The sequence below is a fragment of the Dermacentor variabilis genome, chromosome 2 (genome assembly GCF_050947875.1).
Source record: "Dermacentor variabilis isolate Ectoservices chromosome 2, ASM5094787v1, whole genome shotgun sequence".
Lineage (NCBI taxonomy): Eukaryota > Metazoa > Arthropoda > Arachnida > Ixodida > Ixodidae > Dermacentor > Dermacentor variabilis.
The window spans coordinates 112,874,815-113,018,993 of NC_134569.1; the positions used below are offsets into that span (position 1 = coordinate 112,874,815).

At 49.1% G+C, this 144,179-nt stretch overlaps 2 protein-coding genes across 4 annotated transcripts in view; both read right to left on the reverse strand.

Moving 5' to 3' along the window:
* LOC142570408 (uncharacterized) overlaps positions 1-26,969 on the reverse strand; it is a 50,506-nt gene extending 23,537 nt beyond the window's left edge. The window contains exons 1-11 of the mRNA XM_075678793.1: positions 26,862-26,969; positions 25,991-26,114; positions 22,993-23,089; positions 13,347-13,512; positions 11,311-11,447; positions 7,377-7,694; positions 4,424-4,600; positions 4,104-4,293; positions 3,401-3,525; positions 1,449-1,577; positions 841-938 (exon numbers count right to left, since the gene is read on the reverse strand). Of these exons, the coding sequence (XP_075534908.1) occupies positions 841-938; positions 1,449-1,577; positions 3,401-3,525; positions 4,104-4,293; positions 4,424-4,600; positions 7,377-7,694; positions 11,311-11,447; positions 13,347-13,512; positions 22,993-23,089; positions 25,991-26,114; positions 26,862-26,910 (1,610 nt within the window). The 5' untranslated portion in view covers positions 26,911-26,969. The remainder of the gene's footprint in view (positions 1-840; positions 939-1,448; positions 1,578-3,400; positions 3,526-4,103; positions 4,294-4,423; positions 4,601-7,376; positions 7,695-11,310; positions 11,448-13,346; positions 13,513-22,992; positions 23,090-25,990; positions 26,115-26,861) is intronic.
* A 26,396-nt stretch (positions 26,970-53,365) lies between these two features.
* On the reverse strand, positions 53,366-118,180 carry LOC142572574 (uncharacterized). Of its 3 annotated transcripts, none has more exons than XM_075681787.1 (4): positions 117,880-118,180; positions 57,969-58,098; positions 55,130-55,421; positions 53,366-54,576 (listed from the first exon to the last, which is right to left on the reverse strand). In XM_075681787.1, exons 2-4 carry the CDS (start codon positions 58,088-58,090, stop codon positions 54,340-54,342), a joined length of 651 nt encoding a protein of 216 aa, XP_075537902.1. In that variant the 5' UTR covers positions 58,091-58,098; positions 117,880-118,180; the 3' UTR covers positions 53,366-54,339. The 3 variants fall into 3 exon arrangements, with proteins under 3 accessions (XP_075537902.1, XP_075537901.1, XP_075537903.1); XM_075681786.1 differs by lacking the exon at positions 117,880-118,180 and adding an exon at positions 69,470-69,603; XM_075681788.1 differs by lacking the exon at positions 117,880-118,180 and adding an exon at positions 67,393-67,518.
* Positions 118,181-144,179: the final 25,999 nt, after the last annotated feature.

The following is a 144,179-nucleotide window of genomic DNA, read 5'->3' on the forward strand; positions in this document are numbered from 1 at the left end:
CAATTACTATTTTCATATTGCCTGTTTTACTACTTGACGTCAGCAGTGGCCTTTAAGTGAAACACATTAGTTCATGACGGCCCCAAGTTAGCAAGGGCAAATATGGTTTAATGAACCATCTGTTTTTTTTTTTTTTTTTTGCCCAGGAGGACAGAAACTGACATGATTGTATATAACCAAACCTCAACCTGAACTCGGGTGCATTAAATTTCGCCGCATATCCGGTATAGCTTTTCAGAAAGCTGCAATACTTTAATAAACAACGATTAAACGAAGAGCTTATTGTATCGAATAAGCGCTCCAAGAATTGTCGATGCACCGAACAGACAGTGTACCGTTTGTTCAGGTGGCGCTTCTAGCTTCCCCGAAATTTTGGTGGACACATTTTCGAGGAAGCTAGGTTTTTCTTTTTCTTACAGATTAAAACCAAGTGGATTGTCGATGAGGGCTTACCAGTTCGTCTAAACGTAACGACCCAAATGCTCCACTTAACTATCCTAAGATCCCGTTGCCTTCTCGCCGGCAGTTTATTAGAGAACTGAAGCTGCCTTCCACAGCGGCCGCCAAGTTGTCCTTGCGCGTTTCGCGATACAATTCGTGACTTGTTGGTTTCATGCTTGATTCACTTGTGCATTTATTGATGGACTTCGGGAAACAAAAGAAAGCGCGCCCATTGACTATGAAAGGTTTACGTCATCCGTGACGTTGAACGAGATGCCACTCCCAAGTCGTGGGCTCTCATCACCAGCCCTCTGGCGACGGACCTGAATAGTTACAGTTGTTAGGGAAAAAGATAGGGAAAATGTACTGCGTATGGACACCTCAACCGTGCCGACGGACCTTATGACGTTGGGCAGTTCTTGCATAACACGCCTCGTCTTGGTCGGCAGGCTTGACAGCACGCGGACGCTCGTGCGGAGGGTGTTCACCGCTGCCTCCTGCGCAGGGAGACGACGCCGGCAATCAGTCGCGTGCGCTTCGGCGTTGTGCTCAAGTAATTCATGACGATTTATGCGACTACAAGGACGACAGTGATTTGGCATTTATGTACTGCCCCTGTCCCGAGGATTCGCGTTTTGCCAACGTTTGCAATAACGCTGTTGAAGGGGCCTTGCAACACTTTTTACCGATGTCGTCAAAATCATTTCGCAAGAAAGGACGCGATTTTAGAAATATTTTGCTGCAAAAAAGTATTTCGAGGCGTTCAGTAGAAGCGGAGGTGGCGGCATGCAAACATCGCCTCTCATCCCCTCCACGCTGCTTCCGCTCCTTCTTCAGCGGCTTGAACTGCGGAGCGATCACAACCCCTCTCTCGCTGTACGGGCCCCGTCAAGCAAAACGATGTAGTCTCCTTAGTAATGGTTAAATATCATTGTACACGGCGGCGAGCAGCAGACAGAGAGAGAGATAGAGAATCGGCGCATGCGCAGGCTGCGCAGCACACTCACGTGCACTCGGTAGTCGACCTCGATGGCGGGTCCCTGCATGGCGAGAACGGTTCCCGCGGCCACCAGGGGGCACGCCTGGTAGTGCTTCGAGAGGATCTCCTCCAGCCTCCGGATCGAGAGAGACCTGAGCTATGGACAGGAGGAGTCGCTTTTTGCCCCCCACACACACCGTCCACTGGGTGCACGGGCTCGCTTTACGAGATATCTCGCCCTCCTAACGCATACAGTCTATGCAGCCGCTATAGACTACACTCACCATCTTAGTTCAGTTGACTAGTAGATTACCGCCGCTGCTTGACTTGTGGGACTGCGCGCTTTATTTATTTATTTATTTACACAACGTACGACGTTGTAATGTTAAAGAAAGGTTACACATGCTCTGGCTCAACTTCTACCGGCGCAAATGTATACGTGTTTCTGGTGATTTAGATCGAAAAGTCACAATCGATTTCATGTTCCGGTCGTAGTTCCAAATCTTCTGAACGCCGCAAATCGAACGAGAGAGGCGAGATAAGGAGTACAACGCAGAATAGATCGTTCGCCAGTGATTATAGTAGGATACAACTTAAAAACCAGCAGTTGGCAACCAAGGCACACGGACCACGTGGGGTTGTTACTCCACCGGACAATCACAGACGGAAACAAAATCGTCGTCATGCGAACATTTTAAAATGACGTTGTATTTGATACCTCTATTCCAGTCTGCTATTTTTGAAAAGTCTTTTCATCGGTGGAAGCGATGAGGTGTTCAACAGACATGGACAAAGTGTATGGAGTCTGAGCATTTCACTCTTCAAGAAAAGTCCGCAGTACAGTTCATTACACTGCTGACCCCGTTTTACTCATGAAACTTCAGTGCCAACTGAAGTGAAACCTGACAATAAATAGTTGCAGCAAAGCATGCGTTTTATTTCAGTTCAACAGAGAATTAGGCCTTCACCATTAAGTTGTAATAGACGAGTGAAAACGTACAAAATTACGCGCTTACAATTTTATTTTTGTGGTTACCGCTTTTTGAGGTAACAGGGAAAGTACAAACTATTTGCAGCCTCACGGAGGAACAGTGGCTGGCGGTTATGAGGGCGTTGGCGGGGCTTCACTGTACACTTAAGTTGTATCCGACTTTAGCCACGCTGCCACGCTGCTGTAAGTACCAGTAAAGCAAAGCGGTTGAATTCGTTCTTGCGTTCTTCGTATATGGCACGAGGCGTGGAGCAGTGAACGACAAGCCACGATAGCGCATCGACTAACTCCGCTGTTGTCAAACAAGTCGACACTATGGCCGCATCTTGTGCAGGTAGCCATAGCGCTATTTCGTTCATTGGATTCGTTGCTTAATGTTGACGATGCTAGCTATACCAACGCCACAAAGGGCTCGCCGACCCGCCGCTTCCGAAACTGCCGCACTGTAAGGCAATGTTGGAAGATGTGTTTGGCGCCACAGCGTTTTATTTCAACAAAAGTAGCAAGAGGAAAATCTGGCGCTAGAGTCTACAGGAGCTGCTAGGAATGGCCGTTAAGCCAGCAATAGAATAACGGGCAGTATATTGATCTGCCTAAACTTCATCCTGACTGCAAATGGCCTTGCGACTTTGCCAATTCGTCATATTCAACACAATCTTGTGTCATAAGTGCAACAAATCGCAATGACTATGCAAGTGCACTGAGTCGCATTACCTTCACGCGTTTACAAAGAGATGGTTGCTTGGACATGTAGGCCAATAAAGGCAGACAAAGCGTAATAAAGCTAAAACAACATACGAAGCCGCTAGCACAAAGATTGGACGCGTTCGTTGTGGCCAAAAAGACCTCAGTGCCAGAGTTTCCTCGGGTAGTTTCCATATAGAAGATCATGTTCGGGGCGAAACGTGTGTGTACTGGGACTCAGAGCAACGCCCATCCCCTCGTGCACTGCGGCGAGCAAACGGGAGACCCGGTCCGAGTGCGCGTACCTTCGCCTTCTCGAGAATCACGCGGTCCTCGTCGATGGGCGCAAAGGCGTTGCACGTCCAGTACAGCGTCTGGTTGTTGAGAATGTTCTCCGCCTGCATGATCTGCACGGCCAGCAGCTCAGCAGCTGCGCACAGACACCGCCACACTGCTGGATGCGTTCGTTTCACGAAGTCCCAGCGACACTCCCCGCACCACGCGGTTCAACTCTACGCTCGGGAAAGTGGATTGTACGTGTTAATTCCCCTTTCTCGGACGTATATACTGCTGGAGATTTTTGAACTCGGTGCGCTCGTTCTCATCATAAAAAATGAGAGAAGGTGAAAAAGTTGAACTCCGGCTTTTATGCATTCCTTAACAATGGATTTTATGCATTGTTAAGGCAGTATGCGTGTCTGTCACGTACATTATGTCCATTCAACAGAGACGTCCCTTCGCAGACGGGACCTTTCGGGGACATTTTGGTGCGAACGCTGTAGCTATTTTGGAGATGGGCGTGTATTGAGCGCCCAAAGAACTTTAACCGTATGGCGCGTATGGAATGTTCCGGCGGCGACAGACGCGTCCGAACAAGACACATGTTCCTGGACCACAGGTATTGCCCAGTGAACCGGACGGCTTTAGAGCATGGGTTTTACGATCCTCATCCTAAATCGCTTCTCTCTTACATCATCGAGTCTGGCATAGATTATATATTTTGTGCGCAATAAATCCGAACAGGCATGCAGTGCCTGAGGCCAATGTTGAAAACGAAGACGTTATAACTGCCTCCGTGCTGCCTATGTGACGTCAAGTGCTCACCGGTTATGTTGTCCAGTGGATATTCCCTTTGGAGCAGCCGGTGGAAGTAGGTCCTCTGGGCCAGCGTACAGTTGCTGATGGGCGTCAGGGTTGGCTGGCGCGAAACGAAACCCGCGTGAAAACTAGAGATGACACCAACAGAGCATGTGAGGCTGGTAAAAAAGAAAGCCTCTGCGCGTTCAGGCGAATGAATGCACGTCAGTAGTGACATGGCGCACGCGTACCAGCTGGAAGAGCCTTCTCTCTAACGTCTTGCGCGGCTTGAACTTCTCGCGCAGCTGCAGCTTCGGTGTCGTGGGCGTGGTGAACGCCGGCACAGGAGATGCCGGACGCTGCTTGGTCGTACTCACGTCCTCCTTGCACACGCACAACACCTCGGTGCGACCCGCCACCATGGCACTCTGCGAGAGCGCGCATTCTTCATTAACCACTGTCACACGCGTTCAAGCTATGCCGAGTGCTGCGTTGCTATAAACGTTGTGGAATTAAAGCATTCCTCCATTTAATGCGTCGCCTCTTCTTCAGGCGATAGTTGTTAACTAAGAGACGTTTAGTATGGGGTGGACTGTCCGCACAAACAAACAAAATAAGAAAGGAAAGAAAGATAGAGAAAAAACTTCGGCAGAAACCATCTCACGACGAGTTCCGACGTTAATGCGATTAACACTGAAGCATGGCAGCGACACACCGTATTGCCGCCGCAGAGAAGCGTCATTTATTAGGCGGGTGTGCAGCAGGGTTCCTTTCTCGCGCTTCATTCTGCATGTGCTGTGCCATCTGGCGGCGCCGCCGTGAAGTCCGCGCGTGGCGCGTGTGTGAATATACATTCAAAAAATCTTTTCGTTTGTTTGCGCCCTGCCCGGGCAAACTTTAAATTTTTTCTTCATTGAACAGTGGCGCATACATAGAGGCACATACTCTGTGAACCAAGTTTGCATTAAAGAGGTTCGTTGAAGAGCACCACGTACCCAGTGACCAAAGTTGGTCCAGCGGCTGGTCTTCAACGCGGTTCCCTCAGCACATCAGCTAGACGCTGAATCCATGTGACTATAGACAACACAGTGACCCAATTTGGCAAGAAAGATGTTAGGCAGGAAAGAGGTTAGGCGCAGACATAGCTACTTAGATATACGGAGACAATAACGCAAACGGGGTAAAAAGTACCCAAAGAATGCTAATACCATTATAGAAATGTTCTCAATAAAGCCACCTTGAAAGACCTCTCTGGCTTTTGTTTCAATTCACGTAAAGATCCATGGCAACATAATATAATATTGTCATCAGCCACTATTGGTGTTTACGGGAAGGCGCACTAATGGAAGGGCTCTCCCAAGCCGCCCATTATATCTGCAAGAAAATCCAGGTAGCCTTACTCACTAACGGTAGCAGAGCAGTAGTAGGGTTGTGCAATTTTAAGTGTGTCTTAAAGGGGGGCGAGGGGCGGCGGCCGACCCCCGATATTTCTTTCTGCCCTGCCACGGCCCGTGGTCTTTCTCCTTTCTTTCTTTATTAAAACTGTTAACCCTCGCTTGAGGGTTGTTCAGGGAGGGAAAATAGTACAACACAAGCAAACTTGACAGTTCATAGCATTAGGTTGGGTGCTCACGATACAAAATATCAATCAAGCATTCAAATTTGTGCACATCCGTCTCATCGACAACAACATCAGGTAAGGCATTCCACATTTCAATTACATCCGGGAAAAAAGAATAACGGAAAACATCAACACGTGTGTTATAAGGCTTGACGGTTCTGCTGTGGTTTATTCTCTCGCTACGATTTGCAGGGAACTGGACATATATTTCCTTTTTTTATCTTCAAAACCCTTTAAAGTATCTGAAAAAAAATCTTAAGTCTGGCTCTTTTCCTTCGGGTTTCCAGCAACTCAAGCCCACATGAACGCAGAATTGTTGTTACCGAGTACGTCCTTCGGTACCTTGAAGCAATAAAACGATCAGCTATTCTCTGAATTCTTTCTAGTTTGGCTATTAAAACTTTATGGTGGGGGCTCCAGACAACGCAAGCGTATTCTAAAGATGGACGTATGAGAGTTTTATAAGCAATTAATTTGGCATCCTTCGTTGCATGTTCCAGCTTTTTCTTCAGTGAATACAGTTTTTGTGAAGCCGTCGAGCACAGGTTATGTATGTTTACGCCAGTCTAAATTATGTGAAATTGTGACCCCTGAATACTTGAATGTATCTACATTTCTTAGTTTGTTGCTTGTAATATTATAAAAGAATGGTGCCACACTTTTTTTTGTTAGTAACATGTGTAAAAGTTGATTTGTTGTAATTAATTTCCACGTCCCATTTTTCACACCAAAGGTGAAGGGAATGAAGAACCCGGTTAATTCTGATTTGGTCGTCAATGTGTGTTACCGTAGAATAAATTAAACAGTCGTCAGCAAAAAGCTTCAATTTCACAGGGAACTCGACAATCTCTGTAATGTCGTTAATATAAACCAAGAACAGCGACGGGGCCAAGACAGACCCCTGGGGAACACCAGAAAGCACTTCTAACGCAGGGGAAAAGCACTCGTCCACACGCACAACCTGCCTGCGATTGTGTAGGTAGCCTTCAATCCATTTTAGAATAGCGTTATTTATTCCTGCTTTATGCAACTTGAAAAGTAATTTATTGTGTGTAACTTTGTCGAATGTTTTCGCAAAGTCTACGCAGATGACGTCCATTTGTTCTTGGGCGTCTACAGCTGAAGTAAAATCATGAATAGTTTCTATGAGCTGGGTTACTGTACAAAGTCCCTTTCGGAAACCATGAAACCGTGGAATGCCAAGTAATTCAACGCCCTCCGGCACCCCCACCCCCTCCCTCAAGGATAATGGAGAATCATGCTCGGCTCACCCAGCAAGAAAAAAAAAAGAAAGAAAAATTCCTAGCACCGTCCCTGTTGGAAGCGCTGGTCGAAACTACGGGAGAGAGCCTGTGGTGTGGAGAGGGTAGCTCGCGTTTTCTCGCCGTTGCTTTACGACATTTCATTTGCCTCTATTTCGGCTACTGCGGAACTCTTGTTGAAAGTTCTTGTGGCCGAATCTTCACCGTAAGACGCTTTACAACTCCTAGCGTACCGCTTAACTTTCCGACGACATCCGGTGAGGGGCCCGTTAAGGCTTCTGGAGCCTGCAGCATGCCTCAGCAGAATGGCGTATCGCGCACCTTGCAATTGGGTGACTTGTCGTACTCCTCTTCCTCCAGGAAGCGGCAGTCCCCGATGACGGCGATCAGCTTGTAACGTCGGTAGACACGCAGGTCGACACCAGGTCCGGGCGACAGCATGAGGACCGTGACGAACAGGTGACGCGGCTCTGTGGGCAGGTACGGGGCTGGCACGCGGTACGTGTACATGGATTGGGTTCGCGGTACCGCTACAGCACCACGTCCACCGACGGGCTCCGGTCGGCCTCCTGGACGCGCGTCTCCTGCGCCTCCCTTTGTCATGTTGTTCAAGTCCGGTACCGTCTTCGCGATCACCACCTGCAGGTGTGGGAACCAAAAACGGCTGGCTCTGGAACCCTCTGTCCGAAATCGACTATCCTGCGGCCTGTTTTCCAACAGAATGGAATAAAATGAATACAGAACAGCACGTTTACTCGAACTATGTTGGGTCATTTAACCCCTTCAAGTGCCACGGACGGGCTAGGTTCGTGCGCGCTTTATCTGGCAATAAAGGCCCGTCACCATGACGAGCTCAGCTCATCGACAGCAATTTTTATTTTCTTGTCATCTTTATTTACTCGTCGGTAACCTATTGAAATTTCTTGAATACTACCTTTAGGATTCACTTTTGCAAAAGTAGGTTCAAATTTAGCTAAGCGGCCTAAAATATTATTGCGGTATATATGGGCGCTCGAGGCGCGTTCTCGCCATCCGCACCGCCATGTTGTCAAGGTATTCGCGGCCACGTGCGGCCCGCGTGTGGAGGGTGCGGTGACAATTAGGGATCCGTGAGACGCGCTTGGCATTTGGGATGTCTCGCAGGCCGAACCAGTCCCTGTCACACCCTAACGCTTCACTCAATCCCTCCCGTTTCGCCCAGTCAGAGGTAGGGGGCGAAATCGCGCAAGCATCTGGCTTTCCGAACGTTGGCTTTGCCGTAACGCACTGAAGGCGCTATGCCATTTTCGCTCCCGCCTTGCCGTGCGAACGACCGCTGGCGAATGCGCGGCGCCGGCCAATCACGACAGCGCAAGTGAACGTTCGGAAAGCGAGATGCTCGGCGGCGGTGCCCTAGGGCGATCTCGCCCCTGCAGAGCAGCGCGCTGCGCCTTCCGTTACTGGAATGAGCGCAAACACTAGCGTTCCCACTGAGAAGCTGCGTGCATACCACAAGTGGTACACTTCAAGCAATAAATGGTAACCGTTTTTCTTTTGTTAGCATCCCGTGCACCATTGAGGTGGCCGCCCCTCATCACGTCAGCGTATGGTACATCGGAGTAACATCAGGTCCACTACGTCAGCGTAGGGATGCGGTACTGCCGAGGCATACTGTGGGTACTTCGACGCCTAAATAACTCCTGGGGCGCTGTTTTTGTTGCACAGAAGCAGTTGTACTGTGTGCTATGCCGCGCCAACATGTCGCCCCATCCTATTCTTAACAACGCCAAAGCTCGCTATCGCATGGCCGTTTCGCCCTTCGGATGAACATGCTTGATTTTATTGCGATAGCAAATATATGGACACTCCAGGGAAGTTTCTGCCGTCGCCGTGATGTTCCGCGAAAAGCTTAAATGCGATAGCATCGCCCTCGCGCGCTATATCCTGTAGGCGCGAGCGAAAGCTTGCGAGGGTGAGCCGGGAAGGATGGTGGCTTGATTCGTCGATGTCTTTTTGCGCTCGCAAGGAAGGAAGGCGGGGAGCGTGCGCGCCGTCTTCTTTTGCGCGCAAAGGGGGGAAGTGGGGAGATGTGCGCACGATAGGAGGGGAGTGGGGAAGGGGCAGGTTAGTGTGCATCTCCTCTTCTCTTCAAGTGTGACGCTTGAGCTCGGCCGCGTGCGTCATATCTTCGAGGCAATCTGAGCTGGGTTCGAAGGCTAGCCGACCTGAGATAGCTGATGGCTTCGTGTGCGCTGTGCTCTCACGCGCCTAGCTCTCGTTGGAGCGAGAGGCGGCACGAATGGGAATTCGCTCGGCGCTGTTGCTCATGCTAGCGTTCTGACAGCGAGTGTCCGCCGTCATCGAGCGAGATGTGTTCGTGTTTGCCTGTGCGCGCATGACAACATGCTGCCTAATTTAGTCAGTAAGCGAATGTTCACAGCCGTTTATGCAGCTGATAAAATGACTAAACTTACTTCGCATATAGCTGCCTAATAATTTGCTATCGCACTCAATGCTTCGCCTGTCGAGTCAAACTGACTTTTTTTGTCTACGTTGTTTTTGTCCCCCGTTGCATGACACCAGGACAAATACGTCTTCGCCATCACACTGTCATCTAGATTCACCTGGGTTTGTATTGCTACACTGAAGCGCACAAGAATTGCTCTAAATGCCACTGCAGCGAAGTAATGACGCGCCCACGCCACATAATTCTCTAACTCGTTTTGAATAAATATCAGGTAATGACGATTGAGAAATTACTATCGTCGGCATCGTAATAATCAAGTTTACTACAGGGAATGAAGAAAAATTGCTAAGATATCCAAGCTACATTTCCCTGCGTCAACTGATCCAACCAACGAGTGCACATAATTTTCTTTAAACTCTCATTAGGCCGATTAGACACTGGTTTTCTGTTACTTGTCCTATATGTACCTACTGTTTGATAAGTCACAAATGCTGAATTCAAATGGTAAACTCTTGTTTCGTCCCCAGACCAAACTTTAAAGATCGTCACTGCAGCTCTTTTTTTTTGTTCTTACTGCAGGCGAGCCACAATAAGACGAGTGGGTGCCCACTCATATCACTATAGGGCGCCTACCTTACTATGCTGTTCAATGACAGGGGCGATAAGCATTTTATTCTCTTGTACGATCGTGGTAGCGTAATCATCGTGGTCAGTTTCGTTCACAATGAAACGCTGCAATGTCTATCGATATAGAAAAAAACAACATAGGCAGCCGAACTAGTATACGAAGTAGCCACAACATGGAGAGAGAGATAGATAGAGAGAGAGAAGAAAAAAAACGGCATACCCAAAATCTAGTAACATCACACGATCATAGTAGGTTTACAAAGAATTCAATCAGATCATACCGGATTATCGGATGCAGGGAATGCGGGGCATACAGTTTTTGAACAGGGTAAGACGCCCGCCATGACAACGGTGACTGCCACGAGACTACTGGTTCTTTCTGACATTTTATTTATTTATTTGCTTATTTATAAGAAGGAACTGCCGGTCGCATACTCAGGGGCCAAGACGGCTGTTGCATTTTTACATAAAAGAAAAGAAATTAAAATACACCGACAATGTTATCGCAAGGAAAGCAAGAAACGATTTAACAAAAGCAATGAAAAACACAACCATACCTGAGCATAGCGATGAATCAGCGCGAATGAGTGTAACTTGTGCATAGTAAACAAGCCGAAGTCAGACACTTGGGATAAAAAGGCAGTAAAAAGAGAACAATAAAAAAAAATTCGACAGTCTTCCCCGTATCCGCTCTGAGGAATACATATCCAATTCTAGGCTTAAGTTCCCCCGTATTACCCACGTTTACAATATCAACAGGCAGCTGATTCCATTAGGCAACTGTCCGCGAAAAGAGAGAAGAAATAGTACAAGAAAAGAAAACGTATTTAACCTATAACCCTGCAGCAAAACTATTCCTGGAACATCTTGTTAACGAGCGTTTGCTAGGAATATGGCTGATATACGTATTCGTTAATGTCTTGGTCAATGTGACCATTCGCGAGCGTCAAAAAAAAAAAAAAAAAGGGTCTTCAACCTGTTGACCTTTCTTCGCGCGCTTAAGGCGGCCAGCTGGTCAAGCGACGTAGCTCTGTTATAGATGAACAAGACTCGTAGCGATTGAAGATAACGGGCCCCCCAACGCGCCCCTCTTTATGAATACTCCATAGCGAATACACCAAATTTATTTTCCGTCTTCTTCCGCTAGGTGTCATCGTGTACCGACCAAGCGCGGTAGCTTACCACGTACGACCGCGAGTCGTCCCTCGGCTTGAGCTTGACCTCGATGGGCACCTGGCCTCCGGGGTACCAGATGCGGTGCACACCCAGGCGAATAAGGCCGCTCTGGTCGGCGGGGGCTCGGGGAGCCAGCGCCGGATCTGCCAGGCAACGAGGGCGTCACAACCCTAATGACGCTGGCTAGTCACTATAGCTGACACAGCGCTGGGTTAACGCTGCAATTTCTCTTTGGCTTTCACTTTATAGAACAAAGGCACTGCTTCATAGATACACAGGGACGGACGCGAAACCACACACAAACGTGAAAGATTGACCAAGGTGCACAAGCGTTAGCCCGAGCACTATAGTACGAAAGGAAGGAAGTCGCACGCAGACCTTCGTTTAGTTTTCCAACCTTTTCTTGCCGTCATGTTTAATCCCTGCTTTTTATGTATGTAGCACAAAATGCCAACTGTATGCATATAAGGAGCACAGACCTGTAGCCTAGCCTTTGTGGAGACTTTTTCTATGCGTCTCTATAATCGTTGTGACGCGAAATAAGTTTGATTTGATTTGATGTGCTACACACAATCGCAAGAGATGGACTCTAGAACGCAGTTCCAAATAAATACAAGGAAAGTGAAGCATCGCGGATGCATTTTTCTTCATATATTTTTTTTTATATATATAAGACGCCCAGGGTTCCTTTTCTGGCTGCAACGACGCGTACGCGCCCCAGTTTCGGAAATCAGCTTTCCGAGCAGAATGCAGCTCTGCATCTAGGGAGGCTTGTATCCGCTCGTGTGTCTTCATGTATGCGTGTGTAACTTTGCGTGCAATGGGCAACCAACGTTCAAACTTCACGTGCCAACATCGGCGCCGAAACACAGCCTAGCGAGAGGAGGAAACAGTTTTCAGTAGCACACACTGCGATTTCGCGCCAGCCTCCGAATTCACCACTCATCCTGAGGCACACTTGTCCAGCGTCGGACCCCACTGGGAGCCGGCGTCATAGAATGTAAGAGCGCGTGTGCTTCTCGTAACGGGATTGGTTATGTACAGAGTTTGGATGGAGGCATCGTGTTAAAGCGAACGTTGATAGCCACGTATGTTGCCATTCAATATCGTCCATAATTTTCGTGGCCTCCTTGCCGGCCGGAGTCAACATATTTTAGTCGCATACTCAAAACTTTCGTAGTTGCCATACTCGATGGCTTCAAAGCACTGACACGACCGACGCACCCATAAGAATGTGCGCTGGCCATTGCTTTTGCGGCAGTAACTGCCTTTAGAATATGCAGCCTCATCTGCGAGGATTTTCGAATTACGCGATGCAGTACATTCCCACGGACAACGACCGTTTCGCTTGTGTGTAAGCGGAGGGAACGCACTGTATCGCCGACTCGGTGAATTGTCGGTTACGAAGGTAAACGTGGATCTAGCAGTCGAACAAGCAAAGGGCGTGTACTTCCTTTTCTTTTTTTTTTTTCGTAGGGCGCACTAAAAGCTGTGCTCACGAGGTGCGCACTTCCACTGCAGCGACAGTTCCACACACACACACACACACACACACACACACACACACACACACACACACACACACACAAATGGAGCACAAAAGCGAAACGAGACGAGGGATCAGATCGTGTGGCACCCGGACACAAGTGACTATCTGCAAGCGACCGCGAGCTTCTATAACCACGGCTGTGAGAATGTATAAACGCTTGTGCCATGCGGCAGATAGTCGTCAAATAAGTGTTCGTGACGTTTCCGTTCCTTTTGTAACACAATCAGTATATCGATGACCAGGTATAAGGCAGCGGCAGTGTCGGTGTGTCTCTCGTTCTCTCTTCTCTCGGAGTTCTTATCAATACTTTCGATCTGCCTACACTAACCAGCTCAAACAAGCTCCGCGTGCGCGCTTGTTTCTCACAGCGAGAGTTTTTTTATGTTATCTGCTATATAACGTATGTTCTATCACATATAACAGATGTTATATAAAGTTGAATATATGAAACCGCATTTAGCGCAAAACGCCTCATCAGCGCCGGCGCACTCACCGAACTCGTCCAGCAGAGAGCTGAAGGAGTGCCTCCGGGCTCCCCTGCCTCGTCCCCGCCCTCCCCCCCAGAGGGTGTTGTTGCGAGCCAGCACCCGTGGCCGGCGCCTGGCTAGCATGTTCTCCAGCTCCCAGCCACCGGTCCTGCTCTCCCGCCACGGCTCGGCCTGCGATATAGCATAGTTTCGATTTTCGCAACACATATGCTTTCGATTTCAGCTCCGCCGAATGAGATAAAAAGTACATGGAAGAACTCTCTTCGCGGTACAGCTGGTTCGCACTCGGCGATAAAGTTACTGAGCAAAGGCACAAATACAAGCAAAACTTCTACCCCCCCCCCTTTCGTAATTGTACAGCACTTAGTGTTATCTAGGGCACACTGTGACGACGAAAAGCTTACGAAAGAGAGAAAATGAAACTATACGTGAAACACAACGACAAAGCAGTGACTTTGAAGTATATAGTAAGCGACATCAACTTAGAACTATACAGTGTAACTCATCACATGCATCACTTGAAACGTCTAAAACAAGCATGGAGAGCACAAAACGTTGTAGCAGGTTCAGCAAGACCATATCGCTGCAGCTAATAACATGCGATAATTTACAGTGTGAACACACTAGAAATAACTGTCGATTCGTAGCCAAATATAATAAAATACATGGATAATATAACAAATTCGGAGCCAATTACAAAGGATCGCTCTGAGAATGGTCAGTATGTCGCATAGCCTTACAAAAAACAAGTCTTGAATGAAAAATGAATTCAAATACGAATAGTGAGATCTAGCCAACATACAATGGGCGGGAAATTAACTTATGCAGACTATAAAAGAAAAGACGGGCCGTAAATAAAAGAAAAAGAAACAAATGTACGGTACATGTGTTAAAAAGCGAAATGCAGGCTTACGAAATCCAAAAATTATGTAAACATAACTGTACGTCCATCATAATTCGCGTTTACGTTAAAATGATTTTCATTTTTTTTGACAGAGAGATTTTAGAAGAAATATTAACACAATAAAGAGGAAACTGCCGCATGGGCAATGGCGAAGTATTGTCACAAGCAAGAGAATTACTGCAGCATTTGTAAAGGAATACGCTCCATAAGTGTCGCGTGAACAAGATACAAAAACGCGATAATGATGACCTCGTTGGGGAGTGTCGTACGTGTAAATCGATGGCCCTTGAGTAAGGAATTACGATTGAACATCAGTAAAAACGTCAAGGTTGCGTAGTTTTATTACTAGGCACTGCAGGCTAAATTGGAAGAAAGTCAGTGTGGCAAAATGATCTTTTCTGAATTTCCTAGTGAGTGCTCATAGTTACACAGCTTAATTGCAAATCTCGACTTTGTGTACAGTCAGTCAATTCGCCGCACTGGGATGGTTTGGGAGTAAGGATCGACGTCGAATACTTCAGCAACCTTCGGTTTGCCGATGACATTGTTCTATTCAGCAACACTGCAGACCAGTTACGACAAATGATTGAGGACCTTAACAGATAGAGTGTAAGAGTGGAGCTGAAGATTATTATGCGGAAGACAAAGATAATGATGAACAACCGGGCAAGGGAACAAGAATTCAGGATCGCCAACCAGTCTCTAGAGTCTGTGAAGGAGTACGTTTACCTAGGTCAACTAATCACAGGGAGCCCTGACCATGAGAAGGAAATTCACAGAAGAATAAAAATGGGTTGGATCGCATACGGCAGACATCGTGAGCTCCTGACTGGAAGCTTACCGTTATCATTGAAAAGGAAGGTATACAATCAGTGCATTTTACCGATGCTGACACATGGAGCAGAGACTTGGAGACTGACAAAGAAACTTGAGGACAAATCGAGGACTGCGCAAAGAGCGATGGAACGAAGAATGTTATAGGCATAACTTTAAGAGACCGAAAGAGAGTGGCTTGGATCAGAGAGCAAACGGGTATAGACGATATTCTAATAGACATTAAGAACAAAAAATGGCGCTGGGCAGGTCACGTAATGCGCAGATTAGATGACTGTTGGACCACTTGGGTGACAGAATGGGTACCAAGAGAAGGGAAGCGCAGTAGAGGACGACAGAAGACTAGGTGATGCGACGAAATCAGGAAATTCGCGGGTGCTAGTTGGAATCGGCTGGCGCAGGGCAGGGGTAATTGGAGATCGCGGGGAGAGGCCTCCGTCCTGCAGTGGACATTAAATAGGATGACGATGATGATGATGATGATGATGATGATGACGACGACGACGACGACGACGATGATGATGATGATGATGATGATGATGATGATGATGATGATCCAATTCCCGTTTTTTTCATAAACATATTCAGATCACCAGTTTATAAATAGCACGTGCACAAGTAGACTATTACGTGCAAACAATACCAGAAAAAAATGAAGCAATTCCTTCCCCACTGATGATGCAGCACTGCACTCCGCACGTCCCAGCGAACATGGCGGTGCTTTGAATAAAGCGGTCGTGAATAGCAACGCTCAGCAGATTGAAGTAGGTTCGTGTTACATTGCGTAAGTAGACGGTTAAAGTGACTATATCTTTTCGTCTCTGTCTTCTTTTTCTCTTGCAAAAATCCTGCGAAAGGAAGTCTCATAGTAAAACTATTTCACCATTACTGAGGGCATAACGCCATATCGGGATTTGAATCTAACTACAGCGAAGTGGACATGTTCTAAGTTGCTATATATAAGCCACAAACCGTATCGACGCTTCCTCCTGTCCTGCCATCGCGGATAAAAATTTATGCAAATACTCCACTGAAGTTGTCTAAGTGTGTGCAAGCATAACCCCAAGTTTCGATTGACCAACCCACAAATTTCAAGCTGGCCCTCCCCCAAAGTTCAGTTGGCTCAGCCCTATTACAGTTTTCCTCGTGCATTTTCTATGGAGCCCTATGTATCCCTATTGGTGTGCATAAATCTGATCATATAGGTATTATCTCTGTTCATTTTTATTTTGCAGCGGAGCTGTATTTGTCTACCCTTCCATGTATTTTTAATGTCCGTGCTTCAAAACTCCCGCGCCTTCTATAAGGAGGCAAAGCAAACCAGTAAGAAATGTGGTGACACCTGGCGTAGCCGCCCTCTTTGAGGAGGCGGAGCAAACCAGTAAGGTATATGCTGACACTTGGCATAGCAAGATGAAAACTATAGCAAACGCGCGGCGAGTAGCAGCGAAGATAGTGCCCGAGAGGCTGACCATAAGAGGCGGGCTCGACAGGAAGACGGATGCCGCGAAGCGGAGAATGCGGCAAAGCGACGCAGGTATACCGCGCCAGTGAATTGGACGAGGACAAGAGTGTACGTGAAATGTCGGGGGGACTTTCTGGACAGACATTTCGGATTCAATTGTGCGGTGTGCGACGGACTGTAGTTCCGAGAGCGATTTGATGGCGATCGGTAACGTTCGAGATGTCGCGAAGCGGCGGACCCGAGCGGAAAGCCCCCTTAATCGCGAAGCGATTGATGCGGCGCAATGACCGAGGTGCCACCCTCGGATGGCCGATACTCATAGTGGTGCGCGGATGCGCGATTTCGCCAAGGTTTTACGGACAAACCGATCGGCTTCAGTTGTGTGTGAGACCGATTGTGCTTTGAAAAAGGACCTATCGGCGATTACGAACATTTCTTACCACTATGTTTACTGCTCAGCTGGTCATCATCCTTCACGGGTCGCAACGGCACTGAATTTTTCAGTTTAACCCCAGTCACACGAGCACGCCAAAGGTCTTTTGAAGTTAAGGAGCACTGAGCTTTCAAAGGCACATTAGTTCAAGGGATATGTGTCGGGGCTACACGGTCTCCAGATGGTCTCCGTTGAAGCTTTTAACAGAAACCACAATGTATCCTTAGCGCTGCCATCGCCTCAAAAGTAATAAAAAAAGTGTGGCTCAAATGCGTCTTATAATAAATTTATGTCATATTTTCTTCAGCAATATTTATTTTTCCCAATACACAGAAACATCAAAACGATATGCAAGCATAGTAAATGCATTACTTTAAGAAATACAGATGTGTTTATTGTAATGATGGCCACCATGTGTACCGCTTCTACACCGCATGTTGGTGTCGATTATTCGTTGTTGCCCTTTAATGTTCTCGCCTTTTTTTTTTTTAAGCAACGATTGTGAAGATGGGCTACGACACGAACGTGACGAAGGAAGAAGACGCGCAGAAAAACGCCGAGGAGACTGGGATGCCTAGCAGCCCCTAACTCAAGAACCAAATCACACATGGTACCCATGTTGTGTCGACGTTGCTGCTGACGACAGGCCGTGCCGGCGCTGCTGTACCGGCGCGTTCATGATGGAGATTGCGGGTGTCCCGAAAGTGTTTAGTACTTTAGTAATAGTAGTCGGTACTTATAAGCTTGTTCTGAAGAGGTTAAAATTCAACTTCCATATTTTTGGAGATTTTTTTTTTCTGCTGTCGAACGACTCCTAGGCTCAAGAGTATTCCCTTGGGGTTTCAAAGGACGAACGCGCACTCCTTTCACTCAAAGCTCCCTTCCAGCAGGGCTCTTTTGCTGTGCCTGTGTGACAGTTCGCATTCTCCCTTGATGTAAAGGATCTTTGGTTCAAAGGACTCTGAAAGTGCCCGTGTGACTGGGGTAAGCTACGAATCATCTACAGTATTATAACGAATGAATGTCTTCGCAAATTACGAAGTTTTTCGCAGATACAAGACATTACACTTTTCGCGTGACGGAGAGATTTCGCTGGGGGGCTCGCCAAAGAATATTTGCGCATTTAAGTATCGAAACCGTCAGCATTAAAGTTGGACTACTTGGCGTGGTCATAGAGTTTGATACAGTAATTGCTAGAGGGAACTCTGGCGCTAGTGTCTACGGGAGCTGCAATGAGAGCTGTTGTAGGAGCATGGGAATTATGGGAAGTACAGCCGCCCTGATTTTTAATAATATAGCGCGAGCGTCGACTGAACTGCTGGTGAACCCCTTATAACGGCGATAAGCGTGCAACAAGAGCGTGCAACAAGGCGAGTGCAACAAGGCAACAAGGCTCGTGCGCGAACTCTCGCCTTGTTGCACGCTTATCGCCGTTATAAGGCGCTCACCAGCAGTTCAGTCGACGCTCGCGCTATATTATTAAAAATCGGGGCGGCTGTACATGGATTTGCCTAAACGTCGTCCTTCTGGCTTCAAACGGCTTCGTGACCTTGTAAACTCTTCATTTTCAACAATTGACTGCGTAATAAATAATTAAATAAACATTATTAAAATTGCGCTAAGGAAGGATTCGAGCCCAGGACCTCTGGAAGAGAATCCCTATATTGAAACCATTACGATAGGACGCATGTATCTACGAGCGATATGAAACGCCCTCATGAAATTATCGCGAGCAAGTGTACGCCTTGAGACGCTTGGTGCGTTTCGATTTTGGCCACCTCGACAAGCTCAATCGTTGCAACTAGTCGCGATTGTGCGTGTTCGCAGCGTCTTCTGCACTTCGAAGAGCATAGATTGCTCTAAAATTTACGACAATGAAGGCATATAAAGCGTAATAAACAAAGCCATAAGGACGTCTGAATCCACAAGCACGAAGATCAGACAAATCCATTTACTTCCCATCATTCCCATGGTGGGTCAACGACTGCAGCGCAGGAGTTCCCTCTAGTATATTGTAGGAAATTCTATGGGCGTAGTGACACGGTTAAGAAAGACTTGCCCGTATGGCATCTACTTGACTGCCACAGAAAATAGTCGTTTTGGTCGGACGAATTAGTCCGTAGGAATAAGGCTCATAGAAGCGCTAACGGTAGCGATTAGATGTGTAGTCCAACGCGGGGCTCTTTCGTTTCAGCCACAACAGTAGTACAAGTACTTTTGTAACTTCTCCTGTACAGTTAATCTTATCTACGAATATTTCACGACAATATAATGCCGGTATACTATATTTAAAAAAAGGCATCGAATCTTATTTTAAACTCTTGAATGGAAGGATGCAATGCTGGTTTAATGCCTAATTTTGGTGCACAGGTGTTGCTGCCGGATATTCCAGGAAGTAAAGATAATAAAAAAAAATGCAGATCCGTTGCACATGTTGGAATCTACTTGACGCAAAGAGTCAATGAAGCGGTAAATTAGATGCTTTACAACTGACAGCAATGCGTCTAATTTTGTTCGCTTTAATTCTATGGAATATATAATCTCATAGGATGTTTATCCACCAAGATTGCCAACTATCGATTCAAAATTGCCAATTTTATTCTCATGCAAAATTTTATGACCTACACCACTCACAAGCTCTGCCGAAATGCAAACTATATATGAGGTGGATGCGCAGTGCGACAGGTCTACGCAGCGATGCCAAGAGGTCGACAAACGATGTGCGGCGCTTAAATTAAATTATGGGGTTTTACGCGCCCAAACCACAATCTGATTATGACGCACGCCGTAGTGGGGGAATCCGGATATTTCGACCGCCAAGGGTTCTTTAACGTGCACCTAAACCTGAGGACGCGGGTGTTTTCGCATTTCGCCCCCATAGAAATGCGGCCGCTGTGGCCGGGATTCGATCCCGCGACCTCGTGCTTAGCAGCCCAACACTATAGCCACTAGGGAAAAGCCGCGGGCGCTTGTCGAAGGACGTATGGGGACGAAAAGTGCATGCACAGAAAACCACGACACGTATCGAGCAGGGGTGTGCAAATACTGATTTTTAAGACTTGATCGAATCGAATAGCGCCAGAAGCGAATCGAATCTGATCGAACAGTTTTCGAATAATGAGCAACCGTTTCACAATTAATGTACGACGATGTTCACATCCCAGCATTCTCAAAGTTAGCACGTTTATGTCATTACATAGTACGTTTTGAAACGTTGTTTATTAAAAACATAAATGGAGCATTAGAAGAAATTTAAACAAGTAGCTTCTTAGCATGTACAGGGCTTTCAGAGAGTGCAAATAATCGCTCTCCAGCCTGTAAACTATGGCTACCTAAGTGACACAGCCTGCACCACTACGCAAGTACTCATGTTTATGCCTATATTATGCCTAGGGAGGGGGGGGAGATATGAAATTTTACCGTACTGTTGCCCCGATTTCATGTTTATTTAGGCGCAGTTGACGTTTTAGAATATTCGAAAAGTGTTCGGATACACTTCGAAAAGTGTTCGAATAGTGACACATACCGGATGGCTAAAAAAAAAACAAATAAAGAGGGGAATAAACGATGGTTTTCATAAAAAAAGCGCTACAGACGAAGACGAGGTTAAAGGAACACATACGACAGGACTGGCGCTACTTCCAACTAGCGTTTATTACAGAGGGTCACTTATTTATGCTTATTTATCTGTCGAGATATCTAGAGACTGGAACTGATTGACCATACAATCGTATGTATGATATGATTCGTTTGTATGTTTGTGTGCATTATAATGAGTGCATGATGTACGTAATGCGCAGAGCATAGATAGATGACCGTTTATAACAAACGCCAGTTGGAAGTAGCACGAGTCCTGTCGTATGTGTTTCTTCGTCTTCGTCTTTCGCGCTTCCTTATGAAAGCCGTCAAGATGAACCAACTCGCCCAAATCAAGGTATTGTTGAATAGACGAATCCGTTGAATATAATCACCCCCTATTCTATTAACAGCTTGGTGTACTTTAGAGATACCTGCAAGCCGATCATATTTGTTGATGCTTTAAATAGAAATTTATTCTGCTTTTGTTGATCAGAACAGATGCGATTATTTTTACTACTTTGTCCGTAAGCATACAATGGTTATACATATATATATATATATATATATATATATATATATATATATATATATATATATATATATATATATATATATATATATATATATATATATATATATATATATATATATATCTGCCGGGATACTAACTGCCTCAGCAGTCACGCCTAAACTGGGAGAGTGGGAAGAAAATTATTGCAAACAGTTGCACTACTTCTCTCGGATCAGGTAATCCCGTTTCCAAACATCTCCAGCAGCGCAACATTAACCCTACCACCAATCCTTTCTCACTGTCACTAGTCCCTTCCTTGTCACCATCACCGATTCCCTTAACGAGCTCTGGCCATACTGTTTCGCTCTTGCAAAGGCTCCACACCTTTGGCATAACTCCTGCGAAGGAAACAAGCTGTTGCCCTAACGAGAACAAGTACAACTGCCGAATCATTGGTGCCAAATGAGCTTTTCCCTGGCTAGCCGACTGTTGATTACTTGAGGTCTTCAATCTTCCTGCGACGCAAGTGTCAGTGTAATCAAGTTTAAAACTTGTAGGGCTTGTTGCAACCTTAAACCAACCTCGAAGACCAAATCACTCTATGGCCTGCCTTATTTATAGATAACCTTGACGAAGCATTCATCCCGAAGACAGTTAAAGAATGGAATCAGTCGACCACCTACGTCGTCACCATATTAAACGCTTCTGCATTTAAACCTGCCATTGAAAATTATTGTAGGTAATAACCGCTTATGGCATGTACTGTTTTTTTCACGACTACCTTCTCTAGCGCCTTCGTGCATTGAACGAATTGAAATAAATAAATAAATAAATAAATAAATAAATAAATAAATAAATAAGGAACCGAAACTAAGTGGCAAGGCCTCACTTGTAATTTTCGCTGAGTTTGCGGTTCTGAAAAGCACCGACGAAATATTAGGGACGTGACCACCCAGGTTGAAAAGCCAGAAAAGCTCTTACGCAAATGCAAAATCGCGTAAAAGCAAAATAGTTTCAGTAAGTTTCCTAGGAGTGAAACATGGCAATGCTCTTATATAATTAAAATAGCGCAAATAGGCGCACTGCTCGAAACCACGCACGCACACAACCACACACGCAGACGCACTAGATACGTCCCCTACAAACAGCGCTTCCTTCAAGCTGATTTGGTTGGGTTTAGTTGGTTTCGGTTGGTTTTGGTTGTGTTAGTCCTTCCCCCTCTCGCTGTGTGTAGGGGATGTATCTATAGTGTGTGCGCGTGTGTGCGTGGTTGCGGGTGCTCCTTTATGCGCTCTCCTAATTATCTAAGACGAGTTACCAACTAGCCCAACAGCAAGTTCCTCTAGAACAATGCTCGCTCATTGGAAGCTTTTTAACAACAGCAGCAGCAACAACAACAAAAAAGTAAGACCGTTGCCAACTAATAATTATTTAATTCATATTGATTACGCCCCCGGAACACGACTGATTTCGACAAAATTGTGCTTCTTCAACAACAAAAACGCGGGACACGGAACGTAATATACAGAAAATCGAGAAAAGTGGCAAGTCGTCGAATTTATGTTCTTCGGTGAGTATAACATGAAACAGCACGTTTTAAAATTACGGGGTTTCACGTGCCAGAACCACTTTCTGATTATGAGGCACGCCGTAGCGGAGGATTCCGGAAATTTTGACCCCCTGTAGGGTTCTTTAACGTGCACGTAAATCTAAGTACACGGGCGTTTTCGCATTTCGCCTCCATCGAAATGCGGTCGCCATGGCCGGGACTCGATTCCGCGACCTCGTGCTCAGCAGCCCAACACCACGAAACAGCACGTTTTCAATTTGTTGCGTTTTTTTTTTTGACCAGAAGCCGTAATAGAAAACAGGGGTCAGTATATAGGGCCTCGCACATGAGGGCAGCGCCGTCGTGGGAAACTTACGTGGTTTCTAACGCGGGTGTCGTCTTCGAGAAATTCGTTCTCGCTGGAGAGGTCACCGTCTCCATCGTCGCGCGAGAAGAGGCGATTGTAGCCGTAACTGAAAAGAAGGAAAATAAAGGCCTATAAGCAACTACTCTAAAAAAAAAAGGTGAAATAGGTTGTGTCCGAATCCATGCCACAGTGACGAAACGTCTGTCCGCCCGCTGCGCCTATAGTCAAGTGCACTTGCCTGACGTGAACCGCTGCAAAACCACCTCTCTCACGCAGCACTGGGTGAAGTCTAGTTAACCGCCAAACCTTTCCATCCTCCACCTGATTCTCTAGAGAGCCCGCAGGCTACTAAATTCAATTAAGAAATTCCTCATCGCCACCAAGCCTATTTTGTGCCCACTGTAGGACGAAGACATCTTCCAACAATCTCTGCTAACACCCCTGTCCTGTGCCAGCTGACTCTACCGTATCGTCACGTTGCCGTGACGGTGAAGAATTAGACTACAGCACAACGGTGGCGCACAGAACTAACTTTTTATTGAGTGAAACTGCGCAAAAAAAAAGAAGGAAAAGAAAAGGAAAACAAGCTACAGTCGGGCAGAACGACAGGGACGAGCACACGCTCGAAATCTGATATGTGGGTCAAGCGTGTTGGCTATTTGTATACGTGACTCGGTGGAGATTCCATCATAATCACTGGCGCTCCCGAGCTTTCTAGAGCCGCTATTTAGTAGCGATGCCTTATGCCTTATTCTATGCGATTCTTATCATCCACCACACACGGCCGCCTGATCCCGTTGATAATGTGAGTAGACCGTCGCTCTGACCACTGGCCAAGCGCGAAAAGCCTGAAAAAGCATAGAATCGGAAAAGGCATCGCTACAAAATACCGGCCCAGGACGTACAACGGTACAATACTATTCGAGTCGCGCATGCGATCTGATTAAACGATGTTCGGCGGCAACATAGACAAGGCGGAATAAACAAGATCATTTCGAGAAAATCCCAGCGCACGCACGCGCATTATGCGCCCAGTGATGACTTGCGGGAAGAAATGATGTGGACAGGACCTACGCGCATGTCCTGTCCCCATTGATTCCTTGCAGTTGTTAGCAGTTAAACTGTGGTCCTCAAAAGAAGGATGAACAATGTACGCGTGTCAGTATGCATGTGCTGTGTACTAAACCAATTTATTTCTATTTATTTGTTGAATACTGCGAACCACAATGCGTTCAAGCAGGAGAGGACAAACACAGACATGCACAGCCACCGTTACAAAATGTTGATTAATTTTGTAAACAGAAGAATGTTTCAAAGGCTAAAATAAGTACAGTATATCAGGATCATCTAAAATAGCAAGACCAGCCACGTGAACACATACGAAAGAAATTGCGCTTGAACTACGCCACTGAACCGAGCAACATTAAATTATGGGGCAGGAATTTCCAGTCATATACTGTTCTAGAGAAGGAGTATCTGTAACAGTCCGTGGGTGCAAGAACAGGTTTCACACTATTTTTGTGCTTATGACGAGATGCTTCAGCCGTATCCTTTTTGTATATGCTCTTCTGGTATTATGCCCAACTTTGCAAAATATGGTGAATGGAAAAAGGTTGTCTTGCAGACTTACCTCGATCCTTCGACGAATCTAACTTGACTGAGGAGAGCAACTCAGACCGAGAGTATCTGCGCCTGAAGCGCTTGCATACAAACCAGGCGGCTAGGCGTTGAATTCTATCCAGCACATTTTCAGCACAAACCTATTAATTTTGTGAGGGATGTAAAGGTAAACAGTTTTGTCAAAGTTTATGACCATTTCTGAGGATTCGCACTAGTTGATTTCTATTTAACGTAATGATTTCTTGCAGAATTAATGTTATGGAAGTTGACACCATCGTCTGCGAATAATCTTACGGATATTCAAGGATAAAGAGCATATACAATGTCATTAATATATAAAATAAACAGCACCGGAATCAGCACCAACCCTTGGAGCACTCCAGAATAAACATATAAAGGATGAGAAGAGGTGCCATTAATATCGATATATTGCTTTCATTTACTTGGGTAAGATGCGACCGAGTTAATAATGTACGGTAGAACACCCATCGCCTCGATATTAAATATTAGCTTGACATGAGGTAGCTCGTCTAAGGCTTTGGAATAGTCTAAAAGCACAAAATTAATCTGTCCGCCGACATCGACTGCATGGGCAAACTCATCAATTATTGCTACAAGCTAAGTGCAAGTAGAGAAGACACGCCGAAAACCACGTTTTTTTATTGCTGGTGATCTGGTTCTGATCGAGAAATTGATTTAAGCGTTTAGTTACGATGTGTTCAAAGAGTTTGCATAGGATACACGTAAGGGACAAAGGGCGATAACTAGTCATTTGTAGTTGACAGTTATTCTCTTCTACCGGAATCACGTGAGCCATGTAAAAATCATATGGAATATCGCTGGATTCTATCGGTCTCATAAATATTTTTAGAAACTCTTCCACAACACCAACGTATCGTTTGAGAAATGCAAAGGGATACCATCAGGACCTTTCTTTTTTCATCTAGTTGCCAGGTTAGTTCAACAATTCCATCCAGCGATATATGAGGGCATTCGCTTTTGACATTATCACACCACCGAAGCCACTGCTGTGCTGTCCTCCACGGCGTCCTCCTCACCTTCGCACTCATTTTGTTATTCTATTAGGACACAGGCCGTCTGCTCAAAGCGTTATACGACCTGCCCAATCCAATTTCTTCCTCTTAATTTCAACTATTACATAAGCTAAACCCGCTTGCTCCTTAAACTACACCGATGCCTTCATGTCATCTCGACCTTATGCCTAGGAGCCCCTCTATTACTCGTATATGGAGTGATCTTTAGCTTCTTTCTTAGTTGATCCCTGAAGCGTCAGCTGACCTTGAGCTTACGCTTGCGTAAGCCATGCAGCAGGCAATTTAAGTCCTTCTGTACATCACTATATGAAAGAGTAGGCGGGCGCACTCACGCTCTTCCAGGGTAAGACCTCTGGTCGAGCATGATTGGTGCCCTGGAGCGGGGCACATCGTCCAGCACCAGGAAGCGCACGTCAGGGCCAGAAAAGAGGCTGGAGATCCCTCCTGTCGCGCAGCCTGCGCAAGAGGGAGCGCCATGTCCAGATACGGAGGGGATGACACTCCAAAAGACCAGCTCCCACGGGAATGCAGCTGGTCACTCTGGTGGTGACAAGAAAAAGTGCGAAAGCTCGGAGATTACTTATTACATTTCCTCGGAAACAGAAGGTAGTCCGGAACCAAAGCCGCAACGTTCAATCACCACTGTAACATCAGAGTAATTAAACGCTACGCACACGTGGAAAAGCCACTGAATGCTAATGTGATATTTTGATGAACGTTTAAGGCTGAGCCTGCCGCCAGCAGGTTGCAGTGATTCTACTGGAGTAGGCACACGAGGCGAAGAAGAAAGAAAAAGCGTGGATGCACCGCACTTGTAGTGTGTGATTGATCTCTCACGGTCAGTCTCTTTGCTGCAGGGAGCATATTGTAGAATTTACGTACAGTGACGTCAAAGAGTGTCTAGCGTAATTCTCTTTATAACTCTGTAGTCATCACAAGAATGACACGAGTAGCAGCGCGATTGGACAACAATAAACAATGTGCGCCGTGGTCGCGGCGCCCGGCATCCATCATTCGGCAAGCGAATACCCCCTTTGCTGTGCGCGAGCGTTAGGGAAATGTGGACATCTACCGTCGCCGAATATCTGTAAGTACCCTACACAAACCCCAGAAGGTAAGCCGGAGGGACTTGCCGCTGCCAATATCTCCCGGCGCTACACCGTCTCGGAGCTACCCACAGGAAACGCGCACTACGAACGTTACCTGTTCGGCACAGCACGAGTAGTGAACAGCAGAGCAAGTGCAGCTTCATATTTCCCACAGCTGGACTCGACGGCCGGGCTTCATTCCCGCCGTGCTGCGGTCCATTCGACCCGCTGGACGGCCATCACAACACGCCTATCTTCGTCTTTCTCTTGTTCCTAGCCTGCGCCCGCGAGACGACCGCATCAGATTGCCTGCTTGCTTGCTCTTCATCCCGTGGTGCCTACCCACTACGTACGAGCCACTGGCCAAGAAAAAAAAGGAAGGAAGAACACTTTATTGCATGAGCCACTAACGTCTAGGATCTACATCTACGTCTGCATGACAACACAAGTACGAGTCATTTCCGCTTGTGGAGATGGCGCTGAGCGGTGGCGGATTGGCGACGGGTACAATCGCCCCCTGGATGTGACGGACGGGGCGGACCAAGAGGAGCCACAGAGCCTGGCGCAAGTCTTCGGGTGGTGCGGCCCAGCTCGCTCAAGTGTAAGGCACGGACGTGGGGATGGGGTCACCTGTGATGAAGTGGGGCGAGGAGAGGGAGCGCGAACATTCCCAGTACGTGTGTACAGCTTTAGAATGCTGCCCACAGACCTCGCAGATGGGGTCGCCTGTTCTACGCACGCTCAATGCGATGAATGATTGCATCGTTAGGGAGAATGAATGTGCGTGAATTTCAAATGAAAGATGCCTCTGCACACGCAAAGAGGTCTTAGGGAGTCGGTAGGAGCATGTGGGATTCGCGGACCTCTTTGAGTCGAGGGCGGCGTTCCCTTGTGGTGCAGAGCTTTACAGGATTCAAGCGAATAAATTTCTGGCCATCGGAGTGGGGCGCTCCGTATGTTGACGCGTGCAAGGAAGCCTGCGGTTAAACGGGAAGCGATATCAGCGGAGAATTTTGGACGTGAAACGGGAAAAATACATCATTCATTATCATCGCCATGGACAATGCGAATCTTCGGGAGAGAAGGAGGATGACATTTATTTAAGCGAGATCGGCAGGCAGCCGGCGACGGCAACACCCGCGCGAGCACCGTGACAACGGAAAAGAAATTAGTCTCCACTGACGCAGACCGCAGCACAATGATTAAAGACGCCTATCAAAGATAAATTAAATTTGATTACATGCAAGTTTTGTTGTACAGCTGACCTTGACTTCAAATCTACTATTCATGGCTACTTTGCACCTCTTGCCAGCCCTCTAGCAGTAGATCGTCAACATGGGAGGGAGGGTGAGATTTGAGGTTGAGGTGAGGAAGAGATATTTCTGCAGCCCTGCTGGGAGCACGGCTCAGTGTCTGTGGGCCCAGTGAAGTGGGAAGAAAGAGGATAGAAGAATGAGGCGAAGGTCAAAGGAAGAAGGTTGCATCTCATGGTGAGACTGGCAGTGGGCGGCAGCAGATCCCTGCAGTTCGTTGGACAGCGAGGTGTCGTCAAGGAAGTCGAGACCTGCCTTGAAGACATGGCTATGTCGGCGGGTGGGGAATATCAGGTCCGCGATGATGGAGGCAGGGAAGCCCTACTGGCGGAGTGTAGCGATGAGTTTTGCTCGTGGCGTTGTGTATGCTTGGCCTTCACGCAGGAGGTGCGCCAGTGTTTCATCATTCCCCGCAATTCGGGCAGACGGGGGAGGCGGTCCTGCTCAGTCGGTGCTCGCGGGAAGCAGTCCAGCAGAAACCACCTCGGATTCTCAACATGAGTGTCCGCTCCTTCCTGGGGAAGTCTCGATACTGGAGCAACGGCGGGGGTTTGCCTCCAACAACCCTGGAGTCCGGGAAGAAGCTTAGCAGCAGCCGTCGAAACGTATGCCTCGGCGAGTCACAGGCAACTACTCCGTTGCTGACTGTCATCGAGGACTTGTGAACCCGTTTGGTCAGTGCGTCTACTTTCTGGTTACCTGGGATCTCTGCATTGGAGGGGAGCCAGTGGAGGGAGATGTCGATGGCGCTGGCCTGGGCGGTATACGAAGTCATGTGGCCAGGGTGCCGTGCTGTGCTGAAGTCAGCCTTTCCTTTTCGTTCTCGGATGGCTTTCCAACATCTTGAGGCTCGAACAATGTTGCACATGCGCATCTACAGCATTCGAACAACTTAACACGGCGGAGAAACAGTGCAAACAAAGGACGGCAGCTAAAATACACAGGACACGTGTACCCTGCCGCAGCTCTAGTTACCCCTTGGCTGCGCAAACAAAGGAGCTTTAATGCGTTAGCATTAGGAGTGTCAAAGTGGAAAAAGTGTAGGTGTGTTCAGTGTGGGAAGCCGCTTACGGGGTAGAGGTATATAGCTACATATGTATATATGTATATAAGGGTTAAGCGCCAACCCCGAGAGTATACCATTCAAAAAAGAAAAAGAAAGAACGTTATGGCGTATATGTTTCTACCGACGTTTCGTCCAAAGCACCGGCCATCGTCTTGTTTCTTCTATGGGGTTTATATACATATATATATATATATATATATATATATCCACTGCAGGACGAAGGCCTCCCCCTGCGATTTCCAATTATCCCTGTCTTACGCTAGCTATTCCACCTTGCGCCTGCAAATTTACGAATTTCGTCACCCCACCTAATTTTCTGCCGGATTCGACTGCGCTTCCCTTCCTTTTGCATCAATTCTGTAACTCTAATAGTCCACCGGTTATCTACCATACACCTCACATGGGCTGCGCAGCTCCATTTTTTTTACCTTAATGTCAACTAGAATATCGGCTAACCCCGTTCGCTCTCTAATCCACACTGCTCTCTTCCTGTCTCTTAAAGTTACGCGTTTTGTGCCATCGCTCTTTGCGCGGTCCTTAACTTGGGGCGCGATAAAGTAACTCTATTCCAAACGAAAAGTGTTCCAAACTCCGGATGTCAAAATGACGCGACAGTTTCTGCCTATGGGGGCGGGAACCAGCGACGTTTTTCAATCTGCCCAATCAGCAGCCTCCAACGTTGCCGGAAGCATGTTTTGCTTGTTTTTTTATTTGCAAAGGGACCGTATAGCAAGTGACATTTAGATATAAACGCCTGGTAAAAGAACAATTGTATGTCGCTGAGAGTAAAAGTGTTTTGTAATCCTTTAACGCAAGATAAGTTGAAGCTCGCTTGAAAGTAAACACAAATATTTTAATTTTTCGAGTCATAGCCACACATGTGCCAATTCCGCATCCAATCTATTTCGCTACGCACACTTAAGATGGCGGCTACGTGAAAACAGCTGATTGGTTCTGTGGGCCGCACTTGGTGTATTTTTGTCCGTAACGCTGCCTGATTAGGTGAAATCTCGGCGTACGAGGTACTTTCGCCCGAGAAGAATTCTGGAAGCTGTGAACATCATGAAGACTGTGAAAGCGTAGTGCTCGGTGAGTAAACACATCATTCTTTCTTGTGCTTAATGACTGAGCAGTAGCATCTGCACATCTGCGGTGATCGCGAGGTGTTCACTTTTGCTTTTATTCGCATAGGATACGGAAGAATCGATGAAGGTTGGAAGGCATCTCAACAGATCGCTGGTAAGTAAACGTTTTCTATAAACGATCGCAACTATCTCCGAATGTAGGTCCTGATTTAAATCGAAGGTGGTGTGTAACAGAGGCTCATTTTTTTTTTCTTTGCCACACACTGCTGCGCAGTGATACATTCCCCCGTACGGGCGGTACAGATACTTCTGATGGATATAACTTGCACGAGAAAAGTTTTTTGTTGTTGTTGTTATTCACCTGTGTTAAATTTAACGTAACATTTATGGCGTGATATAATAACAACACATTAAATGAATGTAACCGTTATGTTTTAACGGCATAGTGATATCTGAAACGGTACGATTTGCTGGCATTAATTCGCTGCGGTCCGGCGAAAATTGAGAGCGAAGAAGAAATGGCGGCTCAACCGAAAAGCGCGCGTGTTTCGGCCGCGCAGGCCACTATGTTGGTTCAATTCATAGAGCAGCATCCATACTTCGCGAGAGGCGCCACAAGCCGCCAAGTATGAGTGCTGCTCAGAAAAAAGCACTGTGGGAGGAGGTTGCCGCGGCGCTAAACGCGATCGGACCGGCAGTCAAAGCAGCCCGGCGCTGGCGCCTCTATTGGGCCCGGCTGTGCTATGACTGCCGGAAGATCGCGACGCAGGTGGGCGCCGAGGAGAGGTGAGCCCGCGGCTAGCAACATCTTCGGAACGTATAAGCTCACGGTGTTCATGCATTTGCAGGAAGACGGGAGGCGGGAAGCTGGGCGGCCTGGAGGGCCGCGTGCTCGCCGTGCTTGGCCGAACCGGCCCAGCTTCCGCTCCTGTGGAGTTTTTCGGCGACGACTCCGAAGTGAGTAGCAATGTTCGTTGCTATGTGTACCGATGTCGGGCAGTTACACCGTGGTGAATATTTTGCCGTTGTGTGCTTGTGTGTGTTTTCTTACAATTCAACACACATGCCAGCACATGATACCCGTACTTTGCAAGAATGGAAATGCTGCCCCACTGCTGTTAAGAAACACCTTGTGATGGATTTCATGGCTCGTAAATCCGTAAAGCATTAGCAACAAGTTGTCAAAACTCTAAGTCACTAGTGTGTCGCATCTGGATTATGAATTTTCTGATTTAAAAACCATAGGTGAAATAGACGTTGCAACCAGTTGATGGAACTTAATCACATTATGTCCTGTACTTTATTGTTCCAGCAGGACACCTCCAGTGAGGAGCAGCCTGCACCTCTGCCCCCTGCCCCACCAGCAGCTGCCCATGTTTCCGTCGGGACGGAGCCGGGGACAAGTGGAACTGCAAGTAAGGCACTTCAGCAGCTATTGCAATACGAACACATCACTCAAAGCAACAAAGCAGTATCTGTTAAGACCTTTCAAACAGAAATTGTGTATTTATATTATTTACATGGCAAAGAAAAAGTGCCTGCCTAAATGTCGCTGTAAAATGGAACAATAATCCGTTTGACTATTAACACCATTTGTAATGCAGCTTGTGCAGCGTACAAGCTGAAAGTACTATCAGTGTAGTATTTTATGATGGTGTAGTGCCTTTTTGTTTATGCAAATTCGCTGTTCATTTTGTGAACGGTGTGTTGCTGGAATTATTTTTCTGTGCTTCCACCTCATAATGAACCAGTAAAATGTCTACGCAGGACGGAGAGAAATTTTTTTTTATCCTGTTTACTGATTTTATCTTTAAGGACCATCAGCTCGGCAGCAGCCACGCAGGCCACCCCGCCAACAGCTGCTGGAGGACGCGGCCTGCAGTGCAGCCGCCGAGTATGCGCGGCAGGGGCAGCTAGTTGAGGCGGCAAATGCGGAGGCCGCCAACTTCCACCAGCTGTTGCTGCAGCAAAATAGGCAGGTGCGTACAACTTGGCCGGGTCATTTTTTGAAGAGGTGATTAGTGCACATGGTAATGTACATTACAACCATGTTACACATGAGAGGCATCTGTAGTCATTTGGCTCATTGGCTCATGGACGTTTATACATCTCCTTTGAGGTGTTCTTTAACGCATAGCAACTTACAAAACATTTCCATGGTTGCATGTATCGCCACAGCATGATCATCTCTTGTTTAACAATTCAACTAGTCACCAATACTGTCTTCTGACAGGCAGAGGCAGCTTGGTAGGATTTGCTACGTTTCACATGTTTTTAACATAACAGACCATATACGTTTGCACGGCCATTTGTCATGTCACATTGTTTGGAATCGCACCGCTTGTACGATCTGTTGGGAACTCGGCGCTGACGCCCGTGGTTGTACCTGGGTCGCAAGCCCCAAGGGTAGCGTTGGCCTGGCGGCCTGGGGTACAACTGGAAGCATCCGAAGGTCCCGGCAAAGCATGAGTCGACTGGTAACAACAAAACAACTTGTTTATTTTAACATCGCAAAGAGTTGGCGGTCAGGTTGACCGAAGTAGAGAGACGGGAGAGCACTTTACTCAACAGAAGAAATCGGAGCCCTCCTTTTTGCGTCCGGGGGCAGCTGTTTTTATACTCTCGCAGTTGAGGGCAAGAAGGAACCCCTCAAAAGACGAGCACGTGAATGTACAATGGGCTAATGGTGACGCACACTGTCGTAGCGATGCCGTAGCACCATGACGAGCACGATCTCGTAGCACCCTGTCGAGCACGATCTCGTAGCACCCTGTTGTAGCGCTGCCGGTCGGGCACAATGACTGTAATGAGAGGATGGTCCCTGCTTTGGCATCGCCTGTTTCGGGCACAATGACTGGAATGAGAGGATGGTCCCTGCTTTGGCATCGCCTGTTTCGGGCACAATGACTGGAATGAGAGGATGGTCCCTGCTTTGGCATCGCCTGTTTCGGGCACAATGACTGGAATGAGAGGATGGTCCCTGCTTTGGCATCGCCTGTTTCGGGCACAATGACTGGAATGCGAGGGTGATCTTTTGCGGTCGCATCGCCGCAGTCGCGCCTGGAAACACCTGCCGATGAGTGTTGCGGCGACGACGATCGGGCCAAAATGTCTGCCGCCCCGCCGCAGTCGCGCCGGCAAAACCACGTGTCGCAGGCGAATCGCAACAGACCGCCCCGCCGGGGGAAGGAGATCCCGATCGACAGGGGACTGCATCCGCTGTCCGGAGGGATGTCGCTCGATGATGCACATAACCGAAGTCGGGCGTCCCTCGACGTTTCTTGAGCGCAGCGCACAGAGAAGGCCTCGTTCTCTCGTTCAGGTTCGCACGGGACACTGCAAAGTGACTTCGGGAGAGTTCACATTTTTGTTCTCGTTCCCGGCAAGCGTTAGAACTACGCTGAAACTCAACCGCTCAGTCAGCAAGCACGGCACAACCCTCACTAAGCCCTGCCAGGCTCTTTCCCCTTTTTATACCACTGCCTAGTTCCTTACAGTAGTCTAGCATCACTCAGAACGCGTCCACAAATTGAAAAATTGCACTAGAAAGCATATCATCACTTTGAAACACTAAACAAAAGCAATATGTTAAAAAAAATCCTGCCTCAGGAAGAAAAACATCAGTAACAAACAATTTTGAGGCTGATTCCTACGTTAGGGGCTTCGACTTAAGCCATCGGCGTTACCGTTGAGACTCCCCTTTTTGTAACGCACCTCAAAGGAATATTGTTGTAAAGCGAGGCTCCAGCGCAGGAGGCGGCCATTTTTGGGAGAGATGGTCTGCAGCCATTGGAGAGGGCAGTGATCCGTCTCAATGATAAACCTCGAGCCGGCTAGATAGCATGACAATTTCTGAACGGCCCACACGAGACACGCACACTCTTTCTCGGTGGCGCTATACGCCTGCTCACGACTGGACAGCTTACGACTAGCATACAGGACGGGGTGTTCTACTTCTCCATTTTCCCGTTGGCACAGTACAACGCCCATGCCTCGCTCACTAGCATCGCACTGAACAACGAACCCTTTTGTATAGTCTGGCGATCGTAGCACAGGCTGGCTTGTTAGGGCACTCTTTAGGGCGCTAAAAGCTCTTTCCTTTGTCTCGTCCCAGACGACTGTTTGAGGCTCTGTCTTTCTTAGAGCATCCGTTAGGGGAGCCGCGATATCAGAGTACCTAGGGATGTACCTCTGATAGTAGCCGGCGACACCCAAGAACGACCGAATATCGGTCTTGGTGCGCGGTTGCGGAAAGTCTCGCACAGCGGCCACTTTTATTTCAGAGGGGCGGCGACGACCCTGACCAATCACGTGACCGAGGTAGACAACCTCGGCCTGTGCTAACTGGCACTTAGGAGCCTTGACTGTCAAGCCCGCTTCGCGCAGGCGGGTTAGCACTGCCCGCAAGTGTGCCATATGCTCAGACCAGGATGCGGAGAATATCGCTACGTCGTCTAGATACGGTAAAGCGAATTCTTGCTGTCCCCGCAACACTTTATCCATGAGGCTTGAAAAACAGTATGGCGCGTTCTTCAAACCAAAACTCAACACTTTAGGACGGAATGTTCCCATTGGTGAAATGAACGCCGCATACCTACTAGCCTCTTTTGTAAGTGGAACCTGCCAATAACCCCTGACAAGATCTAGGGTGGAAATAAACTGAGCGCTACTAACTTTCTCAAGGCGCTCCTCGATGTTAGGGATCGGATAAATTTGATCCTTAGTGATGGAATTAAGCCTGCGGTAGTCGACGCAAGGACGAGGTTCCTTGCCCGGTACCTCAACTAAAATCAAAGGGGAGGTATAATCACTCTCACCTGCCTCAATAACACCGAGCTGTAGCATTTTCTTTACCTCAGCCTCCATAATATCGCTCTGGCGGGGTGACACCCGATACGCCTTGGATCGTACTGGCTCTGTGGAGGTAAGTTCTATATCATGAGTAAGTACCGAAGTCCTACCAGGCCTCTCAGAGAACAGACCTTGAAACTCTTGTAATAGCTGGTGTAGTTCGGTTTTCTGCTCAGGCGACAGCGGTGCTTTACTGATAAGGTCACTAATGACTTGACCGGTGTCTTCCCTGTTCGTCACTGAGCCTAGTCCCGGAAGCTCGACCGGAAGCTCTTCAGGAACGTTTACCATCATGCACACCACTGCTTCCCTTTGTCTATAAGGTTTGAGCAGATTACAGTGGTAAACTTGCTGTGCTTTCCGCTTTCCTGGCAGACTTACCACGTAGTTAACGTCCGACAGTTTCTGAACAATTCGCGCTGGGCCCTCCCACTGCACGTCTAGTTTGTTGTTTAGCGATGTGCGCAATATCATGACCTCATCGCCAACCTCAAAACGACGGGCCCTGGCTGTCCGATCATAATAAACCTTGGCCCTCTGCTGGGCCTTTGTCATTGCTTCACCTGACAACTCCTGTGCCCTTCTTAAGCGTTCGAGGAGCTTAAGCACGTACTCCACCACGACTGGGTCGTCGCCCCTACCTTCCCACGATTCTCGAAGCATGCGAAGCGGAGATCGAAGCGAGCGACCGTACACCAGTTCAGCTGGCGAAAACCCCGTAGCCGCATGCGGCGCGGTCCTTAAAGCAAACATCACCCCAGGCAGACACAGCTCCCAGTCAGTTTGATGTTCAAAACACAAGGCTCTCAACACGCGCTTCATGACGGAGTGGAGCTTCTCAACGGAATTCGACTGTGGGTGGTACACTGAGCTGTGTAACAGCTTTACCCCACACCTTTCGAGAAAAGTTGTCGTCAAAGCGCTAGTAAACACTGTGCCCTGATCTGATTGGATTTCCGCAGGGAAACCAACTCGCGCAAATATGGACAGTAGTGCATTAACTATCTCAACTGAGCTGAGTTCTTTAAGCGGCACTGCTTCAGGGAACTTTGTCGCTGGGCAGATCACAGTCAAAATGTGTCTGTACCCCGTGGCTGTTACCGGCAGAGGTCCCACAGTATCAATAACGAGCCGTCTAAAAGGCTCCGTAATGATAGGTACCAATTTCAACGGCGCCCTCGATTTGTCCCCTGGTTTGCCCACCCGCTGACAAGTGTCACATGTCCTCACGAAATGGTCTGCGTCCCGAAAACACCCTGGCCAATAGTACTCTTGCAAGAGACGGTCCTTAGTTTTCTTAACTCCTAGGTGTCCGGACCACGAACCCCCATGCGACAAGCGCAACAGATCCTGACGATAGCATTGAGGCACGATCAGCTGATCGAACTCCACTCCTCTTCGGTCTAGATACTTCCGGTACAGGACTCCACCTCTTTCCACAAAACGCGCAGTTTTCCTGGCGATACCTTCTTTGACATTGCAGCGCACTGTTGCGTTTCGCCTGCGACACGTGGTTTTGCCGGCGCGACTGCGGCAGGGCGGCAGACATTTTGGCCCGATCGTCGTCGCCGCAACACTCATCGCCAGGTGTTTCCAGGCGCGACTGCGGCGATGCGACCGCAAAGGATCACCCTCGCATTCCAGTCATTGTGCCCGAAACAGGCGATGCCAAAGCAGGGATCGTCCCCTCATTACAGCCATTGTGCCCGAAACAGGCGATGCCAAAGCAGGGACCATCCTCTCATTCCAGTCATTGTGCCCGAAACAGGCGATGCCAAAGCAGGGACCATCCTCTCATTACAGTCATTGTGCCCGACCGGCAGCGCTACAACAGGGTGCTACGAGATCGTGCTCGACAGGGTGCTACGAGATCGTGCTCGTCATGGTGCTACGGCATCGCTACGACAGTGTGCGTCACCATTAGCCCATTGTACATTCACGTGCTCGTCTTTTGAGGGGTTCCTTCTTGCCCTCAACTGCGAGAGTATAAAAACAGCTGCCCCCGGACGCAAAAAGGGGGGCTCCGATTTCTTCTGTTGAGTGAAGTGCTCTCCCGTCTCTCTACTTCGGTCAAACCTGACCACCAACTCTTTGCGATGTTAAAATAAACAAGTTGTTTCGTTGTTACCAGTCGACTCATGCTTTGCCGGGACCTTCGGATGCTTCCAGTTGTACCCCAGGCCGCCAGGCCAACGCTACCCTTGGGGCTTGCGACCCAGGTACAACCACGGGCGTCAGCGCCGAGTTCCCAACAGATCGTACCAGCAGGTGCGATCCAAACATCTGGTTGGCAGCGGTGAGATCGCCTCCGACTTCAAACAACTGTCTGCCAGCGGTGGGATCGCGACAACGGAGGCCAGCAGCGAAGAGATGCAGTTGACGGTATGCTGAGCAGCTCAACGACGATCCGGGAGCAGTGCAACGAGCCCTGTGTGATGACTGGTTGCCTGCAGCGGAACGACTGCGCTGGACTCTTGGCTGCGAGGTTTGGTGAGTGCGGGACTTTCTTCTTCTGAGCTTTGCCAGGCTTTTGTTAGTGTCAGAAACAGAGCTGGTAATTGTGGTTGTCGTTGCTGCCGGGTTAGTTTGCGGCAAGACAATAGTAAGCAGTAGAGAAAGCAGCATTCAGAGCAGCCATGGATTTGAAGTCGTTGCGCAAACCGAAATTGTTGGAGCTTGCAAGAGAGTTGGGTCTGGATGTCTCAGACAAACTAAGAAAACCAGAACTGATAAAGGCTATTCTTGAGTTAGAGGCTGAGGATGACGAGCTGTCGGAATGCCTTGAGACCATTGAAGAGAGAGAGACTGCAAAAAGACAGGAGCGCGAACTTAAAGAGCAAAAAGAAAAAGAAGAGCGCGAACGTAAAGAACAGAAAGAGCGAGAGCAACAAGAGAAAAAAGAAGAGCGTGACCGTCAACACGCTTTGGAAATGAAGCGTCTCGAGATAGAGATGGAACGCGCTCGTAATGGAAGTCAGGCACACGGTGCAGGAGAACGAGTATTGTTCAAAATGACTGACCTGATGCGGCCGTTTAAGCTTGGAGAGGACATTGGTTTGTTCCTGGTTAACTTTGAGCGAACGTGCGAGAAGCAGGGGTTCTCTCGGGAAACGTGGCCACAGCGCTTGCTCACTTTGTTACCCGGCGAGGCGGCCGACGTAGTCGCTCGCTTGGATAGAGAGGAAGCAGAGGATTTCGACAAAGTAAAATCGAGTCTGCTAAAAAAGTACCGGCTGTCTGCGGAGGCGTTCCGTCGGAAGTTTCGGGAAAATGAGAAAGGCAAAAGTGAGTCATATACAGAGTTTGCGTATAGGCTTATGTCGAACATGCAGGAGTGGCTCAAAGAAGAGAAAGCGTTTGGTGACCACGATAAAGTTCTGCAGTGTTTCGGGCTAGAACAGTTTTATAGTCGGTTACCGGAGAACGTGCGATACTGGGTCTTGGATAGGCCAGACGTTTGTACGGTGGCTAAAGCCGCTGAGCTAGCCGAGGAGTTTGTGACGCGTCGGGCTCGCGGAGCTAAGGACGGTCAAAAGGGTGAATTTGGCTCGAAGTTTGAGAGGCCGAAGTTCACGCCCATGAGATTAAAAGGGGACACGCGTAGTGCGGATGCGAGCGAAAGCAGTCCGACCAAACGTAAAGAGACGGCGGCAGCCAAACGCAGAAAGCGGTTCGAGATGAGGCGAGCGCGCTTGTGTTATACGTGCCAGAAGCCGGGTCACTTTTCGGCGCAGTGTCCGGAAACAACACCAAAAGTTGTTTTTTTTTCAATAGGCAGCACTGACGAGAACATGAAGCTTCTCGAGCCTTACATGCGAGACCTCCTCGTGAACGGGAAAGAGTGCCGAGTGCTTCGCGATTCCGCAGCAACGATGGATGTAGTTCACCCGTCTTACGTAGAACCCCATATGTTCACGGGCGAGTGCGCATGGATCAAGCAAGCCGTGGAAGCTCATAGCGTGTGTCTGCCGGTAGCAAAAGTGCTTATTGAAGGACCTTTCGGAGCGCTTGAGACGGAGGCGGCAGTGTCATCTATGCTGCCCCCCCAGTACCCGTACCTATTTTCAAACAGGTCCGATCACCTCCTGCGCGAGAAGGGGCTTTTGTTTGGTGAAGCTAGTGTTCAGGCCTTAACCAGATCGAAGGTTCGGGAGCTCGCTGCAAAGGCGGTAGTTGCGGGGCCGACGTTATCAAACAACGAAAAAGGGTCAGAGGCGCAGCAAGCTGATATTCAGAGCACGCCCCAACTGAATAAAATTGAGTCTGTAGCGTTGAAGGCGCCAGATACTGGAGAGGAAAATCCCGATTCGGGAAAGTTAGAAGAGCTATCTACTGATTTGCTCATCGCGCCTACGTCAGACGGACTTGATAGGTTGCTAAAAGTCAGCCGGTCGGCTTTGATAGCCGAGCAAAAAAAGGATGGCAGCCTGGAAAACGTGCGCTGCAATGTCAAAGAAGGTATCGCCAGGAAAACTGCGCGTTTTGTGGAAAGAGGTGGAGTCCTGTACCGGAAGTATCTAGACCGAAGAGGAGTGGAGTTCGATCAGCTGATCGTGCCTCAATGCTATCGTCAGGATCTGTTGCGCTTGTCGCATGGGGGTTCGTGGTCCGGACACCTAGGAGTTAAGAAAACTAAGGACCGTCTCTTGCAAGAGTACTATTGGCCAGGGTGTTTTCGGGACGCAGACCATTTCGTGAGGACATGTGACACTTGTCAGCGGGTGGGCAAACCAGGGGACAAATCGAGGGCGCCGTTGAAATTGGTACCTATCATTACGGAGCCTTTTAGACGGCTCGTTATTGATACTGTGGGACCTCTGCCGGTAACAGCCACGGGGTACAGACACATTTTGACTGTGATCTGCCCAGCGACAAAGTTCCCTGAAGCAGTGCCGCTTAAAGAACTCAGCTCAGTTGAGATAGTTAATGCACTACTGTCCATATTTGCGCGAGTTGGTTTTCCTGCAGAAATTCAATCAGATCAGGGCACAGTGTTTACTAGCGCTTTGACGACAACTTTTCTCGAAAGGTGTGGGGTAAAGCTGCTACACAGCTCAGTGTACCACCCACAGTCGAATTCCGTTGAGAAGCTCCACTCCGTCATGAAGCGCGTGTTGAGAGCGTTGTGTTTTGAACATCGAACTGACTGGGAGCTGTGTTTGCCTGGGGTGATGTTTGCGTTAAGAACCGCGCCGCATGCGGCTACGGGGTTTTCGCCAGCTGAACTGGTGTACGGTCGCTCGCTTCGATCTCCGCTTCGCATGCTTCGAGAATCGTGGGAAGGTAGGGGCGACGACCCAGTCGTGGTGGAGTACGTGCTTAAGCTCCTCGAACGCTTAAGAAGGGCACAGGAGTTGTCAGGTGAAGCAATGACAAAGGCCCAGCAGAGGGCCAAGGTTTATTATGATCGGACAGCCAGGGCCCGTCGTTTTGAGGTTGGCGATGAGGTCATGATATTGCGCACATCGCTAAACAACAAACTAGACGTGCAGTGGGAGGGCCCAGCGCGAATTGTTCAGAAACTGTCGGACGTTAACTACGTGGTAAGTCTGCCAGGAAAGCGGAAAGCACAGCAAGTTTACCACTGTAATCTGCTCAAACCTTATAGACAAAGGGAAGCAGTGGTGTGCATGATGGTAAACGTTCCTGAAGAGCTTCCGGTCGAGCTTCCGGGACTAGGCTCAGTGACGAACAGGGAAGACACCGGTCAAGTCATTAGTGACCTTATCAGTAAAGCACCGCTGTCGCCTGAGCAGAAAACCGAACTACACCAGCTATTACAAGAGTTTCAAGGTCTGTTCTCTGAGAGGCCTGGTAGGACTTCGGTACTTACTCATGATATAGAACTTACCTCCCCAGAGCCAGTACGATCCAAGGCGTATCGGGTGTCACCCCGCCAGAGCGATATTATGAAGGCTGAGGTAAAGAAAATGCTACAGCTCGGTGTTATTGAGGCAGGTGAGAGTGATTATACCTCCCCTTTGATTTTAGTTGAGGTACCGGGCAAGGAACCTCGTCCTTGCGTCGACTACCGCAGGCTTAATTCCATCACTAAGGATCAAATTTATCCGATCCCTAACATCGAGGAGCGCCTTGAGAAAGTTAGTAGCGCTCAGTTTATTTCCACCCTAGATCTTGTCAGGGGTTATTGGCAGGTTCCACTTACAGAAGAGGCTAGTAGGTATGCGGCGTTCATTTCACCAATGGGAACATTCCGTCCTAAAGTGTTGAGTTTTGGTTTGAAGAACGCGCCATACTGTTTTTCAAGTCTCATGGATAAAGTGTTGCGGGGACAGCAAGAATTCGCTTTACCGTATCTAGACGACGTAGCGATATTCTCCGCATCCTGGTCTGAGCATATGACACACTTGCGGGCAGTGCTAACCCGCCTGCGCGAAGCAGGCTTGACAGTAAAGGCTCCTAAGTGCCAGTTAGCACAGGCCGAGGTTGTCTACCTCGGTCACGTGATTGGTCAGGGTCGTCGCCGCCCCTCTGAAATAAAAGTGGCCGCTGTGCGAGACTTTCCGCAACCGCGCACAAAGACCGATATTCGGTCGTTCTTAGGTGTCGCCGGCTACTATCAGAGGTACATCCCTAGGTACTCTGATATCGCGGCTCCCCTGACGGATGCTCTAAGAAAGACAGAGCCTCAAACAGTCGTCTGGGACGAGACAAAGGAAAGAGCTTTTAGCGCCCTAAAGAGTGCCCTAACAAGCCAGCCTGTGCTACGATCGCCAGACTATACAAAAGGGTTCATTGTTCAGTGCGATGCTAGTGAGCGAGGCATGGGCGTTGTACTGTGCCAACGGGAAAATGGAGAAGTAGAACACCCCGTCCTGTATGCTAGTCGTAAGCTGACCAGTCGTGAGCAGGCGTATAGCGCCACCGAGAAAGAGTGTGCGTGTCTCGTGTGGGCCGTTCAGAAATTGTCATGCTATCTAGCCGGCTCGAGGTTTATCATTGAGACGGATCACTGCCCTCTCCAATGGCTGCAGACCATCTCTCCCAAAAATGGCCGCCTCCTGCGCTGGAGCCTCGCTTTACAACAATATTCCTTTGAGGTGCGTTACAAAAAGGGGAGTCTCAACGGTAACGCCGATGGCTTAAGTCGAAGCCCCTAACGTAGGAATCAGCCTCAAAATTGTTTGTTACTGATGTTTTTTTTCCTGAGGCAGGATTTTTTTTAACATATTGCTTTTGTTTAGTGTTTCAAAGTGATGATATGCTTTCTAGTGCAATTTTTCAATTTGTGGACGCGTTCTGAGTGATGCTAGACTACTGTAGGAACTAGGCAGTGGTATAAAAAGGGGAAAGAGCCTGGCAGGGCTTAGTGAGGGTTGTGCCGTGCTTGCGGACTGAGCGGTTGAGTTTCAGCGTAGTTCTAACGCTTGCCGGGAACGAGAACAAAAATGTGAACTCTCCCGAAGTCACTTTGCAGTGTCCCGTGCGAACCTGAACGAGAGAACGAGGCCTTCTCTGTGCGCTGCGCTCAAGAAACGTCGAGGGACGCCCGACTTCGGTTATGAGCATCATCGAGCGACATCCCTCCGGCCAGCGGATGCAGTCCCCTGTCGATCGGGATCTCCTTCCCCCGGCGGGGCGGTCTGTTGCGTTTCGCCTGCGACACGTGGTTTTGCCGGCGCGACTGCGGCAGGGCGGCAGACATTTTGGCCCGATCGTCGTCGCCGCAACACTCATCGCCAGGTGTTTCCAGGCGCGACTGCGGCGATGCGACCGCAAAGGATCACCCTCGCATTCCAGTCATTGTGCCCGAAACAGGCGATGCCAAAGCAGGGATCGTCCCCTCATTACAGCCATTGTGCCCGAAACAGGCGATGCCAAAGCAGGGACCATCCTCTCATTCCAGTCATTGTGCCCGAAACAGGCGATGCCAAAGCAGGGACCATCCTCTCATTACAGTCATTGTGCCCGACCGGCAGCGCTACAACAGGGTGCTACGAGATCGTGCTCGACAGGGTGCTACGAGATCGTGCTCGTCATGGTGCTACGGCATCGCTACGACAGTGTGCGTCACCATTAGCCCATTGTACATTCACGTGCTCGTCTTTTGAGGGGTTCCTTCTTGCCCTCAACTGCGAGAGTATAAAAACAGCTGCCCCCGGACGCAAAAAGGGGGGCTCCGATTTCTTCTGTTGAGTGAAGTGCTCTCCCGTCTCTCTACTTCGGTCAAACCTGACCACCAACTCTTTGCGATGTTAAAATAAACAAGTTGTTTCGTTGTTACCAGTCGACTCATGCTTTGCCGGGACCTTCGGATGCTTCCAGTTGTACCCCAGGCCGCCAGGCCAACGCTACCCTTGGGGCTTGCGACCCAGGTACAACCACGGGCGTCAGCGCCGAGTTCCCAACAGATCGTACCAGCAGGTGCGATCCAAACAGCACGTTTTCCAGGCTGCCATCCTTTTTTTGCTCGGCTATCAAAGCCGACCGGCTGACTTTTAGCAACCTATCAAGTCCGTCTGACGTAGGCGCGATGAGCAAATCAGTAGATAGCTCTTCTAACTTTCCCGAATCGGGATTTTCCTCTCCAGTATCTGGCGCCTTCAACGCTACAGACTCAATTTTATTCAGTTCGGGCGTGCTCTGAATATCAGCTTGCTGCGCCTCTGACCCTTTTTCGTTGTTTGATAACGTCGGCCCCGCAACTACCGCCTTTGCAGCGAGCTCCCGAACCTTCGATCTGGTTAAGGCCTGAACACTAGCTTCACCAAACAAAAGCCCCTTCTCGCGCAGGAGGTGATCGGACCTGTTTGAAAATAGGTACGGGTACTGGGGTGGCAGCATAGATGACACTGCCGCCTCCGTCTCAAGCGCTCCGAAAGGTCCTTCAATAAGCACTTTTGCTACCGGCAGACACACGCTATGAGCTTCCACGGCTTGCTTGATCCATGCGCACTCGCCCGTGAACATATGGGGTTCTACGTAAGACGGGTGAACTACATCCATCGTAGCTGCGGAATCGCGAAGCACTCGGCACTCTTTCCCGTTCACGAGGAGGTCTCGCATGTAAGGCTCGAGAAGCTTCATGTTCTCGTCAGTGCTGCCTATTGAAAAAAACACAACTTTTGGTGTTGTTTCCGGACACTGCGCCGAAAAGTGACCCGGCTTCTGGCACGTATAACAAACGCGCGCTTGCCTCATCTCGAACCGCTTTCTGCGTTCGGCTTCGGCTGCCGCCGTCTCCTTAGGTTCGGTCGCACTGCTTCCACTCGCATCCGCACTACGCGTGTTCCCCTTTGCTCTCATGGGTGTGAACTTCGGCCTCTCAAACTTCGAGCCAAATTCACCCTTTTGACCGTCCTTAGCTCCGCGAGCCCGACGCGTCACAAACTCCTCGGCTAGCTCAGCGGCTTTAGCCACCGTACAAACGTCTGGCCTATCCAAGACCCAGTATCGCACGTTCTCCGGTAACCGACTATAAAACTGTTCTAGCCCGAAACACTGCAGAACTTTATCGTGGTCACCAAACGCTTTCTCTTCTTTGAGCCACTCCTGCATGTTCGACATAAGCCTATACGCAAACTCTGTATATGACTCACTTTTGCCTTTCTCATTTTCCCGAAACTTCCGACGGAACGCCTCCGCAGACAGCCGGTACTTTTTTAGCAGGCTCGATTTTACTTTGTCGAAATCCTCTGCTTCCTCTCTATCCAAGCGAGCGACTACGTCGGCCGCCTCGCCGGGTAACAAAGTGAGCAAGCGCTGTGGCCACGTTTCCCGAGAGAACCCCTGCTTCTCGCACGTTCGCTCAAAGTTAACCAGGAACAAACCAATGTCCTCTCCAAGCTTAAACGGCCGCATCAGGTCAGTCATTTTGAACAATACGCGTTCTCCTGCACCGTGTGCCTGACTTCCATTACGAGCGCGTTCCATCTCTACCTCAAGACGCTTCATTTCCAAAGCGTGTTGACGGTCACGCTCTTCTTTTTCTTTCTGCTCTTTAAGTTCGCGCTCCTGTTTCTCTTTTTGCTCTTTAAGTTCGCGCTCCTGTTTCTCTTTTTGCTCTTTAAGTTCGCGCTCCTGTCTTTTTGACCTCTCCTCAATAGTCTCAAGGCATTCCGACAGCTCGTCATCCTCAGCCTCTAACTCAAGAATAGCCTTTAGCAGTTCAGGTTTTCTTAGTTTGTCTGAGACATCCAGACCCAACTCTCTTGCAAGCTCCAACAATTTCGGTTTGCGCAACGACTTCAAATCCATGGCTGCTCTGAATGCTGCTTTCTCTACTGCTTACTATTGTCTTGCCGCAACTAACCCGGCAGCAACGACAACCACAATTACCAGCTCTGTTTCTGACACTAACAAAAGCCTGGCAAAGCTCAGAAGAAGAAAGTCCCGCACTCACCAAACCTCGCAGCCAAGAGTCCAGCGCAGTCGTTCCGCTGCAGGCAACCAGTCATCACACAGGGCTCGTTGCACTGCTCCCGGATCGTCGTTGAGCTGCTCAGCATACAGTCAACTGCATCTCTTCGCTGCTGGCCTCCGTTGTCGCGATCTCACCGCTGGCAGACAGTTATTTGAAGTCGGAGGCGATCTCACCGCTGCCAACCAGATGTTTGGATCGCACCGCTTGTACGATCTGTTGGGAACTCGGCGCTGACGCCCGTGGTTGTACCTGGGTCGCAAGCCCCAAGGGTAGCGTTGGCCTGGCGGCCTGGGGTACAACTGGAAGCATCCGAAGGTCCCGGCAAAGCATGAGTCGACTGGTAACAACAAAACAACTTGTTTATTTTAACATCGCAAAGAGTTGGCGGTCAGGTTGACCGAAGTAGAGAGACGGGAGAGCACTTCACTCAACAGAAGAAATCGGAGCCCTCCTTTTTGCGTCCGGGGGCAGCTGTTTTTATACTCTCGCAGTTGAGGGCAAGAAGGAACCCCTCAAAAGACGAGCACGTGAATGTACAATGGGCTAATGGTGACGCACACTGTCGTAGCGATGCCGTAGCACCATGACGAGCACGATCTCGTAGCACCCTGTCGAGCACGATCTCGTAGCACCCTGTTGTAGCGCTGCCGGTCGGGCACAATGACTGTAATGAGAGGATGGTCCCTGCTTTGGCATCGCCTGTTTCGGGCACAATGACTGGAATGAGAGGATGGTCCCTGCTTTGGCATCGCCTGTTTCGGGCACAATGGCTGTAATGAGGGGACGATCCCTGCTTTGGCATCGCCTGTTTCGGGCACAATGACTGGAATGAGAGGATGGTCCCTGCTTTGGCATCGCCTGTTTCGGGCACAATGACTGGAATGCGAGGGTGATCTTTTGCGGTCGCATCGCCGCAGTCGCGCCTGGAAACACCTGCCGATGAGTGTTGCGGCGACGACGATCGGGCCAAAATGTCTGCCGCCCCGCCGCAGTCGCGCCGGCAAAACCACGTGTCGCAGGCGAATCGCAACAACATGTAAATGATCTCGCTGCCCTCAAGAGTAACCTTGCTGAAACTGCAACACTTGCAAACAGTGCAAATCGAGCATTTACATTGCTTAACCTGTAGCTAACTAAGTGAATTTGTTTCGCAGCATCACCAGCAGCTGGTGGAAGAGCAGAGGGCGACCCGGCAGGTCCTGTAGCAGCTGGCAGCTGAGATGCGTGGTTCGCGAGAGGCCGCTAGTCTCATCGCAACCACGCTGCGCCAGCTCCTGGCTGCCCTGGCTCACCTCCGCGAGCCGCCTCAGCCATGAGGGACAGCTTTTTCCCGCCATATCATCCCTTAGTGCTAGAAGGTACAAGTGTTGCCTATCTTTCCGTTCAAATCACCGCTGCAGCATTTGGTGGTGGTGCCCATACGTCCTCGCAAGCTGTTGTGCCGCCGAGTTGTAGCCAGTCTTGTGAACTGATGTGCAAGTCATGCGTGACCATGGCAGCGAAGAATGATAGTGCTGTGATGTCACTTAAAACACAAATGCATGTTTTTTTTTTTTTTTGGTATGTAGCACTAAAGGATGATATGACTGTTTTCCGTACATTTCTGTCCCTAATCATATTTTTTTTGCAAGGTAATTTCTCTTATGTGTATTTTCATTTGTAGTGCAAGTTTGCCCAAGTGAGGCATTATATAACTTATATGTAGAATTTTTGCATTTCTGTTCCTAACCGTATTTTTCCCGCAAGTTCATTTCTTTTCGTGTGTATTTTTATTTGACCAAGTGACACGGTATAACTTATATGTAGAATTTTTGCCATATTTTTGCATTTCTGTTCCTAACCGTATTTTTTCCGCAAGTTCATTTCTTTTCGTGTCTATTTCTATTTGTCCAAGTGAGACGGTATAACTTATATGTACAATTTTTGCCATATTTTCGTTAGCTGTTGTTCACTTTTGTTTCGCTGTTACTGATATGTTTCAATGTGCACCGTTCTTACACGGAAGATACTCTATGCAATCACTCTTACGGCAACTACGACGTTGTCTCGCACACATGCAGGTGCACTTAACTACAATGCTGTGATAACTGGAAATCAATTTTCATGCCATATGTATGTCATGTTTGCAATGTCAAACCATTCGTGCCTACACAAAGTGGCCGAATTGGTATTTTTGTTAACACCAAGCACCTGTTACTTGTGATAGTTATTGTGATATTTCAGGTGTCCTTACCTATGATAGCAGTACAATCTAGTCCCCATTGTAGTTGAGCACAGTTTGTGACATACGTAACGGAGCCATCGATGTGGCCGCTATTTTGACATTCACTGCCAGGCTGCTCCTGCAGCCGTTATATGAAATACGGTTGAAGTGCCAAGCATTTTCTCACTTGTCGTTCCTTAAAAGCATGTCATGGCTGTTTTATATTGTGATCTTATTACGGCACTAGTCATTGAAAAGAAACTGTTTTGTGCTACAAACATGCCAACTACATAATAGACAAGACATCTTTCTTGCTGTTAAGTTGCTGGATGAAGATAAATGGTTGTCCGCGAGTTCAAAAAAACATGATTATGCTCGTGTCATATTTATGCAATTTAACATCTGCCAACGGCCCATTGGTAGTGTACTGGGTCCCATGTAGTGAACATCACGCGGCTATTTTGGCACCATGAAGCCATGCTCTGTGTACTTGTCTGTCATTTGCTTTGATGAAAGATGGCATTGAAGATGGATCACATGGTTTTATTTACAATGCATATATAAATAAACGATTTTAAACAATGCAAGTGGCCCTTGAAATGAATATTTACAACTTGTGTTCCTTCAATTTCAGAACTCTATTTACATATGTACACTCTCCCAAGGGAGAAGAACGCGCTTGACATGCCAGGCGATAGTTTCCGGCATAACTTGGCCTTCTGTCAAGGAACTGTGCGGTGGCTGTGTGGCAAAACAGCGCAGGGCCTACAAGGTGCGTGAGAACAGACACATGGTGGAGCGTGAAGTGTTGTGCGTGGCAGCAGCCCAAATAGGAAGCGAGGAGACGAAGACCAGCCTCCCATGAACAGTGCAGATGGCGGTGACAGTGTTGGTGATGACAGAAGCAACAGCAGCAGCAGCAAATCATTTGCCGAACCCCAGCTGCCCAGAGAAGTGGCTGCAACATTCTGCTGATGAACACAAAGCGTTCTATCCACAAGTACTAAATGAAAGGCTCTCATGTAGTGTCACAGTGGAATGATGCAATCATCTCCGGTAGTGACAGCTCACTGGCAGAAGACACGTGAAAACGCTGGTTATGATTGAGCAGATTCTATAAAAAAACAGCACGCTGTCCACTAATTGCACACCTTTCTTCACATTGGTTCCTGCTCCCTATTAGGTGTGTAGACAGCTGTAATAAACATCTGCCTGCAGTGTCAGATACGTGTTTATTGCTGCTGTCGGTGCTGCTGTCGACGCAGCCGCCTTCGCACCCTTTGCAGGTAATGCTGGTGCTGCTGCCGTGTCGTGCCAAATGAGCTAATAACATTATCCCGGGCAGCACAGCCTCTCAAGTACATCATGCGTGCTGCCCTCACTCGGGGAACTCTCTGTGGGGAGGGGTTGCCACTTTCATCGTCCCTGCTGCTCTTGCTGCTGTCATCACTAACATCATCCAACAACACGTCACCTTCGTCAAGACACAAGTTGTGCAACACTGCACATGCTGCAACGATGTTGGCAGCGCGGTCTGGTTCGTAGTGGAGGGCGCCGTACCGCTGAAGGCAGCGAAAGCGGCTCTTTAGAAGCCCAATGCACCGCTCCACTACGGACCGCATGGCAGCATGTGAAGTGTTGTACCTGCCTTCTGCAGTGTGTATGGGAGGGTGGCCTGTGATTGGGGTCAGGAGCCATGGATCCAGGGGTAGCCGCTGTCACCTGCAGGATCATAAAACATGGTATGAAATCTGCACAAAGTTTAGTAGGTGAAGCATGGGTCATGCAAAATGCACCTACTACAGGAAGGCTGCAATAAAGAAATATACAGGCTGAGCACCTGATGCAGCTGTGATCACAGGTAACAATAGCTGGGACATAGTAGCATCCCTATTTGCAGCAAGGCAGCTCTTTGTGTAGTCTCCATTCACAAATGACGGTCAGTGTAAAAAAGAATGTGACAACGCGTGCACTGTACACTCACATTAAAAATTAGTTTAAAGTACAACGCAGGTGTGTTGTCACTTTGTTTCGTGCAGATACCATTGGAAAATTTCTATATCTCGCCTACACTTAATAACCTACTATAACATAAGGGGTTCGGGCTTCAATATTCTCTTACGGCGCGAGCACGCTTTGCTGCATGCTGCCAGAATTGCAACTGTACAAAATTTTCCCGCTGCTCACCGAGGAGGTGTTCGCCGGCCTTGGAAATATGCCCCTCTAGGAACCGACGACGCAACCACGTAGTTCTCCAGACGTGGGCGTCGTGGCCTGACCCCGGTCGCAGAGCGTCGACGGCGAGGATCCGCATGCCTGCGTCGCAGATCGGACGAGAGGGCGCACAGCATAAGCCACGCTGCTATGACGGGCAAATTAGACAAAAATTAAGATACTTACGAACATTGTGTTGAGGGCGTAGTAGCCTTTGCGGCACATGAATGCCGCCTTCTGCTCGCCCTTCGGTGCGATGATGGCTATAAGGCTGCCGTCCACGCATCCGATGACGCCGGGAATGGAGCCGCGTCGAAGGAACCCTTCCTTCACGGCCGCCTTCTCCTCCGACGTCCTCGGGAAATGGACCCACTTGTTGCGGGCCCCGGCGTGGACGATTGCCTCCGCCACGCGTCGCACACACACTTGCTGACCGCAGGCTGGGTCACGCCGATCGTCTCCTCGCTCCCTACCGAGGCTTGAAAGCTGCCCGCTGCGAAGAATCGCAACGCGCACAACACTTGCCGCTCCACCGACAGCGCTGAAGTTCTCACGCCTCCGAGTTCCTCGGCCACTTCGTCGCACAGCCACCGCACAGTTTCTTTCTTCAGGCGAAAGTGCCGCCGAAACAGATCGTCTGGCATGTCAAACGCATCCTCGGGCTCCCTCCTCCCGCGCCCGGGCTGACGAGCCGCCGCCGCCAACGCAATCAAGAAGGCCGCCATTTTTTTCTATTCCAAACGGAACGGGGCACTCACCGGTTATTCCAGGAATTTGGCGGGTTTGTTCGGCATAATTTAGCATAATGAGTGCGTAAACGTCACTTTGACGTGGCAGTTTTTGAGCATTCCTGACGTCGCTTGACAGGCAGGAAAAATGGGCGCGCAGCCTCAAAAAATTCGACCAATGAGCGAGCGGTGTCGGCCATTTTGGAATAGAAACAACCGAATAGCTTTGCGTTATACCGACCTTGTTCTCGAGTTTCTTTGTCTAGCTTCAAGTTTGTGCCCCATACGTCAACACCGGTAAAATTCAATATATATATATATATATATATATATATATATATATATATATATATATATATATATATATATATAATCTCTACAGTGACATCAAAGTAAACAAAAAAGCTTTATACAGGGAGTCAATCAATTTCGTGCCGTACATCATGTCTTCATATTTCTGTTTTGGCACTTGCCACTGAAAACTATCGTTGAAGGAGCCAGGCTTTGTTTTAATATAGGAATGGCATACTTCCCTGCGCTCGCACTTCGTTAACCCAATCGCAACAGCATCATGCGGAGGCCAGCGCGGCCGGTAATATAGCCCGGTCAAAACTTTATTTTCAGCCAGCTACATGCAGGATGTTATCAGCTTTGAACTGTATACGGGGCGTGCACAACCTTCTCATACCACTGTCCGCTCGATGGCTGAGACCCGTTGGCTGTGAAAAAATTTTGTCGAATTTTTTTCTTTCTCTTTCTGCGTCCCACGACCTCATTACCTTAGCGCCGCCAGCGAAACGGCGATAATACCAGCAATGGTCGTATTTGGTCGACAAACAGACTAACATCGTGAGATGACGGGCTATAGGCAAACAACGTCAGCCATTTCAGTTTTTATCTTGCATGCTTGTGCACCTGTTGGAAAGGCTACGTTGCATAGCACACCAACACTAGGAGACTAAAGCAGTGTGGCAGACGGTCGCACAATGTGACATGTCAAGGCATTCACGGGACAGTACTCGAGTGGGAAGTTTCACGTTCCGAGGTATTTGCACTCGTGTTTATAGCGTATCCGGTTGCTGGCACTCACGTCCTCGCTTGCAAAGAAAAATGACAACCATTCCACTCTGTGAAGATGGAATGGCAGCGAAAGTTGACGACTGTCAAAGCTCTCAAACGAAAAGCAAAGTGCTTTCGCTGCCATTCCATCTTCACAGAGTGGAATGGTTGCCCGGGCTCGCGATTGTCGTTTTTGTTCAGCATCGCGGGAACGTCCTTCGTCGGTGGCCGTCATGCGCCGGCGCCGTTTACATTCTCGTTGCTGTTCCCTCCGGCGCTCCTCGTACGCATGTTGTTCTTCGGATGTACGAACTATACGTGTCCGCTCCATCGATAACGCAGCTGTTTTTAGTGTCGGTACCTCTCCTGCTTATACACTGCGATAACCTTGACGTCACGCTATTTTTCACGGCGAGCGTTCTAATCTGTTCCGTATTTTGACATCAGCGCCGCCGCACTGCACCCGTACGTGGATCACGCACAAAGCAAACGAAACCCATTGTGTATGTGTTTGTTAGAAATCGCTAAGTCCGTTTCTGTTGTCGGACGCCGAAAAACTACGGAAGGTTAGTCATATACAGCTTTCACTGTAAAAATAAGGCGGCAGTGACGCATCCTCCCGCCCCCCTGCCTACTCCCCGAATCGAAACTGATCGAAATCGAAACTGATCGAAACGATTCGTCCATTTTGTGTGCTTGAGTTCGGTTGGCTTACTACTCGCGCTGCGCGATTTCCATCGTTTAGCCTTTTGACGACCGTCTTCGCTCTGCAAGAAATTAAAAGATCGCTGCCACTGTTCGTGACACGTTGTGGCCGACGCTAGGTACACCGATAAAGTTGGTCGGTGCCCGATCTTCCGAGCGAAATCCCGTGACATGGAAGTTCGTTTTGTCTCAACTGAAAGCTTTGGCTTGCATACCGACTGATTTCTGTACGCCTCCACGGCACTTTTTTTTTTCGTGCGCTTAGCCATTTGCGCGTATCGTTCCTTCAATGGCACAGACAATCATCGTGCATCAGCGTGTTCCTGTTTTATTTGCGTCTGCTGCAACCGTCGGTCAAGTGTAGCCGCGAATACAAGCATGATCCACATGTGATCTCATAATCGGCCGTCTGACCAAGTGGTCGCACACTTTCGGCAGCGCGGACGTATACACACTGGCTACCCGCCATTACACGATGCAACCAACGGACACTGCACTTGAAAAAAAAAAATGTCTGCATACAGACTTTCCTTCGGCGAGAGCAAGGGTTTTGTTGACAATATTTTGTTTTTCCCGTTAAATGCCGGCAATTTCTTCATGTACGCATGAAATTAAGCAGCTCCCATCAATGCTCCACCCTCACTGTTTGACACGTACAGAGGCACAACAAATCGTCAACCGAGGTGGCAGGATGAAATCATTTTGGTTATAAATAAACTAACAAGCTGCTCAATTCCCAGAACAAACACATTCGTTGGCTCCAGGGCTAAGAATGCCGGCGTCGAGCCCGCGGGGTCATGGGGAGGGGAGGGGCATATTTGGAGAGATTGGGTGTGTAGGTGTGTGAGTGTAGGAGTGTGTGATTTTTTGCGTTCCAACTTGTTTTACCATAATGAGTTACTAACAAGCTCGATAACAAGTTCTCTAGTCGCTCGTAAGTAGGTGCTTAGCCTTGAACGATTTCTCTCCATCTCTCCTATTCTGCGTCGCAATGAAAGAATACAAACTCGGTTTTGCACTTTATTATTCTTTATTACACATACAGACAAATCCACACACACACACACACACATGGCGGCATACGCAGAACACCGACGGAACATCTTGTTTTGTACAAATATGGCGGTACGCGACAACGTTGTATCGCAGATCACGTAGTTCGGCAGCTTTATTTACAAGGAACCAACGCAGATCTGGTCCAGAACGGTGCTGGTCTCGCGCGTCGTGCGAAAATGGCGAGTCACAAATGTTGCGGTGTGACATGGGCTTGTTATCCTTTCATGAGTTGATGGAATTAAACGGGAAAAAAAGGAGACAGGAAAACTTGAAAAAGAATCATTGACCTATCGTGAAGCGTCATGCCAGTCCACGAGATAGCTTAAAATCCAAATTAATAAAAGAAAGTCTGGTCGTATCATATCTGCCATTTATTTACTAATCTGCAGCGCATTTAGTGTTCAGAACCTTGTGTTTTAATTGTTTCTTTTTTTTCGCATAGCTTCAAGCAAAATGGTGCCACAGGCAATAACTTACACTAAAACATGGATGAGAAATAAACTACATTTACTTTTGTCATTTTTTTTTGTCAGAGTGATAAGTGCAAATGTTCGTGGTGTTGATCTTGGTGAAAGTTTTTTTACACAATGCAAAAATCTCTCTAGCACTCAGTTAAAAACATGCACATTGCCGAAAATCAGACGACGAAAGTCGATTTCCAATGTCAATAAACAATTAACACGAGCCTCGAGCCTGCACACCTACGGTAATAACGTGACTCGACATAACAGTGGGCGCAAACTCGGGCTCGCCTTTCTTTTTTTTTTTTTGGCATGCGGTCGTTTTTCATGCTTTAGGCATTCGCACAATGCATTTCTTAACTTAAAGGACTAGTCGGATTCCTGATTCAGTCCGGTCGCGACCACCAAATATATCGCGCCCTGTCTTCGGCGGTCCGCAAGGCGGCGGGACCTCCTCAAGAGCTAGGGTTAGGAAGCTGCGATGTTCAACTGGCTCAGCGACTTGACCAACGTGGCGTCCGTGTTGAGGAACTTCCGCTCGTCCAGGTGCCAGAGCGACACGTTGCTCGTGTACAACTTGAGCGTGTCCACGTAGTTCTCGAGCGTATCCGGCGTCACCTGGAACAGCGTCCACGTCTCCTGGCGACACGCCTGGTACTCCTTCTCGATCACCATGGCGACGTCCGCCGTCGTCACGGGAATGATCTGCGGGTGAGGCAAGAGAAGAGCACGGTTGGCACGCTACCGCGAGTCACTGTGCCTTTCGTATACCTGTTCCGGCAGAGGTTGCTTTTTTTATTTCACTGATCGGGCGTTAATCGTCCAATGACGGCGAGTCCTTGTTCATATAATGAGGACCTGCTATCCTTGCCTGTTGGAAGACGCAACAGTTTCGTCCTTATACCGTTACTAATTTACTCAGTTTCTTCATTCACTCTTTATACATTCTTATAGGTGTACATAGGGTGCTTGGTCTGCCCCGTGGCTATCAACTCTGATGGGGGCAAATGAAGTTTTCGCGGCAAGTAAGCACGATAATTGTAACGGACGACGTGGAAACTTCATGAAATAAACTAATATATATGACTGTCGAACTCGGTATTATTACATATAGATACAAAATGAAGTTAAGTAAGAGAAAAATGTTAAGATCACTGCAATGACGCGCAACCCCACGAATGACTCGAGCAACTTTTGTACACTGAAATTGGAATCACCAAGGTGTCCACAGCGCAGTGAAAGCGTTCCGCGCGCGCACCTTGTAGACGAGTTCGGCGGTCTTGTCCATGGCGACCTTCCAGAGTCGCAGAAGGGCGTCGTTGAGGTCGTTGATGCTCTGCAGCGTCGGCTGGCGCCACAGGTCGGGGTCGAAGTCCTTGGCCACCGTGTCGCCCAGTTGCACCCATAGCAGCACCACGGAGCACATGCTCTTTAGGAGGCCCGGCTCACGTCCCTGCATCGCGTCGAAGCAGGTCTCCAGGCTGGCCATCACCTTGCCCCACGCGGCGGCATACAGCTGCCGAAGGTCTTCCAGCAGAACCAGCAGTCGCCTGCACGACAGCGGACGACGAAGAGGGAGGACAGCGGCGTGGTTATTTACAATCCTACATATCGCCCAGTGGTCATTATATTAGTGGGCGGGAGGGGGGGAGAGAGGGTGTTGGGGTTAGACATTTAGAGATACAGAGGTTATGCACCCACACACAAAAGCCCTGTTCCCCTCCCCCCCCCAAAAAAAAAATAAAGCCAGAAAATGTGGCAGCACCACGTATCACGTGATAGCTCAGAAATCGAGGTTTTCACTATAAGCCTAGAACACAACTAAAAACATAACTGGAAGGCTGGTAAGACAATTGTTGATAACAATTACGATTAACAGCGATTGCAGCAATGCTAACAGCGGCAGGGAACGACCGGGTCAGTGGATTTACAGTGGATTTGCATACACTGCACTATTTCTTTTTTTGCACGCTGTCCTTTTCTAAGAAAGTTTAGTTTATTTGAGTGATTTACTTATAGTTGGATTCTGCGCATTGTATGGCAAGTGGTAGCGTTACCTTGTTCGCACTCGTGTTCTGAGAGTCCCTCTGTAACGTATTGTTTAGATCTCGGGTAGAAAAGGGAATGCTATGCACCTATTCAGTATATGCATATGTACAAAACAATCGGAAGAGGAGAGGAAGAGAGGGAGAACGGAGGTTAGCCAGCGCATAGGCCGGCTGTCTGCTCTGTGCCGAGGTGGTGGGGTAAAGGACATTAAACATGACAGATGGAGTCATGAGTAAAAAAGAAAGAAAAGGTAGTTCTGTAGTGGCAGCGTGTGTGTGTGTGTGTGTGTACATATATATATATATATATATATATATATATATATATATATATATATATATATATATATATATATATATATATATATATATATATATATATATTACCAAGGACGATCAGGCACAATGTAGGTCAGATCAACAGCAATAACGCGCAGGACGAGGCCACAATAGAAGGTTAATTTTGAAACGCGACGGCGAATCCTGTGCTACAGATTTCGTGCACCTTCCATCTGTGTAACTGTTTTATGCTTTTCAGACGCATGCTCGCGCCGAGCGACGCGGTCCTGTCAACCACGTGTGCTTTTCTATGGGGCGTCATATCGTTTACTTGAATAGGCGCTCGGACAGCGATTCCTTTGTGGTACCCGCGTCAACGAGCACATTTAACTGACGTTTTGCTGCCTTGCCCAACATGACGCACCTGTAGGTCTAGATCCTTAAGGTTTAACTTAAATCAAAGTATACGAGGCCACGTATACATTTCCGTCTCTCCTAAAGTCCGATTTCCGCTGCGGGTCAACCTTGAAGTCAGGACCATGGGCACAGCGACATAAGACAATACCTGCTGATCAATCGCGGATAGTTCACGCAATAGTTAGCGCCTTTGACTCCGTAGCGCTGTCCGTGCTCGTTCAATTCTCTACCTACCCCCCTCTCTTTCTCACCCTTCTTTCTATTCCCCTTCTCCCTTCCCCAAGCGTCTGTCATTCCCTGTCATCAAATCGATTTCCCTCTCCTACGGCTTTTATACTGCGCGTTCAAAGATCGTGGATGTCGCCTTCAGATATACATTACTTGCTCTCTACGGACTTGTCTAACACTATAAGGTGGCGTCCGCTCTCCCTCTGCACGTTGCAAAAGCGTTACACTGCATTGCATTGGACTATGAGCAAAATGGTCAAGTTCGCGCACTCTGTCGACCTATCCTGCTCAAGAAGGACCCAAGCAAATGAATATACTCCGCAATCCGCGTCATTACGTCGACGTCATCGGTGCCGCAGTTTCGGCGAAGGATTAAGAAGGGAAAGGTTGTTTGCCCTTCATTTTTATTAGCTAACCTAGTTCAGAGAGAGTTCTGAGGCTATGGTACTTGTAGATAGCTTGTGTATACACGCGCTTTTATACATAGTTACGCAGAGTGCATGCGCACGCGTGCGTGGCATATGTCTTCTTGCCTGCTTATCAGGAACACTGATAAAATCGGACTGATCGGACAGCAGGTGCTTTTCCCCATTGCATTATTCCACAATAACTTCTTTTACGTTCTGTTTTTCCCCCTTTTTACCCCACTGTGTATAGTGGCGATTCAGAGGCACGTTGCTACAGTCAGCCTCTCCGCTTTTCCTTTCACAGATGGATGAACAACGCTTTTATTCGAAACCAATGGCTGGTGGTTTCTTCAGTTGCGGGAGGCGACTGGCGATTAATCGGCTCGGAGTCCCTGCTCCCTGGCAGCGTTGTGCTGCTGCGCACTAACTGGCGGGTTCGATTTCTGACTGCGGCAGCCGTATTCCAAATGAGCCGGGACTTTAAAACACACTATAGTGTAGCTAGGTTATAGGTGCACGTGAAAGAACAGCACTTGATCCAGTGTTATACTTTTGAGGCGTTAAAACACAGTCACTGAGTCAGTTCGGAAAGTGTGATGTTAAGCAGACGTTGTTTAGAATGTCGTTAACTTCTTGAGCCTCCCCTCTCGTATCGCCGCTCGAACTGCGCTGCTTAACGAAGGCGGAGACTGGGCACAGAGTGGACGGGAGCGATTACCGTGTCTCCCGATTTCCGTCAGCGTACGACTTGCTGCAGACGAAGTGCATGGGCGACTTCCGGGACTGCATCTTCCGCTGGCCGCACACCAGGGCCCACTTGATCACCTTCTTGAGGCCCATGGCAATACCTGGGAAGCAGGGAAACGACGTTTCTTTGAAGAGGGATCGCTGTTTATTTCTTAAATTCAAATGAAGACATAGCAGAGAGGAACATATGCATCTGTGCAACCGCGTATTGTGCAGGAACTCCGTGAAGTTTATGCAGTTGGAGTCTTCCTTTACGCAGGTGCAGAAGTCAGCGTGCCCGTAACTGCGGAGGCGAGACTTTCTGTGCAAGGGCTCCTGGACGTGTCTCATGCGCTCGCTTTTCGTCAAGCGTTCTTAAAGATTATGAGTGTGCAAGGGTTCAGCATCATGTGTGATGCCGAACTCTTCACACATGATCACAGCGCTTGTGGTGTGGTGTTCTCGTCCCGTGTCCGCTCTACGTTTTGCCCTGTTAACACCAGGATCATGTGTGATGCGGGCTACGCCTTCCCGCCTAGTCAAGCTGTACATAAATTAGGCTCGCCCAAACAAACAAGCAAACAAACAAACAAACAAACACTATGAAGTGAACAATAATAAAACCGAAACAGAAAGAAGAACTCATCGCGTTCACGAATGTTTAAGTACGCACATTGTAGGTCACAACAAACACACAGACCTCAGAAAGTAATCGCATTAAGTTGAAATAAGCCCACTGTACTTCACGCTGAGCACGTAAAGCCCAGTGAGAACACAGAAGTGAAATAAAAATAAATTCGAGGCGCAGTCGCTGTCCCTTTATATTCCGTTCGAGTATAAACATTGCCGCACAGGAACATGCGCCTATAGCAAATTGCTGGCCCAGTTTTAAACGCCTTAGCACACGTTAAGCTAATGATTGTGGTTTCGTACGCCTAGTAGTGGGTACGAACGTGGGATCTTCACTTCCAGTGAAGCAGCAGCCAGGAGACAATTATCGAGGTAACGGCGCGCAAGCAGAACTTTATTATTTTCAAAACAGAAGCTTTTATACGAGTACAATGCAAAAGAAAACGGCCAATAAATATAACTGAATCGACATGAACGAAATCTACACCAGAGGCACAGAAAAGAAAAAGAAAAGAAAGCGAAGATACTGCGCATCCTATGTTGTCGAGCTTCCACGTTCCAAGTTTAGAAAACTTGGCCTGTAATTCGTGTACGGGCTACTTACTGGCCAAAGCTAGAACTACCAGTCTGATCTAAACATGCCGCGCAAGGTGTTACACCTTGCGGAACTAAGTATTTTGAATCAATCCATGTATAGGTATAGTTGTCAAAAATTAACCCAGCGTTAACGCAGCATGAGGGAGCTATGGCCAATTTGCATACCACGATATTAGATCACGCGTTGAGCCTATTCACGTTGTGCTTTTGAACGTACGCCTTTAAACTGTAATCCAAAATGCTGGACGGAAGGTGTAGGGGTGCCTCTAATTAAATGTGACGTCTGGTGTGTATATATTGCTTCCCGAATTATGCTCGGAGGTTCCGTGTTCGCGTGCAGAAAGAGAAAAAAAAAAACATTTTAGTTAGATCACAGAGAGACATTCAACCAGTGCTTTTATAAGCAGCAAACTGAGACTCGCTTGAGCAAATGTCATTTTACACGCTCGTACGATCTGTCATACAGCAACCTCAGCCAAAGGCGTGCTTGTACGTGGATGTCGCATTGCTTCAATTTCGTAATCTGGTAAATAACACAGCTAAAAAAAAAAAAAAAGAAACGCATGCTTTACTTTGTCGTCTGCACGTGATATTTAAGTGCATTTTGCTCATGTTATGAGAGGTGCTTTTCAGAATTTTAGTACACAGCCTATGGCGTTCTTGATATTGGCGTGCCTATATCAAAAACGCATGAACACTCCTTAATGCGCCGTAGCGTACGATGATCTATTTGTCATTGCGATGTCGCATATTTTTCTGTTTCATACTTTTCATAGCATTACGCGGACTTTCGAAGTAGCATGCTCTGAAATTATTCGTTTTAGAAGGCTCTGTGCTCTTTTCCGCAAACTTAAGTTGGCCATAATGGTACTTCTGTATGTTAGGAACGAAAAACGAACTACACATTAACATATCTATGATGTTCGCAAGCGACAAAGAATACATAAAAAAAACAGTACTCTTGCCGCTGTACGCCACACACAACGGCGCGGATGTTACGTACAAGGAAGTAAGCATGGCGAAGAACAAAGTTTTTAATGCCTAAATATTCGTTATGACTACATTATGCGATAATGCGTTTCCTTGACGCATATCTCCTTAATGCCAGAACACCCAATGTACCGCTTTTAAACGCCCATTTTAATACCTCCAAATGCTACGTTAAACACGGGAAACTTAACGTATAAAGCCCATTGTGGATAGTTGAGGGAATAGACTAATTATTTTTTATACTAACTTTAATTATAATCTAAATAAGATCGTAGTGTTAACTGTATTGGCCACCTTCCTTACAACGTGTAATGACCTACTGTCCCTTTTTCTGTTCAGATGCCCAACTCGTAAAATCAGTGCTGCGGCGCATACCGACTTATGCGCCATACCACAACGGGTACGCACGGAAGCCTACATAATTCGCTGGGAACCACCGCTTGAAATGGAAGACCACGAAATGTGAAAATTCAGGGAACGAGAAGTTCTTTATCGCTGAAAAAAAGTCAGGCTTGAGTCGCTGGAAACGTTTTGTCCTTGAACAAATCCGAATTCTTCATATAAGCGTGTGCATTAATATACTATACTTGCCTCTCGCGAATTTTCTTGTTCTGCTCTGTGAACTTGAAGAATGCATAAATCGCGTTTTATCGTACTATGGTGCCTAAAGTTTGTATGGAACTGTGATTTACTGAAGCAAAATCTGGCGTGCTTATGCTATCTTCTTTAGCGGACCTCGGACTAGCCGATGAGGCTATGGGTCCTACCAGTGTTTTGTATTACCTTACTGCGTTGTATACAAATTAATTGATTATGTATTAACTGCTCTCTCAATTACCATTTCACTGTTTTGTTGTACGAATGCACTCCTCACAGCTAAATATGAGGTGAACAAATCGTTATGATTCGCTTTGATGCGGAACGATGTTACAGCTATCCGGGGCTCAGGCTGTTACCTTGGCATATGCCCGTGCGGCCCAATTATGTGGAGTAGCACGAGTTTACATTCTCGAGATTCGGAAGAAAAGAGGAGCCAGCTGCGCGAGCGAGCTCCATGTTTTATTTTTTTTGTGCAGTTCCCCCCCCCCTCTCCCTCTCCCCTCACCCCAGCCCGAGACCCACGCGAGCGCGTCAAACGATCGTCGCACGTGCGGTATATATGTGTCGTTCGATCGCGTATGCATGCAGGTCTGAGCCAGAGACAGCAGCGTTTGCGCTACACGCGAACGATACGGGCGGCACAAATCACCGGTCGTCCCCAAACGAGGCCTGACAGCCACACGACGCGTAAAGACGTGAGGCAACAAAAGCAGTGCTGGGAAGAAGAAGGAAAGCATTCACGCAGGTAGAACTCGAAAATGTGCTTTCTGTTCTTCGCTGTTGAAACCAAGAAGAACATAGCACGACGGCAGCACCTGTTAGTATACCGAAATAGAAGAGGAAAATTGCAGGACCTTTTTTGAGTCGCGAACTTGAGCGGATTAACGTGGAACATTTCGGTCGGTTCTTAGCGAGACACTACGGGGAGAAGCGGTTAAGGGGAAGGGTTAAGCTGAATTAGAGCAAAAAGGGCCGCTCTTGGCGCTAGAGGAAGCTTGCTATAAGAGCCATAAAAGACGCGAGACCAAAAGACAGGCGGTGACAACGCCGCGCTGAAGCTTCGGCGTCAGCTGCCGTGACGTCATGGATGAGCGACACCATCTACGCAGGCCGAGTACTGCCAGTTTATCGGTGAAAGACTACATTGCAATCTAAAAAACCACATAAGGTCTCGAATCCTTCGAGAATTTTTCCTGCGCCAAAACAGCCCGTACACTGTAAACGAAAATAAACCCACCTGGGAGTTTTTAAGAGGTGATGTGCCCTAAAACCTCCCCTCTCAAATATTTACTCCGATGTATTGGGAGCAAAACAACGCCATCCCCTCGTTTCACTCCGCTGGCTAGCTGTGGGAGTATTAAGGCGACATGACGCGATTTTACTCCGCTTAAAAATCTTGTTCTCCCGTGAAACTCCGACAGGGAGTTTTAAAAAAACTCCCATCCGCCGATACAGGTTGGTCACGTGGCGCTTCCCATGAGGCTGTGCGCCTCGCCAGCGACCGGGCGCGTTCGGCGGAGCGGGAAGTGCTCATGGCTGACGGTTTGTTTACGTCTGTGAAGTGTCGTTCCGCGACAGCGTTTCGTCAATTTGTTTCCCGTATTTCCTTCCAGAAAGTGTTATTGGCATGCCTGAAGCTCACTGTATCTCAGCATCAAGTACATTAGCTGTGATCGCTTTGCTGACAACGATGATTGCAAGAACCACGTTTTCAAGTGCGGAAAAAGGCTTAGGTATACCTCGAAGCTGCTCACTGGCTCGTGATGTCGGCTCACGTTCTGGCTGTGTTTTCGTGCTGCGTCACCCTGTCTTGTGTTCTTCAGTACGTGAAATGCGACTTCTATGACCTTTTAGTACATGCTGACAACGTCCAGTGTAGTGTTTGAAAGGACCGCGTAGCAATGGCAACAGTAGCCACTGTTCGAGCGACGACATCCGTGCTAGTCGCGCATGAATGGCGTAACCCAAGTTCGTTGCGGTGCTGTGTTGCCAGTGAGAAAGACCGGAGTGCAAGCAACTGTTTTTATGTATCTGTGAACGGATATCCTCGCCCGAAGAAAAACGGTAGGACATAAGTATGCGTACTGAAAATAAAGCTTCTTATTGAGCGATGTGAATCGAATTGTTATCGCGCATATATGTTTTGGTCACGTCGTTGCTTCCTATATTGCATTAACATTACGCTCTATCCGAGACATTGATTTAGACGCATGCCTGCTGGCTCCGAGTTTAGGGATTCACTCGACAGATCAGCGATGTAGCTCCTTTTCGCAACCGAGACAGATTGCTCCGACGCAGAGCAAGTAGTGCGGTGTATAAAATGTATGACTGCGCATTTCTCGGTGTTAATTATGTCGGCTGCTGCGGGTCATGCTCAAACGTAATAATTTCTTGCTACGCTACCACTATATCGCAAAAATTTAATTTTGCTATGCAACACATGCACTTACATTTTTCTTGCTTACTGTAACTAGCGCACTACTTTTTGGCCGCGAACGCCGGCAGTGTGCGAAGTCGCTTCAGCACTCACAGAATGGCATGACAATTTTGAAAAATTACGCCATTAACTTTTCTCTCTCACTATTTTGAATTAACAGTTTTGTGTTGCTTAAGGTATTCTGTTAATTTCAGAGAGAGAGATCTCGTATGAACGAGCATGTGAGTCGTAATTCTGAAAACAGCACAGCTGCTCCCTAGGCGGTCTCGAGGCACACAATATCGTGGCTATATATACTGGCACCGTTGCTTCTTGAGTATCGCGTGTACGTGTGATGTCTTTCAAATTTCTGCATTGGGTGTTTCTGAAATGTTTATGTATGTCATGATATATGTGCTTTCATTGACTTGTTCCGTCGAATTCGACGCGGTCTCGTGTGCATATTTCGAAATTTGACCAGCAGCCTCTGCATGTAAACATGTTCGCGCAAACTCACGCGATGGCTCTTTTTATACTCCCATTGCACCTCGAAAGAACTCCGTCAATAGCAAAGCAAAAAATAAAGAAAAGACAGAAAAAAAACTCCCATAATTCCACGCGAAAATTCCGCTCGTACGGAGTAAAAATTCTACTCCGATCATACGGAGCAAAAAAAACTCCGAACCGGGGGGTCGCTATAGGACAAGCAGTATACTCCCACCTCGGAGTTATTTCCGTTTACAGTGTATAAGCGAGAAAATACTGAATTCACGACGCTACAACGTCGTGCCGGCACTTTGGTTTAAGCGCGAAATTCAACGTATCAAAAATCGGGGCTTCCAGTAAGCGCGCATTCATTCGCCAAATGAATGAACATAGTTATGACTGGCAAAGTATTTCTTCAAAACTTGACTTAGTGTTGCTCTTTGACACCCTCGTTTAGTATTCTAGGGACACCGCGAGGTGATTCTTAAAGTATCAAGCGAATAAGAGATGCAACAGTTTTGAGTGTGCAAGCTCAAGCGTAGCATATTCCTTTTTGTGTGAAGCTTTCGTGTTGCGATGCAAAAGTTGGTTTCCTTGTGTTAAACACGCTGTATTGACGATGAAAAAGGAATTAGAGTGAAGCTACAGTCGAAGACGACTGTTGCTCAACAACGACTATAGCCCAATAAGCCCCGACGCTAAGTTACATTAATAGTTCCGGCGCTAACGTAGGCCATCTTGCATGTATTGAGATAATAGAATGGCTCGGCGTTAAAATGTACCACGCAGAGAAACAGGTGAAGTGGCGCAGGGGGCATAAGGTGAGAGATGCCAGCAAAAAAATAAAAGGGTCGAATGATCCTTTTCACTGTTTCCTAACAACAAGAAGCGGCTTTTCAGTGCGTCTGGACAATTCATTGGGTCGGGGCATAAATGCGAGATTGCCAGTTCTAATCCACATGGTGTGCAGTATATTTTTTTATCGCTCACTCATTAAGTGAGTAGGAACACTTGAGGGTGGTCTCTCGTTAGGTACAACACGCTAGTGCATTTAAACAAATAAAGATTACTCAGGCAAGGTACAGCTACAATAACTCGTAAGCCGTCGCTCCAAATTCATTTGGGGAGTATAGGAGAGATTGCATCAAGAATTAGGCGAACCGCGCATACAAAAAAATGACTGAGAACTTAATAACTGCATACAGCCAATATTGACTACTTCACATCCTGGGCTCACAGGCACAGAACAGCAATGCCAGCACGTGCAAAAAGGCGTTTCTTATCGCTGCGAAATCAGCGTCCGTCCTTTAAAGCTGAAGGAAGCTCTACAGTTCCGCGCGAAACCGCCCGGCTAGGTGCGCACCGGAACCGCAAGAGCGATAGCGAACCCGAAGGAACACGACGCCGGAGGACACGTGGACAGCCTTGCGCGCGTGTGCATGGAATTACGAATGCCCAGGAAAAGCCTGCCGCTGACGACAGCAGAATCGGCAAACTTCTTCGGCGCATCAGGGCGTTTCAAGAGATGGCACGGTGGGCACACGCGTTGCAGTGCTACACTTTATATTTCTTGTCAGGCAATTAGCACACATTTAGCTTAATGATGCTGCGTTTCTTGGACGGTGACCTCAGCTGAGGTCGCTGCGAATGGCTTCAAAAGGCGCTCTAACGTTATTTCGAAGAGACCAGACAAAACGCGTGGCACTGTATGGCTGACACAATGCGTTGCTGTGTCACAGACAGACTGCGTCGCGAAGCACCTCGCCCAGACTATCCTAAATAGTTTCTCCTCTATAATCAGTTGTACCGCGCTTTTCTTTATCCAAGAAAGAGTAGCCAACCGAAGTATCTTCTGTTTAAGCTCCATGTCGTTATCATTTGATTATTAAGTTTATTTTATTTGATCTTTGTCTCCGGCTGTTTTTCTCTACATCCATGGCGACGGGCGTACCAAAGCTTTAGTCGGTGAATTGACTTCGATAGAGCTATTAGGCCATACTGCCATGCATTCAAGCCACTTTAAAACACCTATGAAACTTATCTGCTAGCTGAAGAGTTCACATCCATGAGAAACCAGTGGCATAAACAGCTCGTTGTAATTGATGGAGTAAGTGCCACACAGTCGCTCGTGTAATTCGGACACCGCTGGCCTGCTGTGTCCGGAGCTCCAGTAACGTGAGCACGCAAGAACATAGGTAGCCATTAACCAGTGATAATAATGAAGTTAATATGTATGTATCATGTTTTTTTTTTTTTTGAGCAGCAGCCATAACAGCTACACTGAGCCAAGAGTAGGCTAGTTTGGGCCGCAGTATCTGAAATATAATATCTATAAAAACAAAAGTGTGAAGCTAAATGTCTTGTGACTACGATTTACCGGCAGACTCAAGACGGTAGTACACCTATAATTAAGCATGTATCGGAATATATTCTTCAAGGAAACGAGAAAGTCGCCTCCAAGTAAAGAGCATGGTAAAATAATACGAGGGTATGAGTAGAATTCTACGAAAGTAGGTTTGGCAGGGTCAGTCGATTGGAAGCAAAAAAAAGAAAAAAAGAAGAACGAATAAAATAAAGTGTGCGAGTTACTTGACGGTTCATCTTTTCAATGCATCATCGGTTGGTGTGACGGAACCAAATTTTGCACGGTGACACGAAAAGTAAAGACTTCATGAAATGTCACCGAGCGAACACTTGGAATGCGGTAAGTTGGGCCATAACGGAGCGAGCCCTTGCCCACCTCTGCATCTGTCATCATGTCCTTTTGTGCACGAGACTTCGCACGATGTGTAAAGGTTTTTTTCAGAAGCTCTGTTCTTATACTTCATGGCCTAGTGTAGAACTTCGAGACCTTGAGGCCTCGGCCTGTCCACTGATCGCTTTAATAGTGTCTGTTCCGTGGATAAGTGCTACGACGTCAGTAGACAAAAAAAGAAAAGAAAGTCAGCTGAAGTGCAATCTCAGGGACTTCTAAATGAAAAAAAGAAAAAAAAAGTTGGGTACCTTCGGAAAGAACATATAAGCGGCAAATAGGGCATGACAGAGCTGCTGATTAGCGTTCTCAAGCGTCTTAGTGAGAATCTTGAGTGTTCTGAGGTCAGAGCACCTGACGAAGTTTCCAGAGAACATTTGCGAAATACCTTTTGGTTGGACGTTGTTACTGCTTTAGACAGATTTCACGGCGCAGGACTAGTGTTTCACGTTTATATCTGCGTTGCGCAAAACATGCTTGTAAGAACAGGACATGCCAAAGGTCCACGAGACCGTACAGGGACCCCCCTATATGAATTCCCAGAAGCTAATTATAAACAAGAGGAAGAAAACTCGGTTATGACAAGATAAATTTAAACAAGACCTACCGAGCCAATGTAACAGTACAAATATATAAATAAATTTCCCTAAAGCACAAAACCAGAAATTTAAGTAAAACATAGAAACGCCTGTTAACAGTGCCAGTGTACAACTGAAGTCATCGAACCATCAATTGCGCAGCATTATCACATAAAGCTTACAAAATACTGATCCGATAACCTTAGCTATTCAAAAAGAACTTTTCAGGATATTTTTAAACATGGAAAGGGACGGATATGTTTTGGTGGGATGATATTTTAAGGCAACTTAGTTGAAACTCCATAGACAAATTAAAACGAAGCAAGGACATTCATTGTTGGTAATAAAGGATAGCTGGTCAGCTTACCAGGTAGCGAAGACCATTGAAAGCAAACTACCTTTAACAAGTTGTCATCCGACTGCACGCAATGTCTATGGCACGAGAACAATCTGTCAGCACCACGCACGCACACGCGCCAATGATACGATGTCACAGCTTAAAGTTCACTCACTGAGCGACTATTCCTTCAGCACAGCGCGCCTCCAATGAACTGAACGCGCAGTCTTCCATTCTTTCCCACCGCATACTCTTTTTTCTTTTCTTTTTTCTTGTTGCTGGCGCAGAAACACAGTCGGGAAAGACAAATAAGTATCGGCTAGGAGGCGCGCGTAATGAACAAACCTCAATGCATCGCATCCGATCTGCCGAGCCATTGTGAGCGACATTCCACGAATATCAAAGAGCGCACCCCGCAGTTCGGGCGAGTGAACGCAGCAATAAGAAACGAAGTAACGAAAGAAATAAAAGAAAGAAAGAAAGAAAGAAAGAAAGAAAGAAAGAAAGAAAGAAAGAAAGGAAGAGAAAAAGAGAACGTTGTGATCACATTGGACACGTGAAAGCCACGCGTTTCGCGTGTGCATGCCTCGGCACCTGCGAACGGAAATCGCGCCCTCACCCTTGACTTCCGGGAAGTCACGTGACGGGACACGGTGCATTAACAGCGCCAATCGCTGACATTACGGTTGACCTTTTTATAGCCAGTTTTTTTTTTGTTTTTTTACCCCTTTGCAGTTGCTGTGGCTCCACCTGGCGACAAGAACGTTGACAGGTGAGGGCGTAGTTACTGTCATGCGGAATGGATGCGGTACCAATGTCAACGGAGAGAAAGGACAGCGTAGGCTATGTGCGAAACTTACGCGAACGTCATTTCACAGGCATCCCCGGATTTGGGGTCACGCAAGATGGAATGAATAATGCAAGCGCTCCCATAACTCGACCACGATAGTGATGCATAGTAAAGCGCCGTCTTTACGTGCGCACACGTGGTCTCATTATGGGGTTGAGAGGTCGATGCAGTAATGTGTTCACATGTAGACTCCTGTCGTATTCGACAGCTCGTGTCGGAGTGCCCTCGTCGTACTGTGAAAGTCTCGAAAGATTAAATATGTATTGCAAGAACAAGGAAATGTGCAGTGGCGACAATCTGCCTTCACATAGGCGCCATCGGAGCCCGCTTAACTAAAGCTTATTCATCTTACACTACATTTGTAGCGCTTCCAAAGTGCTCTTAAACAACCAACTGAATGCGAAACTCGATTCCATAACGCCCTCTATGAAGCTTTCCGAAATGACGAGCTTGACTCGTTAGATTTGGTATCGGCATCACAACTTCGAGAAAAATGAATGAGACTCATTCATGACCTTGCAAAAGCAATACTTGCGAAGGTAGATTGCTTGTCAAGCACTGGTGGTTTAATCCTGCCGCAGAAATATGTTCAGGCAAACGTGATTACACCAACCGGAGAGCGATACATAAATGTGAACGCACGATGCTATAACTTGTCACTGTTTAGATGCAAACGCATGCAAGATACTGCACATTCACTGGGCGCACTACGAACGCGAGTCAAGGAGAAAGCGTAGCACAGCTACGCGAATTGATAATTCAGCGCTGTTTCTCTGAATCTGCAGAACATACTGGGCGTAGGTACGAATTGGTATATTGGTGGTTGATTGCGGCGCCATGCATATTTTTTGAGCATAACTTATTTGTTCCCCACTAGAATCCCCAACGTGCTCACAGGGGTATCTACTATACTGGGTGAGTGAGTTAAAGGTCACCAAGCGGGCCAGGAAGACAGCAAGCGAGCAAGAGGTAAGGCTCAGACAAGACGCACCGATTGAGTGAAAAAAAAAAAGAGTACGATCGCACGAAAACCAATTTTATGCCAATATGTGCGTGGGAATAGCCCAGGACCCGTACAATTTAGCACCGGACTGTGTACTGCCCGCCCCGGACAATCTTAAAACTGATGGGCGTTTGCTGAACTATTTCAACGTAGCAGCACAGCCGCAACTAACGGCAGAAACGTAAATTCTCGACACAAACAGCCACGCAGGAAACAAAGAAAAGGGGGTCCGAAAAGTTAGCGCGCACTCGTACCTGTAGAAATTCGCTGTCGGACCTCTGGCGATGTTGGGCGCATTTCCTTTCGCGCAGCTTTGCCTTCAACGCGTTCGATGTTGCGCGCACTTGAACCCCGCGTTCGAGCGTTTTGCGCAAGACTGGGGCTGAACGAAGCGCGATGGTGGGTGTACGTATTACCCGTGCCGCATTTCGAAACGCACGCAGCGCCCGTGACTGCGAGCCCTGTTATCTGTACAAACATGAAAGAAAAAAAAAACGAAATTCGGCGATGGCAGCAGGCTGCACAAACAAGCGGGTGCGCCCCCGATGAGACAGCTGCGCGCACAGCTACACAGTCGGGCGCCTGGCCGAACGTCGAGGCCTACAAGGTCGCCCGGGCGCACGCAGGCATTGCACGGCTGACGGGCGGGCGCGCGATTGCACACTCCGGATCTTTCCATTTGCGACCAAGACGAAACTCAAAGCTCAGAAAGCGCAACACTGACATAGGTGACAGAATGACCGAGGAAAGGAGAACATGTTCGCGCGGTGAAGACCAATGGAAACGGCAGTTAAAAATAAAAAAAAAAATACGAAGAACTAGTAGAAGTTGGTCTTAGCACTGAATGACAAAGTCGGTGAAAGCTTATCTACGTTTCTTAGGTTGTTTTGGAACTTTTGGTAATTATTACTACCCCCCCCCCCAAAAAAAAAGACTCGTAGAACTGAATGGCGGCAAAGGTAACTATTACTAGCATTATTTAATGGTGCAATGGCTGCAGCGGCCATTCAGAGTCAAGGTTATGAGATAAATGTGCAGAGGTCCTACGGAGTTCTGAATGAATCTCTCGTCCACAGTGTTCAAAAACAAATAAACTCCGTCGTAGGGTACTGATGAGGCTGTAATTAGCAATGGTGGCATGATGCACAATATGTTAGAAAAGGTTGTTGTAGAGTGGGCATTAAAAAAAAAAAAAGAAGAAGGAAAGAAGCGAAAACTAACTATACGGCACACGTCGTGTAGCTGAAGGAAGGGCGGCCTTGCGTTTTGCAGCTTCGAGTTGTGTCGCTATGAAAATTTACGTTTGCGAATCATTTCGTTTGCGAGCTATATTCGTTAAAGGAGATATTTGCCTGGTCGCGTGTTTCTATTTACGCCCAAGCCCACTGCTCGACTGCTGCGCCACCATGCGCCGCTCGCGTGTACCACGTTTCTAGGTGCTTTTTCCCCGAAGCGCCATGGTGAGCGTCCTAGATCCTTGCAGGTATACTTGGTGGGAAGTAGCTGTTATGCCTGCGCGCACAATCTGCTCGCCCAGCTGTCGCTAAGAGAAAGTATGTTTTTCAAAAGACGTCGGTCTAGGCTATTTCGAAATAAGAGTTGCGTGCGGAAGCTGAAATAACACTGGACGAAAAATTTCAGATTGGATAAGGGGAAAAAGGGACGTGATAAGAAGTTGGTCGTGGTGTGCGAGGCGCTTCGATTTACAAAAGCTGGGATAATCGTGGGGCATGGAGGGCTTCTCGCACCACGAGGCACAACCAAGTATGCGTAAGCACTATGCCACTTGCTCATCTCCACGCAGCCCGGCGTCATTACCAATGTTATGATATTTGATTAGGCCAGTACTAACGACAGCTGAGTGGCAGCACGAACTGGCGCCGACGGCGGCGCAAGGAGCAGTGATGACGCAAGCAAAGTACTGCAGGAAGGCGCGCCAGGTGCGCTGATGACGTTCCGATCATTATAAGCCGTTATCGCTCTTTAGCGTTTTATCCATCCGCGTCGAACCATTATTGAACCGTGAGCGTACTCAGGCGGCGGCTTCCTATGGCACTGCCGCGCGGGCCGCAGCTTGAAAGTGATCTACGATGCCCAGAAAGAGTGCCGACTGCTCGTAGCTTCGCGCGCTGTGTTCTCGCCGCTTACGTGTTGAAGAGACCCGCGCGCCCGTAACTTGAAAGCGGAATTCTTTTCGAAAAGCCCATTTTGTCTTAGCGACAGCTGGGCGAGCAGATTGTGCGGCCAGGCAAAACAACTCCCTAGTCCCACCAAGTACCTAGGAGGATCTAGGACGCTCGCCGTGGCGCTTCGGGGAAAAGTACCTAGAAACGTGGTACACGCGAGCACCGTCAGCACTGTGTTTTCGCCACTTCGTTGGCGTTGAAGCGGGAGGCAGCGCAAAGGCACATTCGCTCGCTACTGCAGGCGCTATCTCGAAAGCGGTCGTCTTATTACGGGACAGTTTTCCCGCTGAGTGAGTATACAAATGCTTACGCGTTTAAAATTAAAGCTTACCTACACCGCCTAAACTCTGCGAATGCCGGCTGGCCCGAGCAGACTGCTCGCCCAGGCACAGCCAGGGACGCGAAACCAAAAACCTAGAAGGGGCTTTAGGACAACCGGCGTTTCGGCGAAAAACTACGTATATAAATGTACGTGCGGGCAGCGCATGGCGGCGCAGCGGTCGAGAACCGGGCTTGGAAACACGCTGCCTGGTAATACGCCCCGCATGCTGTTCCGGATGCATGATATGACAATGATACTGACCATTGTACCCATGCGTACACGTTCTCATACCGCGCACACGTGGACACAGTATAGGCACAACTAACGAGCATAAGCAAACACGGTAGCAACTAATTAATATATATATATATATTTATATATATATATATATATATATATATATATATTAGTACTCGTTGTGCTCAATATGACAATGCCCCGAAAATGCGGTGCAGCTCGAAGTTTCCACGTAAATTTAAGAGCAGATGTGAGGGAGGGGCTGTTGCGGCCGTAGAGGACATGCAGACGCACAAAACATGATACAAATCGTCGCACGCATTACACAGGTGCGATCGCATCGATCGCGACGTTTGACCGAATACGTTGCAGACATGATACGGTCACGCCTTGTTATACGACTCAATGGTTTTCAGACGAGTGGGAAAACAGTTCCACTCGTCTGAGGAACTGCATATCCGTCTTAGTTGTCGGGCTACTGCGCGCGCTTTTTCTACTTTGCGACGCGTCTTACTTCTATGCTCACAGTGAACAATGTATACGGGGCAACAACTATTTTATATTTTATCGAAAGAGTGCGGAAGCATTGTTCATTTTACTAACTTGCTATTAGGAGTGTGTTACCACAAATAAGAAGTTGAAAGTAGGCTTATTTGTGACAAACAGTACGCGCGGGTAAATTCTACACTATTCACAGCTGCAAAGTTTAGCAGGTGCCAAATTACCTACAGCGTCAGGGCTTCAACGCTATGGAAGCAGCTGATGACTCATGCCTCTTTAACTATAGTTAATAAGGTAAAACGGCAAATTATGTGAAAGGCTTATGTGTAAATGAGAGAGAGAGAGATAGAGAGAGAGAGAGAGAGAGAGAGGAAGGAAAGGCAGGGACGTTGACTAGAATGTCTAGTTTGCTACCCTACAAAATTATAAATAATTTGGCCAAAGGTATAAGGCGAAGAGAATAGGCGAAAACAGGCAGTAAGCGAATGAAGTTGGAAGACAGAGAGCGAGTAAAGATGTCTATTAAAAATCATAGGAGTTGACAAACTTATCGTGGATAGGAGAGGCAACCGCGCATGTTCGGCGCAGACTACGAATGAAATGTACAATTCTTTTTCTGACAACGAATCAACTCGCACTGTTATACTCGAGCGATTCTAAGTGTCAAAACACGTTAATTAACGGCCTTGCGCATACACAGAAACTCAGAATACGCAAGTATATACCTTGAATTGTCGCGTGTCGCTATGGCGCAGAGCCGCAGATTCGCGAAACACGCCTGGCATCGAAACGCTAGCTCGCCGAGGTTCCGCCTCTCAGACGACGAGCTGCTTGTGCTCGTTCTTGCCTGGTGCGGACGTCTAAATTCTGCAGATGTTCTGTAGCGTGAAACGAACTATCGCAACAAAACAAAGAAGGTGGGGGGGGGGGGGGCAATGAGTTACAACTGCATTCGTTTTCAACCGCTCACTGCTGACGATGATAAATTTCTTGGAGGTCAAACATTAGAATATAAAAAGGCATGGTTGAAACGAAACAAACGAATGTTGAACGGGAAAGTGTAATCAAAGGCGCCAAGAAGAAATAAACGCTGCCTCGAGAACGGAGGAGTGTCACGTGATGCCCACGCGTTGTATGTTATACTTACGTAAATAGGTCTTTTGAACGTCATTTGACCGGTAGTCCCGCGCTTTCTTTCCTGAACGTGCTTTCTGCCTGCGTCTTCCAAGTGGTCAAATTAATCTGGAGGCACCCAATTGCGGCGTCCGCCATGGCCCGCACATTACCCTTGGGCGTTAAATCACAACGATCAACCAACTCTTCGCCTCCACTATTGAAACGCAGCCTTCGTGGTGGTAAACTTTTCACGCCATGCATACCAGAAGAACAGCTTAACCTCGCATTGTTTTAATCTTCCTCCACTCAAATCTCAATCTCGACAAAATGATGTCTGCTGGCATACCCGTTGAAATGGGGTGGCGAGAAATACCAGCCAGTGACAGTTAATCATGTTTTACTGCATTTATTGCAGTCCAGTATTTTGCCTATATTTAGCTTGCAAGCGAGAGAGAAAAGGATGCATAAAAAGGCAGGGAGGTTAACTAGAGGCGATTCCGGTTGGCTACCCTGCACAGGGGGAGGGTTAAGGGGGATAAAGAGAGAACGAGTGCAAGGGGGAGATAGAGAGAGAGACGAGCACGAACAAAGCGCGTACGCTACACAGCGGTAGGGGGAGGCGCTTTAACGTCTATCGTGAAGCCCGTAGACCGCGAGAACCTTAATAACGCAAGTATGGCCTTCAGTAAGGTCACCTCTGGCAGCGACGACTCCGGTTTCCATCCCTCCAGCGTTTTTTTTTTTTTTGCCTATTCTGTAAACGTCTGACCACATAACCGTCTGTGGATTACACTTAGCTATCGCGGAAGGGGAGACTGCCTCTTGAATGAAAGGAAGCAAGAAAGCAACAAGAAGTCACGTAACTCGTCAGACGGACCTTAACCACGTCGTCTACACGGAAGCTCTGCACCGCGGGAGTATTGCCCGCGTCAAACAGCACACTCGCAGGTGTGGAGCTCGCTCGTTAACGTTGCCGTTTTCGTTGCCGGAGTTTTCGGTGACAAGCTTCATGCGGGTAGGAAACGAGAAAGACCGAGGAACGAGTTCAGGGCGGGGCTGGCTAGACGGGCCACTTTTTTCTTTTTCTACTATCTTGCGCGACAGCCCCGTGACCGCGCCATTATCTTATCTTTATACCCGAACACCTTTGTCACGCCAGCAGGCTGGCCCCATCACAGGAAATTCGCGAAGGCTGGGCGGGCGCAGAGAATGAAGGCGAACTAGAATTTTTCTGTCCGATTGTCCCGTAACGCTCTTTCTGTGAGAATGGCGCACCTGCTTCGTAGCGGTACGGATTTGTGAGCGCGTGCCCGGAGATATGCGAATGTATGCGGTGTGGCCACCGTCAGCGTATTGCGCGTTGCAGACCACGCAACGCAGGACGTCTCGCGCCTGTCCTAGGAACACGGAGGGTTGCACCAGCGGTGCTACCAGAGTCCTTGGACCCTGGCAGCTACTGCACCGAAGCCATTATAACGATCGCTTGGCCTTTGGTCAAATGACGGTTTGCGAAGAAAAGCACTTCTTGACGTTAAGTTCCATCCATCTATCACGCAGTAAAAATTTGGCAGCTGCACGTGAAAGCGAAGCATTAAAAGCGACAGCAAGGCTCAGCGCAGTGCTTAGGGAGCCTCAGAACATTACGCTAGCGTGGCGAGGGTTGCCGTCAGGGGCACCGCAGGTGCCGCTCCTTGACGGTGGCACGAGATGATTTACGAAGGAAAACCATTGGCGATCGTCAGCGCCCAAGGGAAAAAAAAAAGTAGGTAGACTTAGCTAGACGTTTAATATCCGTTTCTGCTCAGACCAGCGTATATGCAGCCTCCTTGTACAACGCGGTGTAGTATGCGCGCAGCTTCTCGGTGAAAAAAAAAAAGCGAATGTGTGCGCGCGCAAAAAGCAAAGTCGACCGAGCTGAACTGGGCGGTGCGACCACTTGGCTTTGCCACTTTTTGCAGCTAAACGCACCGCGCGCCTATGGAGGCCTATAAACCGCCACACCAAACCACACCATTTCATTTGGAGTTACTTCATTTGAGCACTTGGAGTTACTTCATTTGAGTTTGGAGTTACTTCATCTGAGTTTGGAGTTACTCCATTTGAGTTTGGAGTTACTTCATTTGAGCGAGCACTTCATTTGGAGTTACTTGAAAGCACGCGTCTGAAAATGTATAGTCGCTATATATATACAAGCAATACAGAACGAAAAATACAGTGCATAAATACGGTGCGGTCTTCGAAAACAACACAGCGAAAAGCATTGAGCGCACTCGAAAATTGTTTTTCTTCGAAAACAAAGGCATACTAAACAAGTACTAGACGCCATACTGAATAGTCACACAATTTAACTACAACTTGCCTTCATTATTTGTAACTATTAGCGCTTGTATATTACGTGTTAAACTCGTTTGTATGCCCTGGTGAAGCTCACTTTTGATTGTCACATATCTCCGTGCGTGCATTATGTTATCAGCGTGTTTTTCTCATCTGTTTCTATACCTGCTCATCGCAGTCTGCCGCGCGGCCGCTTGTGCGTGTCTGACTATATTTACGAACTCACTGTGGTGCTACAAGCCTTTGCCTTCTATATCCACATGTTCCTGTGTGTATAGGGCAGCCTAGTGTAGATTTACGGCCCTATGAGGTAGTTTATTTTTCTTTTCTTGTCAACCTCCCTACCTTTCATTTATCATTTGCTCTCTCTCTTTCTCTTTTCTTGTCACATGTACTTTTTTTATATTGTGCCTGCTATGCGAAAACAAGTAGCCGTCACCGATGTGGGGCGACTACCATCTCTCTTATTTTCATTCCAATAAAAAGGAAAGAAACGCGAGATAGAGAAAATGGTATGCACGCATGCAGAGGGTACTGTTGCGTTTCGCCTGCGACACGTGGTTTTGCCGGCGCGACGGCGGCGGGGCGGCGGACATTTTGGCCCGATCGTCGTCACCGCAACACTCATCGCCAGGTGTTTCCAGGCGCGTCTGCGGCGATGCGACCGCCTAGGGATTTCGTTCCAGTCATTGTGCCCGAAACAGGCGAGGCCAAAGCAGGGATCTCCTTCCAGTTATTGGGCCCGAAACAGGCGATGCCAAAGCAGGGATCTCGTTCCAGTCATTGTGCCCGAAACAGGCGATGCCAAAGCAGGGACCATCTTCTCGTTACAGTCATTGTGTCCGACCGGCAGCGCCACGACAGTGTGCTGCGCAGCGCCACGACAGTATGCTGCGCAGCGCCACGACAGTGTGCTGCGCAGCGCCACGACCAGGTGCTACGAGTCGTGCGCAGCGCCACGACATGGTGCTACGGCATCGCTACGACAGTGTGCGTCACCATTAGCCCATTGTACATTCACGTGCTCGTCTTTTGAGGGGTTCCTTCTTGCCCTCAACTGCGAGAGTATAAAAACAGCTGCCCCCGGACGCCAGAGGAGGGCTCCGATTTCTTCTGCTGAGTGAAGTGCTCTCCCGTCTCTCTACTTCGGTCAAACCTGACCGCCAACTCTTTGCGATGTTAAAATAAACAAGTTGTTTCGTTGTTACCAGTCGACTCATGCTTTGCCGGGACCTTCGGATGCTTCGAGTTGTACCCCAGGCCGCCAGGCCAACGCTACCCTTGGGGCTTGCGACCCAGGTACAACCACGGGCGTCAGCGCCGAGTTCCCAACAGATCGTACCAGCAGTCAGATCCAAACATCTGGTTGCCAGCGGTGAGATCGCCTACGACTTCAAACAACGGTCTGCCAGCGGCGAGATCGCGACAACGGAGGCCAGCAGCAAAGAGATGCAGTTGACAGTATGCTGAGCAGCTCAACGACGATCCGGGAGCAGTGCAACGAGCCCTGTGTGACGACTGGTTGCCTGCAGCGGAACGACTGCGCGGAATTCCTGCCTGCGAGGTTTGGTGAGTGCGGGACTTTCTTCTTCTGAGCTTTGCCAGGCTTTTGTTAGTGTTGGAAACAGAGCTGGTAATTGTGGTTGTCGTTGCTGCCGGGTTAGTTGCGGCAAGACAATAATAGGCAGTAGAGAAAGCAGCATTCAGAGCAGCCATGGATTTGAAGTCGTTGCGCAAACCGAAATTGTTGGAGCTTGCAAGAGAGTTGGGTCTGGATGTCTCAGACAAACTCAGAAAACCTGAACTGCTAAAGGCTATTCTTGAGTTAGAGGCTGAGGATGACGAGCTGTCGGAATGCCTTGAGACTATTGACGAGAGGTCAAAAAAACAGGAGCGCGAACTTAAAGAACAGAAAGAGAAAGAAGAGCGTCAACACGCTTTGGAAATGAAGCGTCTCGAGGTAGAGATGGAACGCGCTCGTAATGGAAGTCAGGCACACGGTGCAGGAGAACGCGTATTGTTCAAAATGACTGACCTGATGCGGCCGTTTAAGCTTGGAGAGGACATTGGTTTGTTCCTGGTTAACTTTGAGCGAACGTGCGAGAAGCAGGGGTTCTCTCGGGAAACGTGGCCACAGCGCTTGCTCACTTTGTTACCCGGCGAGGCGGCCGACGTAGTCGCTCGCTTGGATAGAGAGGAAGCAGAGGATTTCGACAAAGTAAAATCGAGTCTGCTAAAAAAGTACCGGCTGTCTGCGGAAGCGTTCCGTCGGAAGTTTCGGGAAAATGAGAAAGGCAAAAGTGAGTCATATACAGAGTTTGCGTATAGGCTTATGTCGAACATGCAGGAGTGGCTCAAAGAAGAGAAAGCGTTTGGTGACCACGATAAAGTTCTGCAGTGTTTCGGGCTAGAACAGTTTTATAGTCGGTTACCGGAGAACGTGCGATACTGGGTCTTGGATAGGCCAGACGTGAGTACGGTGGCTAGAGCCGCTGAGCTAGCCGAGGAGTTTGTGACGCGTCGAGCTCGCGGAGCTAAGGACGGTCAAAAGGGTGAATTTGGCTCCAAGTCTGAGAGGCCAAGGTTCACGCCCATGAGATTTAAGGGGGACACGCGTAGTGAGGATGCGAGTGAAAGCAATCCGACCAAACGTAAAGAGACGGCAGCCGAAGCCGAACGCAGAAAGCGGTTCGAGATGAGGCGAGCGGGCGTTTGTTATACGTGCCAGAAGCCGGGTCACTTTTCGGCGCAGTGTCCGGAAACAACACCAAAAGTTGTGTTTTTTTCAATAGGCAGCACTGACGAGAACATGAAGCTTCTTGAGCCTTACATGCGAGACCTCCTCGTAAACGGGAAAGAGTGCCGAGTGCTTCGCGATTCCGCAGCTACGATGGATGTAGTTCACCCATCTTACGTAGAACCCCATATGTTCACGGGCGAGTGCGCATGGATCAAGCAAGCCGTGGAAGCTAATAGCGTGTGTCTGCCAGTAGCAAAGGTGCTTATTGAAGGACCTTTCGGAGCGCTTGAGACAGAGGCGGCAGTGTCATCTATGCTGCCACCCCAGTACCCGTACCTATTTTCAAACAGGTCCGATCACCTCCTGCGCGAGAAGGGGCTTTTGTTTGGTGAAGCTAGTGTTCAGGCCTTAACCAGATCGAAGGTTCGGGAGCTCGCTGCAAAGGCGGTAGTTGCGGGGCCGACGTTATCAAACAACGAAAAAGGGTCAGAGGCGCAGCAAGCTGATATTCAGAGCACGCCCGAACAGAATAGAATTGAGTCTGTAGCGTTGAAGGCGCCAGATACTGGAGAGGAAAATCCCGACGCGGGAAAGTTAGAAGAGCTATCTACTGATTTGCTCATCGCGCCTACGTCAGACGGACTTGATAGGTTGCTAAAAGTCAGCCGGACGGCTTTGATAGCCGAGCAAAAAAAGGATGGCAGCCTGGAAAACGTGCGCTGCAATGTCAAAGAAGGTATCGCCAGGAAAACTGCGCGTTTTGTGGAAAGAGGTGGAGTCCTGTACCGGAAGTATCTAGACCGCCGAGGAGTGGAGTTCGATCAGCTGGTCGTGCCTCAATGCTATCGTCAGGATCTGTTGCGCTTGTCACATGGGGGTTCGTGGTCCGGACACCTAGGAGTTAAGAAAACTAAGGACCGTCTCTTGCAAGAGTACTATTGGCCAGGGTGTTTTCGGGACGCAGACCATTTCGTGAGGACATGTGACACTTGTCAGCGGGTGGGCAAACCAGGGGACAAATCGAGGGCGCCGTTGAAATTGGTACCTATCATTACGGAGCCTTTTAGACGGCTCGTTATTGATACAGTGGGACCTCTGCCGGTAACAGCCACGGGGTACAGACACATTTTGACTGTGATCTGCCCAGCGACAAAGTTCCCTGAAGCAGTGCCGCTTAAAGAACTCAGCTCAGTTGAGATAGTCAATGCACTACTGTCCATATTTGCGCGAGTTGGTTTTCCTGCAGAAATTCAATCAGATCAGGGCACAGTGTTTACTAGCGCTTTGACGACAACTTTTCTCGAAAGGTGTGGGGTAAAGCTGCTACACAGCTCAGTGTACCACCCACAGTCGAATTCCGTTGAGAAGCTCCACTCCGTCATGAAGCGCGTGTTGAGAGCCTTGTGTTTTGAACATCAAACTGACTGGGAGCTGTGTCTGCCTGGGGTGATGTTTGCTTTAAGGACCGCGCCGCATGCGGCTACGGGGTTTTCGCCAGCTGAACTGGTGTACGGTCGCTCGCTTCGATCTCCGCTTCGCATGCTTCGAGAATCATGGGAAGGTAGGGGCGACGACCCAGTCGTGGTGGAGTACGTGCTTAAGCTCCTCGAACGCTTAAGAAGGGCACAGGAGTTGTCAGGTGAAGCAATGACAAAGGCCCAGCAGAGGGCCAAGGTTTATTATGATCGGACAGCCAGGGCCCGTCGTTTTGAGGTTGGCGATGAGGTCATGATATTGCGCACATCGCTAAACAACAAACTAGACGTGCAGTGGGAGGGCCCAGCGCGAATTGTTCAGAAACTGTCGGACGTTAACTACGTGGTAAGTCTGCCAGGAAAGCGGAAAGCACAGCAAGTTTACCACTGTAATCTGCTCAAACCTTATAGACAAAGGGAAGCAGTGGTGTGCATGATGGTAAACGTTCCTGAAGAGCTTCCGGTCGAGCTTCCGGGACTAGGCTCAGTGACGAACAGGGAAGACACCGGTCAAGTCATTAGTGACCTTATCAGTAAAGCACCGCTGTCGCCTGAGCAGAAAACCGAACTACACCAGCTATTACAAGAGTTTCAAGGTCTGTTCTCTGAGAGGCCTGGTAGGACTTCTGTACTTACTCATGATATAGAACTTACCTCCACAGAGCCAGTACGATCCAAGGCGTATCGGGTGTCACCCCGCCAGAGCGATATTATGGAGGCTGAGGTAAAGAAAATGCTACAGCTCGGTGTTATTGAGGCAGGTGAGAGTGATTATACCTCCCCTTTGATTTTAGTTGAGGTACCGGGCAAGGAACCTCGTCCTTGCGTCGACTACCGCAGGCTTAATTCCATCACTAAGGATCAAATTTATCCGATCCCTAACATCGAGGAGCGCCTTGAGAAAGTTAGTAGCGCTCAGTTTATTTCCACCCTAGATCTTGTCAGGGGTTATTGGCAGGTTCCACTTACAGAAGAGGCTAGTAGGTATGCGGCGTTCATTTCACCAATGGGAACATTCCGTCCTAAAGTGTTGAGTTTTGGTTTGAAGAACGCGCCATACTGTTTTTCAAGTCTCATGGATAAAGTGTTGCGGGGACAGCAAGAATTCGCTTTACCGTATCTAGACGACGTAGCGATATTCTCCGCATCCTGGTCTGAGCATATGACACACTTGCGGGCAGTGCTAACCCGCCTGCGCGAAGCAGGCTTGACAGTAAAGGCTCCTAAGTGCCAGTTAGCACAGGCCGAGGTTGTCTACCTCGGTCACGTGATTGGTCAGGGTCGTCGCCGCCCCTCTGAAATAAAAGTGGCCGCTGTGCGAGACTTTCCGCAACCGCGCACAAAGACCGATATTCGGTCGTTCTTAGGTGTCGCCGGCTACTATCAGAGGTACATCCCTAGGTACTCTGATATCGCGGCTCCCCTGACGGATGCTCTAAGAAAGACAGAGCCTCAAACAGTCGTCTGGGACGAGACCAAGGAAAGAGCTTTTAGCGCCCTAAAGAGTGCCCTAACAAGCCAGCCTGTGCTACGATCGCCAGACTATACAAAAGGGTTCATTGTTCAGTGCGATGCTAGTGAGCGAGGCATGGGCGTTGTACTGTGCCAACGGGAAAATGGAGAAGTAGAACACCCCGTCCTGTATGCTAGTCGTAAGCTGACCAGTCGTGAGCAGGCGTATAGCGCCACCGAGAAAGAGTGTGCATGTCTCGTGTGGGCCGTTCAGAAATTGTCATGCTATCTAGCCGGCTCGAGGTTTATCATTGAGACAGATCACTGCCCTCTCCAATGGCTGCAGACCATCTCTCCCAAAAATGGCCGCCTCCTGCGCTGGAGCCTCGCTTTACAACAATATTCCTTTGAGGTGCGTTACAAAAAGGGGAGTCTCAACGGTAACGCCGATGGCTTAAGTCGAAGCCCCTAACGTAGGAATCAGCCTCAAAATTGTTTGTTACTGATGTTTTTCTTCCTGAGGCAGGATTTTTTTTAACATATTGCTTTTGTTTAGTGTTTCAAAGTGATGATATGCTTTCTAGTGCAATTTTTCAATTTGTGGACGCGTTCTGAGTGATGCTAGACTACTGTAAGGAACTAGGCAGTGGTATAAAAAGGGGAAAGAGCCTGGCAGGGCTTAGTGAGGGTTGTGCCGTGCTTGCTGACTGAGCGGTTGAGTTTTCAGCGTAGTTCTAACGCTTGCCGGGAACGAGAACAAAAATGTGAACTCTCCCGAAGTCACTTTGCAGTGTCCCGTGCGAACCTGAACGAGAGAACGAGGCCTTCTCTGTGCGCTGCGCTCAAGAAACGTCAAGGGACGCCCGACTTCGGTTATGAGCATCATCGAGCGACATCCCTCCGGACAGCGGATGCAGTCCCCTGTCCATCGGGATCTCCTTTCCCCGGCGGGGCGGTCTGTTGCGTTTCGCCTGCGACACGTGGTTTTGCCGGCGCGACGGCGGCGGGGCGGCGGACATTTTGGCCCGATCGTCGTCACCGCAACACTCATCGCCAGGTGTTTCCAGGCGCGTCTGCGGCGATGCGACCGCCTAGGGATTTCGTTCCAGTCATTGTGCCCGAAACAGGCGAGGCCAAAGCAGGGATCTCCTTCCAGTTATTGGGCCCGAAACAGGCGATGCCAAAGCAGGGATCTCGTTCCAGTCATTGTGCCCGAAACAGGCGATGCCAAAGCAGGGACCATCTTCTCGTTACAGTCATTGTGTCCGACCGGCAGCGCCACGACAGTGTGCTGCGCAGCGCCACGACAGTATGCTGCGCAGCGCCACGACAGTGTGCTGCGCAGCGCCACGACCAGGTGCTACGAGTCGTGCGCAGCGCCACGACATGGTGCTACGGCATCGCTACGACAGTGTGCGTCACCATTAGCCCATTGTACATTCACGTGCTCGTCTTTTGAGGGGTTCCTTCTTGCCCTCAACTGCGAGAGTATAAAAACAGCTGCCCCCGGACGCCAGAGGAGGGCTCCGATTTCTTCTGCTGAGTGAAGTGCTCTCCCGTCTCTCTACTTCGGTCAAACCTGACCGCCAACTCTTTGCGATGTTAAAATAAACAAGTTGTTTCGTTGTTACCAGTCGACTCATGCTTTGCCGGGACCTTCGGATGCTTCGAGTTGTACCCCAGGCCGCCAGGCCAACGCTACCCTTGGGGCTTGCGACCCAGGTACAACCACGGGCGTCAGCGCCGAGTTCCCAACAGATCGTACCAGCAGTCCGATCCAAATAGTACACATACAGACGGGAGAGCACGCTGCACTTTCGATAGCGACCGGCGGGACAAACACAGTACGGTCTTCAGTGACTGACCACCAGACGACGGTGTTTTGACGACCGCGTTAAAACGCTGACGTAAAAAGCAAGCGAGGATTTCAAAACGCGGACACGGGGTATAGAGCACTCGGAAGGAGCAGCGCGACGCATCCCGCTTCACGGATGACGCGGGAAGAACAACGTTTACTCGAAGGAAGCGACGGTGTACTGCACGCAAGTTCGACTCTGCAGACGCGGAGACTAGGAGCACTTCGGCTAAGTGCATCTTGCCAGTTATATGCGCGAGGCCAAGACGAGGTGGCATTGACGCGCGAGAGCAGAAGAAAAAAAAAAAAAGCGGCAGCAGCCTTGATGCACCTCGTGGATCGGAGACTGCGAAATTCATACGCGCCGCGCGTTTAGCCGTACGGACGTTCAGCCATAACCGCATGCACAGAACGTGTCAACTGGGCCACCTTATTTGTAGCGAACTTATGGAACCTGGAGATCACTGGGCCGCGCGCGGATTCCACAGCGAGTGATTCACAGATAGGCGCTTGTTTTTTGGCGCTGACGGTGATGGAGAACTGTCGCGAAGGGCTCGGGGCACGCGAAAATGACAAGCGACGGACATGCTCATTAGAGCCTGTTTTAGAGCGCGGTATTTTTTTAGATAGGCGTGTTTTCGATCAGACTGGTTTCAACGTGATGGTGACTGTGAGGCAATCGTCAGCGCTTGTGACACGGTTGTCATTCTCCGGCAGCGCATTGCGCCGCAGGCCACAGCTAACGCTCGTGGAATTGAACCAGCTCCTCGTTTCTCATGCGATGAGTAGTAAACGCTTTGTGCGTTTAACAAGCAGCACTGCGACCATCTCATTTGCTGTATAGATGAACATAGGTCTCACAGCGATCAACAGGGAGAGGTCGTGTGAAGTGTCATGCGATAGCGTCGTCGTGCGTGCAATAACTGTTCCGCTCTTTCTCCTGCAGAACTATGCATGGGTGCGATGACAAAACTATGTATGACATGCGACGTTGTCGCTCGCATTATTGCTTTGAGTGCCTCTCTAACGTCCCCGGCGTTTTTACTGCTACGTGATACGGTCGTTGCGTGTGCAATAACTTCTTCGGTTACTTCTATAAAACGACACACTGAAGCACACAAAACAATATCACTGTGCAGCCTGTTCAAGAGCCTAGGGGTATTTGGCGCCGTATTTGGGCGCCAACATATGTAAAAAGAATATGTGTAGGATTAACGTAGCGTAACGTAACTGACAGCTCACAGCGAGAAATCACGATTACAGTAACACGTTAGTACATAAATGAAAGTATTGGTTCGACAATACTGATAGGGTTTCACTGCCTTGGAATTTCGGGCGGGTGTCTTTTACGAGCAGCGACGCTGTGCTATGGGAACAAAGCACACAAAGGTGGTGGTTTGGGCGAGTTGCTATTACTCGGCTGTGGCAGGAAACGACGTAAATGCGACGGACATGTGGCGACGCCGCACATTGTTCTGGAGACAGCGCCTTGTAACACGAGATTTTGGAAACGCTTGGCCGAGGCATATTATATGACTATTATAATTAACATTGCGTTGCATAAAAAAAATAAACAGCAACTGAATCAGTCATCTTTTGTAAGTTTTTGCTGCGCAAGAAGGGTCGAGTTCAGCAGTATCGCATGCTCCATAACAAAATTTTTGAATGTTGAAAAATGCCGAGTCATAAAATTTTTGACTTACCATCTGACATCGTGGCTGCTACTTTTTTTTACCACTTTTAAGTGTTTGCTAAACTCACGTGTCTCATAATTCACGTAAAGAAAACTTGAATCCTATACTGATTTCCCGCAATTTGCTGTTCCTGTGTGCTCCCGGCGAGTTTCACAATTCGAAACTAATTTGTTGACGCTCGTTAGTATAGCCTCGTATATAAATTCCGCCTACAACGACTTTGTTCAGCAAATTTCGGAACTGTCTTCAGTAGTTACCATAACAAGAGGCCTCATTACATTGACTCACTCCGGGATTGCTTTCTGTAGGTTTTTCCAAACATGCGAAGTACCACATTACATATTGATAAATCGAAACTGGGCCAGAACGCCCGGAAATCAGCAGCATCCCCGATAAGATCTCCCCATTTATCTCGATTCTTCACCGAACAAACGAAAAGGCCGAGTTCGAGACGGCAATCCCGCAGCGTGGTCTAACAAAGGGCTTCCGATTGACGTGCGTTTCAGGCCTAACCTCAACATTTCGTGAAGATTGAAAGCACCATGAGCTCAATGCGCCGCCAGGAATGGTGGGATGTTCTTAAAGGGACAATCCAAAGAAAGTTAGGTTGAGCTCTATTAATACGTGAATTTCCTACAATACAAAAAATACTTTTACCGTGAGACCTGGAAGCGCGGAAAGGCCAGAGAAGGCGTAAAAGCTAAAACACAGGCAGCGTGACGTCATACCGACGTCGTGGCGATGGTGTTACGGCGCGAAATTCAAAAAATCGAAGTTCGGCCTCCAGTCTTTTTTTTTTTCTTTAGTAATCAACAACTTTCCACGAAATCAATAAATAATGTGTTCTGGAAGAGCACCATCAAGCTAGACTGATTCAGTGTTTTCTGTTTAGTGTCCCTTTTCAGGAGCCACTGCCTCTCCGCTATCTCCACTGGATAAACAGGCGAACTCGGCTGTCAAGAGGTGCCTTTCTCTGGATGCCAAACACGAGCAGCCTGTTACGAAGCCGCAAGAAGTGATGTAAAGCAATGCGACGCCTGTGTTTACAAAAAAAAAAAAAGAAAGAAACGTTGTCTGTAGCGGGAAGAGGAAGGGAATCCGAAGGTCTCGGTTTTAGTTCAGATACGATCACGTAAAGAAAACAGGCAATGAAGCCGGATAAATAATGAGGGGAAATTATTGTTAATGGTTATTCGACAAGTAACAATAAGGAAAAGTGGAAATTAAAGTGGAGGATGGAGAGGACAATAGCGGATGACGGATGCAATCGGCGCGTCGTGGTTGTGTCAAAGTACTGCAGGGGTGTTGTTATAGTCTGGTATCCTTCAGTATCTTACGCTTCTCGGGGTTCATGTCTTCCGCGCAGTATACAGAAGTTTCACCGCAATCGGTGTGCGCGAACGTAAGTCCCTACTTCGCGAAAAGTCCGGGCGTCGAAGCCGGAAATCACGCTTGTGACTCATCGGCCTCCGGCTGGCCAAGTTGAGAGCCTCGATCGTATTGTTTGCGTTCGCGGCTAAACCTCTCCGTCAAATCGCTGGCGACGACGCATGCGCTACTGCACTGGACAAACACAATCGACTGACGTGTCAATGCAAGCAGGCAGGTTTCAGTTTCACGGTCGTCGCGCGCAGCAATTGTGAAACCGTCATATTCCACATGCGCGGAAGTCGTCGAGATGCACAGGCCTCCGAGCAAAAGTCGCAGCGACAAAAAAGAAAAAAAAAAACGAGCACAAACGTTCACGCGTGTTCTTGGCTAGACATTATGCAAACGATGAAGTACGACGCATCGAATTTAGTACTTAAACATTCCATTCGTATCACGTGAGCCGCGCATCATTGCAAATGATATAAGGCTCCCTGCCAGCCGGCGTTTCGAAATTAACGTGCACCAACCCGTCGATATTATTCGAAGGTCAGCTAGAGAATAACCCCCGTATATTCAGAAATGTTTCTGAACTTGAAGCCCGTGCTTGACTTGGAGTTAACACCCGGCGTGTACGTGCCCAAGATTCTCTTTGCCTTTCCTCGGGCGCGTTCACCTCGGACGTTATCTCGACGATTCAAGCACGGGTTTCAAGTTCAGAAACATTTCTGCATACGGGGTTAATCTCATCATTTCTGACGTTCACATATCTGAGGATACGTGTTGGTTGAGTAGAGATCCGTCTGAAGACACTTTCGCGTGGGCAGTTCCCCCTACGTGCAAGTATTCGTTGACGCCTAGAACAGCTTCTCCGATAACGTGGGTTAAAGCTAGCAGAGAAATAAATGAAGAGAGAGAGAGAGATAGAGAGAGAGGAAGAAAGAAAGAAATCTTTTTGAAACAACCTTGTCGACATATTTAGTACACTGTGAGAATACGAAAGTACCAATGGTGTTTTATTTCTGCTGAAACGTTTTCCCAAGCAACCTTGGTCTCAGAGTTAGTTACCTGACAACAGTCTTATTCACCGACTGGCTTTACCGTGTTCAATGGCAGCACAAGAAGAGGGAAAGATGCGATGAAGACTGAGTAATCGACATTGTAAGGATGCGGCAAAAAACACACATGCGCCATGAAAAACAAAAAAAAAGTCAGAACTGACATGCGCCTGCCCGTTGCTTTTTTTTTTGCGATGTGCGTCTGTGTTCGCGTATCACAATGTCAAGTATGCAGGAAATATGTAATCAGCCAGTCCTTTGAAGTCGGAAGAAGTTGTCTTCGAGGGTCCGTACAGGCAAGTGCACGTACTTGCTTCATCTACCGATCAAGTTTGTAAAGGCATCTTCGCAGTACTTGCACGATGCAGTGCCACACGCTCTCCTGTCTTTTCTTTTTGCCTGCTTTCCGACAAATGATCCGAACCGAAGGAAAGGCCCACTCTGCTTGTCGGGTGTCCGGCGAAACCACGTCGCGAGTCTTGGTTCCTGCACATTTTTGTATCTGGCATACCTGAAGAACAGGGCTGTGTCACCGTCTTCTAGCTAGTTTTCAAACATTTGACCACGTGGTTTGAACGCAGTAAGTCAGCGCTTGGCTCTTCCGACACTACTCATGAATTACACGACCAACTATTCTGCCAGCATGTAGACGAGTTCGAAATGGCCTCTCTTTGAAATTGGCTTTTAAAAACTAAAACGGCTGTACATCAGCGACTGCTCTTCCAACCAGGCGATTCCACCATGTCCATAAAGAATAGGCAAGGTCTCTTCGGCACCACCAACTGTTTCACTACAATCAGTATTTACATGTACTAGATCAATGTGTTTGGTGCCGAGACGAGCCGTATATGGGTGTTACAAAAAAAAATGCACCATTTTCCCACTAATACACTATTATATGTCATGTTTTGGCGAATTGCCCTGTTCTCTGCACTTCCTGTATAAACCACAATTCCGCAATTGCTCTACAGTTTAACTGCTTGAGCGTTCGATGACGGCTTGTCATCAGATTATGCCTACTACAGGAACGAGGCCTCTCCCGTGGATCTCCAATTACCGCTGTTTTGCGCCAGGCGATTCCATCTGCTGCAATCAACACAGTTGTCTGCCGTCCTCGACTGCGCTTTCCCTACCTTGGGACCCATTAGGTAACTAATAGACGAAAGGTTATCTGTCCTAAACATTGCGTGATCTGCTCAGCACATTTTTACCGGGAACATACCGGCAGCAAGCATACCGGTATGTTCCCGGTATGCTGGCTGCCGCTCTGTTATAAATATTACTTAAAACAAAAAAAAACTGATTTTGCTTGTTTCATCAGCTTATTCACCGCTCTACAGGGGGGACATTTTGCAATAATAGCACCACGTGCTTTTTTTTTTCTTCGCGCTTAAGTCAATCAATGAGCCGGATATAGAATCAAGATGCTTCAAAGAGTTTTACAAAAGATAGATAAAATGATGCAACAGAAATGACCGCGGCTAATACACGTCTCTGAACAATACAAGCGATTTCAACCGTCGTTATCACTCATCTGTCGTTAGAGTACGCGACTACCGATCGTACAACTACGGCGACCATGACGAAACCTGTCTCGCCTATAAGCATGCTGTCTGCTCACTAACGGCTCGGGATTATTCGTTCGTCTAACTCTGACCGCAGCGGAGGTCGCGGAAGAGCATACCTCTGCAGGCGCGATATGTCACCGCGCCAAGTGCGACTGGCTGTGACGCGTCCGTCACGCGGTGATGAACTTCCGTGCGGCCGTCCAGGCTGACAAACACGCTCGCGTGGCTGGAGCGTCACTAGGAACGAGGAAATAGAATTTCAAGAGTTCGCAGAGAATGAACACGCCGACCGGCGCCTATACGCAGCGACAAACGCCGCGTTTTCGAAGCGAGCGAAAAAAGGGTAGCAGGCGTGCACGCACGTCAAAGCCGAAGAAAAAGACATTCAAAGCGACTTGATTGACGCCACTTAAAGCGTTAAAGCAAGACCTAATCAGTGAGAGAGACCGTGTCGCGGAGAGGCTTCAGATTGGAGGAGGATGCTGGAAACAGGTATATCTAGCTTTGCAAAAAGGCATAGCGGCCATTGCTCCACCTGCAAGAGCGTGTTTTTTTTTCCCCCTCATGTGCGGGGATAACCATGCCACAAAGTTGCCTGTCGGGAGATGTAGGTATAGTATTATTAAACACTGCCAAAAGACACGCTATACCCGAAAGCCGTGAGTAAACGCAGGATGCCGCCGCTCCGCCAAGTCGACCTCACGCTCGCTGAGCAGACCCATGTGCTACACATCAAACCCGTTGGTGACGCTTAACAAGTAATGCTAAACGTCACCTCTCGCTGAATTTATCGACGTCTTTAGGAAACCTGTAGGTTAATATGGACATTCGGGGCTTCTTCAAAATTTTGCCTAAGTCGAAGTACGCGAGAGTCTTTCCGCTTCGCCCCCGTCGAGGAATGCCAGCGGGAATGGAAACTGCGACCATGCATTGCTCAGCAGCCGAACACGCCGCAGCCACTGAGCCATGGCGGCCGGCATTCGGGCGTTATATGCAATGGTACGGAATGCACCTGTCGCAGAACGGCGGCGCGTGTGGAATGCCCCGGAGGAGATGGACGCATGTCACAACCGCAGCGCAGTTCGGTTGCGGCGTTGCAGCTGCGAACAGTATACGCACGGAGTTCCTCGAACGGAGCGACGCGGATGGACACAAAGGCGGCAGCCATTTCCCAGCGAACAGAGTTCGAAAGCACGGAGTCAAAGGTGCGCGAGGGACGAGAAAACGCGTCGACGCGGAAGCGCCGGATGCTAGATGTTGCACGCGTTGACCTCTGGGAACGGAGGGTATACGGGTGGCTAGAACGGACCCGTAACGGAAGTAAACATTGCCTCCTCCACAGTCACGCGGGGAAGCGCCTGCCTCGGGGCAGTCGCACAGGGGCACGTCATCGTGACGTAACACGCGAGAAAGCGGGAAGCAACGAGCAGCGCAACAGAAAAAAAAAAAAAACAAGCTCTGCGTCAAAACAGGATGAACGGTTAGCTTGCGTTCAGAAGTGCGGCAGTGAACAGCGGAGAGCGTAGGCAGTTTGTAACACAGAATGAGCGTGAAATTAACGCTAGCTGGGAGGTGCCAGACATAAATCTGCTCCGACGAATATATGGTAAAGCCAGCAGTTTGAACGCACAGTAAAATATTCATGAAATGGGCCTGTGCTGTGTGACCGAGCAAACGTTACCTCATCGGAAAACGCTTACAGAAGGCATGAAAGATGAGTGGTATTTGAAAGAGTTCGTTCATTCATTCATTCATGCATTCATTCATTCATTAGTATTACTCTCAGGGCCAGAGGCATTACAGAGGGGTGTGGCACATAGGGGAAGAAAGACACGATACAGGTTTTTCTTCTGCTAATACAATGTTAGCTAAAAAGACGAGATAAGAGCGGGAAGCAACAAAAATTCAAGCAATTGACCGATAACAAATATAATTACATAGTTGGCTAGTTACATTGCAATACACTTGTGTTTAAAACATTATGAAACTGGGAATAGTGAGCTGTGGACGTGACTGATCTTTATGTGATATTATGGCGCTTAGTTGACTACTTATTCAGCAGCTTGAACGGCTTGAACTGTTGATTTGTACAACCGGGCTCGACACCGAATAATGCCCGACCAAAATCGCAACACTCAAGCCTTTTTTGTCAGCCTATGCAAATTGATGTTTTTGCAATTAACACAATGTCACGATACGTGACCATTGAGCAGCGAAATTCATTCAAACAAGAACACTGGCGTGACGGAATCACGCGCGCACGAGTATACTTACTCCGCAGTTAGCGAAAATATTAATAATTCTAGAAGTTGAGGCTAACAGTACCAAAGTGAGTGCTGCATGCAGATGGACATCGTCGCCATCTCTCAAAGCAAGCGAAATCCCTTGACGAGCTGAAAATCGGAAAAACCACCGATAGCGAGGAGACTGGCACGTTTAGATTTTTCATTCATCTGTTCATCTTCAGAACCACAAGTACTTCAATGTTCTCTGGGGAATGCAAATAAATGCTGCGCATTTAGCTCAAAGATAAGCAGGGGTAACGACAAGGATATTTTATCGCGAAGGTCGAAACCGCAAAATCAGAAGTATGCTACGCGTGCAGTTTCACTAAGAGTTCGGTTCACGAGCAGCTCGTGCCCTCCACGCACATTAAGATTAGCTGTGGCGTACGTTACTTCACAGTACCGAGCGAAGATCTTTTTTCATAACGTCTTCCGAACGTGCTTCAGGTGACACGTATACTGCGTACACTGTACTGTAGGTACTGTACTTGTGTTTCACGCACGTTCGGGTTGCATGTAGGCGTGGCGAAGATTCGGCACAGGCGCTCGCATCCTGCCTAATTACGAGCTCCGAGAAACGACAGTGCACTTTGTGGCTCAACGAGCGCCCAAAGTACACCATTAATCGTTCGAAGCATTCGCTCTCAGAGCAGAGGTCCTTAGCAGATGTGGCTGCGTTTGCGTTCACCGGCGCGCTCCAGGAAACGAGATCGATTCTGAAGGAGGGCCCACGACGAGACGAGCTGCTCTCCACTTAAGCCAGGCCTAATTGGCCTCGTACGGCCGCCTGAGCGCCCCGCTTATGAGGTCATCGGCCCAGGGTCAACACCGTATGATCAAAGGTAAGCATGGAACTTGGGTACCAAACTCAAAACAAGGTCCTATGGCAGAGCCCTGGAACGTCCGCATCGTGGCAAAAGAGTGAGAGCTAACATCGAGTCAGGAAACAAAAGACACACCGCCGCAGCACCATTCTTGTTCAGAGACAAGTCGGCGAGTCGTGGCAGGGAGCGCTTGCGCGCGACAGCGCCACCGATCACCCTCTCAAACTTCTCAGCTTCGCGTAGGCCACCACCCCGTTCCATCGGACGGATCGTTTTCAACGTGCACGGATGCCGGGCTTCGTCGTGCTCGCCGCGTCTCCTCACTGCCAAGCGAGCTCGAGAGAACCCTGGCAAAGCACGGCCCGAAAGAGTCCGTGTCTTTCGCTCAGGCAACGCGGTTGGCTGCCGTTCAAGGATCCGATCCGCGCGGTCCTTCGGGCGAAGGAACGTGACTCAACAGGGGCCCCGTGTCCGGAACGCGCCCGCTGGTGCGGTGGCCCGGAAGGAATCGGGCAACTTTCCCGTGTCCTCGAGTGCGTGTGCGGAAAAGCAGGGATGACCGTGCCTTATTTCCTTCCTGCGCGGCGGGTATCACTGCGAGGGCACCGACGGCTCCACACCCATCCTGTGGAGTGGGCCGATGAGCGGGCAAGCCATGTGCCGTCTGGAAGGCCCCGTTGGCGAGAAAGCAGACTGCAGGCCGATGGCTACCTATACATTCTGCACAACGAAGGAAAGGCTGAAGTGGGACAGCGAGACTATTCCAGTTCGTGTTCGACAAAAAGTGCTTTCGGCATAAACGGAAAACGACGACGACGACTCAAGCTACACGATGCGTATTTGCGTTTACAAGCTTGCGAGGCGTGACGCGTGATGGCACGTGACGGTATATTGCGCGCAGCGGTGATTCAAGCTCCGTTACACAATTGTATTCTACAACGGGCCTAGCTACCGGCTGTACCCTGCGGTGTTGAATTTAGTTCTCAAACAAGCACGCGCACAAGAATACTCTCAGCAGTAGAGACAGTAGAGCTTTGCGTTCGCGTGACCTTTATTGCGCCGTCGAGTCACTCCCGTAGATGGATGACTGAATGAATGAATGTGGATTAAGTGTCCAGGAAAAAATATCGGGGGTCCTTATGGGGGTACAATTAGGAGACAGTTCAAAACTGAAGGATGAAAGCAAATAATAATAATAATAATAATAATAATAATAATAATAATAATAATAATAATAATAATAATAATAATAATAATAATAATAATAATAATAATAATTAAAACGCATAAACGTGGAAAGAAAAGGAAAGCGAGGGGCAGGCTGACAACTGCCACCGGAAGGGGCACAATGCCGGCTTACTTTTCAGTAAGTAGGAGGAGACAAACAAATTGGAGATAGGAAGAAGGGGAGGAAAGAGGAAAGAAAGAGAAAGATGACAGATCTGAAAAAATTAAGCACTACGCACACAGCACAGGTCGCACGCAGTAGGGCCGGTCACGGCAGGTTACGCTACTAGAGAAACTTAGAATAGTGTCTAAAGTATTGTCATTTGAACAATAGAAATAACCTCCCAACATGAACCTACGTTAGTTAATTTTAAACAAGTAAGGAGATCGCGATGAGCCTGATCGCGTCGACACGCACGACCACACGGGTAAGAACATTCTTCGAGTGTCGTACACCGCAGGCCAAGGAGATAATTCAAATAAATGAAATTATGGAGTTTTACGTGCCAAAACCACTTTCTGACAATGAGGCACGCCGTAGTGGAGGACTCCGGAAATTTCGACCACCTGGGGTTCTTTAACGTGCACCTAAATCTAAGTACACGGCTGTTTTCGCATTTCGCCCCCATCGAAATGCGGCCGCCGTGGCCGGGATTCGATCCCGCGACCTTGTGCTCAGCAGCCTAACACCATAGCCACCGAGCAACCACGGCGGGCCCAAGGAGATAATAGTCCCTGACTAGCGACGTGCGCTGCGCAGTGTAAGCGGAACAGACCAATATCAGGTGCTGATGTGTCACGCAGCAACCGCAAGACGAACACGGTGGACCGGCCACACGTCCTTGTCGGTATAAACGTTAGAAAACGTTCACACAGCCAATACTTCGATAAGGCAGTAGTGGTCTAGCGCGACAAGGCCAGCTTCGACCGCGAACACGGTACGGGAACGTTCCATTCGCGACGCGCTGGCCTGGATGCTGCTTGAGTAGGCGGCGACGAATAAGACGTGAACGGAACGAGAACTTGGTAAAAACGAGCAACTGCCTTAGGAAAAGGCACAACCGCCCGTAAGATTGAATTAGGAAAATTATAGCACGCACAAGCGTCAGATGAAAGAAATTAGAAGGAATATAAATCGAACCAAGGAAACCAGCAGCAAACTTCCATAGAGGTGCTCGAAGAGCACAGAACTAACTAACGTACGCTCGAAATACATTTAACCAAACGAACAATAGAAATGTGGACATGCGATAGACTGGCGTCTATATATAAACAAAGAAGCAGAAAACACTGCGCTGTCAACAACAACATTGCGCTGCTAAGCACGAGGTCGCGGGATCAAACCCCGCGCCACAGCGGCCGTATTTCGACGGGGGCTAGATTAAAAAAAACAGCCCGTGCAATTAGTTTTAGGTGCACGTTAAAGAACCCTGGGTGGTAGAAATCAATCGCGAGTCCCCACTGCGGCGTGTCTCGTAATCAAATCGTGGTTTTGGCACGCAAAAACAGCATAATTTATTAGCTTGGACGTATTGTAAGCGTTGCTCGCGCATTAGTTAAACGTGCAACAGCCCCCGCAGTAGAGGAACAACCTTAACTTGCTTTGAGACGTGCTCACTGCGAAAAACAAAATAAAGTCAGGCGACTATGGGCAGACAGCCAAGAACTAAGGCCTGCCAGACTTCAGTTTTATTTTACTTCGCGTTCAGCCGCAAGCGCCGTGCTTTTGTAGATGGCAAGCAACCGAATCTCATCGACTACTGCACGGCGCTTTCACCGAAACCATTCTCGAAGTTAGGCAGGGCGTTCCCAATGCTTCCTCAATCAGTTGCTCACACTGAACGGACTCCAGCGCTCGTCGCATACTGTCGGCACCAGCTGCACAAACTGGCCGCGTGGCCCAGTCCGTGGTCGCGCGCTTGCCGGCAGCGCTTGCACGCCCCGCAGTGAGAACAGCTGCGCGCACCAAGAAAGGGCCACGCTTGTTAACGAGCGCCGCGGAATGTTGCACACATGCCCGCAATTCGTCGGGCTGCAAGGGTCCTCCTGCCCTTTGGTCCACGGAACGTGGGTACACTTTGTGCACTGGCGTTAACCCCGCGATGGCTAGAAGTTCAGCTCCCCCCCCCCTTTTTTTTGCTATAGTTTCGAATAGCTGTGTTTAGGGAGATAGCGCGTGTAGATGGCACCGGCTGCTTCACTTCTCTTACGCCATAATTGTGTTCACAACGACCAAAATTTTAGAGGCAAAGATGAGGACAAACGTATACAGCGACATCGCTTGCAAGGTTGACGCACGAAACAAGAGGTTCCTGGGCAGTTCAACGAAGTGCAGACGTTCCTGGGCAACTGCAAATAAGGTCCCCAGCGAGGGCCACGTTCCCAAGCACAGCACTCGCGAAACCGGATGCAAAAGTAGGGAACAAGGAAACACCAGGAAACAAGAGAAAAAAAGAAAAGGATATGTGAGGTTCCAGAAGGAAATATCTATGCACAAATGGAACGTGATGAAATGTATCATCATACTCGGTTTGGAAATATTTTATTCATACCGATGGAAACATACGTGCATACTTGAGCCCCCGGAAAGTGCATGAAGTGCCCCAAGAATGCTAACTCCGTTAAAAGACTCCTCAAATTTCTCCGATGCTGAGCGGAATCGAACCCACGTCACAAGAGTTTCGCAGGGGCGTCAACCCGACACTTTAGCAGGCCGCGCCACACATGCACTGTGTAGTTGCCGTTTTTTCAGCGAACGTCCTTCACACCGACGTTTTAGCGAGCGGCGCCGTGAATGCACTCGGTGTGCATTCCTCTCGCCAACATGCGTCACTAAGCACATGCCACTGCGTGTGCGGCAAGCGAGGGAACCGTTATCGGGTTCACAAGCACCGACGGGCCGCGCTTTTCGTCTCGGAGTCTACGCGCGGACTTCTAGGCAGCGCCACTAGATGGCGCAGCGTGGCCAAAAACGCGAGAGTGGAGCGCCCGACTGCCACTTGACGGGAGTTTCTCAGCGTTCGCACGCACGGACAAGCCACGCATATCGGAGGCCAAGCGCAGGCTTCGCCGAGGCGGCGGCGCTAGTAAGGCGCCGTGTGTTCTTAGAGAAGTGCGAAAGAGGAATCCGGCTGCAGCACACGCCTCACACATCACTCGTTACGACGGTTTCATCCCGTTGTGTCGCTTTACTGATTCAACGCTAAATGCATCACCATCGACAGTCATCGTTAGACGGGTTCTGTCGATTTTTTTTTGCGAGTTGTTCTCTACGTGTTACGCAGACTTATTCTTTTCAATGTGTAAAGTTGAAAGTAATGAACAGCCTTCTTAAGAGCGAACGAAAAAGTCACGCACAGACCCAACGCACAACTTGGAATCTATGTGAAGCCACGCTTTCGCGATGCAGTTAATGAAATGCTATAAATTTGCCCGGTTCATTCCTCCGTCTGATGTAAAAAAAAAAAAAAATCGAGCGCGCGCAAGTGTTTTCGCACACCCGTGCTACGACAATGTGACACACGCGGCGATCATGTCAAAGAGCTAGTTGGAGCTGGCACGACAGAATAAGCGTGCTGCAAGCAGGATGGTTAGAGCATGAACTGCCACAACCGGAACCAGACTGGCTTCCTAGGTTAGAAGGGCTGACGTACATGCCAGAGTCTTGATTGTTTCTTTGCTCAGACCTCGTTGGGCTGGTGTATGTTTGTATAATTTATTTCCATGTGAACTGAGTAAGGGCGATAAAGAAAAAAAAAAGGCGATTGTGGGTTAATGGCTAGAGCATCGGGCTACTGTCCTGGGGGGACCGAGGTTCGATGCCACTATCGGGCGCATAATTGAGTCTTTTTTAGTACGAACTATTCGGCAAGACAGCAGCAGAACCCGGTAGCATCGAACCCACGACCTCGTCCTCAGATGTGGAGAGTCGTAGCCCCTAAGCCGCAGCGCCGAATGTAGATCGCACACGCAACATGTGCTTTCACGTTTCTGGCCGTGGGTTGAAGGAAGCCTATACGCCGAGTAGCATACAGAGATTGAGAGATAGGGTCTCTCTGTCGGGGGCGAGCACGACCCTAATATATAACTTAAAGCAACACGGCACCATGCATCGCGACTATACAGGCGCAACACGTTTCTCGCTAGCCATAGATGCGCTCGCTGCACGATACACGGCGTAGCACAGCGCGCGTTATAAGCTACCGTATACACTCGAGTAACGGCCGCACTCGTTATGATCCGCACCCCCAAATTAGGAGCACGTAATTCGAAGAAAAAGCGAGTTAAAATGAAAAAGCAAGCGCACGCCCCGTTTCAAGCTAGTCTGTGTAGTGTCTTCAGACACTGTCCTGAAATACCACGAAGTCAGGCGATTATTAAGCGTCATGAATGGCACACGGGGGACGACTGTACCGACGAGCGTGCTGCCCGAAGCGAGCCGAGCCTGAGCAGCGGTGAAAGAGACAGTGATGAGAAGGCGGGGGAGGGGGGGGGGAACTACACAGGAACCAAGTGCACTATGTGCACGCGCGAACAAATGAATGCGTTATAAAAGCAATAGCGTTGACTCTTTGTTAAAAAGAATGAAGACTACGCGCGACAAAAAAAAAAAAAAAAAGAAAGACGGGCCGAAATGGCCCGTTGGCGAGCTTCGGCCAGCGCCAATAATGACGCTAACGAACCTTTATTTCATAATAAAATAAATCCTGGTGGTGGTTAGGTGTGGGGGGGGGGGGGGGGGAAAGGTATCCGGATTACTTTTTTACCAACTGGGGCTCTTTAACGCGCACGTGAATCTAAGCTAGCACACGAGCCATTTTGCATATCGCCCTCGCGGAGAAATGCTGCCGCCACGGCCAGTATCGAACCCACGACCTCGAGCTCAGTAGCGCAACGCCACAGCCACTAAGATACGGCGGCGGGTGAGTGCGGGCCTTACGCGAGCGCATACGGTACGCGCGCAACGCGCTGCGTCTCCACTCGGCTCTCGGAGCTCTCGCAGGCGACGGCCGCCTCGCAGCAGGTGCGAGGCGCTCAACGCGGCCCTTCTCGTTATCGCATCTGCCAGCGAGGAGCGACGCGTTGTTCGCGGCCGACTCTGATTGATGGCGGGGCGCGGCGCCGACGCTCAAAAGGAATCGCGAGCCTCATTTGCCTACTGTGAATGCGTCGGCTTTTTCACGCCGCACGCTCCCGGCTTAGCGAGAGACCCACGCGCAGCGCGAATATCTTTTTTTTTTTTTCTCGCCGGAGAAAGACGAGCTCGAGCAGTTGGTTGGCAACGTGGGGTTCCTTGCTCTGCGGTTCTTAAAGCTCACACAAAGTACCGACGCACGCGCGATGCGTCAAGCGAGAGAGAGGAGGAGGTAGGCGCTCAGGCGCGCGCGTCTGGCACGCAGAGCGAGCAACAACTCGTAGGATCAAAACTAATGGTGTGGTGGCGTGCCCTTCACGGCTGCTATGGGATGAGGGAACTTAAGGTGTGAAGGTGAAGCGCTATTGAAGTACGTTGCCGTTTGCCTTGCTCTTTATGTATCACTGCACAAAACAGAGTGAAACGCTTCGCCGGACTCCCGCGTACTGAACGCGCGCACGAACGAACCCGACAAGGCGTGTCGCTGCCGTATGGGCGGAGGAGTGAATATGCCCAACGCGCGACTATAACAACCCTATAGCCATAGGCCACGCTGGAATGTAGTACCTAGAGAGTACAAACTGCTTTCGCTTTCCGCGGCTATCCGGACCAAGGGCTCATATGCGGTTGAGTGCCGTATACACACTGGAGGTTAACATTAACTGCGGTATCTCTCGTGTATGGGTGTGCCCGCACCCATAGCCGCGGCCCGTGCACAGCCTCGTGTAAAAGGCACGGCGCCAATTGGCAACAACAACGTGCAACAAACACGCGGCATTGGCATGCTCGCCTGATAGCACGCGGTTATCGCTTGAATCTTTCTTTGACTTTATCTTGCCGAGCTTACGGGCTTCAAATTATGGGGTTTTACGTGCCAGAACCACGATCTGATTATGAGGCACGTCGTAATGGCGGGACTCCGGATATTTCGACCACCTGGGGTTCTTTAACGTGCACCTAAATCTAAGTACACGGGTGTTCTCGCATTTCGCTCCCATCGAAATGCCGCCGCCGGAGCCGTTTCGGCGTAGTAGTCGATTGAACTGGTAGCATCATGACGCATGCGCCGAGGTCACGACAACGTGGACGCGCGTAGCGTAATATGACAGAAATGACGCAGAGCAACGCTGTGTCGAAAACATCCCGAACTGCGTTTAATGTTGCGATGGTTACGACCTTAGGCGCTTACACGGATGGCGGATGCTTCGTACGCGACATGACGCAGCTATTGCTGCAAGATATCGCTCGTGCCTGCCAAGCGTTAGTGGGTCTTTCGAGTGAGTGTGGCCGTACCAAGTAAGCGAAAAAAAAAATAAGTAAGGCGCCCGAAAAGAAAACTAATAAAATAAGCAAAGAAAACGGATGCAGCGGCGACAAAGCGCTTGGTCATCAAAGACAATATGAGCGGTTAGTGGAAACGTGCGCACGGCGAAGTGCTGCTGCAGTGATGTATGACCCGCTGCGGTACACTCTTAAGCAAATGCACACTCTTCGGGTTGCATATTTGCCACACAATAATCGTCATCTGTCTTGCTTGCGTTTCCTTCCTTGAAAAAGCTGCGCTCGCTACTTTCCCGTCGAGAATGCTCTGCCATGCTGATAACGGGCATGCCGTTTGTGACTTGAAGCACCGGGCTCGCCGCGTTAAAGAAAGGAAATGCGGACAGGACAGATGACGATTATCGTTGTGTGGCAAAAGGGTGTAATTTTGCCTAAGAGTAGCTTAGTGGCTTTTGCGTTGAGCTGCTCAGCTCGAGGTCGCAGGTTCGATCCCGATCGCGGCGCGGCGGTATTTCGATGAGGGAGATATGCCAGAAGGCTCGTGTACTTATATAATAGCGCACGTTAAACAACTCTCGGTGGTCAAAAGTAATCCGATGCCTCTCCCCCCCCCCCCCCCCCCCCCACACACACACACTGCGGCTTACCTCATAATGAGATCGTAGTTATGGCAAGTAAAATCCAGAATGTGATTTAACTTGAGTTTTGTATGTCAAGCTTGGCACGAAGTAGGTTGAAGCATTTGCGGACTAATCGCACGAAAGAGACGGAATAGGCATATGTGGAAAGGTAGGAAGGTCAACTGGGAGATGGTAATTCCTCTTCCACAGGGCGCGTGGAAAAGGTATACGGTCATGAAAAGAGAAAGCACAGAAACACGAGGAACGTAGAGCAAGCACTGTAATTTAGAGATGGCGTGCAACGTTATGTCGAAGTATATCGTGTAAGGTGTACTAAAAGATCGGAGCGGCGCCGATGTAATTTATAGACCTAGAAAGTGAATAGCCGAGCTTCGACACTCCGCGCGCCCTAGCAAATACGAACTGCGTAAATAGCGCAGAATCGTTCTGAGGCCATATTCCCGGGCCTCTTAGCATTCACCGGCTGAACGATTGCCCCCAAAGTGCGTTAAGTTGAACTTTACAAGGTGGTGTTCAATATGAAAATGCCAGGCGCAGACATTTGCCGCGGGCATGACCACACAGCTTTATTGGCCACCTGGTCAATGTCATCTACGCGGCTTTTGTGGAGGTACGGTCACGATATTTTCGCTCTTCTACAGCAACGAAACCAGCGCATCAAGATGTCTTCGCGAGTACCAGAGATCGACTACATTACACATGGTGCAAATCCCTCTCTAACCGTGACGAGTCTCGAAAGAAAAGCGTAAGAGTACACTATAGGCGCTCTGAGCATGTTTCGGCGGTTCCAAAGCGCATTTTCACGTACCGTGGCCGCATCCCGACGCAGTAAAGATGGAATGTTATAGCATACATACCGAGGCTTTTGCGCATGGTAAAGAACGCGATGCTGTGTAGGCATTCATTAACGTGCGTGCTTGCGAGTACCTGAAGCATCGCAGCTGAATCGCTTTACCGCTCCTAGGCGTTGCAAACACACACACACACACACACACACACACACACACACACACACACACACACACACACACACACACACACACACACACACACACACACACACACACACACACACACACACACACACACACACATATATATCATTGTTTCTAAATTTTCCTTGCCCGGCACAGAGATTACTATGTAGTTGGCCTCCCTGCCTGCTCAGTATTTCCTCCATCTGCTCTTTCTTTCACAACCCTTTCCCCCTTCCTCAGCATAGGGTAGCGAACCGAAGATATCCTCTGGTTAGCCTGCCGGTCCTTCCTTTGCTCTTACCTCACTATCACTCTCTACGCACTACAACGTTTTTAAACCGTGCTCAAACACTGCGGATACAAACTACGCGATAGATAGAATATGCGAAAAACAAAAGAAACATCGGCACCGACGCAGGTGGGCGTTACTTCACAATACATGACGTCAACGGCTCGATGGCCGCGAGGAGTGTTTCCGGTCGCGGGGAGTGTTTCCTCTGCTTCCAAATAAGCCGCCGGAGAGTGAAGGCTGCCGGCCTTATACGTTTCCACGCAACCCGTTACAATGCGCGCATGTGTTTCTGCTGGCGAAAAGCCGGAGCGACCTCCGCGGGCCTGCGTTGCAACCTCGTCGAGAGCTGCGACCGTGACGGGGGAACACGGGGTCCGTGTGCCTGGCGCGCATCTGCTCTCGTATGTTGCTGCGCTCGTGCGCGATGTAACGCAGATCGCCAGATGTAAGGGCGTGCTTGGCATGATATACATACACACACACGGTGGTGTTCGGTTGCGGTGTGTCGATTACGCTGCGCAAACGCGTTACCGAGTGATTAATATACGGCTTATTTAGCGAGCAGTTACCGAGTGTATAGTGCTCACGGACTACGAAGCTGTGCCCGTTATTGTCTTTCATTTGCTCAGTGAACAGTGGCACTCACGTCATTGCGAGACGCGTAAGAGCAAGGCCGGAATTATAGAGCTCGCGCAGGTTTGTTGCCTTGTACCGAACTGCTGCGCAGCGCTGCTGTTCACTTCTTCCTCAGATACCTAACCGAAAGACGGTTACAGTCCAGAGGAGTCGTATTTCACAGAGTTCGGCTATACGCGTCTATGAATTTACTGCGTCGAACGAACACATGTATTATTAACGTAAAGGCAACCGCAGGATTAGGATGATTCAACCAAGCGGGGTGTGCGCTTGGATCTCGTGGTACCCATCAGGGCGCCGTCTTGTCGCCTTTCCTTTTCAATCTCGCCCTTCGCTCACTTCCCAACAAGCTCGACCGTATCCCCGATCTCAAACACACCCTGTACGCGGACGACGTAGCTCTTTGGGTCACGTCTGGCTCCGACGGGCACATTGAGCAGACGTTGCAACGCGCAACTGACGTCGTCACAAGTCACGTGCACGCGGCCGGTCTCGCTTGCTCGGCGGCCAAATCGGCCCTCCTCATGCGGCCCCCCGACCGGCGTCGTCACAAGACGCCTCCCCCTACCATCCCGATTCACGCCAATTCCACTCCTGTGCCCGTCGTCTCGCATCTCCAGGTGCTCGGGCTGATAGTACAGTCAAACCGCCATAATGCTCACACCACCAACCAGCTCTCACTTTCGGTTCAGCAAATCGCGCGCATGCTCGCTCGTGTCCGAGCGCGGCGCATGGGCATGCGCGAACACGATCTCCTCCGCCTAGTCGACGCTTTCGTCGTTTCCCGTCTCACGTACGGCCTTCCTTATACTCGTCTTCTCAAATCGGAACGCGACAAGGTCGACGTCCTCATCCGCCGGGCATACAAGACTGCTCTCGGCCTTCCTCCCAACGCGTCCACGGCGCGTCTCCTCCGCCTGGGAGCCCACAACACGCTCGACGAACTGATCGAAGGTCACCGCACCGCTCAGGTGCAACGCCTTCATCGTTCGCCGACCGGTCGCTACATCCTCTCTTCCATCGGTCATGACACCTCTTCTCGCCCGCCAGACTCACTACCGCATGCTCTTCGGGCAGCCTTTTCCATCAAGCCGCTACCCAAGAATATGCTCGCGGGACACTACGACGCCCGTCGCCAAGCCCATGCGGCTATGCTTCACGCCAAGTACGCCGACCACCCGGCCATCGCCTACGTGGATGCGGCCCGATACGCCTCGCCCGGAGACGCCTTCACAGTCGTCTCCGTCTCGCCCTCCTCGGCACCATCGGGGCCGACAATCACGGCCGCCACCGTTCGAACGCCCTACGTCGTCGAGGCTGAGGAGACGGCCATCGCTTTAGCCGCCACCTCAACCGACGCCAGCGATCATACTCTCCGACTCCAAGCAAGCCATCTCCAATTTCGCCCGAGGTCTCGTCTCGCCTACCACTTTACGGCTCCTTCGCCCACTCCTACTGGACGACGAACCATGTCACATTGAACTGGTCTGGGTCCCCACCCACTCGGGTCACCCTGGCAACGAGTCGGCTCACCAACACGCTCGAGGATTCGTCGACCGAGCGGTGGGCCCCTCCGCGTCGGACGCCCCGGTGCCGGAGCCCCTGGTCACCTACCACGATATTACCCAGCACTATCGCCTCGAACGGTACGCCTACCCACCCCCACATGGCAGTCTTCCCAAGCGGTCCGAGATCGCCTGGCGTTGCCTCCACACCCGCACCTTTCCGTGCCCCCTAGTGTATTCGCACATCCACCCTGGTGTCATTGATCCACGCTGCTGCCTGCGCGGCGACGTTGCCTCCTTGAACCACATCCTCTGGTGCTGCCCGGAAGACCCCCCGCCCGCCGACCTCGTCTCGCCACCGCACACCGACGAACAATGGGAAGCCCTTCTCTCCAGCACCGACTGAGACATCCAAACACGGGTCCTGTCACGAGCTGAGGATGCCATCGTGAAGCACAACCTGGAAGCCTACGTAGCTTAGCCTCCCTTATCCCTTACGCCTTCTAATAATAAAGTTGACACTCACTCAACCAAGCGGGCGTGTTTTGTGCGTTCTGCTTGTGAATGGGTGGCGTTGCAAATAGCGCGCGTCTAGAGTTACTGTACAGGCTACAGTAACTCTACGCGCGTCTAATGGTGCTGCTCATGCGACCTGCATGCTTCTTCAGATTGCTGCGGAGCCTCTTAACGTTGCTGATGAGTTGCCATGAATCCTCAGTGTTTTCCGGGAGAACTGTGGCCGTTCGGTCGCGATCACGTGGTACTCCCTAAGTGTCCCCCTGGAGTCCGGGGGCTCGTAATCGCTGTTGAAAGTAATTAACAGAATGAAAGGTCGCAGGAGTCGGGCGGTTTTAGCCCCAAGCTGTTCGGCTTCTACATTTGCGATGAACGGTTGCTGTATCGTGCTCTATTGTATATGACTGCACCTTTTTCTTATTAAGGTTGTGTATGTAGGCAAGGTTCACCATAAACGAGGCTTGCTACTTCTCGCTTAGGCAAACAGTGCATAGAAAACGTAGACCTGTTAATCCAAACAAACAAACACAAAAACAAACACTCATCTTCAAAGAATAAATCTTCATAAATTCGTTATTCGTTATTAACTGTTCGTGCAAGCTGCCTCGGGAAAGCAACAGCTGCGACAATAACTTCACTGGCGCAGTCGACAGGATATATTTTTTGGTTCAACATCTCTCCAACTTTCTTCTCCAACCTGCCTTCTGATTCATCGACGCCAATTAACAACCTTCAAGAGACTTCTTCAAAGAAGAAAGAACAAACTTTACTGGACACTTTTCGCATAAACCTTCAACTGCAGCAGATGAATATTTTTCGCAGAACAATTCGCGCGGAACATATTACATCCCTCTAGTAATTTTCCAACAATGCTCGACGTTTTCTCTGTCGAACAGTATTGCATCGTGCCAGAGTTAACGAAGAAAAAGTCTGATATACTTTCCTGCCATCATCCGATCTGGGGCGGCTTGCGCGAACATTTAATAACGAATTTAAGAACGCGTTCCTAAATGTTCCATAGACAACGCCTAGTCCGCACAAGAGCGCGTTCTTAAATTCGTTATTCGTTATTAACTGTTCGTGCAAGCTGCCTCGGGAAAGCAACAGCTGCGACAATAATATCATCAGCACACTCACGTTCAGTATTAGCCGAGTCAACTTTAGCTGGAGACTGTGCGCCGCACGCTCCATCCTAGCCAACGAGCATAAGGGACGCTATACAACGAAGTCACGATTATGTGCAGGACTGCGTTCGTCCACTGCAATGGGCGACGCCACAAACAAGTCAAACCAATTGTTGTATTCGCGGTCGTTCGAGAAAATGATCCCGAAAGAAATAACCAAACAGAGAGCTTTGCCAAGTTCTTTTAATTCCAGCTCTCGTTTACGCTAAGTTTCGATAAATATCGTGGGCGCTCTGTTTTTTTTTTTAAATTTCGTTATTTATTGGCAAAAATACAGAATATTACATGTGCGTCTATACATAAGGAGGTCCCATAGTCGAAGAATGTATCGGGACCTCCTGTTTGCTTGATGTGGCGTGGCACTGCACGTGTAAGCATAGAAAAGTACACTGCATTCCCCACTCTAAGCCACTACGAAAGAAAACGCTTCAGCTGTGTGGAATGAGCGATTCTTAGAAACCTGCAGGTCAGAGCCCGATTCACTACTATTTCTTCAGTTCACCTTTTTAAGAATCCCGCTCATGGAACTTTTCCTCATTGCAAGCGCACACAAAGAAAATAACCGGCTCTGAACACAAAACCGGTGTTAGCTCGAGGAGAGTGTGTTGGGAGGCTGTTGGTAAGACTTTTTTTGTGTGTGTGTGAACTTAAACTGCGCTAGGGACGAAACATTGAGGTAGATGAAGACAGGACGAACGCAGCTTTTCTTTTCTTTTCATTGGCGGAGGGAGTGTACAATGTACAGCGTCATCCGCTCTTAAGGGAAGCATTGCGTTAATATTCAAGCCAATGTAAATCCAGAATTATTCTCTTCATCGGGACTTATATGGCGGCTAACGTGGACATGTGTATATTATTGAAAGTAAAAAATTATGGGGTTTGACGGGCCAAAAACACTTTCTGATTATGAGGCACGCAGTATAGTGGAGGACTCCAGAAAGTTCGACCACCCGGGGTTCTTTAACGTGCACCTAAGTCTAAGTACACGGGTGTTTTCGCATTCGTCCCCCTTCGAAAGGCGGCGGTCGTGGCATTATTGAAAGTCAATTCTGCTCGCGTTCGTGCGAAAGACAGGCTGGGATGAGTGCGCCAATGCTAAAGATGAGTTTCCCCGAACAGTAGACGGCCCTTTAGCTTGCGTCAAGGAAATAGTTTCGAGTATAACGGCGTCGTTGCGATTCAGTTCCTTTGTGGTTCCCCTATCGCGCTGCCTAAAATTATCACTCACCGGCTCCCGTGAGCAAGCGTTTGTACGGCCAGTCACACAAGAAAAGAACAGCCGTCAGGCCATTGATAAGAATGCTCCCAATAAATGACAAAAAAATGGAAAGGAAAGAAGTTCATAGCCGCTTTGCGTCGACGTCCTTACGGCATCAGGAGACAATGGAAAGATTTCGGAATTCAGACTGTGTGCGTCTAAGTACAAGGTTAATAAAAACGCACCAGCAACACACGATAGGAGTTTTTTTTTAAAAAAAGGTCCTTTTCGGAGGTCGTGAGCGTTGACGTGCTTCGCTACATACATACACGACACGAGCACGAGTCTCGCAGCTGCTACAAAGAGTCAATCCAGCTGGTGGCATTCGATACTTGGCCTCCGAATTGCAGGCGTTACCGGCGCTGCGGGGATGAAGGCTCTGTGAATTTTTGTGTGTGCATGCTTTAGTGCCGTGAACTGCCGCTAACAAGTTGTGCTTTGTGCAAGATTTACAGAGAGCCATACAAAGGAAGGCATGACCATTTTTTTTTAATAGTCGATTGCCGCAGTTTCAGGGCAACTACAGCCGGCTGTGAGCTCCTAAATACCGGTTCTGAGCTCCCGCATCAAAACGGGCACGCATCACTTGTTATCCCTTACATTCTTTTCCCTTTTCTGTCCGCTTCCTCCTATCCGCGTGTAGGGTAGCAAACCAGCTGCCACCTGGTTAACGTCCCTGACTTCCCCATTTCCTTTTTGTCGTTTTCTCTAAAGCCAGAGAAAGCTGTAACTGGCGTTCATGTGCATTTGTCTATCGTCTAACAAAATCGTGTCTGTGCGTCAGCATCTGTCTGGGGAAAGGATGCACTGCACGCCTAAAACCAACGAAACTGAACACGCCAGAAACTTACGAGGCCGTGCGCATCCTGTTGCCACAAAAATAGTGCGCTCGTCCGCTATATATACGCATTATCAACTGCATTATTAGGATGCCATAAGGTGCTTACGACTTGCCTTCCAAGTCAAAGCGAAAAAAGAAAAGACGAAAGAAAAAAAAAACGAGCTTTTTTGAAACTAAGCGCCTCGTTTAAGCTTCATAGAGAACTACAAACACAAATATCATAACGTTTTAACGAATAGCACAGCACTGATCTTCAATGCACTAGCACATTAAATAAACAATGCAATTCAGATTTCTTCACGCAAAAAGAAATAGCAGCACGGTGCACACGATGGATTCGAGGCACGTCGCGAAAACTGAATGAAGTGTGACGACAGTCGGAGTAACTTTTAATTTTGTCGAAAGTGGTACCTACTGTGCGGCATTTCAATATTTATTTACTACTGACAGTCCATATGAATCTATAATTTAACACGCTTATTGGTAGACGCTTGTTTCCGCAGCCTTCGTAAACAACGTGACTTCAAGTCTATAGGCGAAGCGAACAAGCAGGAGAAAATAGAAACGTTGCCGGCTTTTCTCCAACCACAGTCTATAAGTTTTGTAAAGAGAAACAGCAGGTTTACAGAACGACAGAGAGAGAAAGAAAGAAAGAAGGAAGGAAAGGAAGAGAGAGAGAGAGATTTCGAAGGGGAAGAGGGTAAAGAAGTTCAAGAGGGATGTCTCGAGAGAGCGAGTGCGAAAGAAAGGAAAGGTAGGAAGGTGAACAAGGCGCACGTCCGGCCGTCTACCATGCACTAATGAATCAATGAATGAAAGCAAGCAAGCAAGCAAGAAAAAGAAAGGAGAGAAAACATTTGAGGTATGTCGGGAAGTACACATCGAAATTTACGCAGTCGCTCACCGACGTCTGTCGACTGAAGGTACTGTAGTAGTCCACATACCGTTCCGTGGATTTGCGAAGCCCGTGGCCATAGTTAAAGCGATGGTGCTAAGGAGAATAACGTCGAATGCAAGTAATCTACCGCGGTGCGTAATAGAAGGCGCTGGGGGTCGCGGCGGGGCCATTTGCAGTGGAGATGCTAAATAGACTCCTGTCGCACGAATGAGTGTGTCGCCAAACGCAATAACGAACGAATAGTCTTCGTGGATACCATACCCGGTCACAAACGACACATTAACGTAGCAAACTATAATGTACGCTTAGCTGGAACTACTGCTATATCGCGAAGTTCTATCGAGCGCCTGTACGATAACTGCGTTTTTATAATTTTGTTTCCGCGAATGGTTCGCGATAGAGCGTTACTGATAGCGCTAAGGACGTCTGGGTCACGAAATCTGATCATGCAGAAACAGAGAGCGCGGGGGTTTTCTTTTTCCAACATCTGGGGGAAAAAGAAAACGCCCTTCGCCATTCCTGCAATTTCAGGTAGATGGCGCTTACGCAGCTTGCAGGCGTATATCTTTACGAGCCGTCGAGTACTGTGCCTACGAGTAAAAGGCGCGGGGTTTTCACGCGGTGGCAATAGAAGACATAACGTGCCGTACGGCGTCACACATTACGGCTACGAAGGAATGCGTGAGGAGTCGGTCGCCCCTCGCATGTGGCCCCCGAAGGAGAGCGGGCATAAAGCAACGAAACGCAGCGTTGGCGTACGCTCTTGTTCCCTCTGTAGAGGGACGGGGGACGGGGGAGGGTGGGAAGCTACGCGGCGAAGTAGATAACACATACACACGGCATAGGCGGGAAGCGAGCTTTGACCAAGGTAATAAACAAACCCATCTGGGCCACGAGGCCCTCCAGTCGTCAAGTTATTCTTGCTGCGTATACGCACTGGCGGTAAGTGAGAATAATATAATACGATTCCGTTGGGGGAGACCGCAATAGTTCAAAATTCGAAAGGGAAAGCAGTTATATTGGCGTGCTAAATAACTGTCACTACAGGTACTTAACTGGAACACTGAGCCAGTTTGAGTCCAGCCAACAGACTGGCAGATATCTTTCCAGTTGTCACCATTGGCTTGTCGCGGTGCCACGGCGAGTGCAACGTTACACTGCTTAACAATAGTTCGCTGGATCGTTATCAGAGCGCGTTTCATTTCGATAGGACCAGGATGCAAAAACCTACTTGGAGTGAGTGAGTGAGTGAGTGAGTGAGTGAGTGAGTGAGTGAGTGAGTGAGTGAGTGAGTGAGTGAGTGAGTGAGTGAGTGAGTGAAACAACTTTATTCGGTCCACAATAGACGCGAGTAAACTCAACGTCACCTGGCTAGGCCCACTCGGGGACTATCAACCTATTTCAAAAAAAAAAAATAAAAAATCGCGGGGCAGCAACATTTATACTGGGACGGATTACCAGCGAAACTGTTTAGGCGACATACCTGGGCTGCATACATTATGAAATCGTACATTTTTTTTTTCACACGGCATCACACTACGCTGACACGAGCGCCACCACGCTCGCCGCACCTCCCATGCATATGCAGCAACCGCTTGCTGCAGCTGCACCGGCACCTCCGACGTGCGTGACGTCATAACCACAGAAGCGCAGACCACGTGCGCCACACTTTTTCCTCCTCTCATTATCCGTCAAACAGGATTTAAAACAAAGCGAATAAAGGCCAACTTGCTACATTAAGTGCACTTTCTCATTTGATATATATATATATATATATATACATATATATATATATATATATATATAAACGAGAAGGGATTTAACCGAGGAGCAGGGTTTTGATCATATGAGAAGCCAACAAACAAGGACACCAAGGACAACATTGCGGAAATTACTCGTACTTACTTAATGGCTCAAATTAAAGAAATGATAAATTAATGGCAATGATAGTGGACGAAAAACTTTACAAGGTAGGGACAACCCGACGCCTTCGCATTAAGACACGCGAACTACGTACGCCATCAATTCACCTTGCGCCGACGTCCGCAGCAGTTCGCGTCACCGCAGCGCTGTCGGTAATACTGGTCTGATCAAGCTTCATGACATTGATAAGGACACCTTGGCTGCGTGCTCATGAGCAACTGGCGCAATGCTTACGCATATATAGACAACTCCCAGATGAGGTTCCGCGTGAATTTTCTTTACATTTTGGCGAGCGTGTTTTATTTCGCAGGTGTTACTCCCTCGCCAAACTGGTTTCCGTCGAACTCTTCCATATTAAGTATCGTCTCCAGGAAATTTCAAATATAATTTCCAGCCTCGCGACTCAGTCTGGCCCCTTGTCGAGTCCATTAAACGATAAAGCCACACAAAACTTAAGGACCTTTTCAAGCCAAAACCGATGTCTTATTCTTTTTCCCCGAACCAAGTGAAAAAATACATCGGATTATCGGGTGTGCCACCTTATTACACAAACGGTAAGCTGAACGCCTAGCAAAAGTAAGCAAAATGTCAATACACTGAACAATTTGCTTTCGCTGCCTGTGTTATGCGAATCATTCAATCTTATTGTTATATTATGCGGGAGTTGTCGCAATGAGTCCGGCAGTTAGAACGGCTGCCAGAGATTGAAAACGGGAACCGAAATGAAAAAAAATACGCAGAAGCAGGATGTGACCAGAACAGGAACAGACCTCTGCTTCACTGACTCGTTTGACAGGTTTCTTGTGTACGCATAGCACTCGTTACAATGACGCTGCAGCCTCTGCAGCGCTACATGGCACGGGGAGGCAGTCGCGGGGCTGTGACATTGTCCCGCTGGTGCCGCTCTCACTCCGACTGTTTGGAGGCGTTTGCTAGAGGATCGCCTCGACTGTGAAACATGTTAGCAGCGACGTTAAAATGAACTGACGGCAGATCACACCGTCATCGTTCTGAATAACGACGAACAGAAGAAAAAAAAAAGCAGGAAAAAAGTGGTAAGCCAGCAAGCAGGAAGCGGAGCATTTGCATGGGCCGAGATACATTTAGGATGACGCTTCTACACACACACACACACACACACACACACACACACACACACACACACACACACACACACACACACACACACACACACACACACACACACACACACACACACACACACACACACGATACTTAAAACAAGGATATTGGAACAACAAATTGCAAAGTTTGTGCTCTATAATAAGTTTCAGCGAGGCACACAACGTACGCCTGCTCTCTGGAACCTCGGTGAGTGCTGCAGCAGCTGCGGCATGCGCACTTTGTAATCGACGGACAAGCTAGCGCACGCACTTAAAACAACGTCTGGGAGACCGAGTTTGTGCTCCACGGGACTTCCGCGAAATCGCGTGAAACGCAGTTTCAGCGTTTCCTATGGCGTACCGGCGCAAACATAGCCCGAGCCGAACGCGACGCGCCAGCCGGAATCTGTAACCTTCTAAAACTTGCAAAAGTGCACCCGAGACGAGGGTATACCCAATCCTCGTCTCGAGGCGTCGAATGCTAGCGACCTTTTTTTTTTTTTTTTCATGCCATCGCGGAACTGCTGACCGGCTCGCAGGCACAGGTGAGAGCGTTTTATCGTTGCAATAACTGATCGACACCGTGGCAGGTGCACGCACCTGCGAATGAAATTTCACCAACGATATACCAGTAGTGCTTTTAAGCAAGTCGAAAATATGTGTAGATTTTTTTTACAGCGAAGTTGTATATTCTTGTTCTCCGTGAACAAAAACTACCATCATCAATGGGTCATACCCCCCGTAAGCATTCGTACTCTCGTAAGCATGCAAAAAATTGCTCATAGCCCCGTAAGGCGGAAGCTACAAGCACTCAGCGAAGTGAAGCGAACAATGCCCATTTTTTTTCTATTCACGCATACAACATACAGAACAGCAGGTCGAAAACTCGTCGTCAATGGCTCATACCCGCGTGAGCAATAAGGGAGCGGTTTACGCAATGACTCATAGTCCCGTAAGGTTCATGGCTACTCACTTTGCGTGAATTAGCTGCGATGACATTACCACTGTTGTTGTCGTCGGCGACCTCAATGTGGATGTGTCGGCACCGAAAAGGGAGCGGTTTACGAATTTCGCGTTGCAGACATATCCCTTGCGATGCCACGTACACCGATCCGGCCCAACCGACCACATGCATAGCGGTGTACGTGCATTGATTTGACCTTATCAGAGAATGTGATTGCAGTTGCGAGTGAAATCATCACCTATCAAGACAATAAATGAGAGTGCGTATCTTTCGTCAAGATGACCACCCATCAAGACAACAAATGAGTTCGTACCTTTGATCAAAATTGCGTGTCACCTCCGTGTCGTGCGCTACACAGCTTTGCTGGACAACCACCTTCACAGAGTGGAATGGCTCATGATTTTAAAGCATTCAGCTTCCGTCGTAATGCGATTGGGAACCGAATGAGCGACCTCCTCGAACTACGTCATCCTAACAGGGCAAGAGAGCGACTGACGTCGTCACCAATGGATATCGCTGGCCTTCTAGTTTGAAAACGGTTATTGTAACCACGCAACACTCGCCCGGCAGAAGCGCACACGAATTAATTGGTGATAATATAAAAGCATCGATATATGAAGCGCATACACAATGATTTCGCCCATTCCTGTATTTATTTGTTTGCACCGTTTCTTCGTCTGCTATCTTGCAGTGTTCCACATTGCGCCAGTCTTTTCTGTTAGCACTGTTGGCGTGAACGTTGTAGCATGGAACGAGCTGGCTTGAATCGCATTGTAGTGCCACTACGCGTGGGCGCGCGGCACTACTTTTTCATACGCAAACTATGTGTGCATATATAAGTGTCTCGGTGCGTATGCGTATAACAATATGCTCCCTTGACCTTTCCCCCTTAGAGGGTAGCCCGCCGGGCTCAGCCTGATTAACCTTCCTTGCCTTTCTGTTATAATTTCTCTCTAATTATATCGATGAAATAATTAAATTTTTGTTTTAGTGACTCGAAACTGCAAAGTGGCTTATGAGAGACGCCGTAGTTAAGGGCTCCAAATTGAGTTTGACCACATGCGGTTACTTAACGAGTACCCAGAGCACGGTACACGAGCCTTTCTTTTTTTTTTTTTTTCATGCCGCCGCGGCCGGGGTCGAGCCGACAACCTCGCGCTCAGCAGCGCAATGCCATAGCCAAAGAGCCACCGCGGTGGACTATATCTTTTTCTATCTCTCTCTTGTTCACGAGAGAGCATATATCCGAGTACAAATATGTTTACGCCAGTGAACTTGAGCAGCTAGGTTGGGTGCCAAAGCTTTGCGATAGCATACAGCGCCGTCGTCACGCTTGCGCTTGTCAATGAAAGCCGTCGCCTTCAAGCTCAGCGAGTTCCCACGGGCAGGTTGAAATGCGCCACAGAGCGGAACGGTGCTGAGAGCGACTGTCACAGCCATTTAGCACCTGAATGGGGGCTTCCGCCATATGACACCGCACGGGCTTCCACAACAAGCCGGCTACTTTTTGCCAACATTTCCAATAATCAATCAATCAATCAATCAATCAATCAATCAATCAATCAATCAATCAATGGCAGCTCTAATTGACTGTTCCGACTGGGCGTGAGATGCTTGGTAGAGTCTCTGCATCTGAGGGACTTCGCACGGCCGACCCTATAGAAGATTTTTTGTTTATGATCGGGCAACTGAGAGAGAAGGGGAAAAGTAGGGAAGTTAACGGGATGGGAAGATCCTGTTTGCTAGCCTACGCTACGCAGAGAAAGGGAGGTATAGTTATAGGAAAGTAGACAGAGAAAGAAATTATCGCAGATACACAATCACAATCGGTCACTATCACCGTACAGCACAATGGATGCGCACTATAAACATCGGTCCAGGCTACAGCCGCTTCTTCAAGTCTGTTCTTAAAAACTGCGGCAATGCCCTCGTCGCCCTCCGCTGCGATGGCTTGTGATGTCGGTATTCTGAATCGATTTCCTCTGTTAATGGTCTTCGATCAAAGCGCGCTATCGCGATCTCGAGCGACCGTCTCTGTTAATAGTCGCGAGGACAGTCACGGAGAACGCGAAGGTGCTCGCTACTACAGACATCACACGAGGCGTCGTCGGCCCCCCCAAATCGGAAAGCAAAGGACTTCGTAAAGGCCACTCCTAGCCATATTCGACACACGGGGTAAGCTCGCGTCGGCAGAGTCCAGCTGGGATGCGAAGGCTGAGAGAAGAATCTATTTAGTGCAGCCGATTGCCTTGGAAACTTCGGGTGTTCCACACGGAGAACGTGATATATCCCGTGTGAGCGTCGGGCAGCTGAGTTTGCTGTTGTGCCTCGAGCGTGCTTCTTGAGGATATTGGGCACGTATTGCATCCCTGCAGGTGTCACACCACCGCGTGACATGCGACAGCGTCATTGCTTGACACATGCGGCCATTTCCCAGGACCTTTGAACAGGAATGGGGACGCAATCCGAGTGATAAAGACACTTACTGCTATGTTTACGTCTGTCAGGACTGATTTGACACAATTTCACCTTTAATTATTCCTGCTTGATTTGTTTGTATTTGCTCTACTTTCATTATTTTATTTTTGTTGGCCTTCCGTTGAAGTATCCTTTTCACGTAACCTCAATCGTCCGAAGTAGCCAGTCCTGCATTTATAGCAGGGCTAACGTCTTAGAAGAGTGGATAATCGGGCCAATTGGTATAGCTGCACGGCTGATTGGAAGCGCAAACACGCGCAAAACTAAGAAGGAACGAGCCATAACGAGCGCAGTTGTAAAGCTTTAGTTGCAAACGAAATCTTTTTCCTCTCGTCAGAAAAAAGGAAGGAAAAAAAATCGCCTAGCTGCGCTCATCTCAGGTGGAACAAAATGTCTGGCCCACTATACGTATGGCGGAAGGGCTGAAGCGAGCTTCCAGCATTTCGCCGCGAGCCGTAAATGTTGTGGGTTCAAACACCCGATAGCGAGCGCTGCGCTGAAGTTTTAACTGCACCGAGGTTACAGCACTCGTATGGCGGGTCGCGACTTCGGTGGGCCGGCGGGTGCACAAGCGCGAGCTTATCGGACTGTCATCATGCCGAATGATTTTATAGCGTCATCAACCGGCGCTGCGGTTTCTTTTCGTTCCAGTGTTTCTCCTTCGCAAGATTACTATTTTATCGCTGACATTTTCTTTTGCACAAGAAAAAAACACACAAACAAGGCATAGCCAAAAATTTTCCACCGGGATATTGGGAAAAAAAAAAAACGAAACGGTGCGACAACGACGCAAGGCGTGGGGAAACGACTCGTACACAAAGCCCCTCTGCTCGAATGTTTACTTTTCATTGTTCGTGCGTCGTCATATCAACTAACCCGACTTAAGCGTAATCCCACGGAAGCATTCTCATTTAGCAAATGATCGAACGACAATTTCCCCTCCGTTTTCTTGTGCACACGTTTGGCTGGCAGACCAAAGCGAGACCCTGCAGAAGCCAGAGCAAGGAAAACTTTGCACATTAAAAATAAAAAAAATTGTGGAGCTCAACTATACAGTGGGTTATAAGGGGACGGGGTAATGGAGTCGGTACACACGCGTCTGTACACACCAGCAATAAGCAAGCTATAGAAAAAGAAGAATGAGAAAACGCCAGCCTTTTCCACTGCTGCTGCTCGCGGTCCACAGGGCGGCTATCCGGTCATAAACAGTCAAGTCAGCGATACACGTGGTTTTGGCAAGAGGAGCGATTATTGTCGGCGTGCGCTTTCGAAGGATCAGTCACGCGCCTTGGTAGGCACTGATAAGGCAAAAGACATCACACGCTGATACGAAAAGTTTGCTTAGGCAAATAGTAAATAACATAGGCCATCCGCGAAGACTTGGGGACTAAAAAAAGTTTACACCTTTTGAGGCTTATCTTGTCCCCATACAATAATCACCCTTCTGCCGTGCTTGCGTTTCCTGTCGTGAAAACTCGGTGCTCGCTACTTTCCTGTAGAGAATGCTCTGTCAAGCATGACAACGCGCAAACCGTTCGTGACTAGGAAGTACCGGGCTCGCAGCGTTAAAGAAAGCAAATGCGGGCAAGACGACGATTATTGTTTGGGGACAAAATACATCCCAAAGGGTGCAAACTTTTTTTAGAGTGTTGCGCAACGCGATACCAGTGCTGCGGCATGTCTTACGTTACGTAAGTCAGGGAGCGCATTCAATGCTTCCTCTCTATGGCCGGCGATGGACGGAAGATTAACGGTTCGCAGTCCAACTTTGCTGAAACATTTGATTCACTTGCGTGCTTTTTTTTTTAAATTTACCAGGCGCCGTGCTTACCGCGTACACACACCCAATCACTCTTGCTGCTGTCGAAACTGCATATATTTCTTTCCCACGCTTCTGGCGGGCAAAACCACCACATTTCTCAGGCGAGTTGAATTCTGTCTACTTCTTGTTACCCGTGATAAATTTGAAGTGGTTCGCCGTTCCTGACTTAGTGTTTCGTTAATGTGAATCGTACGTCTGAATTTTACAAGCAGACGCGGGAAACACTGATTCCTGGACTTGTGGGGGTGTCGTGTAGAAAACTGGAGAAGTAGTTCCTCCCCCACCCTCTATTCCATTGCCCCCTTCCCTTTAAAGAGGGATAAAGTTTTTCATCATCATCTCCAGTCATCATCATCATCTCCTGAAAAAAATAAGGAGGATGCAGCTCGAGAGCCTCTTGCAAGCGAAATCTAAAATAAAAAAAAAGAAACAGTCAATAAGAAAAATGAGTTCCTCTGAAAATCTAGTATTGGCGGTGGATGCGACAAAAAGGAAACGTCTACAGCTCGCCGTGTAATAGATGCTTGACCATGAGGCTAAAAGAACGTAAAGCTTAAAACTATAGTTAGTGCAGAATGACTTCAAACGAAGAAATAAAATGACGAACAAAACAAATCGCGGGGTTGTTCCGAAACTGCCCCGTCGCTTATGAGGGACTCCGTAGCGGGTGTCTCGGGATTAGGAACTTTCGACCGCCCGGCGCTCTTTAACGTGCACCTAAATCCAAGCGCACAAGAGATGTTTCGTATTCCGCCCCCTTCGGGAGCGGCCGCGTCCACGGCTGGAAACCGAACCCACGACCTTGCACTCAGCAGCAGCGTACCATGGCCGGCCACCCAGTCAATGCAACGCATACGCCGATAGCTAGCATCATCGAACGAAACCACACCATCATTTGCTCGGACACACACTAGCAGCGCAACTAGTGAAACAGTTTTCAGTACTCACTGAACGTGCGGTGCCGAACTAGACGGAGAAGCTTTTGCCCGTGCACGACTCGCGCTGCGTCCGAGCTCGTACGCTGACTCCGGGGTGGCAGCGGAGGACGGTTGGCAACCGAGAGAAGGCAGTCGGAACCTCCCGCGCTGGACGAGTCGTGCAGCGCAGCGTTCGACGCACTCAGCTCGACGCACACCGCACGCTCGGTTTTTCGCGCGCTTTCAAGGTCGGCTGCGGACTGGCGGCGTTGCGACGGACGGACGGCTGCGGCAAGCGCTTCGTGCACGCTCTCTCCCGGAAGCCGCAGCAGCACAGGCCAGCACAGCTGAGGCAATGCCGGCGTCCACGTGATCAGCGAGGAGAGAAGCGACGTCGTTGCTGTCTGCGGAAGTGACGTCGCCGCCTGCGCGTTGTATTTGGATTCGTTCGCTTGAGTTATCGCGCATTTTTTTTAATCTTTCTTTACAACCTTTCCTTTACAGCGACGGCGGGCACGGATAGAGCGGAAGGGTCGAAAAAGCAGTTGTTAACCTCTCGCAGCTGGTGCGGTGTCAATTGTTTGTTTGCCTTTTTCGTCTTTTTCTCACAGTCTTTTTTCTCTGCGTCGTTTTGTCAGGCGGAACGTTTTTGAACGTTCTGTTTCCCTTAAGCTTTCCAGTGACAGACAAGACCGTTTTCCCAGCAAATACTACCAGTAGGGTTCAGTGTCACTATAACGATCTGTTTGTACTAGGGTGCCTCGATGCCAGCGCCGCCGTTCAGGGTGGAGACAACCTAAACGGCGCCGCCATATTGAAGCACACAGGATCGGCTGCGCTAGCGTTCGTAACGGCGCCGTTCATGCTCTCGGCGCGCTTCGAGTGCTTTGATTTGAACAATCTTTTCATCAATATTGCACTGAGCATCTTTTTACTCATAATAGCCGTTTTAACATCCGAGGGTCGAAGACGTAATTGTACGAATTAATTTTAGGGCCCTGAGTGGTCGAGGTTGAACAATTAGTGTGCCGTCACTTGACTATCATTTTAAACAGGCTATCATTTTAAAGAACCGTTGCCCAGCAGGTGCTACCGCTCCGTGCGAGTGGAAGAAATTGTTTTTTTTCTACGTGGTTTTTGGTTTTTCAATTCCTGCGCTATGATAACAGCCGCGCGCTATCAGCCGCTCGCGCGCGGCGGTTGGTTTCGCTTCGGTGGCGCGAGCTGTTTCCGTTTGTTTTGCTCGCAAAGACAACCTGTCTGCTTTTTAATCTCTCAAAGTGTAACTGCGAGTTCCTCGCCTGTTTGTTGCCCACAGGGGTGCAATCACATCTGTTTACAGGCTGGCGCTGGTACATACAAACGATGCCGCGTATACCAACGTTGCCACTGCGCCTGCGTTTTCTTTCACGAGGCCCATGAAAACTGATTGCACCTCATTGGCGGTAGGATAAACCACTGCTGCAAGCTTTCCACTCGTTTTATTTTTCTGACAGGCGCACAACCACCGAGCGTTCTTGCGTGCGCTCATATGCAGGCTTCGCTTGCGCTCTGGACATGGACACCGGTTGTTCTGCTACGATTCCTCCGTTTGTGAAGCGCATTTCTGCATATATTTTTCATTGTATTTATTTTATTCATGCCCATCTGTACTCATAAATAAATCATGCTTGTACACCTACATAAAAAAGGGTGAATTTGAGGTCATTAAATAACTGCAGTAATTCTTTCCTAACAATTTTAAATCCGAAATAAAAGTAACAGACTGAAAATTTATACTTTGTGAAAGACAATTGACCAGAAAAGGTTTAGTAAAAAGCTGTAGTTTTGACGATGCCTGTGCATTGTTGCGTTTCGCCTGCGACACGTGGTTTTGCCGGCGCGACTGCGGCGGGGCGGCAGACATTTTGGCCCGATCGTCGTCGCCGCAACACTCATCGGCAGGTGTTTCCAGGCGCGACTGCGGCGATGCGACCGCAAAGGATCACCCTCTCATTCCAGTCATTGTGCCCGAAACAGGCGATGCCAAAGCAGGGATCATCCTCTCATTCCGGTCATTGTGCCCGAAACAGGCGATGCCAAAGCAGGGATCATCCCCTCATTACAGTCATTGTGCCCGACCGGCATCGCTACAACAGGGTGCTACGAGATCGTGCTCGACAGGGTGCTACGAGATCGTGCTCGACATGGTGCTACGGCATCGCTACGACAGTGTGCGTCACCATTAGCCCATTGTACATTCACGTGCTCGTCTTTTGAGGGGTTCCTTCTTGCCCTCAACTGCGAGAGTATAAAAACAGCTGCCCCCGGACGCCAAAAGGAGGGCTCCGATTTCTTCTGTTGAGTAAAGTGCTCTCCCGTCTCTCTACTTCGGTCAACCTGACCGCCAACTCTTTGCGATGTTAAAATAAACAAGTTGTTTTGTTGTTACCAGTCGACTCATGCTTTGCCGGGACCTTCGGATGCTTCCAGTTGTACCCCAGGCCGCCAGGCCAACGCTACCCTTGGGGCTTGCGACCCAGGTACAACCACGGGCGTCAGCGCCGAGTTCCCAACAGATCGTACCAGCGGTGCGATTCCAAACATCTGGTTGGCAGCGGTGAGATCGCCTCCGACTTCAAACAACTGTCTGCCAGCGGTGAGATCGCGACAACGGAGGCCAGCAGCGAAGAGATGCAGTTGACTGTATGCTGAGCAGCTCATCGACGATCCGGGAGCAGTGCAACGAGCCCTGTGTGACGACTGGTTGCCTGCAGCGGAACGACTGCGCGGAATTCCTGCCTGCGAGGTTTGGTGAGTGCGGGACTTTCTTCTTCTGAGCTTTGCCAGGCTTTTTGTTAGTGTCAGAAACAGAGCTGGTAATTGTGGTTGTCGTTGCTGCCGGGTTAGTTTGCGGCAAGACAATAGTAAGCAGTAGAGAAAGCAGCATTCAGAGCAGCCATGGATTTGAAGTCGTTGCGCAAACCGAAATTGTTGGAGCTTGCAAGAGAGTTGGGTCTGGATGTCTCAGACAAACTAAGAAAACCTGAACTGCTAAAGGCTATTCTTGAGTTAGAGGCTGAGGATGACGAGCTGTCGGAATGCCTTGAGACTATTGAGGAGAGGTCAAAAAGACAGGAGCGCGAACTTAAAGAGCAAAAAGAGAAACAGGAGCGCGAACTTAAAGAGCAAAAAGAGAAACAGGAGCGCGAACTTAAAGAACAGAAAGAGCGAGAGCAACAAGATCGTGACCGTCAACACGCTTTGGAAATGAAGCGTCTTGAGGTAGAGATGGAACGCGCTCGTAATGGAAGTCAGGCACACGGTGCAGGAGAACGCGTATTGTTCAAAATGACTGACCTGATGCGGCCGTTTAAGCTTGGAGAGGACATTGGTTTGTTCCTGGTTAACTTTGAGCGAACGTGCGAGAAGCAGGGGTTCTCTCGGGAAACGTGGCCACAGCGCTTGCTCACTTTGTTACCCGGCGAGGCGGCCGACGTAGTCGCTCGCTTGGATAGAGAGGAAGCAGAGGATTTCGACAAAGTAAAATCGAGTCTGCTAAAAAAGTACCGGCTGTCTGCGGAGGCGTTCCGTCGGAAGTTTCGGGAAAATGAGAAAGACAGAAGTGAGTCATATACAGAGTTTGCGTATAGGCTTATGTCGAGCATGCAGGAGTGGCTCAAAGAAGAGAAAGCGTTTGGTGACCACGATAAAGTTCTGCAGTGTTTCGGGCTAGAACAGTTTTATAGTCGGTTACCGGAGAACGTGCGATACTGGGTCTTGGATAGGCCAGACGTTTGTACGGTGGCTAAAGCCGCTGAGCTAGCCGAGGAGTTTGTGACGCGTCGGGCTCGCGGAGCTAAGGACGGTCAAAAGGGTGAATTTGGCTCGAAGTTTGAGAGGCCGAAGTTCACGCCCATGAGATTAAAAGGGGACACGCGTAGGGAGGATGCGAGTGAAAGCAGTCCGACCAAACGTAAAGAGACGGCGGCAGCCAAACGCAGGAAGCGGTTCGAGATGAGGCGAGCGCGCGTTTGTTATACGTGCCAGAAGCCGGGTCACTTTTCGGCGCAGTGTCCGGAAACAACACCAAAAGTTGTGTTTTTTTCAATAGGCAGCACTGACGAGAACATGAAGCTTCTCGAGCCTTACATGCGAGACCTCCTCGTGAACGGGAAAGAGTGCCGAGTGCTTCGCGATTCCGCAGCTACGATGGATGTAGTTCACCCGTCTTACGTAGAACCCCATATGTTCACGGGCGAGTGCGCGTGGATCAAGCAAGCCGTGGAAGCTCATAGCGTGTGTCTGCCAGTAGCAAAGGTGCTTATTGAAGGACCTTTCGGAGCGCTTGAGACGGAGGCGGCAGTGTCATCTATGCTGCCACCCCAGTACCCGTACCTATTTTCAAACAGGTCCGATCACCTCCTGCGCGAGAAGGGGCTTTTGTTTGGTGAAGCTAGTGTTCAGGCCTTAACCAGATCGAAGGTTCGGGAGCTCGCTGCAAAGGCGGTAGTTGCGGGGCCGGCGTTATCAAACAACGAAAAAGGGTCAGAGGCGCAGCAAGCTGATATTCAGAGCACGCCCGAACTGAACAAACTTGAGTCTGTAACGTTAAAGGCGCCAGATACTGGAGAGGAAACGCCCGACACGGGAAAGTTAGAAGAGCTATCTACTGATTTGCTCATCGCGCCTACGTCAGACGGACTTGATAGGTTGCTAAAAGTCAGCCGGTCGGCTTTGATAGCCGAGCAAAAAAAGGATGGCAGCCTGGAAAACATACGCTGGAATGTCAAAGAAGGTATCGCCAGGAAAACTGCGCGTTTTGTGGAAAGGGGTGGAGTCCTGTACCGGAAGTATCTAGACCGCAGAGGAGTGGAGTTCGATCAGCTGGTCGTGCCTCAATGCTATCGTCAGGATCTGTTGCGCTTGTCACACGGGGGTTCGTGGTCCGGACACCTAGGAGTTAAGAAAACTAAGGACCGTCTCTTGCAAGAGTACTATTGGCCAGGGTGTTTTCGGGACGCAGACCATTTCGTGAGGACATGTGACACTTGTCAGCGGGTGGGCAAACCAGGGGACAAATCGAGGGCGCCGTTGAAATTGGTACCTATCATTACGGAGCCTTTTAGACGGCTCGTTATTGATACTGTGGGACCTCTGCCGGTAACAGCCACGGGGTACAGACACATTTTGACTGTGATCTGCCCAGCGACAAAGTTCCCTGAAGCAGTGCCGCTTAAAGAACTCAGCTCAGTTGAGATAGTTAATGCACTACTGTCCATATTTGCGCGAGTTGGTTTTCCTGCAGAAATTCAATCAGATCAGGGCACAGTGTTTACTAGCGCTTTGACGACAACTTTTCTCGAAAGGTGTGGGGTAAAGCTGCTACACAGCTCAGTGTACCACCCACAGTCGAATTCCGTTGAGAAGCTCCACTCCGTCATGAAGCGCGTGTTGAGAGCGTTGTGTTTTGAACATCGAACTGACTGGGAGCTGTGTCTGCCTGGGGTGATGTTTGCTTTAAGAACCGCGCCGCATGCAGCTACGGGGTTTTCGCCAGCTGAACTGGTGTACGGTCGCTCGCTTCGATCTCCGCTTCGCATGCTTCGAGAATCGTGGGAAGGTAGGGGCGACGACCCAGTCGTGGTGGAGTACGTGCTTAAGCTCCTCGAACGCTTAAGAAGGGCACAGGAGTTGTCAGGTGAAGCAATGACAAAGGCCCAGCAGAGGGCCAAGGTTTATTATGATCGGACAGCCAGGGCCCGTCGTTTTGAGGTTGGCGATGAGGTCATGATATTGCGCACATCGCTAAACAACAAACTAGACGTGCAGTGGGAGGGCCCAGCACGAATTGTTCAGAAACTGTCGGACGTTAACTACGTGGTAAGTCTGCCAGGAAAGCGGAAAGCACAGCAAGTTTACCACTGTAATCTGCTCAAACCTTATAGACAAAGGGAAGCAGTGGTGTGCATGATGGTAAACGTTCCTGAAGAGCTTCCGGTCGAGCTTCCGGGACTAGGCTCAGTGACGAACAGCGAAGACACCGGTCAAGTCATTAGTGACCTTATCAGTAAAGCACCGCTGTCGCCCGAGCAGAAAACCGAACTACACCAGCTATTACAAGAGTTTCAAGGTCTGTTCTCTGAGAGGCCTGGTAGGACTTCTGTACTTACTCATGATATAGAACTTACCTCCCCAGAGCCAGCACGATCCAAGGCGTATCGGGTGTCACCCCGCCAGAACGATATTATGGAGGCTGAGGTAAAGAAAATGCTACAACTCGGTGTTATTGAGGCAGGTGAGAGTGATTATACCTCCCCTTTGATTTTAGTTGAGGTACCGGGCAAGGAACCTCGTCCTTGCGTCGACTACCGCAGGCTTAATTCCATCACTAAGGATCAAATTTATCCGATCCCTAACATCGAGGAGCGCCTTGAGAAAGTTAGTAGCGCTCAGTTTATTTCCACCCTAGATCTTGTCAGGGGTTATTGGCAGGTTCCACTTACAGAAGAGGCTAGTAGGTATGCGGCGTTCATTTCACCAATGGGAACATTCCGTCCTAAAGTGTTGAGTTTTGGTTTGAAGAACGCGCCATACTGTTTTTCAAGCCTCATGGATAAAGTGTTGCGGGGACAGCAAGAATTCGCTTTACCGTATCTAGACGACGTAGCGATATTCTCCGCATCCTGGTCTGAGCATATGACACACTTGCGGGCAGTGCTAACCCGCCTGCGCGAAGCGGGCTTGACAGTCAAGGCTCCTAAGTGCCAGTTAGCACAGGCCGAGGTTGTCTACCTCGGTCACGTGATTGGTCAGGGTCGTCGCCGCCCCTCTGAAATAAAAGTGGCCGCTGTGCGAGACTTTCCGCAACCGCGCACCAAGACCGATATTCGGTCGTTCTTGGGTGTCGCCGGCTACTATCAGAGGTACATCCCTAGGTACTCTGATATCGCGGCTCCCCTGACGGATGCTCTAAGAAAAACAGAGCCTCAAACAGTCGTCTGGGACGAGACAAAGGAAAGAGCTTTTAGCGCCCTAAAGAGTGCCCTAACAAGCCAGCCTGTGCTACGATCGCCAGACTATACAAAAGGGTTCATTGTTCAGTGCGATGCTAGTGAGCGAGGCATGGGCGTTGTACTGTGCCAACGGGAAAATGGAGAAGTAGAACACCCCGTCCTGTATGCTAGTCGTAAGCTGTCCAGTCGTGAGCAGGCGTATAGCGCCACCGAGAAAGAGTGTGCGTGTCTCGTGTGGGCCGTTCAGAAATTGTCATGCTATCTAGCCGGCTCGAGGTTTATCATTGAGACGGATCACTGCCCTCTCCAATGGCTGCAGACCATCTCTCCCAAAAATGGCCGCCTCCTGCGCTGGAGCCTCGCTTTACAACAATATTCCTTTGAGGTGCGTTACAAAAAGGGGAGTCTCAACGGTAACGCCGATGGCTTAAGTCGAAGCCCCTAACGTAGGAATCAGCCTCAAAATTGTTTGTTACTGATGTTTTTCTTCCTGAGGCAGGATTTTTTTTTAACATATTGCTTTTGTTTAGTGTTTCAAAGTGATGATATGCTTTCTAGTGCAATTTTTCAATTTGTGGACGCGTTCTGAGTGATGCTAGACTACTGTAAGGAACTAGGCAGTGGTATAAAAAGGGGAAAGAGCCTGGCAGGGCTTAGTGAGGGTTGTGCCGTGCTTGCTGACTGAGCGGTTGAGTTTCAGCGTAGTTCTAACGCTTGCCGGGAACGAGAACAAAAATGTGAACTCTCCCGAAGTCACTTTGCAGTGTCCCGTGCGAACCTGAACGAGAGAACGAGGCCTTCTCTGTGCGCTGCGCTCAAGAAACGTCGAGGGACGCCCGACTTCGGTTATGAGCATCATCGAGCGACATCCCTCCGGACAGCGGATGCAGTCCCCTGTCCATCGGGATCTCCTTCCCCCGGCGGGGCGGTCTGTTGCGTTTCGCCTGCGACACGTGGTTTTGCCGGCGCGACTGCGGCGGGGCGGCAGACATTTTGGCCCGATCGTCGTCGCCGCAACACTCATCGGCAGGTGTTTCCAGGCGCGACTGCGGCGATGCGACCGCAAAGGATCACCCTCTCATTCCAGTCATTGTGCCCGAAACAGGCGATGCCAAAGCAGGGATCATCCTCTCATTCCAGTCATTGTGCCCGAAACAGGCGATGCCAAAGCAGGGATCATCCCCTCATTACAGTCATTGTGCCCGACCGGCATCGCTACAACAGGGTGCTACGAGATCGTGCTCGACAGGGTGCTACGAGATCGTGCTCGACATGGTGCTACGGCATCGCTACGACAGTGTGCGTCACCATTAGCCCATTGTACATTCACGTGCTCGTCTTTTGAGGGGTTCCTTCTTGCCCTCAACTGCGAGAGTATAAAAACAGCTGCCCCCGGACGCCAAAAGGAGGGCTCCGATTTCTTCTGTTGAGTAAAGTGCTCTCCCGTCTCTCTACTTCGGTCAACCTGACCGCCAACTCTTTGCGATGTTAAAATAAACAAGTTGTTTTGTTGTTACCAGTCGACTCATGCTTTGCCGGGACCTTCGGATGCTTCCAGTTGTACCCCAGGCCGCCAGGCCAACGCTACCCTTGGGGCTTGCGACCCAGGTACAACCACGGGCGTCAGCGCCGAGTTCCCAACAGATCGTACCAGCGGTGCGATTCCAAACAGCATGCAATTCCTATTTTGCCTGCAAAATTGGGTGGTGATGGGCTAGGATGTTGAAAATAACTGCTCCCTAAAGGTTGAGCTTCTAGTGCTGCAGAACAATATGTAACCTAGCTTGTCAACCTCATCCCTTACAGACAGCAAAGGCAACAAAACAAAAAAAAACAGTGCAAATTATTTATTTAATGTCAAGTGCAGTCGACCATGAAAAAACGCAAACTACAATACAAGTAAGCAAGACAGAGGGACAGATAAGTGGGGTATGTACAGGGGGGTTTAACCTTAAAAGGAAAGCATGAAAACAAAGCATGGAAAGAGATGCGAATCTCCACATAAGCGAGCAAGACATAGGGGCAAAAAGTTGCTACGTGCACTGTGGTGTTACCTTTGCAACAAACATGAAAACAAAGCATGAAGAAAGATGCAAACTACAAAATAAGCCAGCAAGTCAGTGGTAAAAAAGCAGCTATTTACGGAGTGGTGTAAGATTTAAAGCAAGGTATTCTACGACAAGTTCACGCCAGCCACAGTCTTGCTGCCATAACCGTCGTCTGAATCAACAGGCTCGTTCAGCCAGCGGAGGTAGATACGCAGTCGCATGACAACGAAACGGCACATCAGTTTTCTCATAACGCTTGGGTGGTCAGCGCATTCACTAGGTGGCAGAGAAACTGATCGCTCAATAAGGCTCGTCATTGTATTGATTGGGTGATCCAAATGACAAACATCATTTTCCTGTGAAAATTTCTTAAAGACACATTCACAGGAAGAAACAAGGCGCAGTACCGTATGGCTTACATACACCAAATTTCTAGAACCTTGATTGTACTCCTTGAGCTGCACAAGAGCATGCTCATCGGACGCCTCATCAGCAATCAGGGTCTCAGTACAGGTGGAGCATGGTTTGTTAGTAGATATAAAAGACTTCACCAAATACCCTGCCAAGTGAGCAATGATGTCATTTTCTACAAGAGACAGTGGCTCGCCCTCTGTGCATTCATCATCGTACGAGGGTTCTTGAAATTCTTTCTGCACTTCTTGAATCTCTGCAGAGAAGAAATCCACTAAGTAGTTGCTGTCGTCAGCTTCATAACCAGAGTTCTTAGGTACCTTGAGGAACTGGCTAACTGACACAATTCTGAGCGCATTTTTGACATCATATGCACTGGGCATAGGAGCAATCATCCTGATGACCGAAAACAAGTTCTCCAGGCAATCTTGGGCCAATCGTCCTGCCAAGAAGAATGCATAGCCACATTTCTTTAGCAGAAATTCATGCAGTTGAAGCACTACAGCAGTGGACATTAGCACCCTTGCCTGGCATGGCTTCCAGACCTTTTTGATGCCAATGCCTAAGCTCTCGGTGATTTCAACAGCGAGTTTCAGCGTTGCAATAGCCTCTTCATATTTGATTTCATTTGATAAGCTCAGAGCAACAACAGGGTGCCGTGCAGTCATGATTGTGTACCACTTGAAAATTACTTCACAAAACCAGGCTGTTGTTTCAGCCTCGGGCGGCAGCTTCATACGCTCTACAAAGTATCTTATAGCTGCAGGTGCTTCCCGGAATAACTGAACAGCTACCCTTACCTTCATCTTTGTGAAGTGGCCGTTGGAGATGTGCACGGTACTCAGGTTAGGTGCCACCTTCAGTTGTTCTGAGTCCATCTTTAGGACTTCTTCTATGTACTTAATCGACACGTCACTGCTGCGTAAATTGTACTTTGCCACTATTTCTTCACTAAGTTTCATGGGATCTTTTCGCACGAGGTGCCCTCTAATATTATTTAGTACACGTGAAGGATCCGGCATAAAAAACAATGACATAGAATTGTCACATGGGTGGGGAACAGTACATCTAGTGACAGAGTAGCGGGAGCTTGACAGGTTTAAGCTCCGCCACATAGCACGGTTGGAGCTCCCCATGTCGCATGTCACGCACAGCACACGCAAAGAAATGTCTGCACAAAGGTTGATTAAATGGACGACAAAGTCGCTCAGCTTCTCTCCATTGACAAAAGCACCTGTGTAGTGATAAGCAATAAACTGCTTCCAGCGGGTGTTTAGGCCCCCAACCATAAAGACGAGTACATGGTTTGCTGCTCGGTCGGTTTCAGGGAGCGTCACCTTGCCAAGGAAGCCGTCACCACTGCGGTCTAGCTCGACACCCTTGCGAATCTCCATTTCATCGAGAAATATGACGCAGTCTTTTTCAATGCTTGACATTGCGGCCACTTTCACTTTCATCATATTTACTATATCAATCTAAACGCCGGGCTTAAATGACAGGTGCTGCAGTCGTCTGCAAAGTGTTCTTCGTGAGGGAAAAGGATTGCCCTGTTCTAAAAGTAAGTCGTAGCCTGCAGAGCCCCAAGCAAACTTGAGTTGCAGCGCTTTCTTTATGGTTTCTGCACTCCATGCACTGCATTTCCGGCTCTTTCTCTTCAAGGCAGCCTTCTGGTCCTCGTTCAAGAAATCCAGATTTTTGGTCAGCGTTGAGAGGTCTTTTTCTAACCGCTTTGTTTTCCTGGCAGCAGTCTTTAACTTCTTTTTTGATGTCGACAAGTTTTCTTGCAAATCAGTGTTTTTCTTTTTCGCATCTTGCAGAGCCTTTCGTAGCTCACATACAGAGAGCGAGGAAATATCTTCATTGTTCTCATGCTCGACTGCATTTTCTTCGAAAGAAGAGGTACTATCTCGACTCAGTTCTGCGGAGTCTTCTTGGTCAGCGTCTGTAGCAAGTGTTGAGGAGGACTTGGTGCCTTCCTCGCCAGCAGGTCCACATTCGGCAGTTCGTCTCATAGGGAGTTTCCTTTGTTTAGGTTGAGCTGAATAATAAAAATAAGAAAGACATGTCTCAATGCTTATTGAAATAACTGCAAATCGCGGAAATAATACGCTCTACTACAATTATTACTCACGTCTAAAGTCGAACAGCGTGGGCAGAGCTGTAGACCTTAACAGGCGGCGTCCATCCTGCCGATTTTTCTCAAACTGGTCCTCTTCAAAGTGGAGCTAAAAATAAATAAAACACCAAATGTGATTATTCACGTTTGTTGGGGCTGATACAAAAATACTTGTAAAAAATAACCAGTTATTTAAGGTGCTTAACAGAAAATGTTCATAAAAAATGTTGCTGTTGTTGCGTTTCGCCTGCGACACGTGGTTTTGCCGGCGCGACTGCGGCGGGGCGGCAGACATTTTGGCCCGATCGTCGTCGCCGCAACGCTCATCGGCAGGTGTTTCCAGGCGCGACTGCGGCGATGCGACCACAAAGGATCACCCTCGCATTCCAGTCATTGTGCCAGAACCAGGCGCTGCGAAAGCAGGGATCATCCTCTCATTACAGTCATTGTGCCCGACCGGCAGCGCTACAACAGGGTGCTACGAGATCGTGCTCGACATGGTGCTACGGCATCGCTACAACAGGGTGCTACGAGATCGTGCTCGACATGTTGCTACGGCATCGCTACAACAGGGTGCTACGAGATCGTGCTCGACATGGTGCTACGGCAGCGCTACGACAGTGTGCGTCACCATTAGCCCATTGTACATTCACGTGCTCGTCTTTTGAGGGGTTCCTTCTTGCCCTCAACTGCGAGAGTATAAAAACAGCTGCCCCGGACGCCAAAAGGGAGGGCTCCGATTTCTTCTGTTGAGTAAAGTGCTCTCCCGTCTCTCTACTTCGGTCAAACCTGACCGCCAACTCTTTGCGATGTTAAAATAAACAAGTTGTTTCGTTGTTACCAGTCGACTCATGCTTTGCCGGGACCTTCGGATGCTTCCAGTTGTACCCCAGGCCGCCAGGCCAACGCTACCCTTGGGGCTTGCGACCCAGGTACAACCACGGGCGTCAGCGCCGAGTTCCCAACAGATCGTACCAGCGGTGCGATCCAAACATCTGGTGGCAGCGGTGGGATCGCGACAACGGAGGCCAGCAGCGAAGAGATGCAGTTGACTGTATGCTGAGCAGCTCAACGACGATCCGGGAGCAGTGCAACGAGCCCTGTGTGACGACTGGTTGCCTGCAGCGGAACGACTGCGCGGAACTCTTGACTGCGAGGTTTGGTGAGTGCGGGACATTCTTCTTCTGAGCTTTGCCAGGCTTTTGTTAGTGTCAGAAACAGAGCTGGTAATTGTGGTTGTCGTTGCTGCCGGGTTAGTTTGCGGCAAGACAATAGTAAGCAGTAGAGAAAGCAGCATTCAGAGCAGCCATGGATTTGAAGTCGTTGCGCAAACCGAAATTGTTGGAGCTTGCAAGAGAGTTGGGTCTGGATGTCTCAGACAAACTAAGAAAACCTGAACTGCTAAAGGCTATTCTTGAGTTAGAGGCTGAGGATGACGAGCTGTCGGAATGCCTTGAGACCATTGAAGAGAGGGAGACTGCAAAAAGACAGGAGCGCGAACTTAAAGAGCAAAAAGAAAAAGAAGAGCGCGAACTTAAAGAACAGAAAGAAAAACAAGAGCGTGACCGTCAACACGCTTTGGAAATGAAGCGTCTTGAGGTAGAGATGGAACGCGCTCGTAATGGAAGTCAGGCACACGGTGCAGGAGAACGCGTATTGTTCAAAATGACTGACCTGATGCGGCCGTTTAAGCTTGGAGAGGACATTGGTTTGTTCCTGGTTAACTTTGAGCGAACGTGCGAGAAGCAGGGGTTCTCTCGGGAAACGTGGCCACAGCGCTTGCTCACTTTGTTACCCGGCGAGGCGGCCGACGTAGTCGCTCGCTTGGATAGAGAGGAGGCAGAGGACTTCGACACAGTGAAATCGAGTCTTCTAAAAAAGTACCGGCTGTCTGCGGAGGCGTTCCGTCGGAAGTTTCGGGAAAATGAGAAAGGCAAAAGTGAGTCATATACAGAGTTTGCGTATAGGCTTATGTCGAACATGCAGGAGTGGCTCAAAGAAGAGAAAGCGTTTGGTGACCACGATAAAGTTCTGCAGTGTTTCGGGCTAGAACAGTTTTATAGTCGGTTACCGGAGAACGTGCGATACTGGGTCTTGGATAGGCCAGACGTTTGTACGGTGGCTAAAGCCGCTGAGCTAGCCGAGGAGTTTGTGACGCGTCGGGCTCGCGGAGCTAAGGACGGTCAAAAGGGTGAATTTGGCTCGAAGTTTGAAAGGCCGAAGTTCACACCCATGAGAGCAAAGGGGAACACGCGTAGTGCGGATGCGAGTGGAAGCAGTGCGACCGAACCTAAGGAGACGGCGGCAGCCGAAGCCGAACGCAGAAAGCGGTTCGAGATGAGGCAAGCGCGCGTTTGTTATACGTGCCAGAAGCCGGGTCACTTTTCGGCGCAGTGTCCGGAAACAACACCAAAAGTTGTGTTTTTTTCAATAGGCAGCACTGACGAGAACATGAAGCTTCTCGAGCCTTACATGCGAGACCTCCTCGTGAACGGGAAAGAGTGCCGAGTGCTTCGCGATTCCGCAGCTACGATGGATGTAGTTCACCCGTCTTACGTAGAACCCCATATGTTCACGGGCGAGTGCGCATGGATCAAGCAAGCCGTGGAAGCTCATAGCGTGTGTCTGCCGGTAGCAAAAGTGCTTATTGAAGGACCTTTCGGAGCGCTTGAGACGGAGGCGGCAGTGTCATCTATGCTGCCACCCCAGTACCCGTACCTATTTTCAAACAGGTCCGATCACCTCCTGCGCGAGAAGGGGCTTTTGTTTGGTGAAGCTAGTGTTCTGGCCTTAACCAGATCGAAGGTTCGGGAGCTCGCTGCAAAGGCGGTAGTTGCGGGGCCGACGTTATCAAACAACGAAAAAGGGTCAGAGGCGCAGCAAGCTGATATTCCGAGCACGCCCGAACTGAATAAACTTGAGTCTGTAACGTTAAAGGCGCCAGATACTGGAGAGGAAAATCCCGATTCGGGAAAGTTAGAAGAGCTATCTACTGATTTGCTCATCGCGCCTACGTCAGACGGACTTGATAGGTTGCTAAAAGTCAGCCGGTCGGCTTTGATAGCCGAGCAAAAAAAGGATGGCAGCCTGGAAAACGTGCGCTGCAATGTCAAAGAAGGTATCGCCAGGAAAACTGCGCGTTTTGTGGAAAGAGGTGGAGTCCTGTACCGGAAGTATCTAGACCGCAGAGGAGTGGAGTTCGATCAGCTGATCGTGCCTCAATGCTATCGTCAGGATCTGTTGCGCTTGTCACACGGGGGTTCGTGGTCCGGACACCTTGGAGTTAAGAAAACTAAGGACCGTCTCTTGCAAGAGTACTATTGGCCAGGGTGTTTTCGGGACGCAGACCATTTCGTGAGGACATGTGACACTTGTCAGCGGGTGGGCAAACCAGGGGACAAATCGAGGGCGCCGTTGAAATTGGTACCTATCATTACGGAGCCTTTTAGACGGCTCGTTATTGATACTGTGGGACCTCTGCCGGTAACAGCCACGGGGTACAGACACATTTTGACTGTGATCTGCCCAGCGACAAAGTTCCCTGAAGCAGTGCCGCTTAAAGAACTCAGCTCAGTTGAGATAGTTAATGCACTACTGTCCATATTTGCGCGAGTTGGTTTCCCTGCGGAAATCCAATCAGATCAGGGCACAGTGTTTACTAGCGCTTTGACGACAACTTTTCTCGAAAGGTGTGGGGTAAAGCTGTTACACAGCTCAGTGTACCACCCACAGTCGAGTTCCGTTGAGAAGCTCCACTCCGTCATGAAGCGCGTGTTGAGAGCGTTGTGTTTTGAACATCGAACTGACTGGGAGCTGTGTCTGCCTGGGGTGATGTTTGCTTTAAGGACCGCGCCGCATGCGGCTACGGGGTTTTCGCCAGCTGAACTGGTGTACGGTCGCTCGCTTCGATCTCCGCTTCGCATGCTTCGAGAATCGTGGGAAGGTAGGGGCGACGACCCAGTCGTGGTGGAGTACGTGCTTAAGCTCCTCGAACGCTTAAGAAGGGCACAGGAGTTGTCAGGTGAAGCAATGACAAAGGCCCAGCAGAGGGCCAAGGTTTATTATGATCGGACAGCCAGGGCCCGTCGTTTTGAGGTTGGCGATGAGGTCATGATATTGCGCACATCGCTAAACAACAAACTAGACGTGCAGTGGGAGGGCCCAGCACGAATTGTTCAGAAACTGTCGGACGTTAACTACGTGGTAAGTCTGCCAGGAAAGCGGAAAGCACAGCAAGTTTACCACTGTAATCTGCTCAAACCTTATAGACAAAGGGAAGCAGTGGTGTGCATGATGGTAAACGTTCCTGAAGAGCTTCCGGTCGAGCTTCCGGGACTAGGCTCAGTGACGAACAGGGAAGACACCGGTCAAGTCATTAGTGACCTTATCAGTAAAGCACCGCTGTCGCCTGAGCAGAAAACCGAACTACACCAGCTATTACAAGAGTTTCAAGGTCTGTTCTCTGAGAGGCCTGGTAGGACTTCGGTACTTACTCATGATATAGAACTTACCTCCCCAGAGCCAGTACGATCCAAGGCGTATCGGGTGTCACCCCGCCAGAGCGATATTATGGAGGCTGAGGTAAAGAAAATGCTACAGCTCGGTGTTATTGAGGCAGGTGAGAGTGATTATACCTCGCCTTTGATTTTAGTTGAGGTACCGGGCAAGGAACCTCGTCCTTGCGTCGACTACCGCAGGCTTAATTCCATCACTAAGGATCAAATTTATCCGATCCCTAACATCGAGGAGCGCCTTGAGAAAGTTAGTAGCGCTCAGTTTATTTCCACCCTAGATCTTGTCAGGGGTTATTGGCAGGTTCCACTTACAGAAGAGGCTAGTAGGTATGCGGCGTTCATTTCACCAATGGGAACATTCCGTCCTAAAGTGTTGAGTTTTGGTTTGAAGAACGCGCCATACTGTTTTTCAAGTCTCATGGATAAAGTGTTGCGGGGACAGCAAGAATTCGCTTTACCGTATCTAGACGACGTAGCGATATTCTCCGCATCCTGGTCTGAGCATATGACACACTTGCGGGCAGTGCTAACCCGCCTGCGCGAAGCAGGCTTGACAGTAAAGGCTCCTAAGTGCCAGTTAGCACAGGCCGAGGTTGTCTACCTCGGTCACGTGATTGGTCAGGGTCGTCGCCGCCCCTCTGAAATAAAAGTGGCCGCTGTGCGAGACTTTCCGCAACCGCGCACCAAGACCGATATTCGGTCGTTCTTGGGTGTCGCCGGCTACTATCAGAGGTACATCCCTAGGTACTCTGATATCGCGGCTCCCCTGACGGATGCTCTAAGAAAGACAGAGCCTCAAACAGTCGTCTGGGACGAGACAAAGGAAAGAGCTTTTAGCGCCCTAAAGAGTGCCCTAACAAGCCAGCCTGTGCTACGATCGCCAGACTATACAAAAGGGTTCATTGTTCAGTGCGATGCTAGTGAGCGAGGCATGGGCGTTGTACTGTGCCAACGGGAAAATGGAGAAGTAGAACACCCCGTCCTGTAAGCTAGTCGTAAGCTGACCAGTCGTGAGCAGGCGTATAGCGCCACCGAGAAAGAGTGTGCGTGTCTCGTGTGGGCCGTTCAGAAATTGTCATGCTATCTAGCCGGCTCGAGGTTTATCATTGAGACGGATCACTGCCCTCTCCAATGGCTGCAGACCATCTCTCCCAAAAATGGCCGCCTCCTGCGCTGGAGCCTCGCTTTACAACAATATTCCTTTGAGGTGCGTTACAAAAAGGGGAGTCTCAACGGTAACGCCGATGGCTTAAGTCGAAGCCCCTAACGTAGGAATCAGCCTCAAAATTGTTTGTTACTGATGTTTTTCTTCCTGAGGCAGGATTTTTTTTAACATATTGCTTTTGTTTAGTGTTTCAAAGTGATGATATGCTTTCTAGTGCAATTTTTCAATTTGTGGACGCGTTCTGAGTGATGCTAGACTACTGTAAGGAACTAGGCAGTGGTATAAAAAGGGGGAAGAGCCTGGCAGGGCTTAGTGAGGGTTGTGCCGTGCTTGCTGACTGAGCGGTTGAGTTTCAGCGTAGTTCTAACGCTTGCCGGGAACGAGAACAAAAATGTGAACTCTCCCGAAGTCACTTTGCAGTGTCCCGTGCGAACCTGAACTAGAGAACGAGGCCTTCTCTGTGCGCTGCGCTCAAGAAACGTCGAGGGACGCCCGACTTCGGTTATGAGCATCATCGAGCGACATCCCTCCGGACAGCGGATGCAGTCCCCTGTCCATCGGGATCTCCTTCCCCCGGCGGGGCGGTCTGTTGCGTTTCGCCTGCGACACGTGGTTTTGCCGGCGCGACTGCGGCGGGGCGGCAGACATTTTGGCCCGATCGTCGTCGCCGCAACGCTCATCGGCAGGTGTTTCCAGGCGCGACTGCGGCGATGCGACCACAAAGGATCACCCTCGCATTCCAGTCATTGTGCCAGAACCAGGCGCTGCGAAAGCAGGGATCATCCTCTCATTACAGTCATTGTGCCCGACCGGCAGCGCTACAACAGGGTGCTACGAGATCGTGCTCGACATGGTGCTACGGCATCGCTACAACAGGGTGCTACGAGATCGTGCTCGACATGGTGCTACGGCATCGCTACAACAGGGTGCTACGAGATCGTGCTCGACATGGTGCTACGGCAGCGCTACGACAGTGTGCGTCACCATTAGCCCATTGTACATTCACGTGCTCGTCTTTTGAGGGGTTCCTTCTTGCCCTCAACTGCGAGAGTATAAAAACAGCTGCCCCGGACGCCAAAAGGGAGGGCTCCGATTTCTTCTGTTGAGTAAAGTGCTCTCCCGTCTCTCTACTTCGGTCAAACCTGACCGCCAACTCTTTGCGATGTTAAAATAAACAAGTTGTTTCGTTGTTACCAGTCGACTCATGCTTTGCCGGGACCTTCGGATGCTTCCAGTTGTACCCCAGGCCGCCAGGCCAACGCTACCCTTGGGGCTTGCGACCCAGGTACAACCACGGGCGTCAGCGCCGAGTTCCCAACAGATCGTACCAGCGGTGCGATCCAAACACTGTATTACCGAACCTCGCACGTTTCCAAACAACGCGCAGGCTACGACGGACGCCGAGCCAGAAAGCTCAGGAAAAATTTGACCCATAATGTGCGTTAGCTGCACGTTTACATGAGTACATCCTGCTTAGGTGTTTAGCTCCGTCACGGAATAGCAACCACGATCGGGAACGAACATGCAGCGATAAGGTCTGCTTACGAACAGCGTAGTGCAAATATGCCCGCGATCATAACATCGGCTACGTCGCTTTCGGATAGCACCGATGCAATTATATACCAATAAAAAAAAATCCTGTATGCACTTTGACATGAGAGCCGCAATTATCTATTGAGATCTCAAAGAAAACCGCAGGGCTTCGAGTGGCACCAGCACAACAGCCGCACTCTCCAGATGAAGCAGTGTGTGCCTTCAGTAGCAAATAACGAGCACTTAACTTTTGCTTCGTCTATTTTCGCTTAACGTAAAAGTAACTCTGCTGTCTAAACAATAGCGACGCGAACTTTGCAAAGGAGACGCCAGTGCTTTCTGTGAAAATATAAAACAGGTGTGCGACGTTATGATTTTCTGCTAGTGTTAAATATTCCGCGAATCAAAATCACCCTCGTCCGACTCTATAATCAGGGCACTACTCGCGTAGAAAAGCTAAGTTCGAAACGAAAAACACGCTCGCGCCCGTACGTATGCGCGTATCTATACGCTGCCTATGCAACAGTGGCGCACACAAGTTTGCTTTAATTGCAAAATACGGATCAATAATACTTAACTGTTTTGCAACTCACCTCGCAGATATATGAGTTGTCAGTTGCGTTCCACCGATCCCGCTTTACTTGAGCTTCCCATTTCTTTCTTCGCTCCGAGTCCCGGGGGAAGCGAAAACAACGCAGGCCTTTACGTGTTGACCCGGAGCACATTGGCACACAACAGCCCGTCATGATGGCTCAGTGGACTTGACAAGCTTGTCAGTCATGCAGTGGAACACTGTTAAACAAGTTGAACCACCAGCGAGTGCCTCGAACAACGCAAGCTCAGCTGTTAGCACCGATCAACTGCGACCACTCTGACCGCCCGCCGTGATTCAATATGGCGTCGCAGCGAGAAAGAGGCGGCGTGGGGGTGGTCAAAGAATGGCACCACCCTGAACGGCGGCGCTGGCATCGAGGCACCCTAGTTTGTACGAGAGAACAGCGCCCTCTGCTTTTTATGACAGAAATTGTTTAGCCTTATCAAAGACCATAGGTTCGACAAGCGTGGCTGATAGACTACCTGAACTCGCAAGAAAGCTTTTTGTTCAGTTCCCGCCGTGATGGCGTAGTGGCTATGACGTTCCGCTGCTAAGCCTGAAAGCGCGAAATCAACTCCCGGCCGCAGCGGCCGCATTTACATGGGGACAAAATGCAAAAACGCCAGCGCATTGCATGCATGTTGAAGTATTCGAGTTGGTCGAAGTTATTAATTATATCGGGGTTTTAGCCATTTGTGTGCGTGTGTGTGTTGCAATTTTGCAAATTTTTCTTATATACTGGAAGTTCTAAAACGCCGTGTAGGGGTCGTTTTACCAAAAAAAAAATAACAATATGGGGTTTTACGTGCCACAACAACTCTGATTACGAGGCACGCCGTAGTGGAGGACTCCGGAAATTTCGACCACCTGGGGTTCTTTATAACGTGCGCCTAAATCTAAGTACACGGGTGTTTTCGGATTTCGTCCCCACCGAAATGCGGCCGCCGTGGCCGGGATTCGATCCCGCGACTTCGTGCACCGGAATAATTTTTCAGATCTGTTTATTATTACAGGAGATAGAAGTTCGATGCCATGTTACCATAGCGCGAGGTGCCTCGAGTAGCGTAAACAAGCGACGGCCCTTACCCTCCTTTTACCGCACCGGAGCCGACAAACCGCGTCAGGATCACGTGACCAGCCCCGCCTGCTTTTAATTCGATTGGCATTCATAGGGCACCTCGCGCCCATTCCGGGATCTATCCACGCCTCTAATCGTTTTCTCGCAAAGCTGGGGGTCTGTAGGTATAGTCCATGGTCGAATGGATGGCGGGTTGGGCTGATTATGGGCACAGGGTCCGAAACCAACCGTCGGACCAACTTGAGGACGTAACTGCGTGTGTGGCACTGAGTACATATGTGCCGCTCTTCAACGAGCCTCCTTGATGCCGACATGGGTTACTGGGAATGCGAGACTACGTATACGTGACATTCGGAATGCACACAGACAGTCGCGCCGCGGATTGGCCAGTGAGAAAAACGCTTCAGGGATTATTCGCACGGTGTCTGCGTACGGCTCCGTCTGTGCGGAGCCTGTGTTGGCAGCTTTTACTCGCGCCATTAAAACAAGACCATTTAAAAGCAACAGGACATGTTGCGCGCCTCAGTGCACCGATCGAACGGCGAAGGATGAAATACGTCTTCATTCCTTTGTAGCGGACGCGTGTCTAAAGAAGCTGTGGGCGGGGAAGCTCCCGATCGGCAAGTCTGTGAGCGCGTCAATGAGGGTCTGTATGGTGCACTTTGTTGGGGCCAAACACTTCATATGGGGCTGCATCGGGAAGAAAAATGCTAATTGGTGACATCGATGACGAAAGCATAAGCACTAAGCTTTTACGGCGTATGGTGGCTGTAGCTTACGTGAATGCCCGAGAGGCTCAAGGCGACACGAAAATACAAGTTAACGAGGCCTCGCCTATAGCTCTACGACGCGATGAGGTTGCCGGAACGCCACCGCAACAGTTCGTTATTTGTAGACCCGGTATAGGCAGCTGTGTCTAGCTTTCGAATACCATCGGAAAATGAATGGCGCCTTAATTTTGAGAGGCGGTCGGTGGTTTTAACAGGTCATATGCGACGCTGCGTACGTTCGCGAGACCGTGTTTTGAAGTATTCTTCCGTTCTATACTTCTTTTCAAAATTCTGCGCGTTTACGTGCCAAAACCACGATATGATATGACTAAGTAACCAGGGCGGGTCCGGTGTTACTTTTTAGCGCGGTAGTTTTGTGACGGGTTTGAAGGCGAATGCCTTAGATCTTTATGTTTCAAGCTGGCGTTGTCAGGTGTACGGGAAATCGAAGCGCTCGTGCCCCTGCCCGCTTTTTCGTCGTCGTCTTCCACATTCGCTGTCCCATCGACGCTGCCAATATGCCAAAAAAGGCACGGTTAATTATTATAGAGTTAATTAAGACATTCGAACGCACGACCTTTGGTGTTAATTAGGGCGGAGTTGATTAAGGTACCGTAAGTAAGGTAGCCTTTAATTAAGACATTTGAACCCACGACATTTAGTGGGAGAAAACAAGTAATAAGAAGTAACAACGCATTCAAACGAGAACGTCAAGTCACTTAATGGCTGCCTCTCGTGCGCGCAGGCTTTTCTGCCTTAATTCTCTTTGGCGTATGCTAAAGAGAATGTAAATTCTTTAACGTTCTGATCTATTGCGCTTGAATAGCTATGCATACCATCCTAGTTAGAGCAAAAGAAGCACGCAATTTTTTTGTTATCCCGGTCACGACGCCCGCATTTCGACGGGGCGACATGCATATCCAGCACGACGTGGTTGCAACAAGCAAGTACACCATGGCGTGCAGGATATGCACAATAGTGATTTATACTCACGCGGGGCGTGAATTGTTACACTATTCTAGAATGACATTTACGTCTTTTACGCGGGGAGCGCGATACGCAACCCGCGCCGGCCGCCGACTTTACGCACGGTGCCGATCGGCTGCAGTGTAACGGGAGAGGAGCCCGGTGACCCGCCTTTCGATCGGCCGATTTCGATCAGCCCCAGTGCACCATTAGAAAAACCTTTGAAAATTTTCTCCCACGCTGGTCAAAAATTGAACCCACTTCAACGCTGCTTCCCCCTCCGAAAACAGTGCCGCGCGACGCTTAAGCAAGCTGCGGCACAAATGCACTGCGTATACACGCGGCGCTCTGCGATGAACCTCTCGCCCACTTGTTTCGCTGGGCACGTGCCGCTCGGTTCGCGGCAAAATTCTCAGCGTTCGCGCGCACCATGCGCGCCTCGCATCTGGTTTCGGATGCACCGGGCGCGGTCTTCTCGGCAGCGCTACAGGATTGGCGTAGCGTGTCCAGAAGAAAGCGCGACAGAGGAGTCCGGCTGCCGCATGGTGCGTTTCTCAGCGCATGCAGCTACAGCGCCACGGATTTCGGATGCCCCGCGCTGGCTTCGCGGCGGCGCCGCCAGATGGCCCAGAGTGTTCACGGGGAAGCCTGAGGGAGAGAGAGAGAAGTGCCGCTGCAGTGCACGCCTCATACATGAGGTGTCTCGACGGTGGCACTACGTTGTCGGCCCTATATAATGCTTCCATGCGAAGCGCGTTACTGTTGAGAGTCCATTGTAAGATGGGTTCTGCCAAATTTTCTTTCTTGTCTTCCTTTCTTGCAGCGCGCTGCACCTACGGTGACAGCGTTGCGCGTTCCGCATTGGACGATTTACCGATGTAACGTGTCATCGTGAACGACGTTTCTAGAACAGGCCTTTTACGTCATGGCGCTTGTGCCGGTTACCTCGACTCACTGGTTGGAGTGGGCGCTTCTTCGAGAGGGAGGACGCGTGGCGTTTGGCTTGGAAGTTCAGCTGTTTTCGGCGGCGCGCGGCTTTGTAATACTATGCAGACACAATCGTTAGCGTGTGAAGTAGGAGCCTTTCTACATAGTATGGCCGAACTTGGCGAAGGGTCCTTTACGGTATCGTGCGCTCATCGTGTCACACAAAAGCGAATGAGCACACCTTCACACACCCCTCCTCAAATCGTTTACATGTCATTCGAGCTCACCTTGAGTGCGTTGTATTTATTTATTTTTCTGCGGAAAATCATGCGCAGACGAACAGTCGCCAAGCTATAGCGTCACACTATATGCTCAACACTAATGGCGACATTTCTTGCTTTCCAGTCGCGGCGGATGAGAACACAAGGTCGCGGGTTGGATCTCTGCTCCGGCTATAGCCACAGTTCGATTCGGGCGGATTGCAATAAAAAAAATAGAAAAGTGCTCGTGTACGTAGATTTAGGTGCACGTCAAGCAATCCAAGGTGGCAACAATTATTCCGGAGTGCCCCACTGCAGAGTTGCCTCGTCATCAGATTGTGGTTTTGGAGCGTAAAAACCCAAGAATTTAACTCAGTGCTGGATTAGCGTGGTGAAAGGCAGCATCACAGAGTCGTCGCAAGCGACCTGCGGGACACGCGGCCCGGCCTGCAGTTTGAGTACGCCCCGTTCATCAAGCAGCACTTTAGTAGTGCTACCTTCACTTCATTTGTGCAATGAGTGGTTGCGTAAGTATTTGCGCGTCAGGTGCCCGCCAGTACTACATCGCTCTCACCGTGAACGTGGCGGAAAGGGCGAGACTCACGCGCTGGGAACGGCGGACTGCAAACGCCCTTGATTGAAGCGAGGCACACGGCGTCGTTTCGTGTTTTTTTTTCTGGGACTTCCATGTTCGAGTAGCTGCGATTGTTGATTACTCGAGCCCATTAGGATATTGATTTTCTGAACGCTTTAAGCGTGGAAGGAAGGTGTGGTCGGCCATGCACAGCTAGTGGCGGAAGGGTCACGTGCCATTTTGTTTTCACTCGCTAACGCTGGGGCGCAAGTCTTCTATACAAACAGGCTCACTTTCCATCCGCATACAACAGCGACACCCGTGGAGCCAGTGTTGTCGTATCTAAAGATATATAGAAGCATATACGGAACTCTCGCGGAACGTTTACCCACCGCGTGAAACATCGTTAAGATCGGTCAAAGGAGCTGTCGCATGCTAAAACCGAACGTAACGAAATTATACTGTACAATTATTGCTTATGCGTAGCTTCTCTTCTAGTTCTGCTCCGTTCACGCAAGGTGTTTTATTTTTTTTCGTCCTGTTTATTAAGTTGCGTTTTTTTTTTGTTTCATTATCTTTCAGTCAGTGTTGTTGTTCCGCCACATTTTGATTCTTGCTGCCTATTAATTTATCGCGCTTCTCTAGTTCGCCATGCAATTTTTGCAACCCCCGCCCCCTATGTAATAACCTCGTTGTGAGGGCCTTTAGGGGTTTCTTGAAATAAAAATAAAATAAATACCTTTACAACCGTACCGCCCACGCGCCTTTCTTTAGTATCGTTGTGGACCCGCCGTGGTTGCTCAGTGGCTATGGTGTTGGGCTGCTGAGCACGAGGTCGCGGGATCGAATCCCGGCCACGGCGGCCGCATTTCGATGGGGGCGAAATGCGAAAACACCCGTGTGCTTAGATTTAGGTGCACGTTAAAGAACCCCAGTTGGTCAAAATTTCCGGAGTCCTCCACTACGGCGTGCCTCATAATCAGAAAGTGGTTTTGGCACGTAAAACCCCAAATATTATTATTAGCATCGTTGTGTAGGGGAAAGCAGCCATTACTCGAACGCGCACGTTTGGCGGGCGCGTGATCGATGGCGCTGTTGTCGCGTCACGCATAACACAATCGGAGCTAAATACGGCCTCGCGCGTGGTGTTCAGAGAAGCGTAGCTCGGCAATACGTCCGTTCATCCGAGCAAGAAGTGGTCGAGTTAGAGAGAGCTCACTATGCCATAACACGCACAGCTAATCAAGCTTGCACTGGTGCTCATCGGCAATTACAAGGGCTACACAAGTGCGCAATTTGTTACAGCTATTTGGAGCTTCCTCGGCTTCGACAAGTGGGGTCCAGAAAGGACGTGAAAAGATTCGGGCAGCAAGACAGAGGGTTATCCAACCCCTTTGACAACGGTGGAGAAAGTCCTTTATAGGAAGTGCGAGCATAATAGACTGAAGCAAGCGCAGGAGTCCTATAGCCATTTACGAATCCAGCTGTGGGCTCCAGTGGCGCAGGGCAGTCTCGGGACGCCACCAGTAGGGAGGGGGAGGGGGGGGTCATTTCTTTATCCCTAGCGCCCAGACAGCCTCTCCGAAACAAACGGGCCCGCTTCGAAGTGGTTTCGCCACAAAATTAGACAGTAAGACCCCTGCTGGCTGTAACATGAGTTAGGCATGTAAGCTTTCTAATGCGTGCATAAATGCAAAGTTTATTTGGTTATGCCATTTCTACCCTAGTCCCAGTGCACCGTCTACAGCACGCACAAAACTTTTCACGTACCCTTTGCGGCTGAGTTCCTGACACCCCCAGCCTACACATGGACATTTGTTTAAATCCTCCAAAACATTTATGCCTTGGATGGAAAGTGGCAATTCGCCTTGATTTCTAAGCGATGTAGCAGTGATGGGAGCTTTCCTAAACCTACATAGCCTGCGCGGAACTTTTCAAGCGGCTTCCATTTTCCGATTTCAGAGTAGATGTTCTATGTAACAAGAACATTTCTGAGAAAGGGGAGACCAGGAAGACCGGAACTGCTTTAATTGACGCACAGCTTCTGCTTGAGTCCTTAAAGCTTCGTACGTTTAGCGAAAGCTGCAAACCTCAACATGTGCATGACATTTAATAGACCAGGGTATTATGTGAGGGTATTCACCGAGTGGACATGTGCGTTCCAGCTGCTGCTGAAGTGCTCATTGGCTGGGCTGGGGCACCAGCGAGGAAGAAACTGACGCCAACAGCCAGTTTTCTTCTCGCTGGTTCACCTCCAGCCGATCAGCAGCAGCAGCAGCCGAAATGGACAGTCCACGAGGTGGACACTCGCAGAATAGTCCCCTCCTCCTCTAGCGAAGCATCAATCCCCCTCGAAGTGGGAATTGTTGCCTGAATTTC

What these genes read in the sequence shown, in the direction of transcription:
- LOC142572574 (XM_075681786.1), bottom strand. Translation starts at nt 69,512, where the DNA reads ATGCGCCCAACATCGCCAGAGGTCCGACAGCGAATTTCTACAG. An exon ending in CCGACAGCGAATTTCTACAG is followed by an intron (nt 58,099 to 69,469) that starts GTACGAGTGCGC and finishes CCTGCTTCCCAG; the next exon opens with GTATTGCCATGGGCCTCAAG. An exon ending in CCGCCGAACTCGTCTACAAG is followed by an intron (nt 54,577 to 55,129) that starts GTGCGCGCGCGG and finishes CCTCACCCGCAG; the next exon opens with ATCATTCCCGTGACGACGGC.